The sequence below is a fragment of the Mustela putorius genome, unplaced genomic scaffold (assembly GCF_011764305.1).
Source record: "Mustela putorius furo isolate JIRA1106 unplaced genomic scaffold, ASM1176430v1.1 tig00000382_pilon_pilon_pilon, whole genome shotgun sequence".
NCBI lineage: Eukaryota > Metazoa > Chordata > Mammalia > Carnivora > Mustelidae > Mustela > Mustela putorius.
In genome coordinates this window covers 2,049,368-2,193,546 of record NW_025421367.1, presented here as the reverse complement: position 1 = coordinate 2,193,546, position 144,179 = coordinate 2,049,368, and the positions used below count along the sequence as shown (strand labels likewise).

The 144,179-nt window shown below is 39.8% G+C and overlaps 2 protein-coding genes and 1 non-coding gene across 5 annotated transcripts; 1 reads left to right on the top strand and 2 right to left on the bottom strand.

The window, feature by feature from the left end:
• Positions 1-28,719: 28,719 nt before the first annotated feature.
• Positions 28,720-28,826, bottom strand: LOC123391877. The gene has a single exon (XR_006606564.1). It is a non-coding gene; the product is annotated as a U6 spliceosomal RNA (small nuclear RNA).
• A 33,075-nt stretch (positions 28,827-61,901) lies between these two features.
• Positions 61,902-62,372, top strand: LOC101691140 (60S ribosomal protein L23a-like). The gene has a single exon (XM_045079424.1). The coding sequence runs from the start codon at positions 61,902-61,904 to the stop codon at positions 62,370-62,372; it is 471 nt and encodes a 156-aa protein (XP_044935359.1).
• A 12,928-nt stretch (positions 62,373-75,300) lies between these two features.
• GPRIN3 (GPRIN family member 3) lies at positions 75,301-136,738 on the bottom strand. 3 transcript variants are annotated; one of them, XM_013058037.2, is made up of 3 exons: positions 136,264-136,738; positions 127,001-127,140; positions 75,301-78,802 (listed from the first exon to the last, which is right to left on the bottom strand). In XM_013058037.2, the coding sequence occupies exon 3, from the start codon at positions 78,687-78,689 to the stop codon at positions 76,335-76,337; it is 2,355 nt and encodes a 784-aa protein (XP_012913491.1). In that variant the 5' UTR covers positions 78,690-78,802; positions 127,001-127,140; positions 136,264-136,738; the 3' UTR covers positions 75,301-76,334. The 3 variants fall into 3 exon arrangements, with proteins under 3 accessions (XP_012913491.1, XP_004756135.1, XP_044935299.1); XM_004756078.3 differs by lacking the exon at positions 127,001-127,140; XM_045079364.1 differs by lacking the exon at positions 136,264-136,738 and having other exon boundaries at positions 127,001-127,759.
• Positions 136,739-144,179: the final 7,441 nt, after the last annotated feature.

Below are 144,179 nucleotides of genomic sequence, written 5' to 3'. Positions count from 1 at the left end.
ATGCTGACGATGACATTTCAAAAGTCTCAATTCCTTAGTAATAGGCAAGAACATGTGAAGGAGAAAAAAATCCCCAAAGTTATAAAAAGAAAACAAAAGGATCGAATATCTGTTAGATGTGAGAACTGTATCTTGCAAGGTTACTTCAGGTCACATTTCCCAAATGGGGACAGCTCTGCGGAGGGAGCACGAGGCCCCGCTTGTGAGGCACTGTGCTGGCAATTTGTGACTCTGACAAATGCCGTGGGATTGATGGCCCCGCCCATCCCCACTTAAGGCAGTCAAACACATACTGAAGAAAAATCGAGTCCTCCACCTCCAAATTCATCTGTAAAATACCAAAGGGAACAAAACCCCCCCTGCCCTCTAAATCCCCTCCTGTCCTGGTCTCTAAGAGGCTAGAGACTCATGGAGACTGGCCCAGGACAAGAGACTGAGTGGACCAGTGAGTGTACCAAATACATCCCAGACACAGAAGCACGTAGGATGTTCCTTAGCCTCAAGCTGAGACAAGATGCCCTCTATCCCCACCCCATCCCCTCCTTGAGCAACCAGCTCCATCATTTGCTTTCTTTTCCATCTATCACCACCTCTCCACAAGACTTCTGGAGGCCTTAATAACAGAGTCCTTTGCCTAAGAAATTCCTCCTGTTTACTCACCCACCCTTTTTCCCTATCCTCACTCCTTCCATCTAGAATCTGAACCACATATAATATGACCCTCTGTCACTCTGAAATCTGGGAATCCAATTGGGAAATGCTACCTAAGCTCAAACTATGATTCCCCCAATCTATAAACATAAACTCTGTTGTTCAGTCCTAATAAGCCAAACTGCCATAAAGGAAACGCTGGTCTATACTCTTAAATCTTAAGAAAGAAAATCAGGTAAGGGATCAGGTAGTTGTCTTGGGAAAAATCAGTCTCTCTTTGTTACAGCTGCCTTGTATTTGTCATCGTTGTTTCCTGATAACTAGAGAAATTAGGATTAGAGAAAATATGCAGGCTGAGCAAAGGGTGAGGCTGCTTCCTGCATCAACTCTCCCCACCCAGGCAAGAACACTGGGTCAAGGTGTAAAAGAACATGGATGTTGGCCCAGAAATGACTGGGAACAGGGAGGCAACAACCTCAGAATCACAAAGGCTATACAGAGGAAGTGGAGTGGAGAGGGATGCAGGGAGCTGGCACAGAAATGAACAGTGGGTCACACAATGAATAGGAAAAAGGGTGATTTTTCTCATGTTAAATCTCTTTTCGTCCTTTTGTTGAATTAAAAATCCCAACTAAAAGCTTGGAAGATTTATTGGCTTTGTTTAAGAAGCACATCTTTTCTTCCCTTCAATAAAACACTATCTTAAAAGATGAATAGGACTGCAAATGAATTTTTTTTTTTTAATCGAGGAGAATACATTCAAAGCAGGGAACAGTGTAAACATAAGTGTTTTTATCTAGTCATTGAAAATGTTTCAGCAAGCTTGAATCAAGTGACCTTTAAGCCTTCATAATACAGCCAAAATAGATCATTTCAGCAAAGGAGAGAGTCTGAGTTCCACACGGATAACAAAAGTATCTTAGAAATAGATATGGTTGTATCCACTTATAATAGAAATTGCTGTAGAATTGAGATGCACTATGCCCAAATGTGCCATGGGATTCAAGAATAAAGCTGGAGTTTGGGTGGTTCTGGCTTTGTATTTCCATGAGTTTGAGAGAGTTCTCGAGCCACTCTGGGACTCAGATCCTCATCAATAAAACAAAGAGGCTGACTTAGATTGTGTCAAGGTCTGTCCTGCTCTCAAATTATTTCACTGTCATTTAGAGTGAGACTATTGTAAAAACACTATCAGCCTAAAAAGTCCAGGCATTTTCCCCTGTCCCTTATACTTCCTTAAGGGTTTCGTTGTCCCCTTTCTTTTTTTTTAAATTAAAAAAAATTTTTAAATAAACATATAATGTATTATTAGCCCCAAGGGTTACAGGTCTGTGAATCACCAGGTTTACACACTTCACAGCACTCACCATATCACATACCCTCCCCAGTGTCCATAACCCCACCACCCTCTCCATACCGCCTCCCCCACTGTTGTCCCCTTTCTTAATGATTAGTTGTAGAACTCCTTAGTAAAATTGTGACAATGTGGGCTTTGGGAGCAGCCAGACCTGGGTCAGGTTTCCTCTGCCAGCCACAGGCAAGGTGACAATGAACAAGGACTGTGTCTCTCTGAACCTCTAGACTCATTTGTTAAGTGTAGTACTTATATCCTAGGTTTGAAAGAAATGAAATGGCATCAATCACATAAAGAGCTTAGCCCAGCACCTGACACGGAGGGAGCACACAAGTGATCTATGAGAAAACTTTGGGTGCATCTATAACATGCAAAGTGTGGGAGACAGTCGGCATAAGAGAACTGGTGAGTCCTTGGGCTCTGGACTCTGAAGCTAGATTTCTTAGGTTCGAATTCTCCTCTGTCATTTCTTAGCCACATGGGCTTGGGTAGATTACTGAAGTCCTCAGTTTCCTCACTTGTAAATTGGGGCTCATGACAGCAGTATTTACCAAGCTGGGTTGTTGTGAGGTATAAATGAATCCATATGAAAACTCTTAGAACATTGTTTAGCTCAGGGGAGATGCTATTAACTAAAATACTCAGATCACCTTTTGATTAAAGGCTGATGTCCAGAACATACTTAAACATATTAAAAAAAAATCAGCAGTTTAAAGTGTAATTACTTGGATTTACTTTAGGTATCTCCTGTTTAAAACCTCTCAAATAAGTATTTGTCTTCTAGAGGGCAGTTGAATATCATCAGAATTATGGGTAGGAGCAATGGTGTACCCTTACAAAATTCTATAACTGAGTCTACTCTAAATTCCTGGCTGGCAAATTTTCTCTCTCTTTAGTAGGCAGTTTTCCAACATGACAGTAGAAACTATGACATGAAATTAACAGCCTTTGTGTTACTAAAATAATAAATAAAATATATCAAATGAGTTTTGTGGCATTTCACATAGAGTCTTTGGGTCAGGGCTTTTCAGAACTGTCTTTTCCCTTTTGCCTCTCTTCATAGAGGCTCTTGATTTTCCGTTTACCTGAAAACACGCATGACTCATACAAGCCAACAGAGCTCTAAGCCTCAATATCTGATCCTGTTTTATGGTTGAGTTAGAACAGTAAGTCAGCTTTATCTGGTACAAGGTAAGGTTTTGGGGGAAGAACATTAAATTCAAGTATCACTGATGAGTGAAATAATTTTAACAGCTGTGATTTCAGGAGATGGAGATTCATAATATGGATTAAAAATTCAAGTCTTTTGAGATAAACTTATTTGAATGTACCCATCTAAAGTTGTAGAAAGTCATGTCAGATTTGTGCAAAATAGTTTCCAGTTAATGGACAGTGAAATGATGAGGCATTATTTCTTAAATTGTAGGAGTATCCTAAAAACTTCTGTTTTGAGTCCCAGAAAGCAGATTTTCTCTGATAGTAATAAATGTGTGAAAATTCACTTTTCTAATATATACTCTCTGCATTTTCAGAAGGGAATAATGTCCACCATAATTAGTTACTTTGATCTCGAAGGTCCCTTTCATCTATGTGATTCTGACCCTGATTTACTGAACAACCACATTGCGTAAAGCACTTTACCTAATGTTGGCTTTTATATGCCCAAAATGGAAACAGGCTCCAGAATCTCACCAGAGATCTTCTTTCACATAAGAATGCATAGTCTCTCTAGTCCCTGTAGCATTCTCCAAGTAACCCAATGTATCCTTAGAAAATTGACTCTTTATTATGAAGTTGCTACATTTGAAATAAAAATTTATTGAAATACTCACTGTCAGTCCTTTTAACATTCACAGATTTGGGGGAAGTCTCTCTTGCTGTATTCGTATCCACTTTATTATCAACCATCTAAAAATTAAGAGGGTCTTGACATCATGCAAACTACTGGATATGGGAAGTAGCCTGATGGCTATTTTCAGAAATATGAAAAGCAAGCTTGGTACTTAGTAGATATTCATTGAATCATATTGGAATTATTAATAAGTAAATTAAAGTTTTGTGGATCTAGAGGCTATATTTGGTGTAATAAAAGAAAAAAATTACTGGAACAAGTCAAAAGTATCATTTAAGACACTATCAGAGAAACATTCATACTTAACAGTTGCCAGGAAAGAAACTCTTCAAACTGAGCACATTTTAATGAAAAGACTGTAATTAATGTACAAGCTAATTCTGCCTAAGTAGATAGAAAGTGTCAAAAGTGAAAGTAGCTGCTTTTGCTTTACAGATAAAATAAATGGGAGATTTTCATATTAATTTTGTATCTTTCACATATAAATCTTTGAATTCAATGTTTGTGAAAAGAAACATAAGTCTGCTTTATCTTTAGAGAACAATTTAATTTTTTACTCATTTGAAATGTCCATGATACTGTATGTTCTGGGATTCAAGATTCATTGACCGTGTTTGAATGATACCTGCTCAATGGAGGATAAAATTCTAGGAATACTTCAAGAACTTTTTCATTTCTATTGATCAGCTATCTGAATGGAAAAGATAAACATGAAAATAGAAATGCCAGTGTTGCTTTCCTAGGCTCTCACCACGGTCCTGTGTCTATAATGGTGCTCTGAGGACACAAAATGGCCTCAGGGAAAGAACAGAAGCTTTGGCAGCAAATGTAATACCTGGAATTCTGGCCAAGGCATTTTCAAGTAGGCCTTAGACATGTTACTTAACCATCGTGGACCTGCATTTCTGTATTTGTGAAATGGGAATAATTTTTATGCCATTTTGTACACACATTGCTTAAAGTATATATTTTTTAACCTAAGTATAGTTTACACACAGGGTTACCTTAGTGTCAAGTGTACAATACAGTGATTTGACAAGTCTATACATTATGCTATGCTCATCACAAGTGTAGCTATGATCTGTTACCATACAATGTTATGAAAATACCAGTAACTATATTTCCTAAGGCATTTAGATCTTTAAATTTTTTTATTTTGAAATAATTTAGACTTTTAGAGAGGTTTCAAAGTAGTACAAAGAGTTCTTATCTAAGTAGGTTTTTAACAAGTTTAATTTCCTTCTCTTTGTACACAATATAAATTTGGTCTATGTGTTCTTATAAAACAAAGGAAGAGCTTCGTAGCGGGTAGGGAGGGAAAAAAATGAAACAAGATGAAACCAGAGAGGGAGACAAACCATAAGGGACTCTTAATCTCAGAAAACAAACTGAGGGTTCCTTTGGGGTTATTGGGAAGGATAGGGTGGCTGGGTTATGACATTGGGGAGGGTATGTGCTATGGTGAGGGCTGTGAATTGTGTAAGACAGATGATTCATAGAGCTGTACCCTGGGGCAAACAATACATTATATGTTAATAAACAAAACAGAAAAATCTTCAAATCTTTCCCTCCCTTTGATTTGGCCTCCCTGGTAATCAAATATTTACATTTTTTTCTTCTTCTTCAGTAGACCTCATTTTTTAGAGCAGTTTTAAGTTGACAGCAAAATTGAGTAGAAAGTACAGGGCATTTCCATTATACCCTTTGTTCTCACACAGGTATATTTGTTACAATTGATGAATCTATATTAACACATCACTATCACCCAAACCCCATAGTTCTTTTTTTTTTTTTAAGATTTTATTTATTTATTTGACAGACAAAGATCACAAGTAGGCAGAGAGGCAGGCAGAGACAGAGAGGAGGAAGCAGGCTCCCCGCTGAGCAGAGAGCCCCATGCGGGGCTCGATCCCAAGACCCTGGGTTCATGACCTGAGCTGAAGGCAGAGGCTTTAACCCACTGAGCCACCCAGGTGCCCCCAAACTCCATAGTTTACATCAAGGCTCCCTCTTGGTATTGTACATTCTGTGGGTTTAATATGCATTCATCATTACAGTGTCATGCAAAGTAGTTTCACTGCCCTAAAAATCCTCTGTGCTCTACCTGTTTATCCTACCTCCCTCCCTACCCGTTGGCAACCCCTGATCTTTTTACTGTCTCTAGTTTTGCCTTTCCAGAATACCATATAGCTATAATCACACAGTATGTAGTCTTCTCAGACTGGCTTTTTTCACTTATTAAGACACATTTAAGGGGCATGCACCTGGGTGGCTCAGTGGGTTAAAGCCTCTGCCTTCGGCTCAGGTCATGATGCCAGGGCCCTGGGATTGAGCCCTGCATCGGGTTCTCTGCTCAGCAGGGAGCCTGCTTCCCTTCCTCTCTCTGTGCCTGCCTCTGCCTACTTGCGATCTCTGTCTGTCAAATAAATAAAATCTTTAAAAAAAAAAAAAAAAGACACATTTAAGTTTCCTCGAACTATTTTTTTTATTTCTTTTCAGCATAACAGTATTCATTGTTTTTGCACCAAATCCAGTGCTCCATACAATCCGTGCCTTCTCTAATACCCACCACCTGCTTCCCCCAACCTCCCACCCCCCACCACTTCAAAACCCTCAGGTTGTTTTTCAGAGTCCATAGTCTGTTATGGTTCACCTCCTTTTATGAGTTTTCATTTCTCTTTAGCTTATGGCAACAAATGTTATGGTAACATTGTATGTATAAATTTATTCCCTTGTATGGATATACAATAGTTTATCTATTCACCTACCAAAGTGTATCTTGGTTGCTTCCAATTTTTGGCAATTATGAATAAAGCTGCTATAAACATCCAAGTGCAAGCTTTTCAGAGATAAATATTTTCAACTCATCTGGTTAAATACCAAGGAGAGTGTTTGCTGGATCACATGATAAGAGAACATTTAGGGTTTTAAAAAAATATATTTTATTTATTTATTTGACAGAGATCTCAAGTAGGCGGAGAGGCAGGCAGAGAAAGAGAGAGGAGGAAGCAGCTCCCTGCTGAACAGAGAGCCCTATGCGGGGTTTGATCCTGGGACCCTGGGACCATGACCTGAGCAGAAGCTTTAACCCACTGAGCCACCCAGGCGCCTGAACACTTAGTTTTGTAAGAATCTGCCAATATGTCTTCCAAAGTGGCTGTATCCTTTTGCATTCTACAAGCATTGGATGAGAATCCCGGTTGCTCTACATCCTTACCAGCATTTGGTGTTGTCAGTGTTTTGGATTTTCAACACTCTAATATGTGGGTAGTGATGTCTCACTGTTGTTTCAAAACATATATTGTTTAAGTGATTGAACTCTTTGGGAGGTCAGAATTAAAGTCTTTCTCTATGAGTACTTGTATAAATCAATGAATCAAACTGATAAATTAAAAGGAGATTGAAGTTTCACCTTATGTTACTCACCAGAGTCACTTGAATACCAGCTTCTGCTGGCCAAGAAAACCAGGTCCACAGTGAATATCAATAACTGACTCCTTCCTCCTTCCACCAAAACTTCAGCATAGCTACTTAATATCAGATGGACTATTTGCTTTCTCTTAAGAGTAACGTCATTCAAGGGGGCATATGTTTTACTCTGCAGGGAGAGTGATGTATACTTAGTGAATAATAGTAGCATAATTGTCTACCCAAAAGAAAGTAAAATTGGACTTATATGTACAAAAGTAAATACTAAATCAACTAAAAACTTAAATGCTCAAGAAATTAGAAAATAAAGATCTTATAAGACAATAAGATCAGAGATAAATAGTTATCTTATAATTATATGCATAATCTAGAGGTTGAAAAATAACTTGAAATTTAAAATAAAACATATTTGACTATATAGTAATAATTAAGAACTTCTGTATGATGAGGATATGGAAACTGTTGAGGAAATGTATTTGTAATTTACACAACAGGTGAAATTTTTTTTCTATAACATAGTATGAACTTTTATATATTGATAAGAAAAGGATAAAAATGAAATTGAAGGATACATAAAACAATTCATAGAAGAACAAATTCAAATGACCAATAAACATATCTAAAGAAGCTAAACCTCATATGTCACAGGGAAATCACAGTTATACTAACAATGAGGTAGGAAAGGCAAATAGTAAGCCTGAGCTTAGGGAAAATCTAACCCTTTCTCATTACAGTTTTCAGTGAATACTCTGGTGATACCAGGACAGTAGTGGATAATTTGGGAAATGCTGAAGTATTTCCTTAAGGACATTTATAATACTCAGAAACCATATACAAGTGAACAACATGGGTTTGAATTATGTGGGTCCACTTACATGCAGGTTTTTTCAATAAATATATTGGAACATCTTCTGAAGACTTGCAACAATTTGAAAAAAGTGTATGTAAGACTTGCAAAATTGCATAGCCTAGAAATATCAAAAAATTAAGGAAAATGTAGTTCATAAATCCATAAAATATATGTATATACTAATCTATTTTATCATTTATTACCATAATGTGCACAAAAATCTATTAAAAAGGTTAAAATTTACCAAAACTCATGCACAGAAATACTTACAGACTGTACATGGTGACTTTCACAGTCAAGAGAAATATAAACAAATGTAAAGATACAAAATTAAATCGTAATTTCATAAAATTAACTCTAGTGCATTCCAAACTACTACAATAATTTGATAGCCACCTCTCTTTGCTATAGTGGTGAGCTCAAGCATTGTATGTACCTCCTTAAAATAATGTGATGTTCATTATCTCTATATGAACAGTTTATCACTTCAGAAAATTGCATTTCACAGTAAAAAGTGATCTCTTACAGTTCTTATGTATTTTGAACAATATTTAGTTCAATACCATAAACCTTGAATAACACCATGGGAACCATGCGAAGTGCTACTAGTGATGCTGGAAGTGCTTCCAAGAAGAGGAAGAAAGTCATGGCATCAGAAGACACAGTTAGGTTGCTTGATATGTACTGTAGGTTGAAGTCTGCTGCTGTGAATACCTCTCATTGAAATGATAAGTGGACCCAGTGTAAAAGACCATTGTAAAAACAGAAAAGGAAATTTGTGAAGCCTTCACTGCATCTACACTAGTAGGCATGAAAACCATACACTTTTTTGTGAAATACCTTTTTATTTTGTCTTGAAAATTCAGCTCTTATGTGGGCGCAGGATTGGTATAAGAAAGGCACACATATAGACTCTTATATGATTGGAGAAAAAATGAAGTCATTAATGACAACTTAAAGCAAAATGATGGTGAAGGATCTAAAGCAGGAGAATTTAATGCCAGCAAAGGATAGCTTGATAATTTTATTTACCTTTTTAAAAATTTAAATTCAATTTGGCAACTTGGAGTACATCATTAGTTTCAGATGCAGCATTCAATAATTTATCAGTTGAGAATAACACCCAGCATTCATCACGTCATGTACCTTCCTTAATGCCCATCACTCAATTATCCTATCCCCCCATCCACCTCCTCTCCATGATAATTTTACAAAGAGGTTTGGTTTACAAATGTTAACAAGGGAAGGAGTTTCTGCCAACAAGAGGCAGCAGATGAGGTTCCAGACCCATTTAGAAAATCACTAGGAGAAAGAACACATTTTGCTTCATCCCAAAGATTTGGACCATTGTGTTTTCACTTTCATCGCTCTCTATGTGTTTTCCTCTTTCCCCTTTGCTTCCTTGGTTGATCCATTCATTATTTAGTAGCCTGTTATTTAATCTTCATGTATTGGTGCTCTTTCCAGAGTTTTTATGACTGAATTCTAGTTTCATAGAATGGTGTTGAAAAGATGCATGGACAAGTACAGATCTTGTTAACATTGCAGGTTCCCATATTCTATAAATTCCCTCTCCTCAATACACTCTGGTTGGAGCCCATCAAAGCAGTGTCATAGGCCTGGCAGCATGCAAGTAGCCCCCAAAGAAGCCAGCACCACTCCAAAGTGATGCCTGTCCAGGGGAGAGAGAAAGATAACCACTCCTCAGTTAGATTGCAGCCCCAGTAGTGGGCTGGGGGGAAGACAGCTGGTCTGACTGCAGTCCCCACCAACCAATGAAAGCTCAGGGTACAAAACAGGGAAAGCTACCAGCAGTTCAGCACTGCTGCATCTGACTCAACTCAAATCCCAAGATAGCCTCAGACTGGCCCAATAACAACACAGGGACCAAACCCTGCTCACAGAAGGCAAAGAGAGCCATTGGAGCTAACTGGACTGAAGACAAATTGGCTCAGCCAAGTGCAAACATACACTGGAGACAACCTTGAAGTGCTGATGAACAGGGAACAATTCACTACAGGATTCTATAGGACCTCTTCTTCATAAGGCCACTAATTTCAAGAGGAGAAGATATAGCTGGCTTTCCTAAGACATAGAAACAGATGGAGAGAGTCAGACAAAATGAGAAGACCAAGGAATATGTCCTGAATGAAAGAGAAAGACAAAAATCACAAGAGAACTAAGTTAAATGGAGGCAAGTAATATGCCTGATAGAAAATTCAAAGTAATGGTCATAAAGATACACAATGGACTTGAGAAAAGAGTGTAGGACCTCAGTGAGGCCCTCCACAAAGAGATAGATTGAATAAAAAAGGACTAGTCAGATATGAAGAACTCAATAATGAAATTAAAAATACATTAGATGGAACAAATGGTAGTCTAGAGGAAGCAGAAAAATGAATTAGTGAACTCAAGAAAAGAGTAATGGAAAGCAGTCAAGCTGAACAGGTGAGAGAAAAAAAATATGAAATGAAAATACACTTAGGAAATTCAGCAACACCATCAAGTGTAATCACATTCACATTATATGGATCCCAGAAGAAGGAAAGAGAGAAAATGGGACAGAAAATTTATTTGGAGAGACAATAGCTGAAAACTTCCCAAATCTGGGGAAGGAAACAGAAATCCAGATCCAGGAGGCACAGAGTCCCCAACAGAATCAACCAAAGGAGGTCTACACTAAGATACATAGTAATTAAAATGGCAAAAAGTAGTCTTAAAGAGAGAATTTTAAAAGCAGCCAGAGAAAAGAAGATGGATACATATAAGGGGAAACGCCATAGAACCATCAGCTGATTTTTACAGTAGATGCTTGCAGGCCAGAGGGAGTGACATAAGATAGTCAAAGTGCCAAAAGAAAAAAATTTGCAAGCAAGCTACTCTACCCAGCAAAGCTATCATTCTGGACAGAAGAAGAGGGAAAGAGTTTCCCCAACAAACACAAGTTAAAGGAATTCATCACCACTAGACCAGCCTCACAAGAAATGTTAAAGGGGACTCTTCAAGTTGAAAGGAAAGACCTTAAGTAGGAGTAAGAAAAGTAGGAAGCACAAAAGTAGTAAAATTAAGTATATCTATAAAAATCGCTCAAGAGATTCACAAAATAAAAGGATGTAAAGTAAGACACTATATACCTAAAACATGGTGGGAAGAAGAGAAGAGGGAAGAATGTGTTCAAGCTTACTGGCCATCAAATTTGATTTTTTTAATTATTATTAGTTAAAAATTATGAAAATTTACCAAAAATCTCGGTATGGAATCTAGGTTGCAATCTAGGTTGCTTTTTGCAAGAGAATTCCAAGGGAAGTTCTGTACTTCCTGAATGTGTTGGGTTACTTTCAAACCTATATAGTAGCAATCTCAGTTAAGATTGGGCTAGAGTGAGGATGAAACTATGAATAGTTGGATGCCACAATGTAAGGCATTCCAGTAGATAACAGCCTTGGTTATGGTTCAGTACATAATTCATATGCTAAGTCCAGCAGCCAACAAAACATTTTAAAATTTTCACCAAGATTGTACAGATAGCAAAATTTGGAAAAAAATATCCACATAATCTAATTAAGTCAATATTATGATGCTATCTACTTAACTTTGTCTTCTTTAGACCCCCTATTCTTAAAAGATTATGCAATACAAAGTTAGAAAATTCTTTATCTAGTTTTCCATTTCTACATTAAAACAAAAATATATACTATTTCATGTGATAGAAAAATAAAGTTTGATTTTAGGAGGTGATGTAATTTTATGCCAGTGTTCTTTTTGCTTAGAGGAAGGGAAGAAATTAATTTCTAAATTCTCACTTTGTATGAACTTTCTCTGCTTTAAGACAGTAATTTGTGTTTGGAAAAACCCTCATAGGACAAAGTGTTTGAAAACTCCTCATAAGACAAAGTAGTTTAATTTTTATTAAAAATATAACTTAAACAATGTACTTCTTAATCCCTAAACCAAAACTATTTGTACTAAAAATACTACATTTCATTAAAATGGGAAGGGCTCATGGAGATGGTGAGGCTGCCTGAGAATCACAACTTTAGGAGGCTGCTATCAATCCTAGGCCTGGAGGACAGTGGGAAGAGATTTTTTTTTTTTTTTTTTTTTAACCAGAGCCCAGGGCAGCATCCTCAGCAGCTGGGACCCAGAAGGGATCCTACTGGAATGGTAACATCCCTTTCTCTCCTCCTCTCAGATTTCAATCTTCTCTCAGTGCCTCTCAGACTCTGAAAATACTCAGAAGTCAATTGGCAAGGGAGTCTGGGAAATAGTTTGCAGGGATTAGCTTCCTATGATACGAAGCAGAGGTAAGGGGAGAAGGTAATGTATTTGAGAGCAAATAGGTGAAGGGCCAGCACTGTCATATAACAAACAACACCCCAGCTGAAACACATCAAGTATAAAATATTCTGTTTCCATGAGTTTGATTTTTTTTTTTAAGATTCCACATGTAAATGATACCATGCAGTACTATCTTTCTGTGTCTGGCTTGTTTTACTTAGCAGAATGCCCTCAAGTTCCATCCATGTCACAAATCACAAATGGCAGAGCTTCCTTTTTTTGTAGCTGAATATCCTATTGTGTGTGTACACACACACAGACACACAGATACAGACACACACACACACGGACACACCTGCCATAGCTTTGTTATCCATTCATCCATTGATGGACACAGGCTGTTATTATACCTTGGTTATTGTGGATAATTCTGCAATGAACATGGAGGTGCAGATATCTCTTCCATATCCAATTAGCATTTCCTTTGGATATCTATAGAGAAGTGGGATTGCTGGATCATGTGGTAAAGGGGTGGAAATAGGAACAGGTTGGTTCCAACCAACTTTCAGCTCTAAGACAAATAAAGTCTCAGGAGCTAATATTAAACATGATGACTAGTTTATAAACTGTATTATGTAATTGAAATTTGTTAAGAGAGTAGAACTTAAATGTTTCCACCCCTTTTTCCTCACAAAGAAAGCCAAATATATGAGGTTATGGATGTGTTAATTAACTAGATGGGGGGAGGGGACCCTTTCACAATATGTATGCATATCAAATTACCACAGTATTCCCCCTTAAATATCTTACAATTTTACTCATCAGATTTACCTCAGGAAGGCTGAAAAAATACAAAATAGTTGTTATAAATAAAAACAAAAAGTACTTTTTAAACCAAAGTAGGAGTATTCAACACTTCAAGAATTATAATTTTCATTGCCCAATTGAGTGTTTTCAGGATTTTACTGCATTTTATATTGAATTAGTTATTTTACATCTGCTAATTCCTTTAATCTTAAAGGATTTAGGTATTATTATTCATATAAAACAGAAATAGTAAAGATCAGAGAGATTTAGTAATTTCCCCCAAATTATTTAGTTAATTAAACAAGAAAACCAAGGTTTGAACCAAGCTCTGCCAGATTACCATACCATTTCTACTATGTCATGATACAAACATCATTAAATTACCACTAAACAAATGAAATAGGTCTCTCTCTATATATGTATATACATACATACTGAGAATTTGGGTTATATCACCAAAAAATTACAATCCATTTAATCTAAACTAGACAAAACCAATATAAATGTATGATATTTGGTCTCAAGTTCATGTTTTTTACTAAACTGGCATTTCTCAGTATGTTCTCTGAATCATTTGAGAAGCTTGTTATAAATTTAGATTTCAGGGGCTCATTGAGCAAGAGTCTCTGGGAACAGTGCCTGGGAGTCTGCATTTAAAATAATTGCCACCATGGATTTTTGAGCACATTTGACAGTCCCCATGCTGACTCTCTGTTTGGTCATACTAACTCTTCTACTGAGAGTTATTGTTAAATAATTTTCCTTAAAAAAGGGAAAAAAATCAAAATGATCAAAAAAGACTAGAAATAGCAAGTACTGGTGAGGATGTGGAGAAGAGGGAACAATCATGCACTGAGGATTATTTATTATTTATTTATTTATTTGACACAGGGAGAGAGCACACAGGTACACAAGCAGGGGGGAGGGGTAGAGGAAGAGGAAGAAGCAGGCTCCCTGCTAAGCAGGGAACCTGATGTGGGGCTCCATCCTGAGACTTTGGGATCATGAACTTAGCTGAAGTCAGAGGTTTAACCAACTGAGCCACTCAGGTGCCCCTAATCATGCACTGTTGATGGGAATGTAAATTGGTTCAGTCACTATGGAAAACACTATGGAGGTCCCTCAAAAAATTAAAAATAGAACTACTATATATGAATGAGCAATTTCACTTCTGAGTATTTATCCAAAGAAAATGAAAACACAACCAAAAAGATATATGCACCCCCCACACTTCACTGCAACATTATTTACAATAGTCAAGATAGCGAAACAACCTTAGTGTCTGTAAGTGAAATAACTGAGACAGAGCAAGACAAATACCATATGATTTTTCTTATAATGTGAGATTTAAAAAAACCATAAAACAAGCTCATAGATACAGAAAAGAGAGACTAGCAGTTGCAGAGGTGGGACAGGAGGATGCACTGTGGAAGAAAAGGATGAAAGGCATCAAAAGGATAGATGGATAGATAGGTAGATAGGTAGGTAGATAGACAGAAAACAAAATGGCCAAAGGAAAAAACAAAACAAAAAAGCCCATAAAACCAATCCACTACATTTTATGCAGAATCTTAGTTCAAAGATGATCAAGCCTCTTCAGGTTGGTAGTGTCTTTAAAGAGTAATATGTGATCTATAACTTGACTTCTGAGAAATTTCATCAAGTTACAAACATCCCAGGCTAAGTAGTAACTCTAAAATTTAATAATCCAAATATGCTCTGAAAATAGAAATTCCAAGGTACAATATTTTAATGAACAACTTAAACTTTTCTTTAAACTACCAAATAATTCATAGTAAATAAATAAATAAATGAATAGTAAGCTACCAACTGATTAACTATTTCATAGGGTTACTTTTACTATCAGCAGCAGTGGAAAACTAATTCTATTTACATTAAAATTTATTTAGTTATCTAAGTTAAATTTGCTCTTACTTGAACCCAATATTCTGATTCTATTAACACATGAACAATTGGGACTATGACTTCAAATATATACATTTCATTTTTATCCTTCCGATATTGCTTTACCCAGTCTTCTAATTTGAGAAAATCTCAATAAGCAATAAGCCGGTTTTATGATATGGAATTATGCAAGACTTATGATACACTTTGGACAGTCGATATATCATACTATATATATCATCTAATCTAAATCACAAAGCATTCACTCATTCAATCAGTCAGTGAATATTTATCGAGAACCTGCACTCTGCAAGGAGTTTCCCAGACTCTTGGGATGCATTGGGTAAGAAATAAAAATCACTGCCCTATTGGAGTTTGCATTCTAGCACATAGAGACAAAAAACGATAGCTATAATAAAGAATCAAATTATACAGCATATTAGAAGGTAACAAGTGCTATTGGATAAAAGAAAAAGTAAGGCAGAATAAAAAGAAAAAGACTTGGGGCAGATACTCCTAATCTAGGTATTCAGTGCAACGAACAATAGCACAAAACTCCAAAGGGTGGAGTACTCCTAATTTTTTTCTTGGCATAAACTTAGACTTTAGCCCAAGAGAAGTCTTGAAAGCTAGTAACTCTTATTAACATTTTGTACTTGGTTTCCATCTGTGAGAATGCTAAAAGCAAGATTAAAATTAAAAAGGTGCTAGAGAAGTTGCTAGGCACTTTGGTGTAAGTGCTGCATGGTATCGGCGGAACCAATTTGATCTTCTGGATGTGTGTGACACAGTTGATGTGTTTGACACAACAAATCTCGGAACATGTACCAAAAAATTTTGGAGAAATTTGTAGGAAATGCCTTGCAAATGATCTACATTAACATTTTCAGACTTTGCTGACCAATCAGATGCAGCCACTGAAAAGACCAACGTTTTCCAGGGTCACCTGGAACTCTAGAGGTCTTCATGTAGCCATGGCAGAAGGAATGTTCCTACCCAGGCTGGAACGCAATTTATGAAAAGGAGCAATAGCCAATGAGCAACATAAGCTTGTATAATTTACTAGATTTCTCTCAAGAGGCTACAAATGAATAGAAAATTCAAAGACAAAGTGCCTATTTTTCTTTTTAGTCTTTACCTTTTTTTAGAAAAAAAAAATGTTACTTGTTTTTGAAACTCTACCCCCAATGTGGGGCTTGAACTCACAACCCCAAGATCCAGAGTCATGTGCTCTACAGACTTAGCCAGCCAGGCACCCCTTTGCCTTTTTTTAATATATCAAATTATCAAGTTTTGTTTTAGTCTTGTCAAAAGATGAGTACTTACTAATCAAAAGGGACTGAAAAGAAGAGCTACCACAAGCGTGGAACCATTCTGTGTCTTTCTCTCTCTCTGTGAATGAACAAAATTCTCACTCTATTGCCTAGTGCACAGATAAATCGAGCTGTGAACTCATTTCTGCTTTCATTCTGACCAATCTTTACAGTGACCGTTGGAAAATTATTTCTTTCTGTACTCCTTTTAGCAGCTAAAGTGAATTTACAATCTTTTGACGCTTGGTTGATGGTTTTTAAGGTGCTCAAATTCCAGGCAATGTCGTGTTATATAAGTTTTGAAATGTCAGGTTGTTCTTTGACAAAATATTTTTTGGGTACACTCTTTTTGGGAATCATATTGAGGACATTTTAGGAAAAATAAAATTGTGTTAAGAAAGCATTTTTTACTTGTTACTGAACTGATGTTTTTCAAGTATCTTTCATAGGCATATTGTTACCTACAAAGTTTTATTCCAAGAATTATATAACGTTTCTATTAAAGGGGCTGTATTTTTGTTAGTTCACAATATGGGTTCTAGAATCAAATGGATCTGTTTTAATTCAGACTTCATCCTTTACTAGCTATCTGTCCTTAAGCAGGACACTTAAAGTGTTTAAATCTCAGTTTACTCATTTGTATAGTGAAAATAAAAATCGTATCATCTCACAGGCTTAGTGTGAGGTTTAAATGAGATACTATATATGACATAAAGAGAGTAATTTTTATTTAGTTTTCCTTATTGTATAGAAATCAGCAGGAATGGGACAGTTACTGTTTTATTTAATTCCTTTCTTTCTTCTCCCCTCCCTCCCACCTCCTTCTTCCTCTCCAAGGTAGCCTGAATTAAATTCCTCTGTTTCTGTGAAGAAGGTAGAATGGGCATGAAGACAACTTCCTGTTACGGTGACGAGGCTCAGAACACGCTAACTCCAAATATGGTACCTTGGCACAGTGCGTATTTTAGGTTGAAGGAGTTGGAAAGAATGGCAGAAGGTCACTCTGATCTCTCTCATCCCTTTCTCCCTGAAATGGGTCATAAAACCCTCATGTGAGAGGTGCTCTCCCTATACCCAAAGGAAAGGAGATCCTTCTCTCTGCAGACAAAGGCTACAAAGAAAAATCTGAACAAACACGCCTTGCTAAGTTTCCCCCAGTGACTATACTTAACCAGTCCTATTCCTCCACGACCGAACACTCCTCATCAAACCTCGCATAAAACCCTCAGGTCGGTGGATGATGGGGTAACTGGATTATGGGCATTAAGGAGGACACATGATATAGTGAGCACTGGGTGTTATATGTAACAGATGAATAACTGAACTCTACCTCTGAAACTAATGGTACACTATATGTTCATTAACTGAATTTAAATATAATAAAAATAAAATAAAAAGAATCTCTTGTAGGCACCAAAAAAAAAAAAAAAAAAAAAAAACCCTCAGGTCTGTTTCTTTGGGACTTCATTTCCCTACGAAGTTTCCCTGTCAGGGAAAACTTATACAAGTCAATGTGTGTGCTTCTCTCTGGCTAATCTGTCTGTGGTGCTGTTATTTTTGGATCTAGGCAGGGAACCCAACAGATGTGAGGCAAATTTTGTTGGCTTTTTCGCACGTGTGTAAACTTGAACTCATTGTGGGAAATACATTAGGAAGGGAAAGCAGAAATAGCAAGAAGGAGAGAGATTTTTTTTCTTCAGGGTGGGAAGGGCCAAGAGATCTTTGGGACACAAGGGGAGCCAGAACCTGAGGCCAGATCCAGGTGGTGGCTGAGGTTAGATGGGGCTCAGTAAGCACTTGCAGGGTGCTCCTCGTAGGCAGGACCCACACACCCAGACTCCCGGCCATGAGACATCCCCACAGGCAGGCTTGGACAGACATGCTAGGCCTGCCTGTTTTCAAAAGACCAAAGGTTTTGAGCAATTTTATGAGTGTTTATAACGGCAGAAATAAAAATGCACCAAGGAACCGAGAAGCTGTTCCCTGTTCTCTGGAAATCACATAAACTGTACTCATTTGGGGATGACCCCCCCCCCCCATAGGGAAGAAGTACAATTCAATAACGACTGTGATCGAACTTCCTAATCAGTTTGGCAGGGTTGAGTTTGGTATTTAATCTGGTTTAAAGACAATAGATAAATAACTTCTTTTTTTTTTTTTTTTTTTTTTAATACCAGGTCTGTGGACATAGAATATTTAGCACAGTGTCTGGCAAACGGTAACCCACTTAATCAATGACACCTACAATTACGGCATGTTTAATTTCTGTAGAAAAACATTTTTATTACCTCAATCTTTCTAAAGTATTAGCTGTTTGGAAAGCTTGTGAAATCTTCTGTGCAGCATTAACCACCAATATCTGAGTAGTTTGTGTGCTTCAGTATATGAGAGAACCAATACAACATCCAGGTTGTGGCATAACAAGAATGTAAAAAATACCATGTTCTGTTTAAGTAGGATACTGTATATACTCTAAAGATACGGAGTGGGAATTGTCAGCTGTCTGACATCATCACCCTACTGTCAGCTAAGTGTCCAATTCAAGTGCTGATGATAATGAGTCCGCTCTTCCGAAAATTCCAGGGCAAGAGATCTGTGTTTCCCTGGTCTCTCTGGCCATCTAACTGAACTTTGAAGCTCCGTACTAGAAGAGACGCCATTATGTGGGGGGAATGAAATAAATCCCCGAGGGTTCTAACCACGTCTAAGTCTAAGTGGCTGAAGGAAACTCACTTAACTTGCAGACACCTTTACATTTGCTTCTGACAAGCTCTTCCTTCCTGAGGATTGTATCATCCGCATTCACGGTTCACCCTCACCCAGGGGATAGTCCTCTGACACATATCCAAGAAACAGAAACACAAAAGTGAAATCCAATGGCTCCAGCACTGCCAATTTGGAATCACCAATAGTCCAAATGTCAGAATTCTCAGAAAAGAAAAATTTAAGAACTCTATTTCCATTGTTGTTCAAATTGCTATCTTTGAACATTTTTGTCTCTATTGGACCTGATTAAAGTAAGAAATGTCATTTTGTCAAGTGTTTCAAAGTTAGTAATTGCTCCGAAAGGAACATTTGGAAAGCTTAATGTTCACTAAAATCTTGTATTTCTTCTATAGAACTGAGTCTTAATTCAAGAAGGTCCAGCGTGGGCAAATCCGACCTGAACAAAGAGGTGAGAAAGTGGAGGCACAGAGAGTCAGGTAACTTGCTCAAGTTCACGCGGCTCAACACTGGCGAAGCACATGAGTGGATGGGACCGTATGTCTCCAGAGCTCTCCACTCAATCGCTATGCTATACGTGCGTTTGTTATTCTTATTTCACTTTCCCGAGTTGCTTATTTGTGCCCTTTACTCCTATTCCCACATCCTCATATCCTCAGAAATAGCTCAAGTTCTTGGAACATTAAGCGTTTTCCAAATACTTGTGAACATTTTTTCCGGTTCGTTCTTTATCTTTTACATTATTTGTGTTTTGAGAGTTTTAGAAGTATTTTGTTATTTAAAAGATTTTTCTTTTTTTAAAATAAAGATTTTATTTGAGAGAGACAGAGCATGCCTGTGTGAGGATGAATGGGGTGAAGCGGGGGAGAGGGAGAAGCAGACTCCTGAGCAGGGAGCCCTCGATCCCAGGACCCTGAGATCACAACTTGAGCCAAAGGCAGACACTTAACTGACTGAGCCACCCAGGCGCCCCTAAAAAAGTTCTAAAGTCAACATCAGTCTTTTGACACATTTTGAAAGCATTTTAACTACTCTTAGATTATAAAAGCTAATATTTGCTTTTTGCTTTTATAAGCGTTCTTTCTTTCTACTTTAATTCTCTAATCTTTCTGTAATTCATTTTGGTAAAAGGCAAAACTCCAGCTGAATTTTTTTTCCCCAAGTGTCTATGCAGTTATCCAAAAAGGTATTGGTTAATAAATCTTATGGCACTGATTCAAGCTACAACTTGTATTGTATATTTAATCTTCACACATAATTTTCAAGCTACTTTATCAATAATCTCCTCCCACCCCCAAATTCTACTGGAATTTTAAAAGAGATTGCATCCATTTTGTAAACTAACTTGGTGAAATCTTCAAATTATTAAGTTTTATCATCTAAGACCTTGGGTCTCTCCATCCACTCAAGTCTTTTAATAGTTTTAAATCAGGTAAGTATTACATGTTTCTTATTGAATTTATTTATAGATTTTTTCTTGTGTAGTTGTTGTTAATAGTTTCTTTGTATTTTCTAATTTGTTGTTGTTTGTACAAAGTCAAATTTTTTATTTTTATTTCTTATATATCTGTATTTTAACTGAACCCCCTTTCTATTTCAATAACTTTTCAGTAGTTTTTCTTGTCTTTTCAGGTAGACAACTATACCACCTGCAATGCTGGTACTTTGCTTTTATATTTATTTATGGGATTAAAAAAATAGTTTTACTGATTAGCATTTCTAAGCCCACCATAAATGAGCAGCCTTGTCTCTATCCAGACTTCAATCAAGTTCTATTAAGGTAGCATTTTTTATCTTTTCCTTTTTTTTTTTTTAAGAGTTATTTATTTAATTGAGATGGTGTGAGTGTATGTGTGTGTATGTATGCATGCACATGCATAAGCTGGGGGAGGGGGCAGAGGGAGAGAGAATCTCAGGCAAACTCCATGCTAAGTGTGGAGCCAGACTCAAGGCTCCATGGATGGACCTGGAGATCATGACCTGAGCTGAAACCAAGAGTCCCACACTCAACCAACTGAGTCACCGAGGTGCCCCAACATTTTTAACTTTTCAAAAGCCAAAGCCCCTAACTACCTGATCATTCTCCCTCTTGAATATCTCATACTGAATAAAATGTCAACTTTTGCTTTCTGATATTACAGAAATTAATTATTCATGACACTTATTAAAGGACGATCAGGCAGACTATTCAGGGGACTGTTGTAATAGGTATAGGGAGCACCATCATGGGATTTTGCATGGGGCCAGAAAGATTGGGCTCAACTCCAAATATGATAAGGAAAAGTGGAAATTCATAGCCAAGGAGCAGGGTGGGAGGGTACTGGATGGACAATTACCAAAAGGAAATGTCAGGAGGTAGGGGAGATTCTGGCTAAACCTGCCTCAGAGGATTTTTGCTGAAGGCAGACCAGATTGATCCAACATCCCTTGGGGATAGAGGAGGATGAGGAATTTGATCAGATGTTGAGGGTAGAGGATTGTGGCTAAACTGATTTAGTAGAATTCTTGCTAAAATTGGACAATGTAGAGACAAACATGGAAGCCCCAAATTAGGGCTTAGCTAAGAGAGCTCAGATGAGCCTGACTAAAGTTTGGTCAAGGAGAGATTCCTTGTCAATAGTCTTTTTTTTTTAATTATGAAAACAATAGATTACAAATATATATTTTTCAATTGCAAATATATATTTCAATTGCAAATATATATTTTTCAAGTATGTATTTTTCAAACCATATCACTTTCGCTTCCAAGCCCACTCCAATCTGAAAAACCCTGGCAGACTAGGTTTGAGGGTCTGGCCAAGAATCACTGTTCAGTTTTTCACCATATAGTGTGATTCCAGCATTTGCTGAATCTTTAGTTATTTCAAAAAGTTTTGTAGGTATAATTAGTCTATCTTATAATCTTGAACTATAACCATATCACTGGAATGAACCCTTTATTTACATGATATATTGTTCTTTCAATATATTGTGACACTTAAAGGTTTTACTTTAAGGTAAGAAATTTCCTGTAGTCCCTTGTAGCATGGAACAAATCATAAACCTTTTAACAAAATGGTTCCAGGCAAACTGATTCAAATAACCGATTAGAAACCTAGAGTCATTTTTTGATTAATTAGAAGTAAATAGAAAATCAGGCATTCCAAAAGTATTTAAAAAATCTGATTTACAAAAATCTGAGATATCTATATTTTCTATGCATTCAATAGCTTTGACTATAACTGTCTGTAGGATAATTCCCTGAGGTAGGCACTTTGGTGGGTTTCCAAAACAAAGCACCCAGAAGTTTAAAATGGTTCTGCTTACTAAGTCTTCAACCTACAGTGAAAACTGCAAGAATCACGTTTTATAAAGAAGAGTGAAACAAAGTGTAGTATTAACATGGATACATGAAAATTTCATGGACATTTTCCAAACCTCTTAACTGTTCAATTAAGTTTAAATCAGAGTCATTTTACCTTGGTGTAATAAAGACTGAGTTAGCCAGCACTTTCCAAGACCCTCCTGTGGTTGTCTTTCTTTAATGGCCCCTTTAAATCAAAATCCAGTTTGGGTATCTCAGTTAGACTTGTTGCAGTACAGTTCTCAGATTACTTGATGTTTTAGTCCAGTCAGGCTGCTATTATAAAATACCACAGACTGTGTGGTTTATAAACAACAGAAACTTTTTTTCACAGACCTGGAGACGAATCTGTTATCAGGGTGCCTGGACCGTCAGGCTCTACGTCTGGCGAGAGTCTCCTTCCTGGCTCATAAATAGCCTTCTTTTCCCTATAACCTCAGATGGTAAAAGGGGCTAGGAGCTCTGTGCGACCTATCCTTTAAGAGCATTAATCCCAATCTCTTAGTCACCTCCCAAAGACTCCACCTTTCAGTGATAGTACCATTATTTTGAGGATTAGAATTTCAACACTTGAATTTTGGAGAACATAAACTTTTAGGCCATTGTGTGCAGTTACAGCAGATGGTCAGATGACCACCATTTATTTTGTCTTGTGGGGAGTGAAGGGGTGAGGGGGTGAAGAAGTGGAGTACATTAAGGAATACTTAATGTTCTACTTCTCAGGGAAATGGACAATTTTCAGATAAATAGGTGCATTTCTAGATTTTTGGATTAATAGCTATCCCTTCATTTACTCATAGGACCTGGAAGAAAAACAAACAAAAAATAAAATTAAAATAATCTGGAAGAGTTAACTTCAGTTAACTTAGTTTACCAAAAATTTTGATAAGCCAGTGTTTTTAAGGCAAAGAACAGACTTTTATGGCATTTTGACTGATGTACATGTATTTAAGGAAGTTGGTGGTGAAGAACTCGTAGTCAGCATTTAAAGTGAATTTATTTCAGTTAGGAATATAAGGAGATGTGGTTTCTTCTTAGCATGATGGGCGGGTGTAATCTCCTGGTGTGACAGTACCAGTACAACTTCAGTTGGTGGAATGAAAAAAGAATCTGAAGAGGAAGGTGAAAAGTCAGAAAAGAGAGAGGAAGGAGTAGAATTGTGAAGAACACTTTCCATAATGCTATAATAATAAAGAGGACTTCTAAACTCATCACTGTAAAATGTATGAGAATATTTTAAAAGTCTCTTGGAAATCGTTATGGGCTGAATTGCATCCCCTCCAAATTCAAATGCTGAAGTCTTACTCCCTAGTGCCTCAGAATGTGACTGTATTTGGAAATAGGGTATAAAAGAGGAATTTAAGTTACAATGTGTTCATTGAGAGGGTCCCTGTCCAACACAGCTGGTATCCATATAAGAAGAGGGGGACTCGGACACAGACATGCACCAAGGGCCCATGTGAAGATAGAGACAAAAGATGGCCCTCTACAAGCCAACAAGAGAGATCTCAAAAGAAACCAACCTGGCCCACACACTGAGCTCAGACTTCCAAACTTCAGGACTGTGAGCAATACATTTCCATTGTTTAAGCCACCCAGTGTGTGGTACTTTCACAGAGGCCTTAGCAAACTAAAGAAGGAAAGTTACGTACCCATCTGAAATAAAAGTGAAAAAAATGTAACAATCTGAAAAAGAAGGGATATGAAACAACCTTGAGTCCACATTTCCTTTTTCTTCCAATGAAACTTCATTTTTGGTTGATTGCTGCTATAAGTCTCTAGTTCGTCAAGCACTGAATAATCTCATGGACAGGGAAGGGACGATTACACCATCACGATGGAGTCCTCACCAGCCCAGGACAACTGTGGTCCATGGTCAGGGTTTCTAGGGCTCCACCTGACTGAATCCAGTAAGTCCAGAAAGTCTTCCCTGAGTAGACAGAGGATGCAGAGAATGTAGCGCTTTGAAGAAAGAAACCAAATCTTAGGAAGATCTGTAGGAGACTCAGAGGTGAATGAGTATCTTGGTGGCTTGCATTTAGTCCAAATTGTAGGGTCCCCTTTAATGGAGCTTAGGACACTCTACCTCAAACTATGGCACCTTGGCATATGGAGCATTTTAAGCTGAAGGAATTTGAGAAAATGGTAGCAACAGGAAAGAAATTGAAACAGATCATAAAACCCTCATGGGAGAGGTATTCTCCCTATACCTGGAGGAAAGGAGCTTCCCTATCTCTGAAGACAAAAGATGTCAAGAAGAACCTGAACAAAGAGGCCTTGCTAAGTTTCTCCCAGTTTAAGACACTCTACTCATACTCCTTAACCTATTGTAGTCCTCCATGATCACCCACTTTTCATCCAACCTAGCATAAAGCAGATCTGTTTCTGTGTGTCTTCATTTCCTTAGGAAGGCTCCTGAACTTGTAAAACTTACATGATAAATTTGTATGCTTTTCTCCTGTTAATCTGTTTTTTTTTTTTTTTTTTAGGATTTTATTTATTTATTTGACAGACGGAGATCACAAGTAGGTAAAGAGGCAGGCAGAGAGAGGAGGAAGCAGGCTCCCTGCTGAGCAGAAAGCCTGACGTGGGGCTCGATCCCAGAACCCTGAGATCATGACCTGAGCTGAAGGCAGAGGCTTAACCCACTGAGCCACCCAGGTGCCCCATGTTAATCTGTTTTTGATGGTTTAATTTTTCAGACACAACCAGAGACCCTAAGAAGGTTGCGGAAAACTCTTTCCTCCTCTACACCTTGATGGCCTTCACATCTAAGTAGAGCTTTTTGAACTTAGAATTCCTCTAAGAGAAACAGCTTTCTCATCTACCATTATCAAGAAACAGTGCCGCACACAAATGAACAGCAAGGTCGCCAGCTTCCTCCATGCTCCTCCCCTTTTCCCGGACATCACCCAGGGTAAAAGGATTGAGGTAAGAGGGTGTGTTTTGTTGTATTGCCTTAGGAAACTAAGTCGGAGTGGTATCTGTAGGAAAAAAGTTTTTCTTCTGACCCTGCTAGGCATCTTCTTATATCTTTTTCTATCAAGAGTGAAGCTTTTCTTTGTAAAAAATAAGATTCTTGCAATGTGGGTAAGTTGGTGTGACCTTCAATGGTCTGCCAGGTAGACGTCTGTCTCATTAGACAAGCACATTGGTCTGAAGGCAAATATGTGACAGCATTATCTGCTCATGCTGAAAAGTAAATATGAAACGGGTGATTGTGCATATGAAAAAAGAATAAAAGGAGGCTCTGACAAGGCAACTGCTTTATCAACCATCCTGTGTTATCTATCTTTTTTTTGCATTTTTAGATGCAGAAATCTGGGTTACTATGTTTTCCAGTAGCATTAATAAAACTTAAGTTCTTGATGTGTGTTTGTTTATAATAAAATGTAAAATCACATATTTGCTTTAAACACATTGGAGTAAGGGGCTCCTTCTATTTAGTTTTTGCTAACACTTTGCAAACAGTAGTTTCCTTTTTAAGAAATTTCTCAGGCAGCACAACATGATCACCAGGAATTGCCAGTCTGGGGCACCCCTTTTTGGTTCACATATTGTCTTGTTTCTTGCACTGCTTTTTGTGCTTTCTAACACAAACTTTGATTATAGTAACCCAAATTGGGATTAAGGTTCTGACTATAGGCCAGCTTACAATAGATACTGAAATACTACTGGTACATTACATTTTCCCCGGAAATATGATGACAGGGAGATAATTACACTCATCAGAATTCCTCCTAGAAAGGGTTCTGTATACTATTGGAAAAAATCCTTTGATACTGCATCTTCCAGTGAGCAATGCACAGTTGCACTTGCCACGCTGCCTTTCAGAAGGGTGGCTCTGGTCAAACGGAGGATTTGATTTTGCTGAGTGGGGTATTAAGTGTAGGCCAGAGTGTAATTGCTAGAGATAATCAGAGAAAGGCTGCCTGCTCTCCATGAAGCTTTTAGCATCACTTTTGTAGGACTATCAATAAATATGAAAAAATATATATGGCTCATTAGAAATATGGAGAAAAGATATCAAATTGGCAGATCATAGTACCGGGAATCCAAACAGCAAATAAACACAGGGGAAGAGATTCAATGCACTGGTCATCAGAGAAAGGCTGAACTAAAACCACAGAAGTATTGTTTCTTATTTGTTGTATCATCAAAGTTAAAGCTGATCATATTAGGGTAGAAGTTCATTATGTCATTCTCTACAAATTTTGCTTTGTTTCCGAAACACTGCAGCATAATTTGAAAAAAGACTTACTTGAAGGGGGTTCCCATGATGCCCATGTGTCTCAGTCTGGCTCTGTGTTAACCACTTGTTTCATTTGGATTTATATCATGGCAGATGCAGGAACCATTCTCACCAGATGCTCTCATGGAAATTCCTTTAAGGCACTAGCATTTTAGGTTCCAGGCATTTTTTTTTTTTTTAAAGATCTTATTTATTTAATTGAGAGAGAAAGAGTAAGCAAGAGAGGACAAGAGAGGGAGGGTCAGAGTTCCTGAGCAGGAAGCCCAATGTGGGGACTTGATCCCAGGACCCTTGGATCACAACCTGAGCTGAAGGCAGATGCTTAAATAACTGAGCCACCTGGGTGCCCCAGTTCCAGGCATTTTATGCAGAGACGGGGTCTTAAGCCTGAAGGTAAAGGTGCTAGAAATTGAAGGAAGTTCCCAATAGGAGACTAAATGTTTTCTTATTTTCTGTGAAATTTCAAAAAGAAAAAGAGATCTTATGTTAGGTTGCACGTCCTCATTAATTCTTAAGAATTGTTAAGTAGTACTTAGAGTTTAAGTGAGAAGATAAATGAAAATATACTAAAGACTAAATATACTAAAGACTTCTACTAAAGTAGAAGCTTCTTGTAAGGTCAACACTACATGTTCACCAAATCATCTTGTTCTCCTTTGGGTACACAGGAGATATATAATTACACCCTTCTTGCTAGCTACTTGTGAGCAGATGACTGAGGTTTGGCTAAAACAAGATAAGTGGAAGTGCTTTCTGCCACTTCTAGGCCTGGTCACGGACCATCTTAGCCATCTTCTACCCTGTTTCTCCACGTCCATGTGTCTAGAAATGGAGGATTGTGAGATAATGGAACAAACACATGGAAGAAGTCTGGGTCATTGAGTTACCAGCTGGAGGAGAGCCACCCAAGAAAGCAAGATAACTGGGAACATCTGCACTGGGACTGGGTGTGTATGCAAGAAGTATGACTTTATTGTGTGGAGCTGCTGAGATTTGGGGGCTGTCATAGAAATGAGCCTATTTCGACTTATTCAGTAATTTCTTATATAAGTAAGACATATATGTTAGGTATAGTTACTTTAATGTCTCAGGAAGTCCTTCAAATGTGCCAGGACTGCTATCAGGTAACTTAGAATTGTTTTTATGATTAGCTAGACATTTACAATAAAAGACTTTGGGACGCCTGGGTGGCTCAGTTGGTTAAGCGACTGCCTTCAGCTCAGGTCATGATCCTGGAGTCCCAGGATCGAGTCCCACATCGGGCTCCCTGCTCAGCAGGGAGTCTGCTTCTCCCTCTGACTCTCCCCCCTCTCAAGATCTCTCTCTCTCTCATTCTCTCTCTCTTTCTCAAATAAATAAAATCTTAAAATAAAGGACTTTGAAATGACTCAATCTGTTTTTCTCCTGTACTATAGGGGAGGGAAATCCCAGGAATTTGACATGCTTTATGAAGAAGTGATTTTTTTTTTTAAAGCTGAAAAGGAAACTAGATTTTTGAGTATGTATTTTATATGCATACAGAATTAAGCAGTGGAAAAAACCAAAGGTATGTAACACAATGTATGTAAATCTCAGTATACATTCTTTAGAATATACAGGAAATTTCATTTATAAGGAAATAGAACCTTACATGAAGCTGTTGAATTTCTTTGGGCTAAATTTTTTGACACTAGAGGGGTTTAATCATTCACTTGTGACCTCTCCTTCTCCTAAAGAAGACATTTCTAAAGACAACCTCTGAAAGAGAACTGGACAGTAGAGCCAATCTAAACTATCTTGGAAGAAACTAGATTTTTGAACTCTGCTGTATATATCTCAAGGTTTGGTATTAGTATAAACTTCCTATTTCCTCTGATGTGTTCTGTGAAAATGATTTCCTGGGACATGCGTGGGTCTGTCTGCCCCTGCTCTTTCTAGTGGTGGTAGCTCAGCCAGATACATTTCTTTTTTTTTTTTTTTTTTTAAATATGGAACGCTTCACGAATTTGCGTGTCATCCTTGCGCAGGGGCCATGCTAATCTTCTCTGTATCGTTCCAGTTTTAGTATATGTGCTGCCGAAGCGAGCACTCAGCCAGATACATTTCTGACTGATCTGACTTCTTTGATTTTATCAGTATTTAGCCTTGGATTATAGTTGTGACTAGGAATTGGGATTTTAGTTTTGTTTTATGGGAGGGGGCATTCACTTTTCAAGTTGGGTGACAGGAGTTGAGATGTAGTGAATTTTTAAGAATAGCTCTGATCAAATCACACCAAAGTTTAGATACTGACTGGAGCATAGGTCACCTGAGACCAGAAAGGAGTAACTATGGTGAGGGTAGATAATAGTATTCCCTACATGGTGAAGCCATGGCTCACATATCCAACTGCCTCCCAACATCTACCCATGGATGCTATAGTTCTCTCAAAGTTGACATGTTCAAACATGGAATTTGGTTCCCCCTCCCACATCCTGGTAAACAGCCACTTAACCCCCCTCAGCATCATTCTTAACTCTTCTCTTTCTTTCCCCCTTCTCACCCAATCTGTCAGGATATTTTGTGGTCCTTCTTTCAAAATATTCCTCAGCCAAACCCTTTCTCAGACATCTTGGATTATTTTAATAGCTTCCAGACTATTCTACTTGTTTCTGCCTTGCTCAGAGTTTTTCCCGTGTCCCTTGGATAAAACCAATGCTCCCAGGTTTTACTTCATCTGTGTCCTTCTCTCCTCCTAAGCCTTTTCTCCTCCTTCACGGTTCCCTCACCCTAGCACTTATTTTGTTCCAGCCATGCTGACTTCCTTGCTCTTCTCTTTCTAGAACACACCAGACATGACCCATAAACCTCAGGGCCTTGTAAGTGCTGTTTCCCCCATTTGGAACACTCTTCCCTCATTTATCCACGTGGATTAAGTATCACTCAACTGTCACTTCATTGGTGAGGACTTCCCTGACAACCCTAAACCTAGCAAATTCTTTCTTCAGCACCTCATCCTCTGGAGCCCATTCTTCCATCCACACTGCCAATGGGTGCTTCCTAGCTCTTCCTGCTTGTTTCATTTTCATCTCTAACACTTATTCCTATCTGATATTCTTGGGTTTCTTTTTGTTCAGTAGTGCTAAATACATTCACAGTCTTACACAATAGACACAGGAAAAACAAAGTATTTTAGAACTCATTCATCTTGCAAAACTGAAAATATCATCATTAAACATTAACCTCCCTGGAGCGCCTGGGTGGCTCAGTGGGTTAAAGCCTCTGCCTTCAGCTCAGGTCATGATCCTAGAGTCCTGGGATCGAGCCCCGCATCGGGCTCTCTGCTCAGCAGGGAGCCTGCTTCCTCCTTCTTGCTCTCTGCCTGCCTCTCTGCCTACTTGTAATCTTTGCCTGTCAAATAAATAAATAAAATTTAAAAAAATAAAAAAATAAACATTAACCTCCCCTCCCTCCAGCCCTAGGCAACCATGTTTCTACTTAACCTTTTTATGATTTTGACTATATTAGATACTTTGTATGAGTAAAACTATACCATATTTTCATTTGTGATTGGATTATTATGCTTAGCAGTGATATCTTTGAGGTGAATTTGTGTTGTTACATGTGATGGACTTCCTTCTTTTTTAAGGCTATATAATATCCCATTGTATATACACACACACACACACATATAGATATATACACACACACATTTGTTTTATGTTTTATTCATTCATCTGTCAATTGACATTTGAGTTGCTTGCACCTCTTGGCTATTGTGAATAATGCTGCAATGTACATGGGTGTGTAAATTTCTCTGTAGGATCCAGCTATGAATTATTTTAGATACAGATATACCCAGAACCGGGATCTGACTCTCTTCTTTTTTTAAATCTATTATCCTTCCACTAGAATGTAAGCCCCAGCAGGGTAGGAATTCTCTTATGTACCACCATATCCCCAGTGCCCGGCACAGAGAGGCACCGAAAAACATACCTGTTAAGATCAAATGAATATTACCTTTCTTTTTATGTGCTGTCTGCCTCTACTAGATTGCAAGCCCCCCAAGGACACAATCACTGTTTTGTTCTTGGCAACAGCCTCTGCACTTAGAACAGCTCTGGGCTTGCATAGCTTGTCAATGTTTTTAAAATGAATTAATGAATTAATTAAACATGGACAGAGAGTAGAGAAACAAATATAAACAAATTGATTTATTATGAAGAAAAATATGAAAGAATATGAAAAAATATGAAAGAAAATATGAACAAATATATGAAAATGAAAAATATGAAAAATAATCATCCTCACTAGTAATAAAATTGCAAATTTCAATAGTATAATTTTGACTTATCAAATGAGCATGTTTTCGAGCATTTTAAAAAAATTCTTTTATATTGAGCATTTTTTTTAAAGATTTTATTTATTTATTTGACAGAGAGATTGTGTGAGAGAGAACACAAAAACACAAGCAGGGGGAGTGTGAGAGGGAGAAGCAGGCTTCCCACTGAGCAGGGAGCCCAATATGGGACTTGATCACAGGCCCCTGGGATCATGACTTGAGCTGAAGGCAGACGCTTAATGACTGAGCCACCCAGGCACCCCATCCTCATGTTTTTTAAACTTCTAACTTCGAACTTTTAAGAACAGTACAATAAGCACCAATGTACTCTTCAGCTGGATTTGCCTTTGTTAGAAGTATGCCAAATTTGCCTTTTTTTCCCCTCTTTTCATGTTTGTGTTATAAACAAACAAATAATCAAAATTTACTGCACCATTTGAGAGTTTGTTGTAGACGTCATGATACTTTACCTTTAAGCACTTTGGTCTGTATCTTATAAGAAAAAGGAAATTTTATATCATCTCTGTTCAGATCCACGCTCAGATAATGTATCATTAATATAATGCTACTATGTAACATATGGCTCATATCCAAACTTCACTAGTTGTTCCAACCAGGTTCTTTATCAGTACTTTTTTTCAAACTGAAGATCTAGTCAAGAATCAGGCATTGTGGGGCGCCTGGGTGGCTCAGTGGGTTAGGCCTCTGCCTTCGGCTCAGGTCATGATCTCAGGGTCCTGAGATTGAGTCCCGCATCTGGCTCTCTGCTCAGCAGGGAGCCTGCTTCCCAGCCCCTCTCTCTGCCTGCCTCTCTGCCTACTTGTGATCTCTCTCTCTCTCTCTCTGTCAAATAAATAAAATATTAAAAAAAAAAAAAAAGAATCAGGCATTACCCTTACATGTCATATCTCCCCAGTCTCCTTTCATCTAAAGCAGTCTCCCAGCCCTTTTCTTCCTTTTTTGTGACACTGCCATTTTTGAAAGTCCAGGCTAGTTGCTTTGCACAATGTCTCTCAATTAGGATTTGTCTGAATGCTTCTTTATCATTATGTTCAGGTTGATCAGTGTCTTAGTCTCCTCAGGTTACTGTAACAAAAATGCCAGAGACTGGGTAGCTTATAAGCAGCAAAATTTTTTTTCTAATAGTTTCTCATAGATCTAGAGGCTCTAAGTCCAAGATTAAGGTGCTGGCAGATTGAAATCTAGCGAGGAACTGCTTCCTGCTTCCTACCCAGCTGACCTCTCATTGTGTCCTTCCATGGCAGAAGGAGCTCTTTGAAGCCTCTATTATAAGGGGCCAAACCTCATTCATCAGGGCTCTGTCCTCATGACATACTCACCTCCCAAAGACCCCACCTCCAAGTATTATCCCATCGTGGTTAGGATTTCAACATATGAACTTGGAGGATTCACATTCAGTCAACTGAAATAGATTTTGCAGAAATATTATCTAATTGGTATTGCATCCTCAGGGCATTCTAGGAGGGCACATAATGCTACGTTGTCGCAAACTAAAAAACAATTAACTCCAGGCTTAGCAAGACTGCAATTTGTAGAGACTCATATACTGCTGTGTGTGTAAAGCAGTATATGATGTGATGTCCACATTATCCATTTTTTAAAAAATGACATGAATTTGAGATAGCATATTTAGCAAGTAGATCTTTTCTTTGGGAAGAAGCAAGGTCAATTGTTTCCCCTCTCCTCTGGTCGCAGACAATAGAAAAATTTGCCAAGCAGACACTGCAAGTGTTAGCTAAGAGAATTATAAATCTAAGACTCTGAGCACTGCAACAGTTCCTGTCATTATTGTCCTTGGACAAGTTATTTAGTTTTTTGTCACCTTTTTCATTTTCAAAGTGATGGAAAACCATGCTCTGCTTACCTACTCTCTCACAAAGGTTGTGGTGGGTTGGGCCAAGTAAAGGCATTAAAGGGGGCACCAATTTTGTAATTTAAATGAAAGATACACAGGAAGGCACCACTCCAGTATTAGACAGACTGTTTTCATAATTAGCTTAACAGCATTCCTTGGAAATTGCAGTTTCAATATATTGTACATTTACTTAAAAAGTAAGCAACAGATGAGATTGGGACAAGCATATCCTCAAGAGAAAATAAAACATTTATCTCTAAGCTGTCTAATACAATTTAAAAATTTACCATTTAATTAAAAATTAAGTCCTGTAATTAAAATTAAGACCCTTTTTATTAAGAAAAATTAATGGGTTTTTGTACAAGGTTAGTTTACAACATGAATGGATCGAATTCTACCAGAGTAGATATTCTCATAGTCCTAAGTGTCAAGGTTTGGCTGTGGTGGTGGGGCAGGGTGGGGGCGGTAATTACAATTATTACACTGGAATCTGTAGAAAACAGACACCATATAGTTGAACAAAATTAAACATGTTTTAGCAGTTACCTTTTGAGATAAGGTCTATACATTTTTTTTAAAAATGTACCTACCTCACCCAACTATTCATTGCCTTGACTAGAATTTGACTCTTGACAGAGGATAATGCTTTCTATACAACCATTTGTTTTCCCAGATCTCGTGTCCCAGAGGGTCATGGGTGGGGCTGGCACACTTCTGGCTGTCCATTGCTTCTATACTTTGGCAATTCTACCTTTGTGAAGCGTAGGCATCTAGCTAGAACCATCCAAGTCCCTCTTCTGTCAATGACATGACAAGCTTGGTTTCCCAGGAAGTAGATTTGGAAAGGTAGATTCACATAGAGGTTTATGGGGATGAAAGATACACAGGAGTGTAACCACTGGGTAGGGGGAGGAACTGGGTTGTGAGGCAGTTTCAATGAGGACCTCCCCATCCCCACTGGGGATGTTGGTGTGACCACTGGGTAGGGGGAGGAACTGGGTTGTGAGGCAGTTTCAATGAGGACCTCCCCATCCCCACTGGGGATGTTGGTGTGACCACTGGGTAGGGGGAGGAACTGGGTTGTGAGGCAGTTTCAATGAGGACCTCCCCATCCCCACAGGGAGCTCTGATACTAGAGTGCCTTTAGGGTTGTTCTAACTTGAGGCAAGGGAGCCAGGCTTCTCTATAACTATTAACTGTTACCAGATAAGAGATTTCTCCAAGAGAACAACACAGCCTTGGGAGGACTGACTCTTTCTAGCCAAGGAAATTCCAAAGAGGCTATCAGCTGAGGGTTATCCACTGAGGGGATCAGCAGCTGAGGGTTATCTTTCAGCAGCTAGGGGAATGTGGGTGGCACACTACAGCAAGCATTTGGCACACTACCCATCCAACCACTTATCCCTTAGTTCTTTCAAGCATCATTCTTTTAACAACTTCAAAGCATTCCAGGGTAACTTTTCAGTGTGTGGACTTGCTTCACCTTAGAAATATTTATCTGAGTTAATATATATTTGCCACACAATTTTCTCGTTCTTGGGACAAAGAAAGGTTTGTTTCCCGTGTATTTACATTGAAACTGAGTTCTTGCCAACAGAAATATGAGTGGATATAATGTGTCACTTCCCACTTGAGACAGTTTAAGGTAGGTGTGGGTTCTGTACACTCTTCTTTTTTTCCCCTATTAATTGGTTACAAAGATCTCCAGGATGGCAGAAGAACAAGATAGAAGCATTTCAGGTCCATGGATCACTTGAAGAGACCCTTGAGGGACAGTTGTTTCTACCGTATTGGATTGTGATGACAGTGACTAAAACACTGCTCTTTCCACTTAAAACAAAACAAACAATGAAAACATCAGAAATAAACTCACCTTTATATGGTTGATTAATTTTCAACAAAGGAGACAAGAATATGCAATGGAAAAAGACAGTCTGTTTAACAAATGGTGTTGAGAAAAGTGGACAGCCACAAGCAAAAGAATGAAACTGACCGCTTTCTTACAACATACACAAAGATAGACTCAAAATGGATTAAAGGCCTAAATGTGAGACCTGAAACCATATAAATCCTATAAGAGAGCACAGGCAGTAACTTCTCTGATGCTAGCCACAGCAACATTTTTCTAGATGTGTTTCCTGAGGCATGGAAAACAAAAGCAAAAATAAGCTATTGGGACTATTAAAAAATAAAAATAAACCATTGGGACTATGTCAAAATAAAAATCTTCTGCACAGCAAAGGAAACAACCAACAATTCAAATAGGTAACTTACTGAGTGGGCAAAGATATTTATAAATGGTATGTCTGATAAAGGGTTAGTATCCAAAATATATAAAGAACTTACACAATTCAACACAAAAGAACCCCAAATAATCCAATTAAAAATGAGCAGAAGATATGAACAGTCATTTCTCCAAAAAAGACATATAGATGGCCAACAGACACATGAAAAGATGTTCAACATCACTCATCATCAGGGAAATACAAGTCAAAACCACAATGTGATATCACTTCACACCTGTGAGAATGACTAAAACCAGTGACACAAGAAACAACAGGTTTTGATGAGGTTGTGGAGATAAAGGAACCTAGTGCACTACTGGTGGGAACGCAAACTGCTACAGCCACTGTTGAAAATAATATGGAGTTACTTGAAAAAATTAAAAGTAGAGCAACCCTATGACCCAGCAGTTCCACTTCTGGGTATTTATCTGAAGAAAACAAAACCAGTACTTCAAAAAGATATAGGCACTCCTATGTTCATTGTAGTGTTATTTATAATAGCCAAGACACAGAATTGGTCCAAGTGGCCACCAGAAGATGAATAGATGAAGAAGATACAGTGTGTGTGTGTGTGTGTGTGGTGTGTTTACAATGGAATATTCACCACAAAAAAGGAAATTTGCCATTTGCTATGACATGGATGGGTATAGAGGGTACAATGCTAAGTGAAATATGTCACTTACAGAAAGACAAATACTATATAATTTTACTTACATGTGGAATTTAAGAAACAAATGCAGAAAAAAGAGACAAAGCAAAAACAGACTCTCAACTACAGAGAACAAACTGATAGTTACCAGAAAATGTGGATGGGGGGATGGGTGAAATAGGTGAAGCGAATTAAAAGTACACTTATTGTGATAAGCACTGCTTTTGTATAGAATGTATAGAATTGTTGAATCACTACATTTTGTATCTGAAACTGTATGTTAACTATACTGGAATTTTTAAAAAATTAATAAGAATGACTTGCATTTTGAGTTTTTTCTTCCTGCTTTGCCTAAAATTCAATCTTCAGCTCAACCAATAAATGTAGAAATTAAAAAAAAAAAAAGATCTATTGAATGAAAGTAAATATTTGTAAACCATGTATCTGAAAAGGGGTTAATATCCAAAATATGTAGGTAAAGTACTCATACAACTCAATAGCAAAGGAAGCAAACAATTCAATTAACGAATGGGCAGAGAATCTGAATAAACATTTTTCCAAAGAAGACATATGAATGGCTAATAGGTACATGAAAATGTACTCGAAAGTACTAATCATCAGGGAAATGAAAATCAAAACCACAGTGAGATAACCTCACACCTGTTAGAATGGCTATTGTTAAAAAAATAAGAAATAAAAAATGTTGGCAGGAATGTTGCATAGGGAACCTCTGTGCACCACTGAGGAATGTTAATTGGTGAAGCCACTATTGAAAATAGTGTAGAGGTTCCTCATATGATCTCCCTGATATGAGGAAGTGGTGATGCAACATGGGGGCTTAAGTGGGTAGGAGAAGAATCAATGAAACAAGATGGGATTGGGAGGGAGACAAACCATAAGTGACTCTTAATCTCACAAAACAAACTGAGGGTTGCTGGGGGGAGGGGGTTTGGGAGAAGGGGGTGGGATTATGGACATTGGGGAGGGTAGGTGCTTTGGTGAGTGCTGTGAAGTGTGTAAACCTGGTGATTCACAGACCTGTACCCCTGGGGATAAAAATATATGTTTATAAAAAATAAAAAATTAATTAATTAAAAAAAATTAAAAATGGAAACACCATATGATCAGCCATTCCACTTCTGGATATTTATCTGAAGAAAACAAATCACTACTTCAAAAGGATATAGGCACCCCCATGTTCACTGCCCATTATCGACAGTGGCCAATATAGAGAAGCAATGAAAGCATCCACTGATAAAGAAAAAGTGGTACATATATACAATATACAGCCATAATAAATAAGGATTTTTTTCCATTTGCACAATATGGATAGTCCTGGAGGACATTAGACTAAATGAAATAAATCAGACATAAAAAGACAAATACAATATGTCCTCACTTGTTCTGTGGAATCAAACCCCCAGCAACCCACTGAAACCAAACTGAACTCATAGATACACAAAATAGATTGGTATTGCTTGGGGTAGGGGTAGGGTGAAGCAGGATGGTCAAGGGAATCAAAAGGAATAAATTTTTAGTTGTAAAATAATTAAGTCATGGGTATATAACAGACAATGTGGTGTAGGTAATGAGACTGTAGAGAATACTTGAAAGTTGCTGAGAGAGTAGATCTTAAAAGTTCCCTCCACACTCTGTATAGAGATGGATATAAAGCAAACTTACTGTGGTGATCACTTTCAAGTACAAATATTGAATCATTATGTTGTGTACCTGACACTACTGTAATGTTACATGTTAATTATATTTTCCCTCCAAAAAAAAAAATAAGAAAGAAAGAATTAATGTGGTCTGGTTTAAGCTGCTTCACTTCAGGTTCTCTGTTACCACAATTTAGCTCATACTGTAATCCATGCCATTCATTTATGTGAGTTATTTTTAAAATTACTGTAAAAGTTTTACTTCTAAGTATGAGAAAAATACATTGTTCTTAATTCTTTGGTGAAAATTCACTGTGAGGCTACACATTTGTATTCCAATACGGTTCACTATTATTGTGTCACTTCCTTAATAATGATATATCAGATTTTAAAGTATGAGACTTTTATTTCAGGAACAAAATATGTTTAAAGGAGGGAAAAAGAGAGGCCACTTTTTTGAAAGGGAGGAAAATCCAATAAGAACAAAGCACAAGTTCATAACTTAGTTGTGTGTTTTGCCACTCTTAGTTGCATCTATAGCCGTTCTGCTTTCCTTTCTCTAGGTTTAAGGTAATGGGGTAACCTGACTTTTATCTTATTTTTTTCCTCCCATGAAACCTTGATCAGAAATGAGTTTCTTTCTTTTTTTTTTTTTTTTTTTTTTGCAGCATCCTCAATGCTTCTCTCTTCTTTATTCATCCTAGAAATACACCTTAGTCTCACTCTATCTAAAAATTGCCCTCCAAGTGCATGTCTTTTTTTTTTTTTTAAGATTTTACTTATTTATTTGACAGAGAGAGAGAGAGAGAGAGAGCACAAGTAGGCAGAGAGGCAGGCTGAGAGAGAGGAGGAAGCAGGCTCCCTGCCGAGCAGAGAGCCCCATGTGGGACTCGATCCCAGCACCCTGAGAACCCACTGAGCCACCCAGGCGCCCCTGCATGTCCTTTTGAGCATGGTCCACTTCTCTTCTCATATCCAAACATCCTCAACACGTCAGTCTTCACTCGCTTATGCTTCTATCCACCCCTTACTACCAGCTGTCTTCGGATCACAGTTGATTCAAAGCACAGTGGCTAAGCTTACTTGTGACCTCCAGTTGCCAATGCCAGAGAGAACACTTTAATTCTGATTTGGCTAGACTACTACACTGCATTGGAATTTGTTGATTAGCATTTTTTCTGGGAATCACCTATACCATTCCTGCTTACGTCTATAATTTTTCTTTGACTCCTTTGCTGGCTTGTCTTCCTCTGGGGATCCCTACCATGTTGGTGAGTCCCAGGAAGTGATCAAGAATCACAGCTTTTCTCATTGTATTTGCTCCTCTTGGGCGACTTTATCCATTCTCTCTCTCTTTTTTTAAGTAGGTAAAAGATGGTTTAAAAATTTTTAGCTAATGTCTTTTAAATTAAAATATCCAAGCCTGAGGTCTCTGCAAAGTTTCAGACTTTCATTTCCAGTGGCCTCTGGGCATTTGTGTTAAGTGAGGAACAAACCTACTCTCAGAAACCCATTTGTAGACATATGTAGTAAATTCCTAGTGCCTTATGTTGATATTGGTATATTACTTTAAAATACTGTGCCATAGACATTGTGAAAGTATATATATGCTGAATATCTTAGAGATCTTCACCAAATTTTCATAAACAGAGCATCTAAGTTTAATGAGCCCCAAAACTGTAACTTTTGGGATGGTGTTCTAAGTTAAAGGTCTAAAGTGGCCCATGGACTTGAGATAATCCAGATTCTTTGAAAACATATATTAAAAAATAATAATAATAACTAGCCAAACCCTATCTCTGGGATGGTATTATGATTGCCTCAGGTGAAGCTTTTTATGAAAAGTATTTTCGAAGCAACAAAAAGGACAAAGAACTGAGAATTCGTCATTCTTTATGTGTGTGTGTGTGTGTGTGTGTGTGTGTGTGTGTGTGTTCATTACAACTTTATTAGTAATGGCCAAAATCTGAAACACATATGCATAACCACAGGTGAAAAAACAAAATGTAAAACAACCATGTAATGGAATGACACTCAGCAATAAAAAGAATGAACTAGTGAGACACAAAATAATAAGAATGAATCCCAAAACAAGTATCCTGAGTGATAGTTTAAAAAAAAAAGGCATACTATGATTCCATTTATATAAAACTCTAGGAAACACAAATGAATCTATAGTGACAGAGAACCCATGGGGACAAGTGTAGGGGGAGGCAGAGAAGTTATATTTCAATAAAGCTGTTAAAAACCAAACAAACAAAAAGACACACTAAGAAAAACAGAGCAAGTCAGAGAGTCATAGTTTCAATGTACAGAGTCAAAAACCGATGTGATGGTAGACAGAAAATCTTTGGGATGTCACTGCTTAGGATGAGACTTCATCATTCTTAAAGATTTTATTTATTTATTTGATAGAGACTACAAGTAGTCAGAGAGGCAGGCAGAGAGAGAGAGAGAGAGAGAGGAGGAAGCAGGCTCCTTGCTGAGCAGAGAGCCCTATGCGAGGCTTGATCCCAGGACCCTGAGATCATGACCTGAGCCGAAGGCAGAGACTTTAACCCGCTGAGCCACCCAGGCACCCTGAGACTTCATCATTCTTAAAGAACAGGTTGCTTATCTCAGTGGTGCTGATTTGCTAATCAGTGGTAGGTTGTATTTTCCATGGAAGACTAAAAAATCTGTCAAGTGACCTTGGCACTTCTTCATCGAGTTACAGGAGCCTATTTCTTCATCCCTTTGACTATGGATAGGCCCTGCGACAGCACCGGTGATAGAATATGGCAGGAATGACTGTGTGCCTGAGTATAGCCTTGGGTTGCCCTACTTTCAGACTCCATGCTGTGGGCAGCCCACAGCACATAAAGAGGATATGCACAGGTGTTCTGGCTCTGGCTGAGCTCCCAACCAAAGCCAGCATCAAAACCAGCCATATAAAGACCCACCTCGGATGTTCAATCCATCTGTCTCTAGAACCCCAGGAGAGAGGACTCCTGAGAGGCTTGAAGGAAAAAAACCACCCAGCTGAGATCAGTCATACCTCAGAACAGTGAAAGATTAATAGTAAGATTTTTTTTTCAGCCCCCTAAGTTTAAGAGCCAGTATGAGAATTGAGAGCCTTACGCTAACGCCTACGTTACAGCAGAATTCGGTTTGAGACTTGCTTTCCTTATAAACTGGTGTTGAAGTGGTGGGGAGACTTAGCTCTTAGCTACCTACCTCCAGATATTGTGGTCTATTGAGATACAACGAGAAGAACCTAAGTGTTGTATGTGACCAGATGGAGTTGAGGAGAGAAGGCATTTTCTCCAGGGCTAACAGAGCCAGGATTTCAAAGCTCAGTACCTAGCTCATCTACCTGCTAGGTGCTGACATGGCTGGGAGTAAAAGTGCCCATAAGCCCAGAGATCTAGAATGCTTCTGTCCTTGTGGACAAGCATCTGTACAGATTGCTAAGGCTCTGCATTTGCACTACATCTGCTGGAGGTAAAAAGGAAACAAGGAGGAACTGTATCAGCCATTTTCATTCTTATTTTTGCATTGCTTACTTGCTGCTTCCAGAGTACACCAACGCAATAGCAACCTTGAATGTGCCCAAGTCAATATTCTCATCATCCTTAAACCTGGACAGGTGGCCCAGTACAATATCTCCACCTGAACACTCCACAGGCATCTTGAAAGCATTGTATTCCAAACTGAGCATATTATATTTCCTCCTGAATCTACTGCCATTCCTACTGTCTCCGACTCAGTGGGTATTAATCTCCATCCACCTGTTCCCCAGATTTCTCCTTCTACTTCTTTTGCCACATCCAAACAGTATCTGAGGATGGCTAATATGGCTTCTTTAGCAGTTTTTAGGAATCTCTTTTTAATGATTCAAGATCATGGTCTTGATCATGTCTCATTCGGATCTTCTGATTCATCTCCCTGCCTCTGGTCCTACTTTAAAACTACCCCTCAGTGCTCCATGCAATAGTGCCCTCCTTAATACCTACCACCAGGCTCACCCATACCCCCACTTATCTCCCCTCTATAACCCTCAGTTTGTTTCTCAGAGACCACCATCTCTCATGGTTCATCTCCCCCTCCAATTTCCCCCCAATTCACTTTTCCCTTCCTTCTCCTGATGTCCTCCATGTGATTCCTTATGTTTCACAACTAAGTGAAACCATCTGATAATTGGCTTTCTCTACCGGAGAAAGTAGAAAGTAGAAAGAAAATTTCACTCAGCATCATCTCATCCAGTCCCATCCAGGCTGATGCAAAAGTTGGGTGCTCGTCCTTTCTTATGGCCGAGTAATATTCCATTGTGTATATGGACCACATCTTCTTTATCCTTTATCTGTTGAAGGGCATCTTGACTCTTTTCAAAGTTTGGCAACTGTGGTCATTGCTGCTATAAACATTGGGGTACAGATGGCCCTTCTTTTCACTACATCTGTGTCTTTGTGGTAAATACCCAGTAATTCAATTACAGAGTCTTAGGGTAGTTCTATTTTTAATTTTTTGAGGAATCTCCACACTGTTTTCCAAAGTGGCTACACCATCTTGCAACCTTCCAACAGTGTAAGAGGGTTCCCCTTTCTCCACATCCTCCACTGCATCAAAAACTAATGATGTATTTTATGGTGACTATCATAACAATAAAATATATATATGTGTGTGTGTATAAAACTCCCCCTCTACTCTTAGCAGAGAAAGCTATCTATGATATAAATCTGACCACGTTATATCTTTGCCCCAAATCTGCTACCCTGACAGGAGCACATGGCCTCCTCGTCCTGCCCGCTGGGCCCATTTTCCACCACAGCACTCAGAACACAGAAAATATGCTTACAATGCTGCCCTCTCACAAAACCGAAACCTGTGTCTTGGGCGTCACATACCAAACTCTTTGTTGCCTTTGTCAAGCTGTTCCCTGCCTGACATACCTTCTCTCCATACCGGCTTGTCCCCACAGTCTTCAGGCTGGTTCATCTCTGCTTATTCTTTAGAACAGCAGAGTCTGAAAACCTCCTAATGCCTAGGCTATACTTCAGGCCAGTTACAGCAGAATTGTTGTGATGGCTCCCAGGAGTGAGTATTTTTTAAAGCTCCCCAGGTGATTTCTGTGGCAGCGAAGGCTGAGAACATTCTTCAGAGTCACAATGCTCCTGTTCTCCCTGATTGAAATGCTCTTTTACGATCCCCTAATGTTCTGTGATATCTCTATTATTGCACATTCACAATGCATTCTAACGAGCTGTTTACCAGTTTGTCTCCCTAGAAGATAGGAGCCCCTCAAGGGCAGGAACTGTGTTTTTTTTTTTTTTTTTTCAAATTTGTATTTTCAGTATTTAGCTTAATGGCTGGTAGGTGCTAAACTATCAATCACTATGAATGGATGAATGAGAAACAACTAATGTTAGCGAACATTTTCAGAAGAATATTCATATAAAAAGGAAACTCTCATCTCATTTTACTCCCACACTATCCACTTTTTTGTTAAGTCCCAAAGCACACAGGCATGAGTAGGGTTAGAATACATGTTTTGCTTTATGATTAGGAATGGAAGTCTTAACAAACTAATGCAAACATGGCAGATTTTTAGGGTCCCCTCAAAGAGGTGCTGACAGGCCCAAGCATGTGACACAGGCTAATGAGCGGGGCAGGGGGAAGTCAAGCGGCTTCCAAGACAGAAATAGAAAAGGAAACAGGGTTTACTCAATGACTTTGTAGGGGAAAACAAACAAACAAACAACACAATGCTCTTCTCCTCCTTTTGATGAAGTTCTAGAACACAGATGAGGTTTGATGGGGTGAGGTCCAGAGCCGATGACCAAGAAAAAATTCTTGAGACATCTCTGGTGCAAAATGGTGGTTTATTAAAGCACGGGGACAGGATACGTGGGCAGGAAGAGCTGCTGCTGTGCTATCCTGAGGAGTGGCTGATTATATACACAGGACAAAGGGGGTGTTCAGAAGACTGTTAGGATACCGGAGGTCTGGTTATTGTCAAGCCAAGGCTCTTTTTACCTCTAATGAGGCACTAACATGAAGACAGGAGTTTCCTGGTAGAATGTCACATTCCTCCTATCAAGTGTCCTTGTCAATGAGCTTTAGGTTTAGAAGAAATTTAAGTTTATCTACATTTCCTTTCATCTCAGCTTCCTTCAGTTTTGTGGAGGGGAGGGCGGTGTTAGGTTTTAGGAATTGAGTTGCTAGACTATTGATAAGATAGCTTCTTTGTTGTTAATCACTAGGATATTTGTAAACCAAGGGAGATTCCTGTCTTGCAGCATTGTGATCTCTACAAGTTAACCATTTGTTTTCCTTGTAGGGCAGCCAGGAGTGCCGGAGGGATGTCACACATGTCACTGAGGTGGAGGGGAGAAGAGGTGCCAGCTTTTGCTTTGTCCTCAGCCAGCCTTCTGCTCCCTCATCACTTTAATGAGAAACTTCAGTGGGTTGGGCTAGATATGATAGAACATGAATGTGTACTTTTGAGAACTGAAAACACTGCAAAGAAGACAGTAACAATTTAGAGCAGAAGACTGAATAAACTTAGAATGACAAGCTTATCACCCTGTAGAAACATATTCTGAAACCAGTTCAATTCACTAACCCTTTTCTGAGCATCTGCCTTTCAAGCTTCTGTGAACTTGAAAAAGAAAGTCCCTGACACCAAGAAACTTAGTCTGTTAATAATGGTAATGGGAACAATAACATGAATAGATTGCTTGAGCATCTACTATGTGATAGGCTTTGTCCAAGGATCTTCATGCGTTTATGGCATCTTTCTATGGTTAACTAATTATTTTTGCTTTTTTCAATGAAGAAGCTAAGGCTTGGGGAGATTAAGGCATTTGCCCAAGTTTGATAGATTTAGGATTTAAATTTGTCTCTCTCTCTCTTTTTTTGGTGGTCGTTGTTGCTATAACCCCTTGTGCCCTCCTAGTAGGGGACATTAAACATGCCCCTCATTGCCAGGGGTGGGTAGGGGATCAAAGCAGACATCATGGGGAAGAGATCTGATTCAGCTCCTACATGAAGAGTACAATTTTGTTGTTATAACTTTAGTAGCTCTCCTCAAGTTGTTTTTTTTTTTTTTCTTCGCTTGGTTTTATTATGAAATATATTTGGATTTACAGAAGAGTTGCAAAGATAGCATAGAGCTCCCTGGTACCCTTTACCCAATTTTCCCCATGTGAACATCTTCCTCACCCTTGGCACAAAGATCAAAACTAGTAAATTAATATCGATACAATACTATTTACTAAACTCCACGTTTTATTCAGATTTTCCCCACTAATGTCCCCTTTCTTTTCCAGACTCCAAGGAATAGAATTTGATCAGGGGAAGATGGAAGAGGAAAATATTTCAGGAAAGGAGACGGCCCTAAACAACGAAAGTCGCAAAAGTCCAGGTACGTCTCCTAAGATATCAATAACATTTATTAAATCTAAACTACTGTTCTAGCAAGTGGGAGAATTCCCCAGTGCCGTTTTCCTTCCTGTCAGTCAGCTCTGTCCGGCTGAACATAAAGTGATGTAAATAAAGAGGAAAATAATTTGTGTTATTCCCTTGCTGTACTTTCCTTTGGCATCACTGGTAATGCAAAATTAGGCTGTGTTAATGCACTCTCCATGGCTTTTCTGTCTTTGTCTGACAGCTCGGGCTTCATGGCAACATACCATAGATCTGGGAAAAATACGCCTGTCTAGGCTATGTTTCCCCAAATAACTTTCTCATCTTGCAGGGTAGAAAGGAACCTGCTCTACAAAGAAGGATAAACAAAGCTATTAAGTTCATCCTAGGTCTTTTAAAAGGCTTTCAAAACAGCCATATTAATAAAACAACAACTAAAAGCTCCATAGAGCAGTTATACCCTAGTCATGAATTTAAAGAATGTGTCTTCATTGAAAACAACTATGACAGAAACATTCACCTAAGTCTCTGGGAAAATATAAATGATAGGAACTCTCAACTTTGCCAACTTCTTCATGAAGAACCCAAAGGGTACTTTCTCAGAGAAATGACAAATATGGCTCCAACTTAACTTCCTTTTTTTCTTATTGATGCATTTCAGGCACATCTAGCTACTTTTCCATTTTGCCCTGGAGATGGATCATCAGTTTCTATGACTGCAAAGGTAAATCAAGAAAAGCTTATTTTTTAAAAAATATTTATTTATTTATTTGACAGAGAGAGAGATCACAAGTAAGCAGAGAAGCAGGCAGAGAGAGAGGAGGAAGCAGGCTCCTTGCCCAGCAGAGAGCTGGATGCAGGGCTCCATCCCAGGACTCTGGGACCATGACCTGAGCTGAAGGCAGAGGCTTTAACCCACTGAGCCACCCAGGCGCCCCAAGAAAAGTTTATTTTTTAAATGAAAGGGCTACTGTCAACTTCCCTTCTTTGACTTTAAAATGTGTGACATATTCTGGCATGATCCAACGCAGAAACCGAGCTGCAAGCTAGGTGTGCCCACGTTATCATGGACAATGATTCAAAGGTCACCAGACATCACTATTTCCTGTTGTTGGTGAAATCACAAATGGGCACATTTTTAGTGACATTACTCATAACCACACTATGGTTGTTTAAATTGGAAGGAATGATAATGAGAGTAATTTGTGGGTGATTAAGCCTCTCTTTTCCACCTGTCAGTTATGCAAACCGCAAGGACAGGAACAGCATAGTCATGCGTTGCTTCAAGTAGGAAAAATTTCACAAGGACTTTGAATAACATGGGGAGTCTACTGGAATGTTAAAAAGGAAAAAGTTCAAATCTATTCTGCCTTGAAAAAGAGTTTTATTGAGAGGTAATATATATATCAGAGAATTCACCCATTTTAAGGAGATAATGTGATGAACAGTAGTATGTTTACAGGGTTGTACAATTATCTTCCCGAATCTAAATTTCAACATTTCCATTGCTCTAAGAAAAGACTTTGTGCCCATTTAGCCCCTCCATTTTCCCCACCCCCAACCCTTAGCAAACCACTAGTTTACTTTCTCTACACGTTTGCCTTTTTAGCACATTGCACACAAATAGAACCATGCATATTGATGCTCTTTTGTGTCTGGCTTCTGTCAGAGAATTTTGAGTTTCGTGCATGTGGCAGCACACGTCAAAGCCTGATTCCTTTTTATTGCTGAATAGTTTTCCATTCTATGGGTTTGCCACATTTTATCTATTCACCACCTAATGGACATTTGAGCTACTTCCACTTTTTCACTATTGTGCATCATGCCGTTAGGAACATTTGTGCCCACCTTTTCTGTGTGGGCCTATGTTTTTATTTCTCTTGGGTAGTCACCTACGAGTGGACTTGCTAGGTTAAATGTAAGTGTAGCTTTTTTAGGAAACTGCCAAGATGTTTTCCAAACTGGCTTACTTCGTTTTACACTCTTACCAGCAATGTACAAGGATTCCAGTCTCTGCACATCTCTGGCAACCCTTCGCACTGTTTGGGTTTTATGTATGCTCATCCTAGTGGGTGAGAAATGGCATCTCATTGTGACTTTGATAGGAACTTCTCAGATGACTAATGATGCTGAGCATCCTCTCATGTTCCTATTGGCTTCTCGGTACAGTTTATTGGGGTAGCTTCCTTGATTCTTTGTCTATTCAAACTCTTTGTCCATTTTAAAACTGGGTTATTTGCTTATTCCATCTCCCTATCTCCTCCTGGATGAAAGCCCTCTCTCAACTTTTAGGGCTATTTTCCCCCTCACATCTAAAATACTGTTTTCATAATGTATTGCATTGAGAAAATTGTTTTATCGTGGAATCCTAAACAAAACATTGTTTGGCTTCCTCTTAAATTTTAAAAAATGGATTTATGTCGTATATAGTCTTCATTAACAGAATCTTGAATGTTCTTAGAAGTTCAATTTTCATGTTGGGTAAAATCAATTGTTTTCTAACAATCTTAAGTTTCTAGCTTAAGACAGAAAGGTTTTTTTCCTTTTCTTTCCTTTCTTTTTTCAAGTATGCTCCAAGTCCAGTGTGAAGTCTGAACTCATGACCCCGAGAGCAAGAATTTCATGCTCTATGGAGCCAGTGAGGCACCCAAAAGTTATTTTTAAGTAAAAAACAAAAAAACGAAACAACAACAGCAACAAAAAAACCCCGAGTATAAATGAGAACATGTAGCAGCTGATTCTTGTCTTTCGGAAGATTTAAAAGAGTTATTGTAAATAACAAAAGTTGCCCCCAGATGCTCCCAGAATTTATGAACATCAACTACTGTACCAATTTGTTATTAGAATTTAGAGCCTCTAAATAGTCCTGTCCTCCTGGGAATTTTTCAGTTTGTGGGATGGATTTTTACAGTTCTCTCATCTCTTTTTTTCTCTGAATTTGATAATTGCATCTTTTAGTCCTTCCACTGCTTTCAACATGCTGTTTCTAATTGGACATAGATTTAAAAAACATAATCTAGAATTAAATTCAATATTTAGGTTCTAAGAGCCTGGGAGACTCCTTTGGAGGTTTGTTTAATACATTTTAGTGCATGGATTATGTGAAATATATTTTGGTTGCTGAGGCCTCTTTTTGTTTCCTTCTTAGCTTTCTCTGAGGAAAGATTTCAGGGTATAGGTTTGAAGTTGGATTTGGTTTTGAATCCTTGCTCTGCCCTTTTATCAGCTATGAACAAATGACTCCATTTTCTTTATCTTCTAATGAGGACAGGGATGTGTTCTTCACAGCAGGACATAAAATAAGAGGGTTTCTCTCAACACCTAATAGAAGGACTCAGTAAATTGGTGGATATTATCATCTTTTTTTTTAATATTAAAGAAGTTTATCAGCAATATCAAGCCCTCAAATTGCTCTTTGTTGATACTGGAGAGTAGGAAAACCGAAAACAGCATAGACAATAAAGATTGTACTTCACAGATATGTAGTGCTTGTTAGGACAAGAGAAGGAAGTACCAAGAACAAGTTTTGGATGGTGGGAGGTGGTAGTGGTAGAAATGGTGAATGGCAAGAAGTATTTCAGGAAAGCCGGATCAGGAAATCTCCCACTTCCTGGTGAGGACAAATTGATGCCAGGAGGACTGTAGCATCAAGAAAGTCCTGAAATGGGGCTTAAGCATTATCCAGCTCAGAATTCTCAAATTTTATCACCACCAAGATTTTTTTTTTAATTACTTCTTCCTCTACTGACTCGATTGAGTAAATCGGTTCACCAAGAGATTTGATGTGAATTAACTAATTTGTGTGGGTGAACGGAGTCTAGAGAGAAGAATGATTTTTTTCCCCTTTCTCCTCTCCAGAGAACGAAGAAGGGGTGAGGCAGGGCCTCAGAGACTATGGTAAGCATGGGGACTCTTCCTTAGCTCTCAGCTTGGCAAGGGTCCATAGCTCCATCTGAGCTATTCTACAAAGAAGCCATTCCCCTCCTTCTGTGCTGAATCTGCTTAGCCAAAGTGCAGTAAAATCTGTAAGGTATATGAGCTTGTCAGCAATTCAAGGAGACAACCTCTCGAGCTTGGCAGGCTTCCCTAGGAAGAGTTTGCAACAGGGGTGTTGGTATTTGCAATCTCAGACAGATTTGCAGACAGCAGACACCATCTAGTCGACAGGAGGATAAGAATAGGATTTCACTGGTTTGTGGGCATTTGTGGAACTCCCCAGGTAATCTCAGAAGTAACTACAGAGAGGTGATTAAGGAGGTAGCTGAAAGCTATACAGATGAGTGTGACAAATCAAATAATTTTTGGCTTCATTGACAACATGCAGTCATTTAAATCCACAGATAGATGAGGCTCCAAGACTTTTGAATTATTTAAATAATAATTCACAAATTAAAACAAAAATAACCACATGTATTAATCTAGGATAAAATTATTTTAATTATATATTTTTTATTAAAAATTAGATCATTGCAATTAAGTTCTTCAGAATTGTAATGTTTTAGTTAGCATATGCATTGTCATTCTTGGAGTTCATAAATCTTTTTATTACATTCTAGAATCTCTAGGGGGTCTAAGGACCTTAAACTGGGAATAGTGATAGAGCTTCCATTCGAACAGGGATAAATAGGGCAACGATAAAGCTAGTATTAGAACTCAACTCTCTAACTCAGTGCTGGTTTTTTGTTTGTTTGCTTGTTTGTTTTTTTGTCTTGTACTATTTCTTCTAACCCTTTTTAATATCCATAGCCCATAGCTGTCTGTTACAAGAAAGTAACTCAGCAAACATACAGTGCAATTACTAAACTGTCCAGCAGTCAGATATGGTGGTGGTAGCCCATTCCACCCAACTCAGCTGTAAAGATGAAGTATTTTGTTGTTTTGGATGGAGGCTGGGGAAGGTGAGATGGAGCGGGCTTGTGGCAGAGGGTCACTGAGATTAGTAAATGGGGAAAGCAGGAATTCCAAGGTTTCCTTACTTAGCGCTGCTTAAGAAGTACAGATCTTGGGAGAACAAGCATGGTGGCAAGTTGGGACAGGGAGAGTAGAGAATAGCAACTAGCCTAGAGGAAATATTTATGGGTTTAGTTGGCTGAGGGAGAGTGGTGGGGAGCTGGCCTCTGGGAGGTACCAAGTCTCAGAGAGGCCGGTCATGCAGGGCTTTCCAGCAGAGGGCAGTCACAGCCTCTTTTTTCTCAGGCTGCTCTTGGCTTTATTCCAAGTTGAGCTGACTCTGGAGTCCCAGGATGGGGTGAAGGATAGCTGCCTCTCATGTAGGGGGGTGGGGTCTTCCCTAATTTGTAGAGAGGGAAAAAGATGTTTATTGGGGTCCCCAAATTCCAAAGAGGATCTTGATAGAATCTAGCTACATTGTCTTGTGGAGGGCCCACCTGAGGGTCCACCTGTTGGGATTCTCCTTTTGCTTCCCTCCTTCAAGTCAGATCAGCTCTCTATTTGGAATATGTCCATTCAACTTCAGTACGTTTTAGACAAAGGCCTGACTGAAGGTATGGTTGCTTAACTGGAAGTGTCTTGCAAGGGAGAAAAATATAGAGATGTTTGAAGGTGGAGATTTGTAAGTACTTAACAGATCTTTAAAAATGTATGAGGGGGGAAGCACCCTACCTGCTGAAGACTTCAAACACCCAGAAGGCACTTATTTAAAAAAGTACTTTGCTTGTGATTCTTGATAATGAAAGGTAGCAGAATACGCTCTGTCAAAATATGTCACTTTTAGGATACTGATTATTTTCTGATTTTAAAGGGAAAAACAGCAAATGTAGGAAAAGGCTTTCTCAGGACTCTCCTTGTTTGCCTAAAGACAGGTCTTACAAAAGGGACTCAGTGGTCTCTTCTTAGGAGTCTCATCATGTGAGAAGAGACCAGAAGTCCATACTACTCCTAAATGAGCTTTCTCATGAACTATCAGATTTCCCATCTCTTCTTCTAAGGGAACTTCACTCTCCCCTAAAAAGTCTACTTCCCTCTTCTTCTTTTCTTATTAAAACAATATTTAAATCTGAATTTAAGTCACCTTGGAGAGTTACCCATTTTCTCCTGGGCTTCTCCCATGTACACATGAGGTATGTGTGTTAATAACTTTTTTTTTCTTGTTGATCTGTCTACTACTAAAGGGGTCTCAGCTAAGAATTCAGAAAAGTAGAGGGAATGTTACTTTTCCCTCCCTACAACAATTTACCTAAGTCCATACTCTACAACTAACAAAAGTTAATAAACTTTTACTTAAAAATAAGAAAATGGAACTTTTGCTATTCTTACCAATAATTAGGGCTTAGAGCACTATGTTACATAAAATATTTCAATTAAATGCTGTTTCTTTCTCTTATTTGAATTTGGTGTGTATTTTAGACAAATTATTCAAACTTTTTTCTGATTTTAAAGGGAAATTAATTCAAGAGACTCACCTCCCAATAAACTGCCAAGCAGTTTATCATAAAGCCTTAACTATTGCATTTTTAACTAGGTACATTTAAATGTTACTCATTTCTTGCCATACTTTCAGGACAGATATAAAGTTACTAGTTACTGGTATTACAACTTGGTTCCAAGTCAATATATCTCAAGGGTTCTACACCCAATTCCCCTGTGTGCGCATATGGAGGCTGTTCCCTATGTCACCAAGCAACTGGGATTCCAGCTGAGTGCTCTGTAATTCAACTTGATTCTGACACTCTGCAGATAGCATCAGATCGCAGGTTAGAGGGCTCAGTCTACAAGACTGCCCCTTCCCTTCCCCTTTCAGTTATAAATTACAAGTCCAGCTTGTCACCTGTGCTTCTGACCTACTAGCTACAGATCAGAGGTTCCTAATATACTCTCCTTGGGTTTGATTAGTTTGCTGGAGTGGCTCACAGAACTGAGAGAAACATTTTACTTACGACTTCACCAGTTTATTATAAAAAGATACAATTCAGGAACAACCAGATGTTAGAGATATATACAGAAAGGTATGGGGAAAGGGTGAAGATATCATTCCCTTTTCCAGTGTATGACTCTCCTTGGAACTTCCTGTGATCACCAACCTGAAAGCTCTCTGAACTGTGCTTTTGGGTTTTTATGAAGGCTTCATTACTTAAGCATGATTGATTTTATCACTGGCCACTGACGATTAATCCAAATTCTAGACCCTCTTCCTTCTCAAGAGGTCAGGGGGTGGGACTGAAAATTTCAACTCTCTAATCACTTGGTTGGATCCCCTGGCCTTACAAGTTGGGTCTGAAAGTCCTCATAAACATAAAAAAGAAACCCTTAGATCTCTCATCCCTTAGGAAATTTTGAGGGTTTTAGGAGCTGTGTCTCAGGAATAGGGTGAAGACAAAATACAGTTGACCACTGTATAATACTGGGGGCTGGGGATGTCAATCTGTGTATAATTTTGACTTCCCAGAAAATTAACTACCAATAGTGTACTTTTGACCAAGTTTGCTGATAAGATAAACTGTCAATTAGTCATATGCTGCATGTTACATGAAATAAAGAAATAGGCAGAGAAAAAAAATGCTATTTAAAAATTCACTAGAGAAAATAAGTTTCAGTATTGTACTGTATTTATTGAAAAAAATGCATGTGTAAGTGGATCCAACCAGTTCAAACCCATGTTGTCCATGGCTGAACTGTATATATCCCTTTTAAATCACAGAATCACAATAATCCAATTAGAAACTTGAGTCTACAATCTATATCCTAACCCTTATAACTCCTAACATTAACCTTGGTTTAAAGATCCCCATTAATGGATTTGGCAGAAACAAGTTTCTATACCTCCAGCTGGTTATAAGTAATACAATTTTACATTTTTTTAGAGGAAACATTTTGTCTATTCTTGTAAGAGGATGAATATGACTATTTTTCCTACCCTTGAGTAGGAGAGAAAGGCCATTATATTTCTATGAACTGGGCCCTCCATGCCTTGGATGGAGGGTGTGACAGATTCTAGATTATATTCAGTCTCCTGCTTTTCTTACAAAGTGGTTGGCACTACTCTCCATGGGGTTTATGCTCCCTTCTCTCCTTGAATCTGAGCAGGGTTTGTTTACGACCGCCTCGATTAATGGATTATCTCAAAAGGGATGTTATGTGATTTCTAATCCTAAATCATAAAAAGGATGCAGTTTCTCTCTCTCTCTCTCTCTCTCTTCTGAAAGAATATAGGAGTTGTGTGCCTGGGTATAGGAATATTGAGAGAGGAGTGGTAATAATAGCTAAAATCTCCAATATTTTTGAGGAGCCAATTTATACTGTAGGTAGCATAGGAGCTCAAAGGACTTTGGTATTAATCCTATTCATATTATGAGGGCAAAAACTCTCAGAAATCTACAGATTAGTCAAATAGTGAGAAGAGAAGGTTTGCTCCTCACTAGCCTTTTTAAATTAAACTGAGAGAATTTTCATTTTGAAGAATCTTCAATATCCCAAGAGCAGAAATAAAGACTGAGAAAGAAAACCCAGGCTACAGTAACCTTGTCTTTCTCAGTGACTAAAATGTGAAACACATGAGATAAGCATCATGAATAGGATTGTGCAAATAATGACCATGTAGTTCAAGGTCAGAAAACAACTGTGATGTCTCTCAAGAACTTGAAAGAACGTGTTAGAGAGTTTTCAATTAATGGCATAATTTTTTATTTATTCCTGTTGCTTCTTGGAAACTCCCAGTTTTGAGGGTCATCAACAAGAAAGACATAGACAGTGAGAAGCCCTGTCATCTGAACGGGCTGTTGACATGCACTGGTGTCTTTTAGTACATGAGCGTAGTCATTAAATTGCTCCTGCCGTAAATCTTCACATACCATATTCTTGATGGCTGTGTGTGAACAGCTGGCATACTGAGCATGTCCTGTAATTCCTAATGGGCATACTGAGCACCTTGGGGTAAATTATATTAGAGAGCCCTAAAGCTGAGCACAATGCAAAGTAAACATTTCTGTTTCACACCAATTTTGTGCTGACCTGCATGGTTTCTTCACTCAAGAATATCATGTGATTTATTGTTTTTGTATTAATAAACACTGGTAGGTCATTTTTGTAATCCTGTACTGACATTGGCATTCATTGTTATACTTGTGTTCCAGAGATCTCAAACAGAACAGGTAAAAGTGGAAGAAAACGATAGGTACCATATATTATACAGGAAAAAAAAAATAAAAAAGGAAATATTTAGATATGATTTTGGGCCAGATAAGTCTTCCTCAACTACTGCTTCCAAACATAATTTAGGAGCTTTGCATAATGAAGTTTCATCTATCTCTTCATGTCATAAGTCATCATGCATTGCTACTTCAAATTTTGTATATACACATTTTATACAATATATGTGATACTATTTTTCTTTTCAGTGTTCACACAATAATTTCTTGTGGTACTACCACCTAAAACTATTAGATCTCACCAATTAATGTGTGACTAAAAAAAAGTACATTAAAATTTATCAATATGGTGATATATTACATATCTAGTGGCAAATAATATGTGACATTGTAATACATGATATTCTATACACACCTGTAAGGTAAATACACAGTCTAACATTTTATCCACTGTCTTTTCCTGTTTTTATTTTTTATCTTCTTGACTGAACTCTATAAGCAGGGGTTAGCAGTTCATCTTCTGAGCTCCTGTAGTAACTGATAATTGCTTTTGTGTGTGTGTTGGTTTGTTGTTGTTGATTTATATATACTGTGTGTTTTATGGTTTTCCTATCTGGGAACCCCTGAACGGTAAGATCTGTGGATCATTCATGTTTCTAACACCTGCATGTCACATATGTGCTTGGTGTGGATGCTTAATTTATGTCTATTGAATGAAAGTGTGGTTCTTTTGATGTCATTTTGCTTAAATCTATTTTAGGTTCTTAGATTAAGATTCCGTTTGACATTTAACCTCTCCCAATTAGAGGCAGAGTTGGTATGTCCTGTAAAATTCCCAGAAGTAGATATAATCTGTTTCTGCTTTTACAGATAAAAAAGCAGATAAATTGAGAACTTATATGCCTAGTCATCTGTGTCTGTGCTTATTTTTCTAGAATTTCTATTATTTTTCTGAGAAGAAGTATAAATATACTGTGTCTGTGCTTCCTTTTCTTCTTTATCCACAAACATGTTTTATTACGATGTAACTCCTTAGAAGATAAATCTAAAACCTTCTCAAAAGTAAATGATTACATTACATATAAATTCAGAATGACTTTAAGTATCTCAGTCCATATATCTGGCCAATATTATGAGGATTAGTATCTTTAGATGAGCATTTCACCTTAAAGGGGGAAAATTTACACCAAGCTTTAGTTCTTTCATAAAGGAAGTTATAATTAAAAAATTTATACCTTGTAATCATTTTTAAATTTTCTTAAAATATGCTCAAGGCTTGTTCATATATTTTATGAGTTACACTTATAAAGTTCATAAAAATTTTATAATTAATTATTAAAAAATATTGAGGGTAGAAAGCAATCCCATTTCTTTTCTTTCTTTTTTTTTTTTAAAGATTTTATTTATTTATTTGAAAGACAGAGATTACAAGTAGTCAGAGAGGCAGGCAGGGAGAGAGGAGGAAGCAGGCTCCCCGCTGAGCAGAGGGCCCGATGTGGGGCTTGATCCTAGGACCCTGAGACCATGACCTGAGCCAAAGGCAGAGGCTTTAACCCATTGAGTCACCCAGGCACCCTAGCAATCCCATTTCTACAAGAGATAAGAATAGCTTTCAGGGAAGCAGATCCAGGACGGTGGTGTAGGAAGACCATGCACTCACCTCCTCCCACAGACACACTAAATCTACACCTCCATATGGAGCAAGTCCTTCTTAGAAAGAACCAAAGGCTGATTCAACAGCCTCTGCATGACAAACAACAGAGGGCCCACATGAAAAGCAGAAGAGATGGAGACAAGGTAATGATTAGAACCGCAACCCTAATGCTACAACATGTAGAAGGGAGGGATATCACTGATGGGCCCACACATAGACTTGCCTGCCTGAGGCACGCTGAAAAAAACAGCAGTCTAAAGGGCAGCTAGGTTATAAGTGAAGGAAAACCATTTATTAACCCTAGGGTACCTGCTGAATGGATGGAGCACTGTTAGATTTCTCTCTGGGCTTGGAGGTGCTGGTAAACACCATTTTTAGTTCCCCCTTCACCTTGATAGCACATGTGCCCTAGTCCACCCTGCCCAAGCTCACTCTAGCTCCAGCCCTCCCATCAGAGCACCACTGAAGTAGCATGCCTTGGGACACACGTTCAGTCTATATGTGCTCTGGACCCAGTTGTCCCACCAAGGCAGTGGTAGTGGGTTCTAGTGGGTTCTAGATTCTCTCCAAGCCACATCTGTTTTGGCTCCAGCCACCCTGCCAGGGTAGGACCTGTACAGCATGCCTGGGGACCCCCTGACCTGTGCCCACTGCAGTTCCAGTTGCCTTGCCAAAGATGCCAGGCTCATGCAGGCTACACAGGGGATGAGCCTATAGAAGTCCACTCCTTCAAGACTTGGAGAGGTGGTTATTCTGCCCAATTCATAGAAACAAATGCAGAAAGTCAAACATTATGAGGAGACAAAGGAATATGTTCTAAGCAAAAGAACAAGATAAAATCCCAGAAAAAGATCATAATAAAAGGGAGAGAAGTAATTTACTTGATTAAGTCGTTCAAAGTTAATAATCACAAAGATGCTCACTGGACTTGGGAGGCAAATGGAGGAACACAGTGAGAACTTCAATAAAGAAATAGAAAATATTGAAAAGAACCAATCAGAAGATTAGAAGAATAGAATAAATAAATGAAAAACACACTAGAGAGAATCAATAGCAGATTAGATGAACAAAAGAATAAATCCATGATTCTGGAAGACAGGATAGTAAAAATCACCCAGTCAGAACAGCAATGAGAAAAATAATAAAGTGAGGATAGCTTAAGGGATTTCTAGAAAAACATTAATAAGTATACTAACATTCTCATAATAGAAGTCCCAGAAGGAGAAGAGATGGAAAAAGAAGGAGAAAACTTATTTGAATAAGTAATAGACTGAAAACTTCCTTAATCTGAAGAAGAAGACAGACATCCAGGTCCAGGAAGCACAGAGAGTCCCAAACAAAATGATACCAAAACCAGAGGAAGGTACCACACAAAAAGGAAAATTATAGGCCAGTATTTGCACTGATGAACATAGCTGCAGAAATCCTCAACAAAATATTAGCGAATTCTATTCAAAAACAGATTAAAAGGGTCATTCATCATGATCAAGTAGGATTTATTCCAGGGATGCAAGGATATTTCAACATCTGCATATTAATCAGTGTGACACATCACATTAGCCAAACAAAGGATAAAGACAAGGATCCCACTCTTGCCACTTTTATTCAACATAGTATTAGAAAATCCTTGCCACAGAAATTAGACAAGAAAAATAAATAAAATGGATCCAAATTGAAAAGAAAGAAGTAAAACTGTTGCTATTTGCAGATGGCATGATATTATATTTAGAATACCCTAAAGATTCTACCAAAAAAGTGTTAAATCTAATAAATGAATTCAGTAAAGTTATAGGATGCAAAACAAATTCCTTGCATTTCTGTACACTAATAATAAGGTATCAGGAAAGAAATCAAGGGAAAAAAAACATTTATAACTGCATCAAAAAGAGTAAAATACCTAGGAATAAACTTAACCAAGGAGGTAAAAGACTTGTACTCTGAAAACTCTAAGACATTAATGAAAGAAAGTGAAATGACACGAATAAATGGAAACATAAACCATGCTCATAGATTGGAAAAATATTGCTAACGTGTCCTTCCTACCCAAAGCAACCTACATGTTCAATGCAATTCCCATCAAAATACCAATGATATTTTTCACAGAACTAGAAAAAAGAACCCTAAAATTTCTATGGAACCACAGATGTCCCTAAATAGCCAAAGCAATCTTGAGAAAGAACAAAGCTGGATGTATCAAGCTTCCTGAATTCAGACTATACTACAAAGCTATAGTATAGCTATAGTAGGCTCCTAGTAGGAAAGCAGATACTTGAATGAATGGAATAGAGAGCCTGGAAATAAATCCATGCATAAATGGTCAATTAATCTATGACAAAGTAGGCAAGAAAATACAATGGAGAAAAGAGGGTTGTTCAATAAGTTGTGGTGGGAAAACTGGACAGTTACATGCTAAAGAATAAAACTGGAGAGGTGACTGGGTAGCTCAGCTGGTTAAATGTCTGCCTTCAGCATTGGTCATGATCCCAGGGTCCCAGGATCAGGCCCTGCATCAGCCTCCCTACTTAGGGGAAAACCTGTTTCTTCCTCTCCTTCTACCCCCCTCCTCCAGCTTTTGCACTCTCTCTCACTCTATCTCAAATAGATAAAATCTTAAAAAAAAAAAAAAAGAAAGAAACTGGATCACTATCTTACACCATACACAAAATTAAATTCAAAATAGATAAGGACTTGAATATAAGACCTGAAACCATAAAACTTCTAGAAGAAAACAGGCAGTAAACTCTGACAATGTAGACTGAATAATATTTTTTTGGCTCAATCTCCTCAGGCAAGGGCAGCAAAAGCTAAAATAAATAAATGGGATTATATGGTGTTTACAAAGTAAAAAGTTTTTGCACAAAAATAGCAACTGTCAACAAAATGAAAAGACAATCTATTGAATGGGAGAAGATATTTGCAAATCATACATCCAAGAAGGGGTTAATATCTAAAGTATATAAAAAACTCACACAATTAAAAAAAAAAATCCAAACCACCCCATAAAAAATTGAAAAAAATTAAAACAACAACAACAACAACAACAAAAATAAAAAATAAAAAACCAAAACAATAAATACAAGGGTTTGAACAGACATTTTCCCAAAGATCACACATGGATGGCCTAGGGACATGAAAAGATGATCAGTTTCACTAATTGTCTTAGAAAACAAATCAAAACCACAATGAGATATCACCTCACATTGATCAGACTGACTAATCAAAAAGACAAAAAATGACGGGAGTGGGCTAGAACATTAAAGAAAAGGAAACGTTGTATGCCGTTGCTGGGAATGTTGATTGGTGCTACCAGTATTGAGGTTCCCCCCCAAAATTAAAAATAGAAATACCATATGATCCAGCAATTCCACTTCTGGGTCTTTAACTGAAGCAAATGAAAACACCAGTTCAAAGAGATATTTGCACTTTAATGTTCATTGCAGCATTATTTACAATAGCCAATGTGTGGAATCAACCTAATGTCCATTGAGATAAAAGGATAAAGAAGATGTGGTGTATATATACAATCGACTACTACTCAGCCATAAAAAAGAGTGAAGTCTTGTCACTTGTGACAACATGAATGGATCTACAGGGTATTATGCCAAGTGAAATAAGTGGGACAGAGAAAGGGCAAATACTCTATGATTTCACTTACTTGTGGAATTTAAACAAAACAAAACACACCAAACAAAAAAAGTAGAAGGAGACCCATAAACACAGAGAATAAACTAGTGGTTGCCAGAGGGTAGAAGGTGGGATGGGCAAAATGGGTAAAAGGTAGTGGGAGGTACAGCCTTCCAGTTATGGAATGTGTAAGTCATGGAGATGAAAGGTACAAGCATTGGGGATTTAGTATGGCAATACTGTTACATGGTGACAGATGGTAGCCCCACGTGTGAACAAAGCAGAACATACAAACTTGTAGAATTACTGTGTGGTACACCTGAGACTAATTATGTGTTAACTATACTTCAAAAAAATTAAAGTGATAAAGAAGGACATTATATACTGAGAAATTGAAAAATTCATTAGGAAGATATAATAATAATAAATGTATATGTGTATAATAAAGCAGTCCAAAATATATGAAGAAAAATGGTAAAACTGATAGTTCCATAATAATATTTAGAAACATCAATACCCCACTTTCAATAATGAATAGAAAAACTAGAGCAAAGATCAATAAGGAAACATAGGACTCCATAATAAAGTGAAAATTTTCACTTCCAGAATGGTATATATAATATAGTATATTATTAAGTTTTGAACTTGAGAATATCAAATCACAGGCTCATTAACAAAGCAAATAATATTCATCGTCTGTGACATATAATTCTATTTATGGGTAAACATTTCCTCTATATGAACCTCACATTTTCCCTCTGTGAAACAGCTTAATAACCTGTGGTAGATGTAGACAGTCCTAATAAGGTAATTTGCAAAGTACTATCTTTATAACCCTCCATAAACGTTTAGGTTAATACGTATATTATTACTAAAATAGTGAAAATGATGAAGCATTGCAGAGCGTTTTGCAGAACCCAACAATTAAGAATACTGTCTAGTAAAACAAACAAACTCCCCCCAAACAAGAAACAGCTTTTAGTTAATTTGTACAACAGTACTTTAGGTGATATAAAATAATGCCTTCATACACTGAGATCTTTTTTTTGTCCCCGGAAAAGGATAAGCAATTTTCTAGTTTCAGTAAGTATTCTTATTTTTTTTGCAGCCTTGGTGTACAATTAATTGTTGTTGTTGTGAATATGAGATTTGAAAAGAAAATGGGTATTTTGGGACACCTGGGTGGCTCAGTCGATTAAGTGTCTGCCTTTAGCTTGGGTCCTGATCCCAGGATCCTGGGACTGAGTCCAGAGTTGGGCTCCCTGCTCAGCGGGGATTCTGCTTCTCTCTCTCTCCCTCTGTCCCTCACTCTGCTCATGCTGTCTCTCTTTTTTTCTCTCTCTCTCTCTCAATAAATAAAATCTTTAAAAAAAAGAAAATGGATACTTTGATAACATAACTTATTTTCCCTTCCTTCCTCCCATTATACTATTTAGAGGAGATATATTTGAGTAAATCGTTTCTTCTAGAAGTAATTGTTTCCCTTTTTTAATACTTTGCCCTTGATGTGGGAAGATTTGTTACTTTATTTGTGATGCAGCAAAAAATTTTCCAGTAGCAGAGTTAAAAAAACTTCCTAAGGCCTAATGGAAGAATGAGTTAGGTCGCAATGAGAAAACCATTAAGCTTTATTGAAGTAGTATCCCATATCCTGTCATTAGCATGTCATGTACAGTAAAGCAGCCATAGTGAACTAGTTAGGTAAATAGATGATGACACCGGGCTTGAATGGCCTTCGGTCATGCTGCCACCACTAACTAGCTATATGTAATTAACCTCTCTGCACTTGAGCTTTCATGTGTAAAATGGAAAGGTAAATAGTAATGCTGACATCATAGGGATACTGTAAAGAGCAGTAGATAGTGTATATAAGAAACTTAGAATAATGACTACTATATAGGAAACAATATACCTTAGTTATTATTATTGATAGAAACAGTCTAGAATGCAAAGGTATAATCATTTATATACAAATTTAATTGTGAGTAACGGCCAAATAATTCTAACTACCCTATTTTGTGAGTGGGGAAATTGAGTCTATAATATCTTCAAATGTTTATCCTAAAAACCTTGAGGTAAATACTAGGACCTGGAGACATCTTGTAAAACCTATCCCAGCCTATTTCATACCAGAAGGCTTCTCTTTTATTGAAAAATGACACTGTATCATACAGTAAAGAAAATACTATATGCCTATGATCCATATTATTTAACCAGGAAATGTTTTTCAGATTAGAGTACCATCTCTGAAGGTAGTGAGAGTAATAAAGCAGTAATACCCGAAGCTGAAGGGGCATAGCAAGAAGCCTACCCAAAGAGAGAAATTTATCTGAAATCTCATGTTTTATCATTTAAAAATGGTGAATGTTTATTTATTTGACACAGAGAGACAGAGGAATCACAAGTAGGCAGAGAGGCACGCAGAGAGAGAGAGAGAGAGAGAGAGGAGGAAGCAGGCTCCTTGCTGAGCAGAGAGCCCTATGCGAGCCTTGATCCCAGGACCCTAAGATCATGACCTGAGCCGAAGGCAGAGGCTTTAACCCACTGAGCCACCCAGGTGCCCACCTGTAAATCCCTTTTACAAAGATGGCTCAGAAAGCTAAGAAGGAAGCCCCTGCCCCTCCCAAAGCCGGAGCCAAGGCAAAGGCTTTGAAGGCCAAGAAAGCGGTGCTGAAAAGAGTCCACAGTTACAAAAAAAAGAAGATCCGCACATCACCTACGTTCGGACGACCCAAGACTCTGCGTCTCCGAAGGCAGCCCAAATACCCTCGAAAAAGCGCCCCCAGGAGAAATAAGCTTCATCACTATGCCATCATCAAGGTCCCCCTGACCACTGAGTCAGCCATGAAGAAAAGAGAAGACAACAACACACTTGTGTTCATTGTGGATGTCAAGGCCAACAGGCACCAGATCAAACAGGCTGTGAAGAAGCTCTATGACATTAGTGTAGCCAAGGTCAACACCTTGATCAGGCCTGATGGAGAGAAGAAGGCATACATTCGGCTGGCCCCTGACTATGATGCTTTGGATGTTGCCAACAAAATTGGGATCATCTAAGCTGAGTCCAGCTGGCTAAATCCAAATACAGGTTTTTTTCATGATAAAAAAAATAATAAAAATAAAAACGGTGAATGTGTCCTTTGACTCCTGTATTAATCGCATTCTGGTAGGAAACACCTGGCATTTTCAAACTGCGTAACTGAGAATTTTATAAAGAGCTTGTATATAAAGGTGTAGGTAGGTTTTAGGGCAATCATAAAGTAGTACCACAGGTCCAGTGACAGGTTGGGTTCATGAATGTCACTCGGAGGCCTGCAGAGACCAGGAAAGGTGGAGTAACCACAACCCAGCGTAGTGGGAAGATGTGCCCAGTAGGGGTTCTGGCTTTGTGCAACAGGATGCAGACAACACAAAGCACTCCAGGAGGGGTATCCGGGACATAAATGTCCTGTCACCCATCTCCAGCCTGCACCTCTGATGGGGGAAAGCAACGGGCATGGCAGCACAGGAAGGGGGCCTGGGGTCTCCTCCGCAAGTCAGCTGGTAAGGGCACACAGAGGACGCGGAAGGCTGAAGGCCGTGGAGAAGAGCAAACGGTAGATCTCTGGCACATTTATGCGCATTTACGTCTGCTCCGACATTCAAGTGACTAAGTACTTACCCACTAAAACTCCCACCTGACGTTTCAGGAAAAGTGATTCTTCAGGGTGAAAGGGTTTGTGTGTCCTGGTTCGGGTAGCATAGAAATGAATTCTTGCCTGCAAAGTTGATCTTTGGCAATTTTGAATCCCTCACTGGGGGCTGTATTTGTTTTCTCTTGCTGGGTAACGAATCACCAGAAAGTCAGTGAATGTAAGCAGTGCGTGTTTGTCACCTCACAATTTCTGTGCTCAGATGTATGGGTGCAGCATTTCTGGATTCTTCGGGATCCAGACGTGGGGCTTGCCCGACAGGAATCAAGGTGCTGGAGAAGGGCTGTGGTGTTCACCTGAGCGTGGGGCTTCTCTGCCGGCGCTCTCTGGTTGCTGCAGAATTGATTTCCTTGTAGCTGTAGAGCCAAGGAGCTGTTTCTCTTCCGGCTACCAGCTGGAGACTTCTCTCAGCTCCTACAAGGTGTCTGCAGTTCCTTGCCACGTGGCCTCCATTTGAGGTTGGCAACACAGAATTCTTGTTTCCTTACAGGCCTGCTGGAGTGGGTCTCTCTGACTTCCAGGACCAGCTGGAGGAAAACTCCCCTTTTAAAGGGCTCATGTGATTCTGCTACATGCAGATAATCTATTTGAAGGTCAAGGGATTTGGGACCTGAACTACATTTATAAAACCACTTCACATCAGTGATTGATTGAATCACAGGGGGGACAGTGTGTGTACATCGGGGGGCTAAGGATTTTGAGGATCGTCCTGGAATGTTGCCTACCACCCGGGGCCCAAATAAATCAAAGTGGAATCACCTGTGACTTTCCTGATACAAGCAGTATTTTCTGTTCACACAAAGCTTCATTATTAGTGACATCTTTTATTTTGCCTAGATTCAGCAGGTACAGGTCACTCCAAATTGTAAATGTAGTCTCAACTGAAATTTAAAATGCCCAGCCCCATGGAGTCATCATTATTTTGTTTGTAATTTAAAGTTCTCCTTTTGTCAGTCCCACAGATCCGTATGAAGAAGGGGGTCGTGACTGGGATTCTTGTTTCTTTCCACCCCTTTGAGATTCTAATTCTGCCAAGGTATTCTGGTTGAAGACCAGGGAAAGAGAGAGAAACAGAGTGGACCAGAGAAGGTCCTTAGTGTGGCACACCCTGGCAGGTGTTTACATCTAACCTCTCTCCTGAGCTGTCTGAAGATTCGTTAGAGAGCCCTCCCCCTCCAGTCTCTCCTTCTCCTTTAAATGTGTGTGTGCAGGCTCAAGTGCACACACTCCTTCCCTCCCTTCTTCACTCACCTACACACATCGCCGGGGATCTCCAACTTGCTGATCGCCTAGTGCAGGCTGAGGTACTATCTTCCAGCTCTTGGACATAAAGCTCCTAACTCAGCCCCCAGACATTTGGAGGGTTTCCTCCAACAGCATTCAGCCGTGGGGGATAGAGATTTGTTAGTGCCATTGAGCAAATTTTCATACATTTATGATGCTTGCCTAGAGAGTTTGATAAATCTCTCTGTTGTCTTGTTCATCTTTTTGTAACTGAATTGGAGATGCTCCTCCTAGTTTTCTAGATTCTAAGTACTTTGTTAGACACATGACTTAATTTGCATATGGAATCTTAATTATCTAACTGTTAAATTTTAGTGTAAACTTACCAATTGTTTCCTTTTTCCTTCCTTTTTTTGAACGAGTAATATTTTTCTTAACATTTAACTTTATATTTTAAAAATTGTATCTAATGTGAGAAAGTTAAACTGAATCAGAAACCTTTTCCTAAATCTTAAAAGATCTGGCAACTCTCAGTGCTCGAATTTATTATCCTCATTAAAAACAAACAAACAAACAAACAAAAAACCAAAAAAACCCAAAAAACCAAATGGGAGTTCCTTCCCCTTCTCCTCCCTTTTTCTTTGCTTCAACTTTATTATTTAATGTAAAAAGGCTGGCATTTTGGCCATTTTCTTCTAGTTGGTAAAGGTTTTATTTATTTATTTATATTTTATTTTATTTTATTTTATTTTATTTTATTTCTTTTCAGTTGTTTTGCCTATGTTATTCAATCCATGCAATTTTGCCAGGTATCTACTGCTACCCTCAATTTACAGATGAACACACTGAGCCTCACAAAGACTAAATGACTTGGCCAAGGAATTTAGCCTTAAAGCTAAAATTTGAAACCAGATTTCCTGGTTCTAAGCCTGGGTATTTACCACTATATCCCTTTGAACATCCAATTTATATGTCTCATGTATCTAATCTGAAAAATAATTGACTGGAAAACAGTGTGCATTTATTTATATACAATGCCTCCCAAGAGTGAAGACTTCAGGCAAAAAGGAACATAGATAGGGGCTCCTGGGTGGCTCAGTCAGTTAAATGTCTGTCTTCTGCTCAAGTCATGATCCTAAGGTCCTGGGATCGAGCCCCGCACAGAGCCCCGTATTAGGTTCCCTGCTCAGCAAGAAGCCTGCTTCTCCCTCTCCCACTCCCCCGGGTTGTGCTCCCTCTTTTGCTGTGTTTCTCTCTGTCAAATAAATAAATAAAATCTTAAAAAAACAAAACAAAAAAAACCCCAAAACAACAACAACAACAAAAAAAACCCCATAGCTATAGCTGACAGGCAAATACTTTCTAGCCCTTTAAGAAATCTTATCTTGGGGGCTACCTGGGTGGCTCAGTGGGTTAAAGCCTGTACCTTTGGCTCAGATTATGGTCCCAGGGTCCTGGGATCCAGCCCCGCATCAGGCTCCCTGCTCAGCAGAGAGCCTGCTTCCTCTTCTCTCTCTCTCTGCCTGCCTCTCTGCCTACTTGTAATCTGTCTGTCAAACAAATTAAAAAAAAAAAAAAAAGAAAGAAAGAAACAAATCTTATCACTTCTAAACACTTATAATATCTTGGACAATGACATTCCGCTTAGGTTTTTCTTTTGTCTTGTTTTTTTTTGTTTTTTGTTTTTTTAATGGCAGGCAAGGTTTCTGTGCAGTTTGATTGAGAGGTGTCAAATGGGACTCCAAAAAAGATGTAGGGAAATAATCATCCCTGAGATGCCAGTACTCCCACCAGAAATCTTTCGAGCACTTTTAGCTTCCATCCTGACAGTTTGAATTTCAACCATGTTAGTCCTCTGTGATATATTTAGAAAAACTGTCTGTGGAACATTAAGATAGTTCTAAGGGCCTAAAGATTTTAGAACTCTGTGCGTTAGCAGACTGATGGTCTAGGATGGCATTGAGGAAAACTCGACAATGTTGGTATTTATGAGTTCATTGAGAACATGGTAGACTGAATGTGATCCTATGTGGTTTGCAAAGGCAGATTCTTTACAGGAAACAAGAGGTATCTTGAGTTCACAATCAGTCCAGTGAAGCCAGACTATGCTAAGAAGGCTGCTCTTGTGTTCACTACTCAGCATTAAAGATGTGGGTGGGTGAGAACAGTTGGCTGGAAATGGCACCTAATGACACAAACACCTGGTTGGTGGGACAGAAACTGCTACAGGCAGAAGACAAATTCTCTCGGCCCCTCTGAGGACTTCTGTGGGGTCTAACTTTTCCCCAAGTAGTCCTTGATCTTTGGAGATGCATGGGCTTTAATTTTGCCAAAAAGGAATGTCTATGTATACCAGAGTTACATCACAGCAGCCCTATTTTAGGCCAAAATAGTGTATACATTTATACCCTCAGAGTAGTTGGAGCTTTTGAAAACAATCGTTTAAAGTTCATAGAAAATTTATTAAATCATTTCTGAGAGTTGAGATTCATAGACCCTCTATGTCTCCCACTCTACAGTTCCTTGGTAAAGATAGATTCAAGGAGGCACAACTGGATTTAAGTATAGTGTTAAAGTTTAATGATGGTTAAGTTAGATTGGAGGACATGGTTGGGTTTTCTGTCTTCTAGGAACTTAGACTGCAGGAACCCAACCTATTTAGGTGGGAGTAAGCAGAAAGCCTGGAATTACATAGCACTTTCTGGGTGGCTCTGGGGAAGAAGCAGCTATGTCTAGTTTTAAGACGGTGTCAGCCTGGATATAGGTGCTCCATGCTGCCGCCAAGAGCAGATGCGTCCTGTACCCCCACCCCGTCTTGTAAATTTCCACAGATATTGAGCTCTCATCACTGTCACCAAGCAAGATCAAAAGTACCTATGCACACATACGCACTAAATCAAGAGCAGGAAAAAAATCACTGCTTCTGCCTCCCTGCAGGTGTTGTTGATTGTAGGGGGATTCTATTTTAATTAAAGGGGGGGGATAAAGACTTTCATTGTAAATACTGCTCCACTGCAGATTTCTTCTAGAAGATGTGCATCCTGTTGAAAATCAGTTGATTCTAAAAATCCAGAGCTAAAAGAACATTTTTGACAGCAGTGGCAAAAGCAATAACAACAAAAAAAAGTCAGTAAATTTTCATCTATATTATGTTTATTATGGAAAATGAAATGCAAAAAAATCATACTTAAATTTTTTTCAGGGTGAAACTAAGTCATCCATTAAATTTCCTTCCTTCCTTCATTCAAAAGTCAAATCCAAAATGAGAACAGAAGTGTATATAATTTCAAAATCTTGATTTATCCTTATATAAACCTTAAGATTCCATCTTTTTCCTAGGAAATGTAGGATAATTCCTGGAGGATGGGGGCTTTCTTGAATAAACCATTTATGACTTTCATATATAGACATCATGAAAAGACATAGATTTAAATTCTAATATTGATACATTCATAAATGGAATTCACTTTGAATATTACTGTTTCTTTAGAGATTTAACACTATACTTTTGGTCTTTCTCAGTTGAGCATTTATACACATAAATGATTTTCACATTGATAGCTATATAGTTTTTCTGGGTGGCATTTAAATTAATACACATATTCCAAAATAATTACATGAATTTATCTTTTAAGCAATAGGAAATAATTGACAAACATGAAGATTTTAGGTATCCTGCTCTTATAAACAAGTATATTTTTAGCAGTTAAAAACAGAGCTCAGTTGTAATTGTAGTGTTATTATTGGTTAACCTTTTATTTTTATCTATGATATAAAGATGGCACATTCATTCTCTAAAACATAGATTTGTATTAAATATTATTAACTTTCTACTGAGAAGTGGTTATTTTTACACTTTGCCACTCAGAATTCTCTATTAATGGGAACTTTCCTATATCCATTTCAATCTTCAACCTAATATCCAGCCAACAAATTTTGAGTGTCAGGAAATCAGGGTCAAATTTGATTAGATTTTAGGAACCAGATCAGAATTTTTATCTCTAATAGAGTATTTCCTTTTAGAAAAAATGAGAGAAACTCAAACATCAGTTCGCCAACTGGAATTGTGATAAATTGACAAATGTCCGGTGTTGATGTTTCCTGGCTAATGTCTCTCATCTCATTATCTAGTTCACACAGCATTGCTTGTTATCAATAATAGTAACTTATTTGAGTCCATTTAAGGAACTCCTGATTGTTCATATTCTATTATCCTACCAACATCGTCTGCAGTTTTTAAAAAAATTTCACTCTGACTTCTCTTTGGCGTTGCTAAACATTGTTTTGCCAATCTCAACAGAATGCTTACAATCATTTTCCACTTTGAGTGTTTTGAAATCTAGGGACGGTTCTCTAAAAAAAGGTAGGGCTTTTACCAGCCTGTGCAAGTAAGTGTACAAATGGAGCCTACAAAACATTAATTTTCCCTACTGTTTGCCTTTACCAGATATAAAATTAGGTGCATGAACAGTAGCATCAAACCTTTGAAGCTGCTCAGGTACCAGTCTATGCCTGAGTGAGACACTGACTAGATTTTCATAGTGAGGCTCAGCTTTCTGAAGCACCAAATCTGCTACCTGGGAGTAGAACACCATTTACTGGGGAGTTATTTGATTCAATATTAATGTATGTAGAACAGAACTGTCATGGAAAGATGCGGTTTCCAATTAGTTGTTTTGTGATTTTAAATATTAACAGTATGAATAAAATGCATTTATGTGTATGTGTGTGTATATATATATATATATATAGCTGTGTAAGCTATTTACAGTTATGCCATGTGTACATTTTTATGTGCAGACAATGAAAATACTCATTGATTAGCCCTTTTGAGGCTTTTGAACAACTGTTTCTTTTTCTTGCTTTCCTACGACTCCTTGAGGATTTAGATAATTCATACAAGGTATGTACACAATCACACCCATAGTATGTACATCCTAGCCACACACTTAACACAGAAAGGATGTGTGAGGAATGTAAATCATCCCAGCGGTCAAAGAACTGACCTTACCTGTGACAAATGGCACAGTTAATTAAGCCGGCCTATTTAGTAACATGCCAGTGTACAGCCAACGTATTCAGCCTTTGAGATAAGTACATTATCGACTTTCAGAGATGATTAAAAGAAACAAACAAACAAAACAGCCCTTTCTGACCTTCAAAAATGAAAGGACAAATTCTGTTACTGAATACATATGCACACTTCTGTTGGCTTTATTCATGTTTGTACATGTGCCTACTTGATGGCAGAACTGGGTTTTGAAATGGGACACAGCATGTGATTTTTTTTTTCTACACATAAAAAGAGAAACCAACCACTCACAGACTGTACACACTTACAAAATGCATTGACGCACCACGACCAGCTATAGTATTATGCACAACATACTGTTCACACGTTAGTACAGCAGAGATAAGTACATTTGGAAATTTAGTAATTATTAGTATATTTCCTTCTTGAGTTTTCAGGCCCTGTTGACCTTTCTCAGCCTCAGGAAAAGCTATCTCCAGATGTCCTAAAAACAAAAATTAGTCTCTCCTTTCCTCTAGGGATGGCAGAGCGTGACTATAATACTGCTATCTTCGTATTTACCAACATAGTTTCAAGAGGTGATGGAAAAACATTAGGAAAAACAATTCTCTCAAAGATGTGGCCTAAAATAAATGTTAAGGAATCTCAACTACAATCATGAGGAGATCCTGATAAACATGGGTATGCCCCTTCTACCCATTCAGCACAGTTTGCTCTATAGGTAGTCTTTACGGGATATTAGAGCAATGATACGAATCAGAAAAAAATTTACGTGCTTAAAAGCTTTGTTAAATAGACACTTGAATTTTTTAAAGTAACAAAGAGTAATGCTGGCCGCAACGTCAAAAAGAAGCTATAATTTTCACCCTGCAAATAAAAGGATGAGATCCCCACATCATAAGAGATCAAGAAGGAAGTTAGCACTTCTCTCCCACTTTTTTCTCCTTAGCACACTTAAATCACTAGGGTATTTCTAATTGTAATTATCACCATGCTGACTGGTCATCAGAATCTTTTTCTGAAGTGTAAAATATGTGACTTATTCCTACAGGTGTGCAGCCAATTGATTCTGAGCTTGAACTGAAAAAAGACTTGATGAAGGATTAGTACTTAGAAACACCCATCTGGAACACCATTTTCTGTAAGGCATTATTTGAGGCCCCTTTTGAAGAGAGTACTCATGTTTTAGTTAGTTTACATTTGGAACCCATTTTTTTCATAGCTAAGGCTGGTAATCCTCTAGGCAGAGTTAAGTGGGTTTTCTACACCCAAATATCCAGGAAGAGTGATTACTATGTGTCTAACCTCTCCGTTTCAATGAAGTTTCGGTTTGGAGCTGGCTTGAATTCTAAGCTCGTGAGACTTTTTGACTCCTTTTTGTCTTCGCTAGTATGAAGACAGAGATGTCGACCGTATCCCTACTGATGCTCACCGGTGCCGTACCTCTGTAATGGAGCTCCTAAACAAGTATTTCTAGCAAGAAAGCAGAAGTTATGCTTTTGCTTATTTTATCCTGTGGGTTGCAGTCAGTCTTCATGGAGCAAACCATATTCTATGATGGAGTGCCCATAGAGATGCACTTGCTGGTATTAACTGCCTCTTTTTGGCACATTATTGCTTGGCTTTAATTTCATTTTCAACAGTCTTTATTCTCAAGATAAGTATCTGAGATATCTGGGTCTTAAAAAAACAACAACAAAACACCAAACTTGTGAATAACATCTTGTTGCACCATTCTGGCCTGCAAGGTCATTTCACCAAGGCCCATGGTGATTTAAATGTTCTTTACAATTATCATCACCTTGATTTAACTGATAGTCGACAGTAATTTTTCAGGATTTTTTTTGTTGTTTCTATCTACATGTATATACAGATATACTGGATTTACTTTGAGAGAGGTTATTTGGTTGTGGCAAGTAAGTAGTTTAGCTGGTGAATGTTCACAGTTAAGAGTAGCTGTAATGACCTCTGGCAGATGTCACTGATTACTTGTGAGACAGATTTTTTCCACCTCAATCCATCTTCATTTATGTCCTTGGTCATCACAAATCAAGTTTATCTTGGTTCTGTAGCCAAGGAAAAATTTTTTTCCCCCCAAGAGTAGGATAAAGTTCATGGAAATGTTTCAGTATTTACAAGACTATATTTTTACCCTTTTGCAAAAGTGTCTAAAATTTTGTAGACATCCTTAAGCCCATGTGTCTGCACAGATGACGGTTGTAATTAGTCAGCAAGTTGCAGAATTTCATGAAGAAGGATATAGTTACAAGAATGGACAGGAGATTCAGTGTATCACCTGTTATTTGCCAGGTGGCAGCAGCTGACCCACATTTGGAGAGATTCAACCAAAAGGGCCACACACAGCATCAAAGAACATTGCTAACAGAAAACAAAATGCTCAGATATCAATATAAAATAGCAAACACTGAAGCAGACACAGACAAGACTTCTGGTTCACTGTGTAGACAAAATAGGGGTGGGGACAAGATGGTCAGCTCATTTATCCAAGATACTGCTCAGTTCACCCTGTTATTATCACAAAGGGAAATTCACAGGCCTCATTTCTCAAATACCACTCAGGACAAAGCAGGAGAGAGTAAACAGCATCATTTCCATGGCAGCATTGTAGACGATGAGTAAATCAGACTGGTCGAGGCCTACCCATGGCTGCAAAGGCCCAGTTTTCAGTAAAAACACATATATGTATATGCAAACCTTATCCTAAGATATTGTTTTCTTTATACTGATTCTTAAAAAGTAGACAAGGGAAGTGGTGAATTATATGATACTAGAAATGGACAAATTTTTTTTAACACTTGCACAATATGTAGGAGGAATAGAAGATATTTTCTCACATTTTGGCAGCAAACAGTAACTGAGTGGATACAGCAAAGGCCAAATAATTTACTTTAACAGCACACTTATATATATTCTCTGTAAACACATTTTAAAGTCACATTATATTATAATCTTCATGTGGTATATACAGGTACTCCCGGAATGATGGGAATTCCTAGAAATGAGAGGAATAACATTGGAATAAGCAAGGAACCATAAAACCTGAAAACTCTCAGAGGCAACCCAAAGTCATTTTCTTCTTCTGTTATCTACCTTAAAATGGCAAGCCCCTATCAAGGATTTGGTTCCAAAATTCAACCTCTAGGGTATATGGTACACATGCATATTCACTACAGTTTATTTAACTTTTGCTCTGTAAGCAGTAACATGAAGAATACTGGTATCCAAAATAACAATTATCAGACAATTCTAAAGATTCAGAAATCATCAAAAACTGAGTTATATTCAATGCAGCTGAACTTGTCAAGATAGGAAAACATACCAATATATTTTATAAATACTTCATTTTGGACGCAAACATAAAGGTTTCTTTGACCTAACAAAATGTTCAACTTATGCCATTGGTCCAAAACACAAACATAAATGAGGATTTTACTATGTGTAAAGCGGTTGGTCTGTGGCATCAAAGCCAATAATCCAGAAAGAGATGATTAGGAAAGCACTGAAGATAAACATAGGATAGCTGACGCAATGACATATTTCTTACGGTCATTAAAATAGAAAAAAAAAAATCAATATTTAAATTCTAGTATTTACTAGGTAAGCCATATAGCATCTGAACATCTTAAATGTCTCATTATCTTCCAGGCACTGTGTTCTAACTCATCTCTCTTATGCTCCTGGCTTAAGAAATATTTTATATTTATCTACCCAATAAGGTATTTCCTCCATATATTTCAATGACTAAAAAGCATTCAGGAGGAGGAAAACATCTAAAAGAAATTAAGGATAAAACCAATTTTCAACCTGGTATATGTCATACAGGTAAGGTGAGAATAGAGCCAAACAAGCTCAAAGAATTTGCCACAAAAACCGTTTTCCACGTTCATTTGTTGGATGAACCTAAAGCGTCACGAACGCCTTACTGCATGTCAATGCCGTGTCACAGACTGAAGGGAAGGAAAATCTTCAAATCAAGGTTTTATGTGGTTTGAGTACTCAGGGTATCCTATAGCAAAAGCAGAGCTTATCTTCAATAGTCTCCTTAATTAGCCATTTAATGGTCCATTTTATTACTGTTTTGAAAAGCTGTTCCTTCCTTAAGAGTCAATAAACAACCAAACAAGAAAGGTTTCCTCCTATTCTGTGACTATCCCTGGAGTGGGAGTAAAGTAAAGGTGAAGAGTTAAACCATTAAAGCTTAAGAAGGAAAGGCTAGTTCTAGTACCAAAAAAACCCGGTTAGAGGTACTTCATCAAACGTGAAGTCTTAACCCTGAGAGGCACCACCGCAACGCTGAATTTAGTTTTAAGTAATTCAGTGTAATTTTCCTAATTTGTTTCCTGTGCGACAAAGGCCGACAACTCTCTCAGGCTTCTGCTTCACCTTTAATTTGAATTATTTATAATTTTTAAACTTCACAACTTATAAATTTAGAATTACAAATTTATAAGTTAAGTTGAGCTCTTTATAATTCATGTGGTGACACCAAACTCATGAAAATAAATATTATTCCCAGATGCTTAAATTCTTCTTTTTCTCCTATTTTAATGCCGGAACAGCCTGTTCTAGCCACTTCCCGGCAGAGGATTACCTGGGGCCCACCCGTCTGGGGCAGGTACTGTTGACAGCGGCTACTGTGTACCTAGGGTGTTCTCCGTGCATATACAGCATGTAGGCCAACGCCTGAGGGAGACAGCCAGGGAGGACGGGCTCAGAGCGAGACTAGAGCCTGGCAGAGCGATCTCCAACAAAAGCCACAGGAACACTACTACGAATGGATATTCAAGGCCCAAAGTAAATCTCTCATCATTAATAGTAATGTGATTGCTAATTTGATGGCAATTTCTATTACAGGTACTGTTCTTAATAGAGGCCAATTGGTAAGAAACGGAAAAACGCACCTCATTAAAAAATTCATTATCAGGGGCGCCTGCGTGGTTCAGTGGGTTAAAGCCTCTGCCTTCGGCTCAGGTCATGATCCCAGGGTCCTGGGATTGAGTCCCACAAAGGGCTCTCTGCTCAGCAGGGAGCCTGCTTCCTCCTCTCTCTCTCTGCCTGCCTCTCTGCCTACTTGTGATCTCTGTCTGTCAAATAAATAAAATCTTTAAAAAAAAAAATTCATTATCAGTTCCAAGCATAACAACTGTAATTTTATTTCTGAGGCCCTGGGAGCACTGGGACTGGAGCCTTTTAGGCGGTCTTCATATACACTCCAATTGCTTCGCAAGAAATCAACGGCTATATATTAATTTGGGCTGTGCCCAGTTTAGCATGTGGGTGTTACAGTTCAGGTATGATTTTGCCCTATATATGCAGAATCTGCAAAAGAGAATAATTAAAAAAAAAAAAAAAAGAGGCCAAAACAGAGATTCTGAGCTTCCTGCACCAGTGGCATTTGTGAGTTTCCACAGAGCGGGAATACATGGCTAGACACTCTTTTCGGACTCATCGAGGGGAACTAGCTCAGGCAAGGCAACCAGCGAGCACCCCTTCCATGCTAAACAATCTGATTTTCTAATGCAAGGTGGACATCAGTGATGTCCCTGCAATGAATCTACGAGGGGAAACTTTTCCAGGGCTCTATCTCATTTCCCTCTTCCACACTCTCTCAGCTCTCAAGCCACTGCTGATCGTCCAGCCCGGTGCCCTGCAAGATAGTCCTGGGCGAGAAGGACATGCTCCTCTTCCAGAAACAGGTGTGGGCTGAGCTCAAACACATGCCTATGTTCTCAAAAATTATAGACCACCTGACGCTCAAACCCCGTTTTAGTGAAGGCCTCTTTTATTGGATTTGAAGCACAAGATAGGATGGTATTTCTCTTAAAATCAGTAAGTTCACACAGGCTACCTTTTTACTACAGATTAGAAACTTGGCAATTACATGATATTCGTCTACATAACAAAAACTGTGCGGAAGCTTCTGTTCTATTTGGTGTCGACTACATTTTCTATTAGACGCTACTATTGAACAAGTAGCTACTGACCAAGCAAGTCAAAAGAAAGAAACTGCAGACTGTTTTCAGGAGGTAAAATTAAATGTATTGCTTTTGTTATTTTTTTTCAACACAGAGAAGAGAGCGTTTGGTAAACTGGCTGTTCATAATTCTTTACTGAAACCTTAATACTCTCAGTAGGATGTTTTTGGAGGATACCTGTACAACACAAACTTTAGTATTATTAATAATTCAAGGACTCCTTCCAAGAATTTGGTCGATGTACTTCCTCTAAAGAGATATGAATTTAATCCAGTCAGAATCATAGAGCTAGCTGCCCCTTGCCTTCCATGCAGGGAAATCTGTATATACAAATTCATGTTTTACGTGGGCGGTATTCATTCAAAACTTAGCTCATTTTCCTAACGTAACTTCTTTACATTTATTAACGGTATAACAAGGTTTACAAAAACAGCTCTCTGCACATGTTTACAAGTATTAATTCATGTTTGGTATTTTATGCATTTAAATGCTTTTACTTAATGTTATCTGGCCTAAGAGTGAGTCAAAATTTGTTTCACATTTTTTACCTTTTAGTTCTTATCATCTATTTAAATTTTGTGTGGTAGTGGCATTCTTATTGCAATACGACTAGAGAGTCTAACAGTGCTTTTGCTTATAGTGTTTTTGCTATTTTTAATATTAAGCAGGGATTTTAGTGGAAATACCAGTGTTATAAATTGAGGCAGTAATTCTAAATGACACGTTTAATGATAATGCTAGTTCCAGAAGCAACATCATAATTAAAAAAAAAAAAAAACAAAACCCAGTGAATATTACTTCCTCTTAATTAAGGTCATGAACCTTCAGTAACCCTTCCTTCTTTTCTCTTGTCCTTTCTTGCGAATTGAACTATTTTCATTCACGGAGCCCTAATCAAAGGACCCAACAAAGCCATAGCTACTATAGTTAATACTTGCTTTCTCTAACTGGTCTCTCTCGAAAAAAAACAAAACAAAACAAAAAAACAACAACAAAAAACTAAGCAAGCTCTGACATACACAGACACTCGGGAATACCGGTAACTGTGCACGAGGGTTCCCATACACGTTCCCTTTCAGTCTAACACAGAAGAAGGGGCGGGACGAACACAGCAGTTGGGGCGTCGGAAGTTCTGCAACATGGACTGCAGGACGCTGTGCTGCCTTCCTTTGAGCTTTTTGTTGGAAGAAGTGTCTGAGGAAATGGATCTCCGGGACTGGCTGCTCTGAGCTTTGATTAATTTCTCATGTTCCCTGATTTGTCTTTGTAGATGGTTCTGGATGGCGATGCCCAGGGACTCCGGGTCCAGGGAGGCACCGTACACCTCCCAGGTCATGCCCTGCTCGTCCCACACGACGTCCCTGACACGCTTGGACTGTTTCAACTGCAGCTTGGCGTCGGCGCTAAGCTGCTGCTTCTTCTTCTCTCCCGGGGTGAGTCCCACCTGTGCGGCCGCCGCTGTCACGTTTAACTTCTGCTCCTTGAGGAACTCGCTGACGCGGCTGGCCCGGCGGGGGCTGGCTTTGACCAAGCGGGAAGGGGTCCTCTTGCCGGAACCTGGGCTGGAGTCCCCCATGGAGTCAACCGGCAGGCTCAGGCTGGTGGCTGTCTTGGTCTGTCTGCTTTCTTCCGAGGTACTGTCCTGGTTCTTCCTGACTGGGGACGGCGTGGGGCTGGCAGCGGATCCAGTGCCTGCACTTTCTTGAGATTTAGGGTTGAGCAGCAGGGTCTTGGCCTCTGCCCTTGCCCTGGCTTCGAGGCTATCGGTGCCCCGACATTCCTGCTGTTTTACTCTGCGCGGAGATGCAGGTTCTGTTGCCTGTCCTTTAGCAGTGGGATCCATGCTCCCGGACGGGTCGTCTTTGCTGGCAGGGCCACAAGAGTCAGAGAGTTGGCAGTCTGGGTTTGTTTGGGGACCATCTGTGGTTTTCACTGCAAACTCAGATGGCTTGCTTTCAAATTTCCCCAATTCATGATTTGTTTCAGTCTGACTTCCTGCCCGAACAGAAATCTGGTCAGTGGGGCTAGCTTTCTGGGAGCTAGAGTTCACGTTGGAAAGCTGTGTGGAAGTGGACTCCTCCCCTGTCGGGGCCATGCCTGCTGAGCCCCCATCTTTCTTGCACATATCTTGAGCCTTGCCAGATGCCACAGTGATCGCGGAGATTTGAAGGACCTCCCCTGGGAGGCTCCCCAACTTACAGTCCCCTTGGCAAGCCGTAGAAACTGCCGCAGTTGCCTGGATGTGCACCTCTGGCATGATGCCAGGGCGCTGGCTCGACTCCTGGGGGGCTAGGATGTCGTCAGACAGCTCCAGCTTATGGCTCCCATGGCCACTGCTGTGGCAGATGACACGCAGCTGCTCCTGTGGTTCCCGACACTCGGGAACGGGGATTTCCTTTAGGAACGCGGTGAGGATGCTGGGGCTGGTGGAGACGGACCTGCTCTCGACACTTGCCACTGCCTGCACCTCAGCGTCTTGCCGAGCCCTGCTGGCAACCTCTGGGACCTCACCGGCAGCTTGATTGGTCATTGTACTTGCTTCTTTGAACCTTGACACCTGGTGCTGTGTAGGCAACGGCACCTTTCCCAGATCTGGAGAAAATGTGGGCCCTTGGCTAGTGAGGTGGGATGGTTCAGATGTCACAGAAGTCATGGCCTGGCTGTCCGAGGTGGTGGCAGGGCGCCGTGTATGTCCAGAACACCCGTCTTCTCTCGCTGGAGACTCACAGGACCTTGTCTGGGAGTCACAAATGGCTCTGGGCCTCTCCCCTTCAGGTCCGCCTCCAGGAGAGGAGGTGTAGCTGAACACAGACGTTGCTGTATTTGCAGTTTGTGCCAGTCCCTGGACTACTTCTTGAGAGGGAAAATCACAGGGCACATGGGCTTTGCTGTTGCCCTGGGTGCTGCCCACAGGACAACTTGACTTTTCAGGTTGCTCCCCGTCTGAGGTTCTCCGGGTTTTCAGCAGTGTATCATCAGGCCCTGCTGAAGGGCTGGCACTAGGCTGGTTGCCTGGGATGGCCTGGTGGCTGTGTTGATTGGCTGGCATTGTAAATGCTTCGTCTAGAACATCCTTTCCTGCTGCAGAACACGGAGCTGGTGCTGTGGGCTCGCTGCTTCCCGGCAGCTGGGTATTGCCAGGAGAGTTGCGTGGAGGACACGCTTTTTCTACCTCACTGAAGACACTGGGGGAAGACATGTCCGGCGGAGTGGTCTCATGCTCAAAGGCCTGCATCAAGGCCTCAGCAGCTGCCCTGGGGCTAAGGACGGGCCCTTCAGGAGGGCCAGAAAGGCCATTGGTGTTCTTACAGAGGAGGGCAGGTCGAGACCGAGGTGAGGCAGGCTGCACTTCTTCTAGATCCTCTTCTTTTCCAGAAGCTGCAAGCAAGGAATTTTTAGCCGATCTCAAAGGGTCAGGTACGGTCCCCATGGAATTCTTCTTCAGGAAAACCTCAGCACTCTCCCCGGAGCTGTCTCCCTCTGGGAAGCAGTCTCAGCTCAGAGTGAAGACTCAGTCAGGGATGATTCCTCTGAGGGGTCCATCTGCGAATGAGGGAAACAGTATCATTAATACGGTACAGCATGTAAAGCCTGAAAATACACCAGCCGGTCATTTGTGCCAGATCTTACAAGCACATTGAAATTTTCTCCTATATCTGTTGATATAAGAAGAGATCTTGGGAAGAAAGATTTTGTATATTTTAATTATGCAAGTGTTATTTTGGTGCATTGGTACCTGCTTACATCCCATTGCTGTGTAGCAAACAGGTTTTTAATGTATTTACCTAAGCATATGGTAACGACCCAAAAGTCATTTGTGTAGTCTGATTTACTGCTACCAGAAAATCCTATAAAGCTACTGTAATCAAATCAGTAAGTATTGAAATAGGCCTAAACTGATATATGAAATAGAATATCTAGAGATAGATCCACATATAAATGAAGATTTAATATGTGACAAGAAAGGCAGTTCAATTTAGCAGCGAAGTGATGGATTATTTAATATAAGGAGCTGACAAACTGTTAATGCATCTAGAAGAAAAGAAAACTAGATGTTTATCTTACACCAACTCCAAAAATAAATCCTGGAAGCATTTAGATGGATTAAAGGTTGAAATGTAAAATAAACAAGTAAATAAGAAGCCTGTAAGAAAATCTAGGAAACATAATCTAGGGGCAGAAAGAGTAGGCTTCTTTTAGCAAAGGAGGAAATACAGAAACTATAAGAAAAACCATAAACCTAAGTGACTGAATAATACCCAAGAGTTCTATATGGCAAAAGATACCATAAACAAATATGATAGATTTGAAAAACAAATGTTTAAAACCCTAGAGGACATGCAAAAATATCTATAATATAGCAGACGCTCTTAGAAATTTACAGGAGATGGGGTGCCTGGGGGACTCAGTCGGTCAAGTGTCTGACTCTTGATTTTGGCTCAGGTCATGATCTCAGGGTCATGAGATTGAGCCCTACATGGGGCTCTGCACGGCGCATGGAGACTGCTCAAGATTCTCCCTCGCTTCCCCTCTGCCCCTTCCTTGACTGACCCTCCTCCCCCACCCACTCACAGGCTGGCTTGTGTATGTGCCCTCTCTTAAAAAAAAATTTACAGGGAGACAAAACCGTTCGTTGGAAAAATGGACACAGAATACAAAAATGCAGCTTGCAAGATAGGAAACCCACTCAGCAAGCTCATGGAAAGATGATCAAATTCATTTGTAGTCAAACGAATGCAAATAAAGTAACAATGAGATTTTACATCAACAGCACTTGCAAAAACTTAAAAAAAAAAAAAAGAGCTATAACATTATGGCCTGAGGAGATCTAGTGAAAGGCAGTATTTTTATTACTGGTGGGTGCAAACTGTGTACTGTTACAGCTTTCTTAGGGAAGTTTAGTTTTCTTTTTCTTTTCTTTTTTTTTTTTTTTAAGATTTTATTTATTTATTTGACAGACAGAGATCACAAGTAGGCAGAGAGTCAGGCAGAAAGAGAGGAGGAAGCAGACTCCTGGCTGAGCAGGGAGCCTGATGTGGGGCTCGATCCCAGGACCTGGGATCATGACCTGAGCTGGAGGCAGAGGCTTAACCCACTGAGCCACCCTGGCACCCTGGAAGTTTAGTTTTCAAAATGAAAAATACACATCCTCGACACAGTGATCCCACCCCTATCTACAGAAATAAAACAGTAGCATGTCTAGACAGAGATACAAGTATGCTTATTGAAGTACTTTTTCTAAGGGTAGAAAACTGGGAACAAATTGCTCTCCCTGAATGGGGAAATACTGGAAGAGATCATGACATATCTATTGGAGAGTGTTATGTGACCATTTAAAAAAACAGCTGTTTAGGCTGTTAAGTATTCACTTGGGAGGGATTTCCCCCAGGATGACTGAGCCAGAAGGGCAAGGTAAGGAAAAGAATACATATATTTTCATTTTTGTCAAGCAATGACCTAAAATACTGCATTAAACCACACACTGACCAAAACCACACACTGTGTGTTTGTGTGTGTGCGCACAGACATGTTTGCATATGAATATATAAATTCCAAAAATATTTAGAATGAGACATATTAGGTCTTAATGGAAGGAATGTGATGAGTTGAAGACAGAAAAGGAGAGATGGAGGTACTGAAAAGTGGGAAAGGGCTAAACTTTTAAAAGAGTATATCTGAATTTTAAACTGTATATCCAACTTTTTTTTTCTCCTCCAAACCAGCTCTTCCTTGTAACTTTATTATGTATATTAACCTGTTGAATTGAATATTCCCATCCTTGGTCTTGACTGTTTTCTGCTCACTCTAATCCTTTCCTCACGTTTATATGCCATGTCTTCTTTATTGAAGTTTTTAAAAATTTTTTTTTATTTTTTATAAATTTATAATAATATATTTTTATCCCCAGGGGTACAAGTCTGTGAATTGCCAGATTTACACACTTCACAGCACTCACCAAAGCACATACCCTCCCCAATGTCCATAACCCCACCCCCCTTCTCCCAACCCCCCTCCCCCAGCAACCCTCAGTTTGTTTTGTGAGAATAAGAGTCACTTATGGTTTGTCTCCCTCCCAATCCCATCTTGTTTCAGATTCTTCTCCTACCCACTTAAGCCCCCATGTTGCATCACCACTTCCTCATATCAGGGAGATCATATGATAGTTGTCTTTCTCTGCTTGACTTATTTCACTAAGCATGATATGCTCTAGTTTTATCTACATCATCGCAAATGATAAGATTTCATTTCTTTTGATGGCTGCATAGTATTCCATTGTGTATATACACCACATCTTCTTTATCCATTCATCTGTTGATGGACATCTAGGTTCTTTCCATAGTTTGGCTATTGTGGACAGTGCTGCTATAAGCATTCGGGTTCACGTGCCCCTTCGGATCACTACGTTTGTATCTTTAGGGTAAATACCGAGTAGTGAAATTGCTGGGTCATAGGGTAGTTCTATTTTTAACATTTTGAGGAACCTCCACGCTGTTTTCCAGAGTGGTTGCACCAGCTTGCATTCCCACCAACAGTGTAGGAGGGTTCCCCTTTCTCCGCATCCTCACCAGCATCTGTCATTTCCTGACTTTTTAATTTTAGCCATTCTGACTGGTGTGAGGTGAATATTGGAGTTTTCTGCTGCAATCACTTTTTGGGCCCCAAACTCATCTTCCCCTCTCCTTCTTTCTCATCTGCCTTGAGTATGCCTTTCCTCCCTCTTTCTGTCCTCCTCATTCTCAAAAAGCTGACCCATTCTTCAAGAATCCACTTAAATATTATTTTCTTTCTGAAGGCCTCTAAAGCTTTCAAGTCATAAAGTCTCTTTTAAAATCATACAGCTATTGTTATCTGGATCCTTCTTACGCACTGTTTTTGTACCTTTGCTACTTGTATAAATGTCATTATTTCTCCAAAAGGACTTGAAGTTCCAGAAGGGAAGGGGACATGCTTATTGACGCTTTTCTGTTCACTCCACAGGAGGCAATGCAAAGTCTTGTGCATAAAAAGGTGTTAATTGATCCCATTTCCCTCCCAAAGAACCATTATTAAATCCCCACCAAACTTCCAAATTTTAACTGAGGACATGAACTATTAATCAAAACACAATTTAAAAGAGTGCTATTTTTGAAAGAAAATGGTTGTATCTTATTTTTGAAACTTTATCTGTAATTCAGTGTTAGACAATTAAAAGCAAGTACTGTGGACACCTGCTACAAAAGCTGGAAGGTTTCATGAAGCTAGGAGTACAGAACATCTCCTGTGTTCTATAGCAGAAGCCAAGAAACCTGGTTTGCGAAAGACGACTGTGAAACATAAACAGCTCAAGGTTCAGCAACAGAAGTTGGAAGACCGAGAAAAAGATGACGGATTTCAGAAAACTCTCAGAATTCACTGCACTGACTTCCGTTTTCCACAGATGGCTAACTGCTTATACTGGCTTAACTCTGAAAGGGTGTTTTTTAAAAATTGGTTAATAGAAGTAAAATTATCCATCAACTCAAGAATCAGAAAGAAAAACCAGATTGCCTGTAATTCATCTCTTGTTTCACGAGTAGATAAGAAACCAAAATTTCTCAAACAAGTCTGCTAAAGTAATTGTCACAGCATCCTCATGCACCCAGGAAAAAAACCCCACCTCTCCTCTTTTCATGTCCCCTCTCCAACCAAAAGCAGAAATCTAGAGTCTCCCATAGGTCAGACAAACAGGGCATTTTAAAAGTAATTATTTGGTACTTTAGAGTAAGGAGGATGTATCTTTTAAAACCAAGCTGAGTCCATTAAGTAAGATTTAAAAACCTCTAAAAATGAAATTACAGGAAGCCCACAGGCTGAACGAATCCCTGCCGCAGGGGTGTGTGTGAGAGAGAGAGAGAGAGAGAAAGAGGGAGTCAGTGAGCAAATGACCACATGCATGAAGGCAGGAGGCAGGGTGTGTGTCCTGCATGGTTTCCCCATCTCTCCCTTTCTTCCCCACCTCCCAGCTCTTTCCCCTTTCTCCTTCCTTTTCCCTCCTTTTCTTCCCCCCCCCCAAACTGAAGAGATCTTTCATAAAAAGTCAGATTTCTCTTTGTTAATCTTAAAAAACCCAGAAAGTGTGAATTACTAGACAGTAACCACTAGGTGGTGATGATGAGGGCTGGCCATCTTGATGAGCATGGACCTTCCAAGTGATGCATTCCCCACCCACCTTGCTTTCCTAGTTAGTCTTACTTACCCAGGCTTGTGAGGGCAGCTAAGTTTGAGAACTTTGCTCTAAGAACACAAACAGAGTACACTTCCCAACCTAATTTTGAGTCCTCTGAGGGCAGGTTGGCCGTGTGTTTAAGAACATGGACCATGGGGCCAGAATTTCTGGATTAGATATCAGTTCCACTAGCTAGCTCCAGTTGTATTTGGGCAAGTAACTTAATCTCTCAGGAAACCCCTTTAATCTATAAATTGAGAATAGTAATAAAAATAGTACTGCCTCATTGGGATGTTGTGAGGGATAGATTTATTTATTTTTAAAAGATTTTATTTATTTGAGAAAGAGAAAGCATACGCTGTGGGGAGGGACAGAGCAGAGCGAGATGCAGACTCCCGACTTGAGCAGGGGGCCTTGATGCGGGGCTTGATCCTGTGACCCTGGGATCATGACCCCAGCTGAAGACAGCCATTTAAAGGACTGAGCCACCCAGACACCTCACAGAAGAGATTTAACGTTTAGAACAAACAGCGTCTTGGCACACACATATCAAACACCTGATGAGCATTAGCTTCTTTTGAAAACCTCAATATTTAGGCTTTGATTTGTGTTAAAGAAAAAAATTATTCTGACATTTGTGAAAATGGTAAGGAAGATTTTATTCTAGACTATTGGGACAGGTATCAAGACTACTGCATGAGGAGAGAAAGATCAAGTTTACCTCCAAATACAACTGCAAGAATAAGTGGGAATTTATAACTAAGGAGCAGCACCCAGTTGTCAGGCTCCCTGCTCTGTGGGGATCCCGCTTCTCCTTCTCCCTCTGCCCCCCACTCATGCTTGCTCTCTCCCCCTAGTGTGCTCTCTCCCAAATAAAATCTCAAAAAAAAACAAAAACAAAGAAAGAAAGACAAAAGAAGAGGGCTCAGAGGAGACTGACTAAAGTCATTCCAAGAGGGAGTCCTTGTCTTTGTCATTTGCTGTGGTGAATATGAATTTTCCAGGAGACTCTTTGTAGCAAAATGAATTCTTTCTGAATCAGCCACGAATCACAGGGTACCTCTGAATCTGCCTTTAAGTTTGATGGTTACTAGACTCTTAATAGCATGTCCCTTTGGTCCTTCTGCCCTTAAAATCAGGAGCAAGGATTTCAGGCCTTGTGGTAGCAATGCAGCAAGCCTGCAAGGTACACATTATCCACCTTTTACAGGAAAGGAAACTGAGTCCCAGAGGTTAAGTAACCTACTCAAGGCTGAAGACCTATAATTTCTATTGAACTGAATTTTAATGGATGCAAATGCCTCGGCTCCTTCTGTGCTGCTTCCTTATTATCTGTAACTCTGGAAAGGAAGGGGGAAAAAATACACACACATATCTGGAAAAAAAATGGAAAGGAAGTGGAAAAAATATATAGATATAGATACAGATATAGATCTCTCTGCAAGGGGTTTAACTCAGGGGCCTGGATGGCTTCAACACAGACTACAGAGACGTTCATAACTGGTCACTTTATGAACAGCCCGCCTTCTTGAAGGCTGCCATGGCCACCATTCATCCTGAAAACAGTGGGTTCCACTACTGTGCCACGCTGCCTATTTTCATAACAGACGCCCACGCTTAATAAGACAGGCAGCAGGGAATCTCAGCCCTTTGTGATTTGCTCCCAGACTGCTCTGGTGGAAAGAGCATTAGACAGAGAGAACGGAGAGAAGCTTGGTACTCCTGGACCAGCAGGATGCTGATCGGCTGCAGGTCACAGAGATAATCCCGTGGGCAGCAATTACCCGTGCCTACTTCACAACTGCCGCATTGCTAGAACAAGGGCTTCAGGATGTCATTGCATCTCTTTAGTGACATTTTAGGCAGGTGTTACAGGGACCTTGGTGATACCTTGGTCTCCAGACATCTCACAGCAGCTTTTACCTTCAGGTGGATACGCAAAGACCCTTGAAGAAGAGGGAGGCAAGAGGTTAGAGACTATTACTCCTTACGAAAAGGATAAAGAAAAAAAATGTCATCTGACATCCTATTCAACCTGATTTTTTTTTCTTTTGCTCCCCTTTATCGAGGAGCTTCGCCGAGATATTTGCATTCTGAGCCCAGCAGATCCTGCCAGTGCACAGTTTTAAGGAGAGGTGATTCAATCCCAAGAAACACCCACAAGCTAGGAAAAGCAGCTCATTCTTTCTTTAAAAATTCATACCTTCACACTAACAAATGCACTTCAAAGATACTCGCTGAAACACTGGTTCTTCCCTTTGAGCTGCGTCTAAAGCAAATCAGAATGGCTGGAGAGACAAGAAGCCTGCTTTGCTGGTGCCACTCACAGCGCCAGGTAGACTTTCAACCCTAATGGCTCCTGTAATAAAGGTGCAGGAAAACAAGCTACATTACATCCCTCTCCCTATTCGGTTCTTTGGTTCAGCGCCGGTCTGGAAAAACAAACGCGTGGCTTATTATTCTCTCACTGAATTCCATTGTAAGCAGGGCCGATGAAAACCAAGACGTAAAAAAGGGCTTTAGGAAGCGTTTAGACCCCAAGTTTATCCCCCCTCTTTTGTCCAACACAAAACCTGACCAGGCAGCTTCTAAATTCACAACAGCCTCACAGGGCTCAGCAGGCGCATACTGATTTGCTTTCTGTATTCCAAAGACTGTTCTGGAGGTGAACGTATTCCATCCTCAGAGTAACTCTGAGGTGGGACCTACTAGGAGTTCCACTCTGCAGTTGTGGAAACTGAGACAAGACCACATACACGGTAAATGTGAGAGACCAGATTGAAATCCAGGCCCTCCGACTCCAGAGTCCACACAAGGAGGGAAACGGGCACCTCTTCACGGAGGCAAGCACTGTCCTCAGACAACAAGGAAAACAACATTAGACTTGGGAAACATAGGCTTGTGACTGATGAGGGAGCAGAAGGCAAGCTGAGAGCAAAGCACCAGCCAATACCCCGCAATCCCCTCTCCCCACGCCACCCCCTAGGAATCTGTGTGACATTCCTCAGGCACTCCCTAGGAAGAAAAAACAAATGGTTAACTTCTAGAGATTACAGTCCAGCCAGACACTAGTTTCCCTCGGTTCACAGCCGTCTTAGTGATTCACAAGTAAAAAGCATTCTTATCAATGACCTACCTTCCTGAAGGAAATATAGATAAAATTAAACGTCCTTATAATCTGCAGCCCACTGATAAATATTTGAGACCGGCAGAAGCTCCCCACGGTCTCAAAGTTAATATGCCTTGCTAGGGGGAAAAACAACCTCAACTTGACAATGGCCGGGCCTCCAGAATCTCGAAGGTCCTCTTTAGCATATGAAAGTTCTTTTGAAAACCTCCCTTTTCCTCATCTCCCCGTGCTTTCAATAAAACCACTTTTTGCACCAAAAACATCTCAAGAATTCTTTCTTGGTCATCCGCTCCATACCTCACCCCATCAAACTTCACTCTCTCAGAGCTTTTTCTGTATCCTTGCTTAATAAAAGTCTATCGCTTTACTCACTCTCCTTTGTCCGTGAAATTCATGCTTCGACTACATGAGATAAGGACCTCCCTCTCCTGCTCTGAGACCCTCTTACTAATTCAGACGAACAGAAGGAATTTGGATATTTTAAGGGCCACAGACTTTTCTGAGAAGCTGCTGAAAAATAGGGATCCCTTCTCTAGAAACAGACATGCACATACACACAGACACACAGACACACACACACAGACACCTGCAGATAATTTTAGGGGGTTCATGCCTGGAAACCTTCCCCAGACCATCCATTAATAATAGCCTTTTATCTAAGGAAAAACTTCACAAAACTCAGGTAAGTGCCTCGCATTACTGTTATAGCATTTAAAGGAAATAAATTAAACTGTGAGCATAGTTTTGGGAAGATAACAGATACATACTCATGAATTATTAATATTTTAAGAAATTATTATTTTGGCATCATTTACCTAAGAAGGAGGGAACTGTGCAATATATTTTATAGTCTGTTTTAAATGGTCCAGTGGAAATGTTTACCTTTTATATTCTCCCAAACCCCTAATGACTACCGTTTGAAGAGGAAACTTTAGCTAATTCAAAAACTAACAGGGTAATGAGGTTTTTTTTTAATTTTTATTTTTAGATCATGTGGGAGACATGAACGTTTGGGTCCTTAGCAAAATCAAGACTCAGGTTTCAAAAACCTGAAAAATTAACCCTTCAACAGCTCCGTTCTCCTACCTGTGGAGCTAACTCATAGCTAAATATCAAAGCTGCTGTTTTAAAATGCCTAAACTAAAGTTTTTTTTTCAATTGAATGTTTCAGGGGAAAATGATTAAAATATTTGTTTTGTTATAGTCTCCCTTTTCTAATCAAGCTGACTCCTCTCATTTCCTTGGTTTGCCAGATAGATACTCAACTCTGAATGTTTTCCTCTTTTGCAACTCAGCTTTGAAGGACTTCAATTGCGAGCTTATTTTAATTGCAAAGAGAATGCAACAGGATCTCAGCGCTAACTGATGGTTCAACAACACGCTATTAGCAATAAACTAAGCAGCTCTGCATTTGCATTTTAAAATCCTGCGTGAGCTATGATCAAAAGCTGCCCTGCATCCCAATTTTCTCAGGATATATTTAGCACCACTCAGCCTTACAAACAAGTATTCTTGTCCTTGCTTCGTTCCTCCCTGACCTTGCCTTTTTCCTGGGCTGCTGCACTTCCTCCGCGCCCCCCCCACGGCCCTCCCCCCAACACCATGGCGATCTCATTAAAACCAGGCCTCCACTCCACCTGCTTTCCCTCTGGCAAAGGCAGCTCCGGTGTGCCGAGTGGGAACCTAAGCGGAGACCCTTGCTACCCAGCTGCGTGCTGAAAGCTTATTAGTGATTTCTGCTTTTAGCTCCCGTCAGAAACGGGCCAGGAGTCGCTCCTCCCACACTTGGGTCTTTAATCATGTCGAACGAGGGCAACGTGCCTGGTGGCAATCTTGGCGGTGAAGGAAACAGAAATGGAAAAGGCTGTGGACGGAGCTGGTCAGTCGAGGCTCTCGTGCCCCTCCAGGGGACAGGGAAGCCAGGGAGAAGGCAGATTGGAAAGTACAGATTCCTTGGGGCCTCGAGTCTGGACCTCCTGCAGAGCTGCCTTTTTATTGTTTTTGAGGAGGACCACAGTGCTCTGCTCTTGAGAATGAACAGTCTCTATGCTGAGGTCAGGATCTTTGCTGGGTCTGTGAGTTGTGATTAAAAAAAAGAAGAAGAATCATCAACAACCTGTCACTCTCCTGCTTTTGAGTCTGTAAAACATGGTGTTCAGCATCACGAGGTACTTCTAGTTTTGATTTTTGCCCTGAAGGAGATTTCAATCCATTTGACGAGACAAGACGAACTCAGTCAGAAGTTATAAATGAGCAGGAGGGTATGTAATTAAGTGACTAATGCCGGGGTAATAAACTTCACCGTAGTTCAAATCAGGGGAAAGGCCAATACTTTTTATTCAATTGACATTTCCTGGTACAATGTTTTTGTAGGCTAGAAAAAATTGCCTGTGTAGTCTAACGAAAAATGGATATTTGAAAGTAAGAGAAAGGTGAAGCAAGTAATAGCAAAAAAAGAATGGTCTTTGATTAAAAGGAACATAATCCCTTAAGTCACACCGAGACAATCAGGAAGTACTGCTAAATCCAGTCACTCCTTTAGTAAGCTTTCTTTGTGTCACATATTCTGGATACAAATATAAATAAGATATATTCACGTTTTGAGGAGCCCAAAGTATCTGCAAATCCTTAATTTCAATACAATATAATGTTGTAACAGAAATGAAAAATTTCTTAAAAATGTACGATGGAAGCAAGCACATTGGTTTGGCAGAGACCTTAGGTTAGAGAGTGAAGAATGCTAAGGTTGAAAAGATGGATTTAAGGTGATGGAGAGGAAGCTGATGTTCATCTAGGTCAGAGTTGCTTACCTCTGCACCACTGACATTCTGGACCAGGTAACTTTGTGGGGAGGAGTGGGGGGGCGGAATGTCCCATGCAATGTGTTTCCCCAAATCTCCAGCCTCTCCCCACAAGATGCCCACCGAGCCACCACCCTCCCATTTGTGACTACCACACATGTCTCCGGACATTGTCAAAGGGCTCCTGGGAGGCACGACTGTCGCCAGGTGAGAACCACTGATTGAAGACGTGAGCATATTCACCTTTGATAAAAAAGAACATCCTGAGAATGAAGGCCTGTGCGTTGAAGTAAGAAATTCTGAACCTAGTCCAGCTAGGCAGGCATTATAGTTTCCTGGTCTCCTGTCAGAAGCAGTGTTCTTTGTATTCCACCTGTGAGAATGCAAATTAGTATAATTTCTATAGAAAACAATGCTAATACTTGTCAAAAATACAAGGTCACATACACACTGACTCAGCAATTCCACATTAGGAGCTAACCTTATGGGTAAAATAAATAAATGTACTTATCAGTGTAGGTACATGGTTATTCACTGTATGAAATAAAAGATTAGAAGCAATCTAGAAGTTCACTAATAGGGAGAGGGTCAATTATAAAAATTATGGTACTTTTATATAATGGTATACTAAGCACTTGTATTTAAGAAGGGAAAACTCTTAATGTATTCATACAGAACAATCTCCAAAATAAATTCAGTAACAGATACCCAGCGATAATTTAAAAAAATCTTGGGGCACCTGGGTGGCTCAGTGGGTTAAGCCTCTGCCTTCAGCTCAGGTCATGATCCCAGGGTCCTAGGATCGAGCCCCGCATGGGGCTCTCTGCTCAGCAGGGAGCCTGTTTCCCATCTCTCTCTGCCTGCTTCTCTACCTGCTTATGATCTCTCTCTCTGTCAAATAAATAAAGTCTTTTTAAAAAATAATAAAATAAATAAATAAAAATTAAAAATAAAAAAATTTAAAAATCTTAAGATACAAAGCAGTATGTTTAATATGCATTTGTATTAAGAGGGGACAAAGAATATATTTTGCTTGTATATACACCAAATATCTCTGCAAGAGTAAGTAAGAAATTGCTATCAGAGGAGGGGAACTGAGTGTCTGGGCAACAGGATATGTGGGAAGACTTTTCACTCTATAGCCTGTTGCACTTCTTGAATTCTAAACTATATAAATGTATTGCCTATTCAAAAATAATTAAAAAAAAAATTAAAAGCTGATGCTTCTCAATGAGGCAAAACTGAACAGTCACACGTGCTGAAGCTTTTCTGTCAGTGATGACGGATTTATGCTGGTCGATCCTTCCACACTCTTCCATCTGCTTTTTGCTATGCAAGCAGGTTAGCCTGGCCATGAAACTAGTTAAAGGAAACCATAATTTCCTTATCTATCCTGGCTATCTACAAGCTCCAAGCTAGGCAATGTAATTATTTTCCAAAGTCAACAGCTGAAAAATGCTTTTTATAAAGTGATGCCTGTTGGGCAAAAAAAAAAAAAAAAAAAAAAAGTTTACTTGAGTTTCTTTTCCCAGACTCTCTGACTCCCATTTATCAGCTGATTTCTTTTTCACCCTCTTTCCTATTGCTGGTAGCTCTAACAGCTGGTTCTCAAATTATATACATCCACTCAAACAATAAATCCCCCAAGAATGGCCTAAAGCCAAATTCTATGAAATTGGGTCAAAAGAGCAATGAAAATGATTTATTTATTTTGTCTATATGATGAGAACTGACTAAATGGAAAGATATAAAGTTTAGAATACATATTTTAATTGCCAGTTACCAAGTCCACCTCTTCAAACGCCACCAGGCTCCCCTGAATGGATCGTTTCTCACAGCAAGGCAATGTCAGGCCACCTTACCTGATCTTGATCGAGCCATTCTAAAACCCGCCCTCCACCTGCTGCTAATGTTATCTTTCTAAAACAAACATACAGGTATGAAACTTCTCTGTGCAAAACAATTTAATGGTTCTCCACTACCTGTAAAATAAGATGCACTCTCCTCAGCCCAGTTTAAAAAACTGTCCTTCATTCTCTGATTCATGTCCCTCTTAAGACCAGTGTCCTCTCTCATTATCACTTGCCAGACCTTGTATGTTACTTTTCTTCAGACAAGTTTCAAAGAAGGTTTATATTCATTTTTCCAAAGGAGAAAACTGAGGCTCTGAAAAACCTAGCTCACCCAAGTTGTTGGTTTAATAAGTCAAAGAGTTGGAATTCAAAACCAAGTGAGTCCGATTCCCAAATTCTATCGCCTCCAAGCTTATGGGAATGGGAGGTAAAAATGAACTCATGATATACGCAGATAGAAGACAGTGAGTAAATCTGAAAAGTACTTCTGAAAGATAATTCCTCCCTAAGACCTTCTCTGATAACACCGACCAAAAGCAACTATCAAATCTCTCATCTCCTGTAGCTACTTGTTTATTGTTTTAGTGACCTCAGGGAACTGAGGACATTTTGCCTCATTCTTGGTTCTCCAGGCAAGAGGCACAGCCCCTGCAAAGGCAGGAGTTTGAGGGGAAGAGTGAAGAGTTCAGCCTGACAGCTGGAGCTGTGTAGGAGGGGAGATTAGAGAAGGAAGGTGGAGGGGCGGGGATCACACAGGGCTTCTTGAGGTCTTTGTGCATGTGTCTGTCACCCTCTCAGGGAGGTCCTTCTAGATAAAGCTACTGTTAAATTGCAAGTCTTCTGACTTCTACTCTGTCACTTTGAAAGTTTTACCATGCTTGCTTACTGTTTTGTTGTTGTTGTTGTTTTTCATAGCACTAATCACCTTTTAAAGTACTGAAACATTTACCCATGTATTGTGAGTTTCGTATATTTATTGACTGTTTTCTGGACATGCGGGCTGGAATGCAAGCTCTAAGAGGGCAGCACTTTTATCTACTTCTGCTCATTTTCTATACCTGAAGTGCCTAGTGAAATGAATGGCTCATAATAAGCTCTCACAAACACGGGTTGGATGAATCAATGTTGCCTTCTGCATTTTAGCCTACCTTCATGATATGCCATAATTTCTATGATTTTCATTTAGTTTCTACTAGAATTTGAAGATAGATTTTGCCTTGAGAACATATATATACAGCGAAGGTAACCAAATATTCTGGATGTTCTGGAGGAGGAGTGTAGTTAAAAATACTGAGTTATATTGCCACCATAAGTATCCTTGTACATGCTTCAATTTTCATCTGAGATGTGGTCTTACAAAAAGGGACACACAAGATATGTATATATCTTTTGTTCTTTTTTTCCTGTTGGCTAATTTAGACAACAAAGTCTACTCCTCCAAAGATATTTAACTGTATACAGAGATGGACATATTCTTATTCCAACCCTAGGTGGCGTACATCTTATTTGGGGGCTTGTAAATAACTGATTACAATGTCCCTTTTTGCTTAAAATACTGAGAAGAATATGTAATATATAAATAAATTTATAGAAAAATATCAAACGTTAAACATAATTGTTTCAGCTATGTCTTTGCAACATAGAGAATACTTTTATTTCCTCCAGATAATTTTCAGAACATTTAAAACATCTTAAAACTCTGCGATGAATTCACTAGGGTAATAGTGGCTAGGGACATATGCTTATACTAAAATCCCAGGTTACTATGATTTCGTACAAGTTTAAACGTTAAAAATGTTTGATTTCCAAAAACATTTCAGCGGATGCTTATTTACTATACTATCATTGGACCAACCTTCCTTCCTTCCCTTTTCCCTCCTCTTCTCCCCTGTCCCACCTTTTTTTAGTTGGTATAAATCTAATATAATTTATTTGCCAATATTTTAGAATAAATCACATAGCAAGAGAATAATATGCTGCTTTTCATTACTTAGACTGTAACCACCTTAAATACTTTGTAGCCAGAATTATAAGACATGAACATTTTTAAAGTTTCCTAGGTGAAGCTGGCAAGTCTACAGCATTAAGAACCACCATATTATATCATAACATCTTCAGGTAAATTCAGGCAAAACACCGTATATGCTTATTTAATTGGCAAAGATTAAGAATAATGTTTGATGTTTGCAAGGGTCGGGTGAGAATGGCATTCTCAGTCATGTTATAGGCGCACACAATTGATGAAGAACACTGCAAATATCTATGCTCTTTGGACCAATTCTACCAGGAATTGAGCCTAAGAAAGCAAACAAAATAACTGGTAAGGGCTTATGACCAATACGTTTCACTGCAGGGTTGTAAGCAGGAACTCTCCAAACCACCTCCACCTAGTCGAGCTTTTACTCCCAGGCTAAGATTTACTGATGGAGCTCATGACTCATGGCATCTCGGCAGCTGGTGAGCCTGCCTGGTTCTGCTGCTGTTACGCTGTATGAAAACTGAGAGCCAGGGGCTCTCCTTGAACTTGTTCATACCAGTCGTCCTTGTTCTCGTCACCACATCATTTGACTATATGACATTTAAAAAAGGTGAAACTAGAGCGCAGAAGTGTTTTGTTTCTTCGAAACTAAGTCGAATGCTTTGATAAAAACCTGACAAAGGTGGGTCGCTAAAAAATGTAGCTGTTGAATTAGGCATGCGTGAGACAACTATGAATGAGGAAAGCAATTATAAATACTTAACATTCTTATTCTTAATTAGGGATTATTTGCTTCACTGTAAAAACTGAAGTAGAAAAATACTGAGGGTCCATGATGAATTTTTGTAAGAAAGAGGATACATTAACTCCAACCAGTGGTTCCATTCTCAAAGAAAATATATGCCCTGTGTCCAAAGACTAGTGAATGATGCAAATTCAACTGTTTTAAGTTGGAAGAAAAATCTTTTAAGAATATATATATATTTTTTATATTCCCTCATTTTTCTCTAATCATTGATCAATTGTTTCAACAAATTATGATGCTACAGACTACAAGAAATATACATCTATTAATATGCAGAAAAAATATATATGTAGAAAAAATATTAGAAGGAAATATACTAAAATATATGGGGTTGATTTATGGTGGGATTCTGGGTGATTTTTGAAACTTTATTGTTTTGTATTTTTATTTTTTTAAAAGATTTTATTTATTTATTTGACAGACAGAGATCACAAGTAGGCAGAGAGGCAGGCAGAGAGAGAGGGGGAAGTAGGCTCCCTGCTAAGCAGAGAGCCCAATGCGGGGCTTGATCCAGGACCCTGGGATCATGACCTGAGCCAAAGGCAGAGGCTTTAAACCCACTGAGCCACCCAGGTGCCCCTGTTTTGTATTTTTAAAACCTTGTAAATGTAGTCTTATTTCAATGGTGTAAAATGTAGCCAAAAATGTAAGGAAAATAAGAATGGAGAAGCAAGATTCCTACCAAATTGGATCCCAACGCTCCAAAGTTTCACATTTGATAAACTGTGTTAAATCTCTAAGCTTCCCCTTGCTAAGAATATTCACAGTGCAGAAAGTGGGAAGGTTGTTCCTCCCTGAAGCTGCACGTCTAGATCTTGTTTTATCTCAATGTTCTCTCCCGATTTTCAGATATTATACCTGCTCTTTGCCTAACCCAGTTCTGCATGAATCCCAAGTACATAATTAGACTCCACTAGGTGTGTGGGAAGAAATCTAGGGTATAGCTTGTTCCGCAGAGGTAGTCCTGCATGTTGCTGCTTTGGAGGACTTACCCAGCTTTAGAAGGTCAACAATCACCCTGACCTCGAGGCACGTGATGGCTCTGATTCCAGAACATTAACGTGCCTTTTCTGGGAGTTGCTTATCACCGCTTCTCATTGGTCCTTGACATTCTTTCCTATCGGCCCCAGTCAGTCTCTGGCATCTGGTTTAAGCCATTTAGATGCCACGGTTATTTCTTTTCTACTTCTGGCTTTAAGAAGTATTATCTTCCCTGCTTATTAATGTCTGTAAGGGCTCCATGCTCTGACCTTGAATGACTGGGAATCTTTGAGCTGTACAGGGGGAAGGAATTCAGAGGAACTCACAAAGAGAAAGGTGCAGATATGGGGAGAATATACCATCCGTTCAGGAAGAGTAGGGGTTGTCCTGGAAATGTAAACATGGTGTTCTCATAGGTAGGGGAATCACTGAAAATATTTAACAGCTACTACACACCTGGATGTTCCTGACTTACCAGTTGGGATGCTCTTCGTGAAACAACGGGTACGGAGTTTTATACAAGGGGCTGTTAGGAACTAAAAGCTGTGGATGTTAGATCGGCTGAGACCGGAACATCTTAATGGCATTGTTAACAGCTCTGGGCGTTCTGGTAGGTGGTGGAAGTAACTACATGATTTGCAACAGGCCAGTGAAGCAATTAGGAAGTTTATAAAGGAAGCAGGTTTTGATATGTACTGACCAGCAAGGAAGAGTCCACAGGGAAGGAGATCAGTTATGAGGCTATCACTATGTAAGAGGTAGGGAGGAATCCGTCGCTGTTAGAATAAATGCAAAGAAAAAAGGGATATGAAAACGATGCGTGAGATGACACTGGAGCGTCTAACGGCAGGTGACATGAAGGACATCAGGCAGGAAAAAAATCAAGGATGATTCCAAGATTTCAAATCAGTGATTAAGAGAATGTTGGGGGAGGCTCAAAATAGGGAATAAAACTAGACTAGCTTCCAAAAGGGTGGCTGTGTGGAGGGTGGGTGAATGGCACACAAGGGGAGCTTTCCTCCAGTCTCACCACTGCCGTCTCTCTGTCACCAACTCACTCCCAATAAACATATAATGCAATAAACATAGTGCATTTAATACGCAGCTTTCGTTTCCAGTTATGTGGGTCCTGCAATTCCCTTTTATATAAAAAGTCAGGAGCCAGGGCACCTGGGTGGCTCAGTGTGTTAAGCTCTGCCTTGGGTCAGGTCATGATCCCAGGATCCTGGGATCTAGCACTGCATCGGGCTCTCTGCTCAGCAGGGAGCCTGCTTCCCCCCTCTCTCTCTGCCTGCCTCTCTGCCTACTTGTGATCTCTCTCTCTGTCAAATAAATAAATAAAATGTTAAAAAAAAAAAAGGAGCCATTACTAAGGTGTGTGAGCAATGAACAATGGAAATTAGAGGCTTACAGTCCAAGTGTGTTGGAGCTGCCCACACAACTGGTTGTGTTCATCTCTTTCCTACTCTAGGTCACGAACATCATACAGGTAGCCTGAAATTGGCCATAGAGAGAATATTCACACCACAGAAACTGGCAAACTGCAAATCTGGATGTTTATCCCCCAGATAGCCTGTTGTTGAATATTTCATACCTCGCTTAAGCAATGGGCTAGGAAATACTTTTAAAAAGTGGAATTTTATAAAAGCTCTTAAATGATTACAAGGCAACATTACAACTTCCAACTGATAAAAATATCAGTTGGAAGGAGAAAGAGCAGCACATACGATTTTTGAGGTATGCTTGCTATACATGGGTATCAAGGTTCATGAAATGTGGGATGGGGGGATTTATTCCCACCCCAGAGGGATCTCTGAACATTTCTAAGTTAGTCACTGGTTCCCTGAGGGAAAAACTTCTAATTTCTCGAACACTATTGAATAATCTGGCACAAACTGTTTTTCAAAGATGACCACTGTGGGTGCTTCCTGCTCTCCTGCTCCCTATTGCCACGGTCCTACTGGATTTTCTCTACAAATCTGGTTAATGATTCAACTGAGCAATAATGAATTTTTTTCAGCAGGCTAGCATGCTGAATGTGTGAAGCAATTACTAAAGAGAAAATCACCTCAATACTGTCTACCACCAAACTTTTTCAGGGCACCTTTCTGGAACTAGGTCTCTTAAAATGTCCATCCTACCTCAATACAACCTCAACTTCTTGGTGTTCTTCTCCTCCTCCTCCTCTGAAAGGCTACTGTAGTTTGTAGTCACTGTTCTTATTATGAATGATTTCTAACACTTAATTCCCCAGGTGTGAAATTTATTACAGACATTGTTAATTTGAGCAGACAGGGTACAAGAGGTGATTATGCCTGAATGACATTTTGGTTGGATTAAGGTTAAGATACCCATTATTTAGAACCATATTCTCCTACCCAGGGCAAAATGCAGTTCTTCAAGCCTACTCAAGTATTAGGAAAAAAAACAACACCACACTATGTAATAGGGATTCCCATTTATTCCCAAGCAAATTATTAGGCGCTACAAAAGAATCTCATCTCTTGCTATGTGGTTTGATACATAATTGGTGTTCAAAAAATGTTTCTGGAAAGAAAGGAGTATTTTTCTGTAGCAGCAGGGTTCCACTGCATGAAGCTTTAAACAAATATTTGAAGAACAATGGGGATAAATGTCCCTTTTGCTTAAAATACTGTTTTAGAACTATCAGATAAATTTAATCAATAGCATGGAAATCTTGAGCATTTGTTCATTCTCTTAGTCATCTTGAATATCCTTATTTCTCATTTGGAGAGAAAGTATTTCACAAGATTTGTTGATTAATTACCATTTTAAAATTACAAAAATAGAACAGATAGTGACATTAAAAAGTTAAAAGAAGTGAAGAAGGGGAGGTGGTAAATATATTCACCATGGAAAGGACAAAGGAGTGGGAGAAATATGGATAGAATGGCTTCTCCTTATCCAGTGGGGAGAGCATAGTTGGCTTCCCAGGGATGAAGAAGGTGGATTAATACTGATGAATCCTGAGAGCTACATAAAATCTGGTAACTAGCTAAGGCTCCCTGTGATCTGCTTTTATGCTAAGGAAACAAAGGTAGTTAACAAGAATGAAATAACTTACCCAAATTGCCAGACAAATGTAGTATTTCACTGATTCTAGGAATACAAATGGTTTATCTACTCTTATTCTTACAAACACTTTGTTTTTCCTGTATGTATTTCACCATATTTGGCATTTTTAGATGTTTGCTTACCATGGTATCCCTCCTACAAATCCCATGCATGATGATACACACAGGAGAAATAATAACTAATCATGTATATTGCTAAGGGCCAAGTGAATGAAACGAAACATGGGAGTACAATGCAGATGGTGGAACTAGGTATAGCTTAGAAAGGTGTGTGCATTGCAGAAATGGCAGCTGAGGGAGAAGGCAACAATTACAGAGGCTCCAATCCTCAGGGATAGGTACAGTGGTCAGGCTGTGAATCAAGAGGACTTGACTAATATTATGAATACATTATGTCAGCCTAAGGAAAGGTGAACTGTTGTCTTGAAGAGTATACACTACATCATATAGGTTAGTGATGTGGAACCGTATTTTATTGAGCACTTGCTATGTTCCAGCTTTTCCTATGACCTAAAGACTTCGTAAGAATTATCTCATTTAAAACGCACAATAATCTTATGAGGTAGGACTCATTTAACTTACATTTTCTAGTTGATGAAGTTTGGGAAATTTAATTAACTTACCCAAAGTCAATAGCTAATAAGCAATTCCACTGATTTCAGAGTTCAAATTCTTTCAGCTCTCAGAAATGCTAGGACAAGGATGGAAGAGCAGAGGACAGGAATGGCAGCACAAAGACCAGTTGACAGAACGTGGGAAATGTGGGCTATATTAGGCCAACGGGAGTAAAGAAGATGAACAAGTGGTTAGAACAATAGTGTGGACAAGCAGTGAGAATGGAAGAGGAAAGAGAAAAAACATGGATGCAGCACATATTCTGAAGGAAGAATTACCAGGACTTGGACTTCCTGCTTCGGGAGGATGATGGAGAAAACAAGGACCTGGTACTGGTGGGAAGACTGTAAAAATTGTTTTGATAGAAGACTTCAGCAAGTGGATAGAAAGGAAAGGCAGTAGAGTCACAAATGGCAATTGCTGGTGTTGGGTGTTGAGTTGGGTCATGTCGTACCACACCACATACACCTCTACTAGCCCGATAAGGAATCTTCTTTCAGTTTTAAGGTCAGTCATACCATTATGGTGGTCATGATCATGATAGCACTTACAATTTTAAGACTTATAAAAATGAGGGCACCTGGGTGCCTCAGTTGGTTAAGTAACTGCCTTCAGCTCAGGTCATAATCCTGGAGTCCCAGGATCGAGTCCCACATGGGGCCTCCCTGCTCAGTGGGGAGTCTGCTTCTCCCTCTGACCCTCCCCCCTCTCATGGTCTCTCTCCAATAAATAAAACCTTTTTTAAAAAAATAAGATTTATAAAAATGGGATATTCTTTTCACATTCTCTATTATTTTGGGTGTATTCAACTCAAACTTCCATTTGCTTGATTTTGTCTGGTCCTGCTTTGATGGCATGTTTCTAAATATTTTAAAATAATTGTGGTTAATGGGAATTTTGCTTCAATGGGATATTTAGGATATTACAATTATTTTTCTGTAAATATATCAGTTGTACCAGTGGATTTCAAGCTTTTGGGGCACAATCCAAAATATAAAAAATTATATCACAACCCAGTACATACATTCATATCCAAATGCTTAGACCACTAAAATAAAATGTTACTTAGAAACAATATTTATCTGCTGATATTTTCTATTCGATTCCATTCCATTTAAAAATGCTGATTAAAATCTACCAAACTGATTCCATAGAAAGCCACAGATAGAAAAACAGGGAGATTAACTCAGAGCTCCATAAAAGAGATAACCATGTTTAGCTTGAGCCTCTGGTGCCTAGCACAGAAGCTAACAAATAGAGCTTTAGAAATGATGAAAACAAGAAAGAGGAAGGGAATCCCAGTTTTTTGGTAGGTGATTTTCTTAAAATTTTTTTAAAGATTTTATTTATTTATTTGACAGAGAGAGAGAGAGAGAGAACACAAGCAGGGTGGGGGTTGCAGCAGACGGGGAGAGAGAACCAGGCTCCTCACTGAGCGTGAAGTCCAACATGGGGCTCGATCCCAGGACCCTGGGATCATGACCTGAGGCCCAGGCAGATGTTTAACTGACTGAGCCACCCAGGTGCCCCTGTTTTTCTTAATTTAAAAAAGATCTGGTAAATCCACTACATGGCAATTTTACTCAGTTTCTTTTATCTGCAAATTCAGTAAATTTTTTCCCAAGTCCCAAATTCAAGTTAATGGATAATCCCAATTATAGTATTGGTCCAATAGTTGCTACAAATTGAGATTTAAATCTCCAGAAGGTCCTGGACCTTGGATGGGAAGTACACATGTGGCTATGGAAGCTGTGACCTCTTCGGCAAGCACCATGTCCTGGTGACTTCTGTATTTCCCAGTAAGAAACCAGGCAAGCTGTGTGCACGCGTGTGCATGTGTGCGTGCAGGTACCCACATATGAGGCTTTGAGGGTGCGGGTGGAAGGCAACTAATTGAAGACTAAAACAGTACTGCTGTCTAAGGAGAGAGCTTGGATACAAGATGGGTTGGCCCTCTAATTTGAATAATACAACAGAAGTCGGATGTCTGATTTAAAATTTTTACCAATGATGTCTACATTTTACTATTCAAGATATTATAATCAATAACAAAATAAGAACATCCTGCCCAGAGCCAGGAGCCACTCAACAGCTAGATGGAATTAGCACATTCTTTGACCTTTGGTTGTATTTAAATATCTTGAAATCAGTAGAAAAAGGAGTCAAAACAGAGATAAAAGGCTAAAGGATAACTTTCCTCTTCCTTCCTCAGAACAGATTTCCTGACAGTTGGGTAAGATTTGCTCTGGCAGTTTTCTCCCCCAGCCAACATGATAATAATTGCATCCACTTTTGGAGGAGGAGTGGAATGCAGCCCTCCTTCCTCCTCACTCCCTTCCTACCGGCTCCACAAAGAACTGCAGAAAAAAAGATGGTGCAACCCCTTCCTTGGTTGTTATTTATACCTTCCTTAATGAAAGAGACCTTTGTTTGCCTTCGTGGTCACGTCACAGGAATGACACACTGTGACACCGTCACTGTAATGCAATCGGGATCCTAATCAGACTGGTTAATATTTGCAGACACATTTCACAAAGAAACAGGAAAAACAAAACCCCAATCTGTCTGACTGGTCTTAGCCCCGGACCAGTTTTATGTAGAGCCCTCAGCTCCATAATGAATAACGTCTGTAATTAACGTAGGCCAGGCAGGCAATTGCAAGGGAAAGTTCTGTGAGTCTTACCTGCCTCAGGAGAATCGAATTCTAGTAAATTCTTGCTTAAATCAGTAGAATAGGGATGAACAGTGTAACCCGCCTTGATACCTAGAACTACCATGTCCCTGGGCCGCACAGAAAATAACATAGAGCATTTTCTGATAGTAAACAATGAATTTTGAACACAACAATCATTCTTTCACAAATATTTACTGGTCACCTATTATGCACCAGGTATGATCATGTATAATTATATTTTATACAATTTTTACTTATTCTGCATATTTTCTATATCCTGATCTTTAGGTCCTTTTAGGAATACTTATTTTAATTCAAGTATTGTAGCTTTTGCTAATGGTATTCCAGTCTATATTTTAATGCAATCTTTCTTAATTATAGATCTCCTTCATTAATTGCTGTTGCACTAGCCACTTCTACTGCTACCTAGAATTTGAATTTCCTTTTCCTTATTATTTATGTATGCTAAGACACTAGATGAAAAAGATGCCATCAGCAGTTAGTATCTTTTTAAAAATTTTTACAGCAGAAATAGATACATTTGCTATGATATCTTTTTTATAGGACTTTATAAAAATGGAAGGATAGGCCAAAATGGCCCAAGAGGAGAGGGATAGAAGTGAGGTAGAAGGATAAGGAGAAATGAATTATCATTTAATTAACGTAAAAAAGGGAACTTTAAAGGGCAGAGCTCATAAACCGAGTTGAGAAATATGATTAATTAACCATCAGCAATATGCGGGGAAGGTACAGAGATTTCCCATATACAACTGATAAACCTACATTGACACATCATAATTACCCAATGACAACTGTTTACATTAGGGTTCATTCTTGGCCTTGTGCATTCTATGGGTTTGGTCAAATGTACAATGATATATATCCATCATCATGATATCATACAGGGTATTTTCACAGCCCTGGAAATCTGGGCTGCACCTGTTTCTTCCTTTCTTCACCTCTCCCCTGCCCCCACCAACTCCTGGAAAACAACTGATCTTTTCACTGTCTTCCATTATTTTTTTTTTTTGCAAAATTTCAGATAGAATCCTAAAGGCTTCTTTCACTCAATATGGAATTAAAATTCCTCTGACTTTCCATGGGATTTCATTTCTTCTTAGCACCAAGTAATACTCTTCTGTCTGGATGTACCATAGTTTATTTATCCATTTACTCACCAAAAGCCAACTTGGCTTCTTCCAAGTTTTGGTAATTATGAGTAAAACTTCCATAAACATCCATGTGCAGGTTTTTGTGTGGATATAAATTTTCAACTCTTTTGGGTAAATACCAAACAGTGCTACTGCTGGATTGTATGGTAAAAACCTGCCAAATTGTCTTTCAAAGCAGCTGTGCCATTTTGCATTCCCAGCAGCAATGATTAAGTTCCCACTGCTCTCCATATTCTTGTCAGTATTTAGTGTTGTCATTGTTTTGGATCTTAGCCATTGTAATTAGTGTATGTATAAATTTGTATTTTCCTGATGACATACAATGTGAAGCATCTTCTCTTAAGCTGGTTTGCTATCTGTATGTCTTCTTTGGTGAAGTGTCTGTTAAGCCTTTTGGCCCATTTTTCTGGTTGGTGTCTTATTGTTGAGTTTTAAGAGTTCTTTGTATATTTTGAATAACAGTATTATATCAAATGTATCTTTGCAAATATTTGCAATAATGTCTCTTGTTGATCAAATAACAGTATGTATCTTGTCTTCTAATTCCTTTGACATTATCTTTTGCATAGCAGGAGCTTTTAATGTAATGAGATTCAGCTTATCAGTTCTTTCATGGATGATGCCTTTGGTGTTGTATCTAAAATATCATTGTTATACCCAAGGTCATCTAGGTTTTCTTCTAGGGATTTTGTATTTTACATTTAACATTTAGGTCTATGACCTATTTTGAGTTAATTTTTCTAAAGGGTGTAAGGTTTGCATATAGATTCATTTACCATTTCTTTTTTATTTTTGCACACGGATGTCCAGTTTTTCCAGCACCATTTGTTGAAAAGACTATCTTTGATCCATTATATTATCTTTGCAATATAACTGACTATATTTGTGGGCCTATTGCTGACAACACCAATTTTCCTTGATCTATTTATCTATTCTTTCACCAATATCAGACCGTCTTGATGACTTTAGCTTTATACTAAGTCTTGAATTTGGACAGAGTTAGTCCTCCAACTTTGTTCTCCCTCAATACTGTGTTGGCTATTCTAGGAATTTTGCCTCTCCATATAAACTTCAGAATGAGTTTGTTGATATCAAAATAACTTACTAGGATTTTGACTGGTATTTCATTGAATCTATAGATCAAATTGAGAACTGACATCTTGACAATGTTGAGTCTATCCATGAATATGGAATACCTCTCTAGTTAATCAGTTCTTTGATTTTGTTCACCAAGTTGTTAGTTTTCTAACATATGGATATTGTACATATTTTGTGAGTTTTATAGCTAAGCATTTCACTTATTTGGGGTGCTAATGTAAATGACAGTTAATTTTTTAAAGGTTTTATTTATTTATTTATTTGAGAGAGAGAGAGAGGGAGAGATTGAGAGAATGACTTGGAGGAGGGGCAGAGAGGGAAGCAGACTCTCTGCAGAGCAGGAAGCCCAACTCTGTACTCCATCCCAGGACTCTGAGATCATGACCTGAGCCAAAGGTAGATGCCCAACCAATTGAGCCACCCAGGCACCCAATTTCTTTTAAAAAGCTAGATAGCTCTCTTATGTTCTCTACAGAAACCACCGTAATCTGTTACACATGAGAAATATATTCTCCCTTAACCCCACCTGAAGCCTTTAAGAATAAAAGCAAAGAAACATAAATGCATTAAAAGGTAAATGTGAGTATACTGGGCTATAAAGAAATGAGGAAAAAAGTTACAGTTTATTATTGTCAGACATATTGACATAGTGCAGTGTTTTCCAGCCTCTTCCCTATTATTCCTGTGATGGGAGTTCAAAGGCAAAGGTATCATTTCTCCTACCCTTATTTGTGGAGTGGGCATGTTGGCTGGGTAGAGCTCTGCTTGCTGAAAACCCAGCAGAAGATGGACTCCTGCAGCTCTAGATGGAACACATAATTAATATTCCCATAGTGGGGGTGTCTGGGTGGCTCAGTTTGTTAAACATCCAACTCTTAACTTTGGCTCACAGTCTTGGGATCATGGGATTGAGCATGAATTCTCTCTCTCCCTCTCCCTCTGCTCACCCCTGCCCCCTGGACCCTGTGCACGCACACTTTCTCTCTCTCTCAAAAAAAATTCCCCATGATGGGGATAGGGAGAATATGTTTATGAAATGATAGCTCACAAGGATAGGTGTCAAATATGCTTGTTTAGTGGACCTATATATAAAAATTTTCCATTGTAACAATTTTTATTTATTTAATTTTTTTCTGTTCAACAGTTCTTTCTGAAACATAAACTTCTCATGTATGTTGGGAGAGGCCTTCATCTCAAACAAACAAAAAATTCTTCTCCTAGAACCATACAACTTAGTAGGGGTATTACAGCCTCAGAAGAGTCCCTTCTCCATCACAGTGGCCTTTGAGGCCAAAGCTGGGTTCTAAGAATGGTTCAGGAATTTTAGATCCCAGCCCAAATGGTGACTAGAGTAGCCAGTGTTACCTTTATTTGTGAGCTAAACCCCTGCGAGAAGTGTCAGATTCTGTCCTTGTGGGCCCTCTGTCTGGGTGAGGGGCAGGATGATCCTAGGGGGACGCAGGTGTGACCTACAGGGTCAGAACACTCATCACCACCATAGGTCAGTTTGCAGTCTACAAACTGGACAGGCCAGGGGAGGGGCCAGAACCTCCAGAGCAAGCAGTACTGAGCTCTTACCTGATTCAGAACCACTTGGGCTTTGCTTGTGCTGACCCAGATGTCACTGCATGTGGGTGCCTATCTATTATCACTCCCCTAATCAGATCTACAGCTTAGATTTGCCCCTTTTATCACGGAACCTTATAGAGCCAGTCAACAATACTGACTTTCAGATTACATGTCTGCAGGAGATTGTCAGGTCTGCTGGGCCCACTGACTCCCCGGCCACCCGACGTGGACATCTTGGTCATTCCAAATTCCTGTTTTCCATCATCTGCCCTTGGGTGTCTGAGGCCCCAGGATATATCATCTTGTCACCAGTTGCTTACTATTTGACTCATAAAATCCAGCCTTCATCACTGGATTCCACCCACTGTAAAGACTGTGATCATTGGTAACCTTGAGGTGGATGGATCCAAAAGACTCTGGCTTTTATCTTAGTTGACTTCTTAGCCACCTTCAACATATGCCTCTTTCTTCTTTGAAATACATGCTTTTCATGGCCTCCATGACCCATAGTCTATTTAGTTGTTGCTGTTGTATTTCCTGTCTTACCCATCTTGAGTAACTTTTTGTCCTCAACTCTAAATGCCAGATTTATTCTTTGGCCTTTTCCACTACCCTCTTTCCTCCCTGGGGATCATACCTAATCCCACAGCTTTATAACCCACCTTACCCACCTTATCAGTTACCTATTGCTGCAATATTACTATGTCACAAACCACCCTGAAACTCAGTATCAGACAGCTGTGAGTATTTTCAGAGTGAGAAAATTGAGGATCTATGAGAAAAATTAACTTCTAGGAGACATAAGTGACGTGAGCCTCTAAACTTGCACACTGCATTTTCCACGGTCTTCAGGGAACTTAGAAAGAAACCATCATAGCCACCTCACTTCTAACAACAGCCATTGCCAAACAATCACAAGAGCCTTTAATATCTCTAGCTAACCTCCTTTATTTGACTTTTAAATGAGAACATTTATCATTCACCATAGCTATAATATATTCTATTTTCCTCCTCTCTTCAAACCACTGTAAATGGCCACTCCCTATAGAGTTATTAATTATATACACATCTTCAAGTTTGGTATAACGAAATGTTACTCGTTTGAAATAAAGGAGGTGTCCATTAGGATTCCTTGGTAGCACATAGCAATAAATGATCCTGGCTAACTTACAGAGAACTTTATAATAATAACAAACACCTATTGCATTTACTCTGATTAGCCACTGTTCTACGCGCTGGGTTCATTAATTCCTAGAAACCCAAACCCAAGCTGTGTGGCTCCAGAGTCTTGGGCACTACAGCCTACCCAAGATTATGGGGAAGTCAAAGAATGAAAGGGAAGGCTACAAAGGTAGGTTCAGAAGATAGTAGAAACCAGGGTATATCCCTATCATCAGGGATAAGTAAATTCTAATTATCCCCCCAGACACCTGTGTCAGTTAAATGCTCCAGATTCAAAAGTCCGGGGAAAGGGACCCAATTAGTCCTTATATAGGAGAGGGCAGGGCACCTTAACTGATAGTTCTATTAAGGCTGCAGGAGGAGGGGAAAAATCAATTCCCCAAGAGGAAATGGGGGTGTTGTTATAAAAGCACGGGGATTTGGGAGAAGTGGGCAGCAAAAAACAAAACAAAACAAAAAAAACAAAATCCATTACGTGGAGCTTGAAGGAAAAGAGATTTTTATTCATTTTAACAAAAAGTTCATGGTGGCATTTGTGTGACATCCCTCAATTCCTTTCAGAACATGTCCTCAGTGGACAACCTTATTTAGAAGAGAGACCTGTACTCCTTTCCTGCTACTACCCCTGCTCTAAGCCCACTTAGAGTTCATGTTCTCCTCCTTGAGCTGGATCACAGAATGGCTGAATATCTATCATCACTGAACACTCATCCCTAAGCCCATGCAGCTATCGAGTCCTACATATTTCCTATATGGCTCTGCCTCCTTCACAGTCCAACTTGCTTAAAAGACAGTCTACAGTCCCTATGGCCCCTTCCTGCACAGTCACTCCCCAGACTATCATCTTGATTCTTCCTTGATCGTTCCGGCATTCTATCAACACTGCCCTTGCTAAAGTCACGAAAGACTGGATTTTGCCAAAACAAATAAACACCTTCTCTCCTTATCTTGACTTCTCTGCACACAGCATTTGACATTCGGAGCACTCTGTCCTTCTGGAAGCTCTATGATCTATGATATGCTCACTTGGTTTTCCTCTTTTCTCTACAGAAGTCCTTCTTAATGCCACTCTTTGGTTCTTTTTTTCCTCAGCTCATTTCCTAAATATTGGCATTTCCTAGACTTTCTGCTCTTCTCACTTCAGGCATTCAACCTGGGGGACACAATTACTTATATATTCATCAATCTCAAATTCACCTCCAGCCAGAACTGGAGACCTCACAAAATTTCCAGAAGAGCAGCTCTCCATTTAGAAGGGTTACTGAGACCTCAAATATAGGTATGTCCCAAAACTCACCCACTCTTACCTCTAAGCATATTCCTTCTTTTAATTATCTCAGCCAATGTTACCTCCATCTTTTCACTTGAGCCAGAAACTTCAAAACCACTCTGGCCTCTCTCTTCTTCTTTCTCACATGTCACTAACTACGATCCTTACAGATCCTTCTTTTTAAGTATCTCCTCTATCTACCACCTCTTATCTAGTCTTCCTACTGCTGGTATAATGTAGACACTTAGCATTTCTGGCCAGAATTGTTTTAAGGACTTCCTATATCATCTCTCTGCCTCCAATCTGTACCTTCTTCAGTTTTCCACACGGCTGCCAGAAGAGATTTTTCTAAAATGCAAATATGATCATGTAGCTTCCAGAATTAAACTCCTTCAATTCCACAAGGAAGTTCAAATTCCTATACTTAGCACACAGGTTCTTTGTGATGAGACTCCTGTTACCTCTGAAGATTCATAACTTGGTTGGATCCTGAGCATTTCAATCCAACCATTAAGGGTCTATGGTTGCCCAAACATGTCAGAGCTTCTCCATCTTCATCCATACTGTTTCCTGTATCTTGAATGCCCTCTATCCACTGGATTGAACACTGTCTCCTAAAATTTAGGTCCACCTGCAACCTGTGAATGTGACCTGACCAATAAACAGGGGCTTTGTAGCTATAAACCATTGAAAAGGAGGTCATCCTGGGTTACGGTGGGTGACTGGTGTCCTTTCACCAAAAAAAAGAAGAAGGAGGAGGAGGAAATTTGGACACAGAGACACACAGCTGGGGAGGTCTCCTGAAGACACAAGCAGAGGTTGCAGAAGTGTGTCTACAAATCAAGGAACACTGAGGATCGCTGAAAACCGTCAGAAGCAAGGAGAGAGACGTGGAACACTTTCTCCCTCAGAGTCACTGGAAAAAAGTCACTGCTGACATCTTAATCTCAGACTTCTAGCTTACAATCCAGTGTGAGAATAAATTCCTATTGTTTTAAGCCACATAGTTTGGTGGTATTTTATTATGGTGACTCTAGGAGACTAATACACCCTCCCTACTCTTTCTCCCTTGCTAACCTCAGTTCAGCTTAGCATCTCTCTGGCAAGCTTTCCTTGTGCTTTCTCACTCTCAAGCCTTGGATGTCTTTCTTTTGTTTTCCCATTGCACCTATGCATATCTCTCTCTGCTATAACACACTGCTATGCTGTCATTGTTAGGTTTTTGTTCCTTGTGTTTTCTTGGTTAGGTGATAAGCTCCAGGAGCATTGAGAGGTTGCCTACCTGGCAGCCCCAGAATCCTGCAGGGTACTGGCAAGAAAAAAAGGTGTGCAGTTAACATTTAGTGAATGTTAACATGCCTCGAAAGAAATGTGATTTCATTTCCTTCAAATGGAACATTACAAATCACCAAGTAGAGAGGATATAAGTAAATGGGAAAAATAAGATTTCACATAAGGCCAACAAGGTGCAATGAACTGATAATGAAATTACTTTAACATGAAAGAAGAGCTGTCTGTATCACTGAAGGTAATTTTATTCACTAGTACCGATGAGAATCGTGTTCTTGTTATCTCAAATTATGAATTATTTGCTCGGCATTTTTAACTAGAAGTTGACTAGCAGCTTATAATAAGAATAAATATCATATGAATATCTAAGTAACACAACTATCCTTCATAAACAATAAAATAAATGGAAGTCCGGAAGCTTGACATCATGTCTGACCATCCCGCAGTTGTGGTGTAAATTCCTTGCTTGCTTCAGTGGTGTAAATTCCTTATTGGGTAAACCCACAGGTTTATAGGAGCTCATTAGGGAAGGATCCATCCTCAGTATGTAAGATGTCAGCCTGAGTCTTACTTGTCAGAAGTGTCGGCCCTTTATTCACTAAAAATGACCTCTTCATGGCCTGAAGTGGCTTTGTGGGCTCTCGCCACTTTGTTATTATGGGAATTATAAGTCAGTCTCAGCATTTATGTGACAGACCTCACAAATACGTGGAAGTTTGCCTAATAAAGATATAAAAGCTGGACTCATTTACTTTCAAGAATTCATTAATTTAATTATTTGCCATACATACAATTATAGTTACCTCAGACAGTAATGCAGGCCATTTTTTTTTTTTCTAAAAGTGGTAAGAATGTCAGCCACATCTATTCCGGCCTCAGAAGACCACCTGTGATTAAAATTAACAAAAGTTGTCAAGGGCTTTAGCATTTTGACTGTAGAAGATCTTGCTTAATTGAAGGCTAGGAAAAGAGATTAAAGTAGGACCTTCTCAATAGTTACTTTTCTTATTCAGTCAACTGTTATGCAGCTAAACAAAGGGCCTGAACTACCATGAAACAGGCTACATATTTTGGCCATGTCAACTAGTTTAACACAGACGAGTGCTGGGCCTGTGGTGGGTACCAGACGGCCACAGAGCTGAGCAAGACACAATACCTGCCTTCAGGGGCTGGCATCTGCCGGGGTCAAAGGCAATTTCAGTGCCAGAAATTTTAATAGTAACGAAGGAAGGGAATGACTCCGTACACCTTGTGCAGTCAGGAAAGGCTTCCTGGGCAATCTGCGGAGACTTGCGACGATACTGAGAAGGAAAAAGCATCCGAAACAGTGTAAATAATCCCACAGATCATGGGACACACTACATGGGCTTTGGGAATTGCTGCACGTTTCATCAAGAGTGGGGAGGAAGGAGAAATAGAAAGGTGGAAATAAAGTTATTTAGGTGTACTTTATATAGGTGACACTTGAACATGTATACTAACTAATTAATTCACTCATCAAACATTTATGGAGTAGTCGCTATGTCCCAGGCATCGAGGATATAGTCGTGAATATACCAGTCTTCCCCTTCAGGAAGCTCTCATCTAGAGGCGAAGGCAGAAACCTAAAGGATTGATTGGAAACCAGCTAGCGGGCCCCTTGAAAGAGGAAGGGACAGGGTGTTTTGAGAGCACAGTGTTAGTGCATCCAAAGGAGGAGCCACCCAGGGCCTCTGAGTGTAAACAATAGCAAAACCCTCTTGTGAGCCCAGCAGGAGCTTGCCAGTGGGAAGGCCAGGGCACTTCAGGCGCCCATGAACAACAACGCGTGAGCAGATGCACCGAAGGGAGAGACAGCCTGTTGGGAGGAGTGGCTGTGGGTGGGGTGGGGTTGCAACAATAAGTGAGCGTTGCTAGAGCTCCAGATGCGAGGCTGATGGCATACAGCCGCCATCTGTCAAGAGATGGGGCGAAGGGCAGTGGCCAGGGGAGACGGTGGTAGAAGGGTATGTCTTTTCGCCAGGTCACGGGCCGTCACCGAGGGTTGGATAGGCAGCTGGTAAGGACCAGAGGAAGGGGGACCTGTGGGAAGGCTACTGCAGGAGGAACTGTAAGAACGAGGGCTGCGGTCACAGGAAAAGAGAGGTAGGGATGGATCCAGAAACATGAAAGAGGTCAAATCGCCTGTGCAGTGACTGACTAGATGTGAAAGAGGAGACAGAGGGAACATCCAAGGCTTCAAGATGAGGCAGGAAGGTAACGGCATGATATGGTCGGTGCTGCAACAGATGTAGTCACAGAGTACCCCATAGAAGTCTGTGAGGTAAGGGAACCAGCTATCTTGAGGGGAGTTCTGGAAAGCTTTGCTGAGCAAAATGATCCCGAGCTGAAATCTGAAGGATGTAGAGTCATCCAAGTGAAGGAGAAGGTTGAGGAAAGGCCTCCCAAGGTAAAGGAAGCAGCACGAGCAGAGGGAGAAGATCGAAAACTATAGATTAGAGAATGATCAGCAGTTCAGAATTCCTCTGTCTTGGACCTTCTGGAAACATTTCTCTGTGTGAGAGGCTATACAGGCATGGCGGTTAAGAGTGTGCTTGTAGGATCAGATGGTTTGGAGTCACACCTAGCTTGCCACTTACCAGCTGTGTGATCTTGGGGAAACGTCTTAACTCTTCAGTACCTAAGGATTCTAACACTTGCAACACAGACATGAAAACAGCACCTACTTCATAGGGTTCTTGTATGTTCTCAGGTTCTCAGAAGAAAACGTGGTGCTAGCGTTAGCTAGCAGGCAGCAGCCAGCACCGGTGAGAGAGGTAGCAGAATTACTTGGGTTTTCTTATTAATACAAACTTACTACCAGGTGTACCTTGCAAGTCACCTGTCCTGCCATATCCCTGCCTTCTCACCCCATCCACTCCATCACCATGGCACAAACCAAGGATCATGGCCCATAACCTGCCATTTTAATTTTGAAAATAATGTGTTGGAAACCTCGGGCTGCATTTGCAAAGCTCTTAACTCTCTACTCTGTCATATAATTCACGGCTTTTTATTTTTCTCAGATCTTACTGACTCTTTTCTCCATAGATATTCCTAAAACAAATTACTCAAGATTCTCCTGTGTGCAAACTGAAACTGACACGGGAAAGAGGCAGATAAAGTACATCAGTGTATCTAAGAAGAACAATGGAGGACTGGGTGTTCGGGAGGGAATCATCACAGACGAGCTGCTTGTTAGAATGTTCACTCTTTGCCTAAATCTGCAACTCTACTGTCCCAACAGCTTGATTTATCTTCAGTGGAAAAAGAAGTAATACACTAGGTTTTCACTTAAATTAATCATTTTCTAGCTTGACCTCATCGGTTGCTCATGTTCTCCCTCTCTCCCTTTTTCTTATGCAGAACATATTTATTTCCCTTCAGTTTTAGACATTTTCCTCTTTCTAGAGGTGGCTCAACCACACTCATTTTTTTTCCTCAGACTGAAGGAATATGTTCTCCTTAGGTATACACACATAAAAATCAAGAGAACACGATGCTTGAGGGGTTGTTGTATTCTCTGAATGTGTTCACAAGAGCAGTAAGAGGAAGTAGAAGTTAGGCGGAACACTAATTTGCAAAATATAAAAATGTTCATTCCGAAGCCCAACTTGCTTCAATGAAACTATGGTTTTTGCTAACCTTCTTGTTAAAGTCGTACAGATGATGGTATCAGGTGGGTGACGCGCATTATTATTGTTGTTGTTGTTAAAGATTTATTTATTATAGAGAGAGAAAGAAAGAGAGCATGCATGCATGAGCAGAGGGAAGGGCAGAGGGAGAGAGATAGAGAGAGAGAATCCTGAGGCAGATTCCTTGATGAGCCTGGAGCCTGACTTGGGCTTGATGACCCTGAGATCAGGACCTGAGCCAAAATCAAAAGTCAAATGCTCAACTGACTGACCCACCCAGGCACCCCGGATCACGCTCATTATAACCCCTGTATAATAATCCCCAAATCACATACTGTTTTTGATTTCTTATTCTCTGTCTGGGGGTTGCTTCAGAATGGCTTTGATATTTCCCTTTCAGCCAAATTCACGGTCACTGAAGGTTCTGTGGACTGAGATAAACCTGGCCTTATTCCGCTAGGGTTCACCAAATTTCCTAAATACATTTGTTTGTTTGTTTGTTTGTTTCTAGTACCTTGTCTGCTACTTGGGAATTAACGTTGGAAATCGCAATGGTTTGTTAACTCAACCAACTGTAAGGAGCAGGAGCAGGGTTAGGACCGACAGTGTCATAGTCCTTATAATTACCGTGCTTGGTATGTAATAGCTGTTCCATAAATGCTTTTGAAGTGAACTTAAAAAAACAAAAAAACAATGCTTTCCTAATATTGTTTTTATCACATCAGATATATTTTGTTTTCGTCTGAGAATCCACCTCACATTCAGAAAGCTTACTTTAGAAATATTCAGTTCTTTTGTCTTTTTTCTTTGTGTTTTTAGAATGTGACTCCAATTTCAATTTATTTCCATTTCCTATCTTCTTATACATTAATTTCCTGTCTTTCTCTTTTGTCACTGGATCCAGAAGCTTCTTAACTTTCAGAATGAATTGAAAATAAAAATCTCAAAGAAGAAAAGTCACACCAAGTACTGACAGGAAAACTGCTCTTTCTCTAATCATATTATGCATAATAAATACCTTAGATACAATAAAGACACTTTAAAAAAATCCAACTGTTAACTTTACAAGGATTTGCAAAGTAGTACCTACAGATAATACACAGCAACTTATTTTTAAAATCTAATCCAGCCTCAAATTCTTAAGGAATGCTGAACCCGGTGGAAAACTGAACTGAATTCAATAAAATTGAATAAACTAAACTGAATTCAATAAATCCTCATTTATTGAAGATTCCCATGTACTGGGTGTTGTGCTAAGTTTTGTGGGGGCTATGCAAATATATATAAAAATATATAAAAGCTGGCTTTCAAAATTGAACATTTTAGGGATGGTATCTCCCTAAAAAATGATTTGTCCTAGACATGGAGAGGAAAGGGCTGTGAGTGCAGAAGAACTTAAAAGGATTTTTGGAGGTGTTGGTAAAGACTTTTAAAAATATATACATATACTTTTATTTCCCTAAGCCTTTGAAATTGGGGGTTTATATGTCATTAGAAGTTACATTACTGTGGTTACTACATCCAAACTGGCCAAAGTGGATTGTGTACTGATTCCTAACCCAGGGTAAAGATTAGGTTAAAAACCAAGCATTTGGGGCAGGGGCCGGGGGTAGCCCAAGCAAAAGATTCAGAGAGAGGAAATCATAGACTTCTTGTGGTCTGGTCCACCGTGGTCAACTCTGCCTGGAGCTTAAGAGTGTATGAAGGAGAAGAGCTGCGTAGGGGTGTAAATGGGGTTCCGGGTGAGATATTCGTTGGGAAACATGGCTCTAGGCCCAAGTCTATGAGGAACAGACTTTATTTTTTTTTTAAGATTTTATTTATTTATTTGACAGACAGATCATAAGTAGGCAGAGGCAGGCAGAGAGAGAGAGAGACAAGAAAGGAAGCAGGCTCCCCAGTGAGCGGAGAGCCCGATGCGGGGCTTGATCCCAGAACCCTGGGATCACAACCCAAACCGAAGGCAGAGGTTTTAATCCACTGAGCCACCCAGGTGCCCCGAGGAACAGATTTTAATACCAGGTTAAGAAATTGAATTTTATTTCAGAAATTATTTCAAAGTTCTATACCTTGAAATAAGTGAAAAAAATGAATGATCCCATTAACTGGAATGTGTAACATAAGGGGGAAAATAATGTGTGTGTTTAGAAGTGTTTTTGAATATTAGGAAAATCATAATAAAGCCTAAAGTAAGAAAGATTTGATAGGCTGATTCCTGATAATTTTGACTTTTAGTAGTTACTGAAAATATAGAAAAAAGTTTGCTCTGGTTTCAGTGTTGGACCAGCAAACACGTCAGTTGCGGGGCGGGGGGCAGCGGTGGGACGTTTTGTCAATTTCCTTGGGAGTTCACACACTTTTGACTAAGGATTGTAACATGTGGAATGACATGCCATTGAATTTCAGAGACTCCTGGGTCCTTAGAGTTCATGGAATCCTGCTCCTTGCCTTGTATATGCTTCCCCAGGGCAACTGCAGTGGTCCCTGAGCCTTTTCTGCTTTCTCACTGCGTGTCCCTAACTGCATACATTTTCAAGGTGGCTGATTCGAGGTGAGACACGCGGTGTGATCCTGGAAAGGAGGGTTTTTGTTTTTGTTTTTTCCCCTCTTTAAAAAGCAAAGTGGTTCTTCTATGAATCAAAGCATAGACGCCCAGCCTCTTAGATTAAAAAAGTAAAAATAAAAAAATAATCAATACAGCACAAATAGATTTGGTAGTGGTTGTATGCTGTCTTGGTCACTTATTCCCAAGATAAATTGTGTGTATCAAACCAACTCAATTTTCTGGGTCAACAAGGTTTTCAGTGCCACCTTCAGGTCTGAAATTCAGCATTAATTCCGCACAAATGATGGATTCCTCATTAGAGCAGAAGAAAGCAGATGAGCAAGTTCTTCTTACCCCGTATAACTTGCTATATTATTCAACATTGGCCTGGATAGGAGAATTTTGTTTTTCCGTGCCCGGCACCCTAATGAGAGTTGCCGAGAAACACTATGCTCTTGTCAGAACAGTATGGAGCTCTTCTAAAACTAGAATGGAGCTACATCTTACCCTTTAAAGGTCAGGAGACATTATTATGCAGCAAATTTAGCCCATGATTTATCTTTTAGAAAGGCAACAGCCCCCCCGCCACAAAACCCACAAGGTTTGGGTTACATTTTTTAAAATTCCTAAAGGATACTGAAAATGAGAATTAATTTCCAATAACAGTACAAATAAGAGCTCCAATTTTTAAGCCTACTATTCATAAGGTATTAGACTAAGTACTGTCTCTTATTTACTCTCCACAACACACCAGCAAGGAAGGTATTTTCTCAATTTTAAAATGAGGGAAGTGGATTTTCTTCCTCATCCCTCTTGAACGCTGGCTCTGTTTTTACCACTGATTCCCTCTCCCTGACACGGACCTTTGAGACTTTCCTTTCTACTTTTGGGCGGTCCTGTTGTAGCCTTAGATCAAATTTACTCCTTTTCTGACCCCTAAATCCAGGCGTTAGCAGAATTTTCCTCTTCTCTCCTCTTCCTTCTTGTCCTTGGAAACCTCTTTCACAGCTGGGGTATCTAATGGTGCTTATCTAATAGCTGTAATTCCTGGCATCACCTTCTCCCCATGTTCCCATCCTTCTCCAGTTTATTTATTTTTAAAGATTTTATTTATTTATTTGACAGAGAGAGAGAGAGAGAGAGGGAGAACACAAACAGGGGGCATGGCAGAGGGGGAGGGAGAAGCAGGCTCCCATGGAGCAGGGAGCTCAAGTTGGGGCTGGATCCCAGGCCCCTGGGATCATGACCTGAGCAGAAGGCAGACACTTAACAACTAAGCCACCCAGGCATCACCTCCACCCCGTCCTCCTCCATTTTAATACCTGCAGGCCAGATATCTGATGGGCATGTCATGCCAGTATCCCAAACCACGTCCCACCGAGGATTCGAAATCATTCCGCCAAAATGAACTTTTCCTCCTGACATCTCTATTTCTGTCAATAGCACCAACGTTCTCCCAGTCAGATCTGGCAAAACACGTGGGGCCATGTAGACAGCTCCGACTCCCTCAACCCTGATGTCTATGCAGTCCCAATTCCTGTCACATCTCCGCTAGAAATATCTGCAACTTTCTTTCCAATCACTGGGACTCAAAGAACATACCTCTCACATTATATAGCTTTTAAAAATACACAGAAACTTATGTGATTTGTCCTACAGTTTAGAAGCAGAGTAGGACTTGATCCCGGGGCTTCTGACTCCTGTGTTCCAGGTGGAACATTGCAACGACTCCCTCTCCCAAGTCCTGCTCGAGCTGGTCCAGGGGCCCCCCGCACTGTCTCTCTCCTGAGCTCCAACACTGCTTGTACGATCACTAACAGTCAGTCTTATAATCACTGACAAATGACTTCCTTGAAAAACACAGATCTGATCACCTCGTGCCAGCTCAAAATCCTTCAGTGCCTTCTTCTACTGAAAAATGTTCCACTTAGTCAGCCTGATACCGGAGAAGCCCTCCAGTCTGATTTCAACACAGTTTTGGAACACTGCTTCCCGCAACCCCCTATACTCCAACCTAACTGATCTACTCTCAGGGTCTCAAACATGCTGGAAGCATTTCCCTGCATTCCTCTGCACAGGATATGGCTTCTTGGAATGGGTTCTCTGCCTTTGAAAATGCTGTCTTTTTTTTCTTTCATTAATTCCAAAATACTGATGTATGAACAACGTATCAGGGACTATGCCAGACATGGGGGAGGGGGGACTAGTAAATTAGACAGAAAGGATCCATTTCTCTGGGACCTTAGAATATACTTGGTTCTTAAAGTTCAGGACAAGTGCCACACTCTTTGCAAAATAAGCCCTTCCTGATAACCTGTGGCAGGAAGGAATGGTTTCTCCTCCCAATAGCCATAACACAGCGAGAAAACCTATTGCCGGATTTATCATGATCTGACTGAAGGAAGTTACTGAGTCTTATCTCTCACCTAGTTTGTAAGCTCCATTTTTTTTTTTAAGATTTTATTTATTTATTTGACAGAGAGAGATCACAGGCAGGCAGAGAGGCAGGCAGAGAGAAAGGAAGGGAAGCAGGCCCCCTGCCGAGCGGAGAGCCTGACGCGGGACTCGATCCCAGCCCCTGAGATCATGACCTGAGCCGAAGGCAGCGGCCCAACCCACTGAGCCACCCAGGCACCTGATGAAGACTCTAAGTAGCTCAATATTTAGCCTTCGCAGCACGTAGCACAGTAGTCCACATTTAATAAGACGTCAATAAATGATATTGGAATTAACAGTTGCTCTCAGAGTCCGTGAACACGAGACTGGGGAGAGCAGCACATGCATTCACACACAGTCAGCAGAGGACACAGCAAGCTCACACTCCTCTTGCACCCCTACCAGATGGTTAACATAACATTATTTTAGGCAACAGAATTTGTCAGCTGATATCCAGGGTCCCAGGATACTTGCCTTCCTCCATTTAAAGAGAGTTTTGAGACTGAAACGAACCCAAGATTTCTGGACATCAGAGCACAGATCTGTTCAGTCGGCACATTTTTCTGTGTCAATAAGCAGGGAATAGGATTAGCATCTTCCCCATATGGTCTGTTTTTTCTGACTCCAGAACCAGGAAGATGCTAAACTCTGGACCATGATTTAGGCTGAATTTGTTTGGTAAGAATTAAAAATAATCACATACAGTTATATGTACTCCTTTTGGTGTACAGTTCTAGGAGTTTAACAAATGCATGGTTGTATGACCACCACCGCCACTGAGATACTGACAGTCCCATCACCTGCTAGAGAAACACCCTATTATTCCTTTGGTGTCAACCCTCCTTTGCTCTTAACCAATCATCTGTCCCTCCACTCCTATGGTTTTACTATTTCATCTCTTTAGAACTGCAATATTTCCACTTCTACATTAAGGCCACACAATACTTCCTCCTCCCCCTCCACTTGAACTTTGTATTATCCTTCCCATGAGAGGACGGAGTCCTTCGTGGGTAAAGAACAAGTCTTAGCCACCTTTGTAGGTAGGATGTGTGGCCACGCCACCCCAAGTGCTGAGACTTGCAACCGTACCAAACAACACATGTTACTGAAATAAATGCTTCTCTGTGATCAGATTAGATCAACACAAACTGACACAACTGGTGTGGACAAACCTAATCTCATTTGCCCAAGTTTATCACTTGTCTTATGCCATAGAAATTTTAACAAAACTATGCACCTTCCTCCCTTTTCATGGATATTGGATATTTCCATTTTCCTTTGTTTTTGTGAATACTTGTCTAAATTGTAGATGTCTGCTTTCTTGCTTTATCAAGGGGCAAATTGGAAAATATGGTTAGGATGGTGAAATATTATAGTAATGGATTTGTGGCAACATGAAAAACAAGATTTTTCTTACTAGTTCTCAAGTAAGAGATTATGAACTATTTATTTTATAAATTACATTACTTACTGGCATTCTTTTTTAAAGATTTTATTTATTTATTTGACAGACAGAGATCACAAGTAGGCAGAGAGATAGAGAGGAGGAAGCAGGCTCCCTGTGAAGAAGAGCCCCAGATGTGGGGCTCGATCCCAAGACCCTGGGATCATGACCTGAGCCGAAGGCAGAGTCTTTAACCCACTGAGTCACCCAGGTGTCCCACTTACTGGCATTTTTTTTTTAAATGAGCTATAACTGACATATATCGTTATTATCATTTCAGAAGTACAACATAAGGATGTGATATTTGTATGTACTGCAGAATGATCACAACAGTGTCTAGTTAACAGGCAACACCATACTGCTACAAATCTTGCAATGAGAAATTTTAAGGTCTATTCTCTCGGCAATTTTCAAACATGCAACACAATATTATTCACTAGAGTCCCCACACTGTACAGTATATCCCTAGGACCAATTTATTTCATAACTGGAAGTTTGTGCCTTTTGACCTCTTTCACCCATTTAACTCCCACCCCCACCTTGGACAACCACAGTCTGTTCTCTGTATCTATGAGCTCATTTTTGTTTGTGTTCTTTTGTTTTATTAGATTCCACTTATAAGTGAAATCATATGATCTCACTTTGTCTTTGTCAGACTTATTTCACTTAACATAATGCCCTTGAGTTCCATCCATGTTCGCGCAAATGACAAGATTTCTTTTTAATGGCTGAATAATATTCCTCTGTGTGTGTGTGTGTGTGTGTGTGTGTGTGTGTGTATAAAATCACATTTTCTTTACCTGTCCATTCATCAATGACACTTAAGTTACTTAACTTGACTACTGCAAATAATGCTGTAGTGACTATCGCAGTGCAGATATCTTTTCAAGTTAGTGTTTCATTACCCTCAGATAAATACCCAGAAGTAGAACTGCTGGATCATACGGTACTTTCATTTTTAATTTAATTTTTTGAGGAACCTCCATACTGTTTCCCCACAGTGCCTACACCCAATTACATTCCAACCAAAGCTGCACAAGGGTGTCCTTTTCTCTACATCCTCTCCAATGTTTGTTATTTCTTGTCTTTTTAAAAAACAGCCATTCTAACAGATGTGAAGTGATCTCATTGTGGTTTTGAATTTGTATTTCCCTGATGATTAGTGATGTTGAGCACCTATTAGTCATCGGTCTGTCTTCTTTGAAAAAATGTCTATTCAGATCCTCTACCCGTTTTTTAAAAAAAATTGGGTTGATTATTTTTATTTTTTTGCCATTTGCTTGCACTCCAATGTACTTTTTAGGTGAGACAGAAAAAGTTCGAATTACAGGGGGAGCCTATCTGTAGACATCATTCATCTAATGAGTTGGGGGGGGGAGGGGGGTTGAGAATCCCTGATAAAGACTCAAAGAATCTCAAAAATGGATGTGTCTTGGAAGTGCCACAGGCCAGCCTCTTAGTCATTACAGGAATCCTGACTATAACATCTGGTTGAATAGTTCCACCACTGGTAAGCTCCCCACATAATATGGCCCCACAGCATACATCCTCACACCCAAGAGTTTCAGAACAAATCAAATAAATAAAAGAAACACTGGAAGGCAGTTCGTTTTTCTGTAACATTATATTACATTAACCTTCTGTAGTACCTACAGAAATCTAAAAATGGAGTTTGGAATCTACTGTGGCAGAAAGCATCCCTGCATCACCCAGCCATGGGCAGAGTCAATTTCACCAACCTTTCCACCGCAAGATGATATATAATTTGAGGAGATGAGCTCAGCACCTTAAATGACATGATTCTTAGAACCTTTTCTTTTATAGAGAACTCTTTCTGAAATTTTAGTTTTTGAATGGAAGTAAACCAACAACTTATAGTTGCAGGTAGAAGAAATTTTGTATAAGTCTATAGAAGAAAATGTCTTAAGTATCATCTAGAAGCAGACGGACTCTGAGTCCCATGGAAGAAAGGACTCTCGCAAAACTGAGAAACAAGGGACTTTCTAATCTTAGACATTTCTGTTTCTATTGGCTAGTTTCTGGGGTGGTTTTGTACTAAGCGTCCACTTAGCTCAGATGGAAATCCATTCCCAGAATTCCCTTCCCTAAACAGTTCTTCAGTGTAGTTGTCTGTAAGAGAAAACTTCGTGGGATCTGGAGGCAGAAGTAGGGCAGCAGCACGACTATGCTTGGAAGGGTGGTATAGGGAAACAGTGGCTGTGCATGGATCTTGCAACTCACCGTGGTGACATCCAACAGTAGCCAGGCTGCAGGTCTTAGCCCCTCACCACAACCTCTCCCTCAGCCTCTGCCCCTCAGGGCCACCAAGAGCTCTTCAGTGAATGAGGGCCAGCCCCTTCTCCACTTCTCCCAGGTCACTGAGTTTGGAGGAAATAGGAGTCCAACACGATTCCGTTTTGTCCTATGTGTTCCAGTTTTTCAGGTTCTAGTTTGTCCTTGCTGGGCTCTGCCTCATACCCAGGCTTTCTTTACCACTGCCAGCTCTGCGAATCTACAATGACCTCAGGCCCAATACCAGATGCTTCCCACAAACTTGTTTTTATAAGCTCCCATGATTGTGTAAGGTGTAAAACTTATAATAAATCTATTGTTCCATACCCACCATAGTGGTTCTGCTTTCCTAATTGATACGGCTTCCATTATATTGCCCCTATTTTCAGAATAGATACTTGGTTACGGGTATTCTTTTTGTGCATGGCTTTCTTTTTAAGAAAAATTATGACAGTATCAAATGCAATAGTACTGATTTATGCAGCCTAAGCATGTTATCTAATTTTACCTTGTTTTTGAGAAAGAGGCTTGGAATATGCTCTTTGCTCACTTCCACTCAAAACTACTGGGCTGGGGAACTGGAAGTGTGATCCATGAGCACAGAACAGAGAAAAACTAAAAAAATGAATTTGAAGTTTGTTGCAGTTACCAGAGTTAAAAACCACCTGGCTAACTCGCTGTTTCTTCAAAATACATTTTAATGTGACATTTGGAAACTTACATACATCTACTCACGATAAAACAGGAACATTAAAAATTTGAAAAACAATTCCAAGTTCTCAATTTTCATTGCAACGTATGTGCATTGAGAGTCAATACGGTCATGAGTGCTTTAACTTTACCCTAATATTTCTTAATAGTAAGAATTTATGGCCTTTAAAGGCAGAGAAGCATCTTTTCATCTTCACATCCTTACGCATTAGCCCATAGTTAAGACCTTCTTAAACATCGACTGATCTAAGAGCAAATTTCAGCTTCCTGTTTTTTACAGAAAAGAAAGGAGCAGCAGTGCATGAGCAAACAACCACAAGCAACTGCATCCTCTGATGCTTTTCTCACTATTATATAGAAACTTCAGCAGGAAACCACAGCTATATCCTTTTCACCAGTATAGAAAAATCTTATGAATTGTTGGCAAGCATAAAACAGCTCTATTGACATTACATAGACAGTGGAGACAATTTACACTCACCACATCCAGGTGCTTTGCAACATTTCTACAATGTTTCTCAAGGACAAATTCCCAGGAAAAAGTAGTCATAACAGCACTCATACCTTAGCCACTTGTTAAGGGGTAAATGATACAGAAAAACAATAAGCATCATTGAAATGCAACTCCTCCCTCAATGTAACTGATTTCAAGAAAACATAAATGCTAAAATTTTTCATTTCACTCAAACTTGTAAAGATTTCTAACTGACCAAAGATGCATTATTCTTTACTCAAAAATCATGATAGTACTAATTTTTCCCTTTGTATTCAAAAGAGCCCAAGAGTTAGACCTTTCTATTCATGAAATGTACAAGCCACTTTTGTTCAGGAGTTGCGTCACACATGTTTTAAATTTCTAATACGAGCCTTGACCATGGGTTTTACCAATGAAGGGACTTTCCAATGGAGAGCTCTTAGTTGTTGAGGAAGTACAAAGAAAAGATTATGGCAGAAGTCCAGGGTTCCAAAGGCTTTAACTTCAATGGGAATCACAGACATGTAAACTCATTTAACACAGAAGTCAGAGAGGACAGACCTCTAGCTTTCTTGCATGTCGACAACACCTACCACAGAAACTCTCCACAGGCTGTTTGTTCCATGAATATATAAGTAAATAAATGAATGCCTAAGTTCTTGGTGGTGATGGAGACAGGGGCTAAGAAGGGCATCTCCAAGTTCCAGAAAAGGCTTAAGAGACCCTAAATGCAGAAAACAGGCTGACGATAGAAGAAAAAAAAAAATGGAAGACAATTTCTAAAAACTTGGACATTAAAACTAAAATTGTTCTTAGGAATTTCTGGACCAAGCTTTTCACTTCTAGAGAAAACTGAGGTGCCTTGGGCAATGACATGACCTCAAGTACCTCTTTCCCAGATAGTGACATTTGTGTGCCACTTTCATGATTTTTGCCTTATGGTGCTTCTTATCTACACTATTTTTTTGCCTAACCTTTTTTATTCAATTGACTTTAACTGCTGCACTAGATGAAAACATTTGCCTACTTAAGAAATGGTAAAACCACATGTTTGATGTGCTAGTAATTTATTTTTCATATAGTATATAGTACACTTGGTTTATGGTATATTTTCAAAATACAGCATTTAAAAATACACTGTTATATGTATTCTTAATATATTTATACTAAAAGAAATTCATTGTTTTACTATTAAATTCGTATGTTTTACTATTAAAATAAAAAGTAAATCTGTATGCTACCTAAGATCATCTTACAGGTCACTGATCAGAATCTCCTGCATTTTGAAAACTGGTGCGCTTTACCATGCCATCGCCCAGAACAAGGCATTTGGATTGTGCAACCACACAAAGTGGTAAAGACATTTCCAGATTGATGACAAGAGTCCAGTAATAAGACCAAGGCCCGTAGGGGACTTCTGCCTATTTTTCTTAACTAAAAAAAAATCAATTGCTTTCTAAGGAACTAAAAATAAATTAAGGCAGAAGTCATGGCTTTAAAAACAATTAGTGGATTTTCATCTTCAAAATGGACAGAGATGACGTCTTCATCCCCCTGCCAAATGTCTTTAATTATTAGAAATAGTTTTCAGGGGCGCCTGGGTGGCTCAGTGGGTTAAGCCACTGCCTTCGGCTCAGGTCATGATCCCAGGGTCCTGGGATCGAGCCCCGCATAGGACTCTCTGCTCAGCAGGGAGCCTGCTTCCTCCTCTCTCTCTACCTGCCTCTCTGCCTGCTTGTGATCTCTCTCTGTCAAATAAATAAATAAAATCTTTAAAAAAAAAAAAAGTAAGTTTTCAGAAGGAACTTGTCTCAAATGAGCCTTCTGTACACAGACTGCCTTTTTTTCAGCCTTTAATTTGCAACTAGAACACTTAGCTGCAAGCTATAATGAGGAATTGCTCAACTTTCATAAGTAAATGAGTATCTATGATTAAAACATCAATCACAGAAACACTAGTTCTATAAATAGTTCTGAGTCCAAAGTCCATGGGTAGGGCTAAGCACAGGCACACACTCCCTTGTTCTTGTTCTAGGTCTGTTGGATGAGCACGTGACTACCTGATATGTATTTGGTTCTTCTCTTGAGAAACAAAGAAACGCTATTTGCTGAACGTATGTGTTACCTGGATATTTTGATAAAAGATTTTTGTTTTTCAACTCAACCGCCTATACAATGATTTGTAAAGTTTCAACCTAAAATGTTTGTCTTTGAACTCCCCGCGTTTGCTTAAAGAATGTCTTATTTCTGATTTAGAAGTTTTCAATTTTTTCAGCAACCTAAAATCCGAGATGAAAGAAATCCATCTATAAAATCCAAACTATTCCTCTTCTTTTGACCCAGTGGTAACAATAATTAATAACGTTACTACACTGCAGTGTGGCTCAGTCGTGAAGCCTGTGACCTTTGAAGTCGGACGACTGAATGTGCACACAGCTCAGCTGGCTACTATCTGAGGAACCTTGGGCAAGTTTTTAATCTGTTTCTTCATCTCTACAATGGGGGAAGTAATAGTTCAAATCTCATAGATTGGTCTAGATGAGAAATGGGTTTAGCAGGATGTCACCGACAAAAAAGTCTGAAGAATGCTTTGAAAGAGTTTTGAATGTTCTGAAAGAGTTGTAACTCATTAACAAACAGATCTGTCATCTCTCCACCTCCTGTTTCCTTATAGGGGAAAGTAGATGGATAAAGAGAAATGTCCTAGGGTTCTCTTCTGCCCTAGAACCAAGATGTCAAAAATGCCCTGAGTGGTTCCCTTGGGCTCCTGCTCTCCCTTTACCCCACTTTTCTTCCTCTTCCCCATGTGTTTGGCTGGCTTTTCATTCTTTACTGCTTAGCATCATTAGTTCTGAAATCTAGGTGCTGTCCTCTTCTCTTACTTCCCCTGTGCCACAGGAAAGGTCCCTTCTCAGTAGGGATGAACATATAAAGGTGGAAGCAATCACCAGGCATTCCAGAGACAGCAATTAGACCACCTGGCCTTCCCAGGTCGTAAGGTGCTGAAGAGGAAGACCACGGAAGAGGGATAAGCATGCCTTAGAAAAAAAGGATAGCACGAGGACATGGAATATTTCACGGAGCAACTATGAAAACACTTAGGTGTTTTCAGTACCCCAAAATGGGCACATTACCCAATAATGATCTGATTCAAGATCATTTTCCAAGGGGGGGAGTGATCCTTGAGAGTCTAAGCACTAATGCAAAACAGTGGCCTTTAACTTGTCTTAAAATACACTAGTTATTACAAACCATTTATGCGCAATGGTAAAGTGCCACTGACAGCAAGTGATTTATTAAATGACTAATTTAGAGCCGTTTTCTCTACCGTCAGCTACGCTAATCTCAATGATAAAGTAATTTCTATAATAATGTTACTCTCATTTATCTCACTTGCATTTGTAGGTGTTTTCTTGCATAGAAGAAAAAGGGAGGGTGTGAAGTTATATTGACGTTCTGGTGTACTCATGGGCTGGAAACGACTTATAACATAGAAATTAGGTGCCAGCAGAAACTTAGAAGTTTTCTTAATCTTACACCTGCCCCCTCTTGGTCCTATTTGCTACCCTCTGTTTCTTAGTTGGTTTTTAGCAGAATGAAGTTCAAAGTACGTATGCCTGCATTTTTATTTTTGACAACATTAAGGGAGTGTAGCGTGGCAAAGGCTTCCTCTCATTTTCAAGTTGGCCTGGCTGCGAAGAAAGGAGCCCAGGTGCGGTGCGCAGCTGGCGAAGCTGAGACAAGGGATGGAAAGTAAGTGAATTGCTTGGGCCTAAAGGAAGGAAAAGAGAGGTTCAGGGGTGTCTGTTTGGGACAGAGAAAGAAGCCTGCTTGTGAGGCTGCTCAGGGAATTCCCAAGGAATTCCCAGGAAAAGAGCCCACTCTAACTTTGCTGAGCCGTATTTATTAATATGTTGATGTAGGCCAGGAGTCGGAATTATTTGAGAGTTCAGCCTATGTTTTATTCATTTTTGAATCCCCAGCCTGTAGCGTGGGGCCCAACATATATATCAAGTACTCAACATAAATATATTAAGTGATCCAAGCCTCCGTCTTCCTTAAATCAGAGCTTCCGCCAGCTCTCTTTCACATTCTATACTTCATCTCCTAAATAAAATCCTATTTCCAGTTTGAGGAATGCTTTTATTGCATTTGCAAAGCAGAAGTAATGGACACATCCCCAATCCATCAAGCTCACATTATGAACTTTTATCATCCCTCCCTGAGAGTTAGACTCACTACTCAAAAGCCACAAACCCCAGAGGGGTGATCTTTAAAAACCCATCATTACAATTTTAAACATCCAAATAACCACCAGGGGACTTAGGACAAGAGTTCTTCCTACAAGCCTGAAAGTTTCAGTGTAACTAAATTTATGTTATTTAAAGTCACGAAGGAAAATGAACTTTATCCCTAAAGAATTTTAGCACCTGTGGTCTTTTATGTATTATCAAGACATTTCGGGTGATAGTAGGTCTAATACTTACAGACGTGGACCTCATCCTACAAGGAAACGCACTTCATCCAAAGCAATGGTACAGGCGAGGTCGCCGTGTCGTCTGTTGGCTTCCCCTGCCACTCTTCTCAGTGCTGTCTTCTTGGAGTGAGGCTGCCAAAGCAGGGCACTCTGGGATGAAGAATTTGATGTGAGGATGTTTTTAGAAGCCAGGTAGGAGGCACGATGTGGGGGTGGCACGCAGTGAAGTGTGCACGAGGAAGGAAAGCAGCAGCAGCCGTTGAGAAAGAATGAGATTTGAGAGAGCTATTAATTAAGAGCTTTCTCTACTTCAGAGCTCTGCCCGAGCTTGTCATCTGATTGTCTCCAAAAGGCATCTATCTCTATTTACAACACGAAGAGATCAACTCTGCCACAGTCAACTCCTGGCGAGCCGTAGCAGCGGAGCAAGGCCACGCCAGCCTGTGGCCAGACTGCGCAGCAATCTGGGTGATGGGCTGACAGCCCCGCCGACTGTCATCGCTAGGTGAGCCCTTCTCAGCTGTACAGACAGAGCCACAAACGGAGATAGGAGTTGACACTACTTCGGACAGTCTGTTGTCAACGGCCGACTGAATGGCATGCACGGGTTACTTCAAAGACTGAGGTGTGCTCTGGGCTTCCAGGAGTCTCTGCAAGTTTGGTATATATCTGAAGAGTTGTACATAACATAAAGATAGGGTGCATTTCAAAATACACTGGGGCACGTGGGTGGTTCAGTGGGTTAAGATTCTGCCTTGGGCTCAGGTCATGATTCCAGGGTCCTGGGATGGAGCCTGCTCCTCCCTCTGCCTGCCACTCCCCCTGCTTGTGCTTGCACACTCTCTTTCTCTCTCTCTCTGACAAATAATTAAATAAAATCTTTAGGGGCGCCTGGGTGGCTCAGTTGGTCAAGCATCTGCTTGGGCTCAGGTCATGATTCCAGGGTCCTGAGATGGAGCCCACAGGATGGAGAGGGAGCCTGCTTCTCCCTCTCTCTCTACCCCTCTCCCTGCCTGATCGATCTCTCTCCCTCTCTCTCTCTCTGTGTGTCAAATAAATAAAATCTTTAAAAAATAAATAAAAAATAAAAATACATAAAGCAATCTGATGTCAAGTTGTAGTTATTGGTTAAGGTAAAGATTTAGTTGAAGAATAAATAAATTGTTCAGACAGTTCATTTTGTTTGCTTGTTGCTAAATGTGGGACAGTAAAACAAACAAGCAAACAAAATTCACTATCCTCTTACTAACAGATGGGGTCAACTTAGTTTGCATTCATTAATCTTTCATAGAATCTATGTATTTTGATGGTGGAAACTTTTTAGACCCTCATAGTTTATGGAAGTTAACTGCATGGATGCAGTGATCTCCCTACTTTGTAGAGTCTGATCAGTTTCATGAGTACATGAAGGATCATGAGGGCTCCATGATCCTTCGGAAACACCTAATCCAGACTTCGCAAATTCAATTCCTATTAAATGAAGTTGTTGAGTACAAGTAACTTATAGAAAGCCTCAGTGTCCGATAGACAGTAGGGAGTGGTGGGGACTGGTGTGAAATAAAGAGATAGCACATTAGTTAGCTAATGTGAAATAAAGAGATAGCACATTAGTTAGCTAACCATTAGTTAGCTCCTACCCAGAGAATAAGCATCAGTGTTTTGTTTTGTATTCTGTATCTCTTGATTTTTAAATACTGACTTATTAAAAAGAAACACCCACAAGCCACATAAAATATGATCTTCCTGCTGGTCCCGCAAACTGCCAGTTTTTAACTTATGATCTCTCACATACTTCTTCAAGCCTGAGGACTGGACAGGTTAAGTGAAGTGCATCAGGTCTCTCAGATGTTTGCAGCCAGGGATCCTTCTGCTGAGAACCTATATGTATAGACATGAAATCATCCCCATGTGAAAGGAGACTGCATAGGCATTTTCATTCACTTAATGAGAATTCAGCCCCTGACCCTGACATTGACAGATTTCTGTTCTCTGACTGCTTTCAGAACATGTTCAACATGGAAACAAGATCAAACCTCCACACCCATTTGTCGTAAGCAATTTTGACTCATTCAAGGATGCAAGGGGAAATGCACACCCTTTTATGAACCTTAGCACTGATTAAAATTCTCATTATCATTAAAATTCTAGTCACTTAATTTTTACCTGCATTTTTCAAGAAGAAATCATATATAGGATTCAAATAAAGACATGCTTAGGAAACCATAAAACGAAGTACAAATCAAAAGCTCATGCTATAGGGGCACCTGGGTGGCTCAGTGGGTTAAGCCACTGCCTTCAGCTCAGCTCATGATCTCAGGGTCCTAGGATGGAGTCCCATATCGGGCTCTCTGCTCAGCAGGGAGCCTGCTTCCCTCTCTCTCTCTCTCTCTCTCTGCCTGCCACTCCGTCTTCTTGTGATCTCTCTGTCAAATAAATAAATAAAATCTTAAAAAAAAAAAAAGGGGCTCGTGCTATATAAAAAAACAGGGCATAAGAATCACAGAAGGGTTGCTGAAATAACTGATCTTTAAGTCATGTTTTAGGGGACTGAGAAGCTAATTTAGGATGAAGGACTGAGCATTGCAAAATGATGTAAGGGCAAAGGCAAAGACCAAAGTCTAACAAAGTGGAATCCACAAGGAATCAAGTTATCTCTTGCATTTCTGAACAACAGTTTTTAAAAAATATAGCAGGAGAAAGCAAATTCACTTCAGAATAAAAAAAGAAGGAAAACAATTCAAGATTTCTCTATTATATTCAGCAGCACTATCCCACATGGCCATAATTCAGAACAAAAATCTGGAGTTGATGCAAAATTCTGAATCCTGATGATATCTGCCATATTGTACTTATTAAGCAGATGCATAGGCACAGACTATTACATTTCAGACAAACTGTCAACAAGAATTGAAACAAAAAAGATGCTCTGATTACTGAGAAAATACACGGAAAACAAATGCTTAACTCCCTTGAGCTCTTAATTTACCCAAAGTTGTGCATTATAAAGAAAAAGAAGAGTCTCCCATAGACCTAATATGGTTGTTTTAATTTTAGGTTATTTAGAAATTAATATCCTGAGAAAACAATCAAGAGTGTATCTCCCATAAAACATCTTGATTATTCCCCCTAAACCAGATCTCCCACTTTGCTGGACCACTTACAATTCAGGCTTTAAAAAGGAGCCTCTGCAACTCCTTTTCTCTAGAAAATTAGTAGATGCAAATATGATTTTTTAAGGAGCTCTGGAGCTCTCTGTCCAGCTGTCGGTTACTGAATTAGCAAAGCGCCGAGGTCCCTGGAGGTGTCTGAGACTTTGGGAATTTTTACTCCCTAGCCTTGACTTTTTTCAGGGTTTGCTTGGGTCTCCAAGGGTCACAGGCTGTGACTACTGACTAAAGCAATCTTTCCAGGGCTGGCTTGAGTATCCACTGTGTTTAAGACCCAGGAATTAACATTTTTAAATTGAATCTGGTGTGTAAGGCCAAGAGAGCGCCTTGCCTCGGATCACACAGCTGATGCCCACAATTTTTCTGCCACATCCCAGATCCCTGGGACAGAGATCACTGCACAGTCACTTAGAAAGGCTTACGGCATTGACTCTCAATATGGGAGGGAGGGATGCAGGAATAATTAGAATTCCCTTCCCCCCACCACTCTGGAGCCATTCAAATCCTCTCTTCAGATCCTGTTCCTTCTTCCCTTAGCACAGAATTGGTAGAGAATAGAAAGAAGTCTAGATTTCACAGCCGCAGCTCTAACAAGGATTAGGACAAATTATTCACTCATCTGGGATTCACCTGTAATGTTTTTATTTCCCAGTAACTAAAGGCAGGACTAAACAGTGGTGTTCAGGCCTGGCTACTGGAATCCCTTGAAGACCATCGTAAAATACAGATTTCTAAGCCCTACTTCCAGATTCAGATTTGGCTTCAATAGGTCATAGCATTTAACCTTCCAGCTAAGGGTCAGTTACTATTGCCTGATAATAATAATTCAGCCTCCCACTTACACTGCTAGCTTTAAAATAAAGCCGACAATCTAATTACAGACATGAAAAATTAGAAAGCTGTTATTGTGTTGCCAACTCCAATAAGCCCAGATAAAAAGCTGTGAAAATTTTTCTCACTGGCATTCAAGACACTAAGTAATCTAAATGGTACGCGCATTTACATTTTCCCCCATAAAATTCAATAAAATGTCTTTTCAATTCAAATGAAGCCTCTAAATGTTTTTATTATTCTGGACTTGACTCTTCTGCAAAAAACTTAGGTTATCACTGATTTACACATTCTGATGTGGAGAAGGAAGATGAACAAGCATTCTGGGACATCTTTATAAAAAGTGAATCTTACTCCAAAGCCAACTAATTTAGGCACCTGAGTCTATTTTAACTGTCCCTCTTCTTCCGGTTAAGGGCATAACCTTATTCTAAAGGGTATCAATACCATAACACTGTTTGATTCCCTAGGAAAGCCAGCAAGAGTTGAAAGAAGCCCACCAAACATGTTAAAAAGCACGAATAAAGACTTCCTCACCCGATTTTATCGACTCGAAATAGCTATCAGGTTGCAGCAAAAATCACTGATGCCAACTTCTCAAAATGCATACAACCCTATTTAAATCTTTAAAATGATGAACAAGTCAGAGTGCAACTGGAAAATAAAGTCTGCCAGGTTCTGCCCTTCCTTTTTGGGTTCTGAGTACCAAGTCATCTGTTTCATTTTCCATAAAGCTGTCGGTTCTTAGCATGGGTCCTAGCACGGGGCTTTATACCCAAGAGGCATGCAGGAAAGGAGACTTACAGGAGAGAATAGAAAGGTTTGCCCAGTTTGGGGCAGTCACTCGATCACCCTTGTCCCTCTGTGCCAATGATGGTACTTGTGTTCTGAGAAATGAAATGCTCAGGCTACAGTGTGGTGTGTCACATGATTTCAATTGTTTATTAAATTCAATCGAAACAAGGCCTAGCTAGTAAATTATTGCAAAAAAAGATTTCTTCTTAAAGGCAGGAAATGACAGATTTATGACGTGATGGACATTCTGTCTAGATTTTCTTAAAGCAGTAGTACTAGGAAAAGAAATCTTAGATATAAAATAAATTGCAACTCTTGAGTCAGATTTTAGTCCAAACAGAATTTCTGCTGCAATTCCCTCCCTGCAACTTGATTCCCATTTTTTTCTTTTTTAAATGATTCTTAAATAAAGTTCATATTACCTCACCTCATTTTTTACTTCCTCCTTCTAGAACACCACCCCTTCCTCACAGCCCAACCAGATCCACTGATCTTTCATAAAGTAGCTCACGTTCCATCTCCTCCTTGAAGCCTTTCTGGATTAATGGAGTCCACAAGGTCTCCTCTCCTAACTTCACTGCCATGAATTACTGGTAAGTCATAATGTCTTTCCTTTCTCAAGGCAGTTTGGCTCTTCGGAATATTGTGTACGTGCGTGTGTACCAGATGTCCCAGTTGACTCTTGGGGTCTTGCAAATTGGAAGCATCTCTTTTTGTCACTTAAAGAAGTAGCTTTTGGACTTTTTGGGACATGATGCTTAATCAGATATACATTCTAAATCATAGTCTGATGTGTCTATATACCTATAAATAAATATATATTTAATCAAACAGTTCCATGAGCTGTACTTATCCTTCTATTCTGCTTTACTTTTATTTTATTTTATTTTATTTTTAAGATTTTATTTATTTATTTGACAGATAGAGATCACAAGTAGGCTGAGAGGCAGGCAGAGAGAGAGAGGAGGAAGCAGGCTCCCTGCTGAGCAGACAGCCCAATGCAGGGCTCGATCCCAGGACCTGGGGATCATGACCAGAGCGGAAGGCAGAGGCTTTAACCCACTGAGCCACCCCGGTGCCCCTTATTTTATTTTTTTAAATAAAAATGCCATCAGACCCAGTACACTGACTTCACAATGGGTTGTGACCCGTTCCAGAAGGGTATTTACTGATTACTGTGGGACTGCCATATATATTTCCCTCCCTTAAAACAGAATTTTAAAAATTGTATGAGACCTGGCTCTTTTTAGAGTGTGTTTCTGAGCTACTTCTTTTTTTCTTTCAGTTTTTCAGTTGCCTTTTGGTGTCATCTGGGACAATTAAATCCTTGGCATATACAGTATTTTCCATCTTTTTGCCCTGAGGAATGTTATCATAAAAATAAGATTCTCTGCATTTCTATAAGCTCCAATCTCCATTCTTTCATTCCCTTTCATTTTTACAATACGGGAAGTGGGTAGTAGACATTTTGTAGGCGAAGATATCGAGGCACAGAGAATTAGGACTTCCTCAAGGGCACATCTCCCTTTTAATCAGGTCATTACAATAGTAAATGGGGTTTCTAGATATTTGAAGGATATAAAGTTGGGGGATGGGAACACAGTGCCTCCCTATAATCGTGTGTATCTCACTTGACCAGGTCAAACGGTTTTTACTGACCAGATGAGTCAGGGGCTCTGCCAGATTTCAGTTTGAAGGTCAATCAGCTTCCTTTCAGCCTCATCTTTCCACCTTTGTCTACTTGCAGTTTTTCACCTACCTCCAGCTACTTATTATTCCTGGGCCTCTTCATCCTTTGGCCCCTCTACCAGGATTGTTCCTCTCTCTCTTCTCTTTCTCAGACTAGTTCCTCTCGTCCTTCGAGTTTCCAGGCACTGTCCTTGTCTTCTCTATCTCCACGACCAGGCGTCCACAGCTTCCTGTGCAGGCTTTGTCAGAGCACTTAGCTAGCTGGTGCTCCTGGCCTCCCAAGTTGTACCAGCAGGGGCTGTGTCTCCCTCACTCTTCTCTTCTGTTCCATAGTCTAAGACCATGGTAAGTTCTGGATAAACAAATGTCGAATATGTGAATGAATCAGTGAAGAAGTAAGTGCGTCGAGGGCAGAAACTGTCACCATTGAAGGTGGTACAAGGAACCCAAGTGTGAACTGGGGCTGGAATTGTGTGTCCTGAATCTTAGAGGCCAATCTTTTAGGATTTGGGATTCCATGGCTGATACTTTCATGCTTCCCCATCAGCTATAGATTTTCTGACTGGAAAGTCATACAGTGAAGAAGAGCTGTGTCTAATATATTCTTTTAAGTATATTTGAGCACGACCAAGAAAATGTCAAAGGGTCAAATAATTAAGGCAAGTGTATTGAGGCAATTAAAAAACACCTAAATTTTGGGGTGCCTGGGTGGCTCAGTGGGTTAAGCCTCTTGCCTTCGGCTCAGGTCATGATCCCAGAGTCCTGTGATGGAGCCCTGCACTGGGCTCTTTGCTCAGCAGGAAGCCTGCTTCCCACTTTCTTTCTGCCTGCCTCTCTGCCTACTTGTGATCTCTGTCTGTCAAATAAATAGATAAGATCTTAAAAAGCAAAAACAAACAAACAAACAAAAAAACCACCTAAATTTCAAAACAGCTCGTTGGACCCTATCCTGACCTCCATTTGAGACAGACCTAATTCAGGTCATGCTTCAGGCCTCCACTTCCCACGCAAAGCACTGCACTTTTGATTTTGTCCTCATCATTTTCATAAAAGTCTAGTTAGGGATTAAGGGAAGCTTCAGCACAACACAACACACACTGCATGGGTCACCATGAGTTCCTCTGCTCTGTTTCCAAAATAAATCCCAGTGATATACCATCTAGACTTGCAATGGCAAGTACTACTTTTTTTTCCTGTTTATGAATCAACAACCCATTTCCTCCTCCCCCCCCCACCCCAAAAACACATAGAAACTTGAAAGTGCTCTTTGTGATTCTATTTAAAGAACATGCTCTAATGCAAACTCCCGTCTTTCGCAGATAGGGACAGAGCAGATTTTCTTCTTTATGCTGTGACTCATGTGTCTTTATTCCCAGACTCAGGGCAGGCCAATGGTGAACACAATGGAAAAGAAAAAATAGTTTATAACAGGAAAATAAGCACATCCGAGAGAAGTACGCTCAAAGCATTATCAAAGTAAAATATACAGCAGCACCAACAAAAGCAAACAAAAGCCCACGCAAGAGATGTGTAAATATTTCATGAAGCTAAGCCTTAATCAACTCTCTCTCCAAATCTTGCTGGTGTTGTAAACACTCAGTTTCTTTCAGTCCCACCATGACCCAGATTCCTCGCAAAAAAATAAAAAAAATAAAAATATGGACCGACGGTTCTTTAACAAATGTGCTGTGAAAAATACTCAGATGAGCCATATCCAGGGATTGCTTTAACTGGAAGAAGATACCTTAATAAAAGGGAGTTGCTTCTTGGTGACTCTGGGCTTCTTTCTCCATTCCTCCTCTAAACCCCTGCCTTTTCCCTACTGCCTCTGCCGGTTTCTGGACATTCACATCATCTTAACCTTGAACTGTCTACACTTCAAGCAGAGATTTCTCCCAACGCTTCTTCAGGAGGCCCTTTAAATCCAACAGCGATCTGCTGCCTTCCCACCACCTAAAATTCACCTCCCAGTGCCCAGGTATCCCCCTTCCTCCGGACACCCCCTTTCATTGTCCACTGCAGCGTCTGAAATTTTGCGTATCTTTTAGATCTGCCTGGATAGGATGAAAATCTGTTGTGTGTATTGGCTGGCACTGTTCAGATCTTTTCTAAAAGCCCTCTCCCAAGAACCATTTATAGCCTCCAGTCTCTACCCTGATTTAATGTGGTTCCAAAGTTCACCTCTAGATACTGAACTGGTCTCTACAATGATTTCCCTTTATCAACCTCTGACTGCCCCCCCCACCCCGTCTCCACCTATTTCAGGAAAAACTACATATGTAAATGTGTGCGTGTATTAAAAGACACACACACACACACAGACACACACACACACACTAGTGTTTTGACCCTAAAGAGAATTAAGCATGGGAAAATGAGAAAAATACAAGTATAGTATTATAGTATTACAGACAGACACACAGACACACACACACACACACATCTATTTGTACATTCACAGTGTGCACACCCGATTGATTATAAAACCCCCGCCCAAGAACGAGAACAGCAGGTAGCTTCTCCCGTTTACCTTCAAAGCCAGAATCTAAGGGAGCAATGACCTTGCAGAGAAATTCATCACCTGCGAGAAAGACGGCCCCTCCTGGAGCGCAGAATGCGATGGGGAAAAGAGCAACAGGCAAAACGATCACCGGGCAAAATGTGGGACCCAATCCATCCCCCGTCACTACGGAGCACACCGCAAAGCTCCGGTCCCACGGGTTGGACGCTGGGCAAAGGGGGCGCGGCGGGGGGAGAGGGGCGTCTTCTCCCGCGGCCACCGGTCGCCTACCTGCTCTGGCCCGGTTCTCCCCCGCGCGGCGGGGCGACTGCCTGCGCTGTGGCGGGGTTTTCCCGTCGCATGTCCCAAGCAGCGGTTCTCGGCGCCACACGGAGGGCTTCGGCGGGCTCTGGAGCAGCGGTCCTTTTTAGACCCGCTCCGGGAGCGAGCTGGGTGCTTGCAGGAACTGATATTACTATGCAAAGAGCAGAGGCGGCGCGCAGGAGCCGGGCGGAGACCGCGGGGGCCGCCCCCACCGCGGGGCTGCAGCCGCCGCCGCCGCCGCTGCCGCCGCTGCCCGGCACCGAGCCAAATTGGAGGTGGGAGTTCAAGCGCCCGACTGCTCATCCGTCAGGCCCGGGATGCGCGCACCTGTCCACGTAGGGCAGCGCCGCGGGGCCGAAGCCTTAGAGGAAGGGGCTGCAGCTCCGCGGGCGGCGGCGACGGCGGCGGCAGCAGGACGCCGAGCTCCGCCCCCGCCGCACCCCAGCCCAGCCTTCCAGGTCCCCGGGGAAGGGTTTGCAGCGGCGACTTGCTGCGCGCCAAGGGGCGTAGCTGGCTAGAGGCTGAAGGGTTACGGTTCTACTGCAGGGTGATCAGAGGCAGACAGAAAGTTAAAGAAGAGATAAAGGTAGAGGACTGGGGCCAAGAGCGGCTCAGCAGGAATGCTGGCCCTTGCTCCTTCCCACAGGTCACCAGCACCAGTCTCCATGGCTGTGTCTAGACTCTAGCAGACAGTTTCTAATAAAGCCACGTGCAGTGAAGATCTGAAAGCAAGGAAGCCCCCGACATTTAGTCTGTGTTGCAAAATGTACAGTGTCCTGCGTATTTGGAGATTACATTGCAGACAGTTTTCTTGTCCTTCCTTCCCACTCTCCCGCCCCCATCTATGGGCGTGGATGGCTTTGAAAATCATCCCTGCCGAGTGGCTTCAGTAATACTAAATGGGATGTGTAGTATGGTTAGCAGCTGTAGATGTGCAAATGATACAATGTAAAGAACTATTATTAACTGAATATTGTGGGCTGGCACTGTGCAAAATGCCTTATATCTGCCTAATTCCCACAACAACTCAGTGAAGGGGGTGTTGTTCTGCACTGCAAAAAAAGCAAGCTTCCACGATTTAGACACTTTGCCTGAGGTCACACCGTAGTAACCTGCACGACTGGGAATCAAACCGCTCCAAAATATATATCCTCTCAACCAGTGGTAGGAAGCACCCAAAATCTTGTTGGAACGTGGATTCTGATTCAGTAGGTCTTGTGTGGGCCTGGGGATCAGCATTTCTAAGAGGATCACCGTGATGTCCGTGCTGCTGGCCAAGAGACCACTTTCTAAACTACTAGGCCAGGGTTTTGAAATGAATTATTTCATGCCAGCTCTAGTTGACTGAGAGCAACTTTCTAAGGTGGGTTAAGAAGGACTCTAAGGCTGTGTCTTGCAGTAATCAGTTCATCATGTTCAGTTTGATTGATGGAGAGAAGGTTGGGACAAGGTTGGTTGATGGGGAGATGGCTGAGTGGTGGTCCCTGAAGTAGACCCCTTCCTAAACAACAAGGGCAGTTGTATTTTTATGGTGGTTATAGTTTATGTTTTTTCATTTAACGTATTGGTGCACCAAGAAGAGATGTCTTTCTCCTAGTTCTCACCCTCATTAAGACAAGCTTCATCAAATTTTTACACCTAACATTTGTGTCACACAAAACACTTTACAAAGCACTCACATAGATGATTTTCTCTGTCTTCATAACAACACTGTAAGGAATAATTTCATGCTACAGGAAAGAAAACTGAGGTAGAATGATTTTCCTGAGAATCACAATTAATAAGCAGGCAGAAGGGGCTAGACTGTGACAGTTTTCTAGTTCAGGAGTTGTTTTTACTAGACCATTGTCTTAGTTCCTACTGCCACTGTAACAAATTACCATAAATGTGGGGGCTTAATACAACACAAATGTATTATCTTACAGTTCTGGAAGTCTAAAGCCTGAAAATTGGTCTTATAGGGCTAAAATCAAATGATCAGCAGGGCTATGCATTCCTTGGGAGGTGCTGAGGGGATAATCTTTTCTTTCCTTATCTTTCCCCAGATTCTAGAGGCAGCCTGCATTCCTTGGCTTATGACCACACCACTCAGATCTTTTATTCTGATCCTCCCACACCCCTTTAATAAAGACCACTGTGATTACTTTAGGTCAACCCAGATAATTCAGAATAATCTCACCATCTCTAGATCCTTAATTTAATCACATCTGTGAAGGTCCTTTTGTCATGTATGGTAATGTATTCATGACCCCAGGGATTAGGATGTAGATATTTTTTGGAGAATCATTATGATACCTACAGAAACCTCACTTAGTATTTACCCTATAGGTTCTACTATACCTGACACATCCTTCTCTTCTCCTCAATTTCTCAGACTTCTCTGACATTCTTTCAATGGAAAAATTCACTTGAAAGTTCTTCAAGGGACCATAATAAATGTGTAGTGGCAAGAAACACCCCAAGAACATGAAAAGGCCATGAAGAGCTATAAGAATATTGTCATGAAAAGGACATATGAGTTTAGGGCATACTTATTTCTCTGAATGACAATGAGGTAATTCTTAGGGGAAGTCCTAACCACTATTAAAGGCTCTCCTTAGCAACACAGAATTTTTCAAAAATTCTGCTTCTCAAAGTGTACACTGTTCCAGGAGAAATAAGGCAAGTCAAAACTGATGCAAAATTAAGTATGACATCAAATTCTGAACTGAGTGATAGTTTTCAAAGTGATGAGAGACATTAAACCAGTATGTCAAACAAAATCAATAAAAATTATTGAACAACTTTTATGCTCAAGGCATTTATAGAAAAACTCTGATGTAGAAATGCTTGTCATTTTATTGGGACACAGAATTTATGAAAAGTGGAATAATAAAGGGTTTGAACAGAAGAAATAAAAGGAAAAGCAACATGAGATGGTACATGATTAATTACCACGTGGATTGGATAAATTTGGAAGTTAGGTGTATAGAGGAGAATGGATACAAAACTGGAAAGGTAGGTTAGAAGGTTGTGCTGCTCAAGGTCTTAAATGTCAAACCAAGGAATTTAGACTTCCCCTGCAATAATAACAATGATAATAACATATTATGCCCACACAGTGCCCAGTAATTTACCAAGCACTTTTTACATATTTTCAGTTATTTGACTTCTTCCTTAAACCCGTAGAAAGGTAGGCCTGCGCATGCGCATACGCACATGAGCGCACCTGCCCCCTCCCCAAGCACTCCTGCAAAATGCAGGGTAGGAAATGCAACCTCTTATCAAAGAGATGTTTTTGACCATTCTATGTAAAATTGCAGCTCCCCTCCCCACTCACCTGCCATTCTTTTAATCTTCTTACCCACCCACCCAGTCACACACCCCTCACCCCCCACCCACCCATTCACATACACAGTCGGCTTTGTGATTTTCCACTGGGCTTACTACTGCATCTTCAAAGAGTCTGTATTTGTTTACTGATATCTACTATCTATGAGGGCAGGGACTTCATCTCTAGCTTACTTCTATATCATTATCGCCTAACGTAGTTTCCAACACTTACTAAGTGCTCAGGAAATATTTGTTGAATGGATCATTATCTCCAATTTACAAATCAGGAACCCAAATCCCAGGTTTAAATGACCTTCATGATGTCCAACAGCTAAAAGTGCCTTTCCCAAGACTGAAGCTCAATGTCTAAACTAGTGATTATCTAAGAGTATATTTCCTTTCTGAGTGAAAGCTATTAGTAGTGTTTAACCAGGGGCAGCAATGTATTTTCAAAAGAAAAGAATTTGACACTAGAATCTTCTCTAAATGTCACATCTTTCCTAAAAACTTATCAGTTTAGCTGGATTGGCAAGAAGCCCTGGCGGGACGGAGTTACCAGCAGTAGATTTGGGAGGGCTGCTGCCATCATCAGTGCTATGTTGGTTGTCACTGAGTAATACTGTAAGTCCTTTTCTAATTGTTCTCTGTTAATTCATGTGTACATGTCTTGACACCCTGGATTATAGACTTTTTGGTCTCAGGGACCATAACTTCTATTTCTTTTGTATCCCCGCATTCTGCCTAGTACTAGGCTCTAAACATACTTACCACTGCATGGCTCTAAGAAGGCTGCCGTTGCTACAAAATTGCTGTCATCACAAACTACATTCAAAACCATGTAGGCTGCAGAATATGCCCCCTTGGCAATAAGGATTATTTTGAGCTGGAGGCCAATGGAAATCAATAGATGAAGAAAAAAGCCTTCTTGGAGCTTTCCTGATCTGACAAAGAGCAGACTTCTGAGAAATGAGGATTGCCATAAACCCCCTTTCCTTGGGAAGTTTTCAGATGTGAAGAAAATGGAGAGCCTACCGCAAGATGGGTCTGCAAAAAATATCTTAATAAAATAACCCTGGTCTTTTATTAGGTTCCTCTTATATGTTTACCTTCCCACAGTTTGCTGTCCCTAAAAGCCTATACCCCCTTTTCCTTTGTCTTATCACTTCTCTGTAAACTTCTTCTTTGTTAAAATAAGCCCACTGGTTTGAGTTACCCCCCACTGAGTTTCTACTGCATCTATGCATGGTGCACGTGCAAATAAATTGTTTCTTTTTCCCTTGTTAATTTGCCTTTGTCTAATTTGTAGGGCCTCAGCTGGAGAACCTAGGAGGGTAGAGGGAAAATATTTCTTTTTTCCTTCCTCTACAACAGAAGAAAAGAATTCCTGTGGAAAAGAGAATGTCTATTTTTTTTTCATGCAAGAAAAATTATTTTCCAGAACCCACTCTCCTAATCACAAGTATTTGGACAGAAATCGGTCACCAAATCACCCAGGGGGCTCTGAAAATGAGCACTTAGGAATGAGGAATGGGCTTCCTTGATTTTTTGTTTGTTTGTTTGTTTAGTCTAGACATCCTGGTGCTCTAATCAGGCTGGTTCTGGAATCATCCCTTAGCAGTGTCCTCCAGAGAGAACTGGTATAGAAACACTGAAGATTTATGTTCAGGTCCATTTTGATGTTACCTGACTACATTTGGATTTCTGGAAGACCATAGCAAGTCAGGTTCCTACTTATTTTCCTCCCTCCCCTCTTTCTTTCCTCTCTTCCTTCCTCCCTTCCTTCCCAACCACCACTTCCTGTCCCCCCCTCTTCTAATACTAAATTATTGCCAAATGTTTAGATTGTCTCTGTCTTGAATATTCTTAAACTAGTCTTGTTCTATTGGCTGGATAACAGAAACTCAAATCCCTGCTTGTCCTACTGGCATCATCTTTTGCTGCTTCCCAAACTCACATTTCTATTCCTGTAATAGATTTTAGAATATACTAGTTTATTGTTTTAAAACACAATGACTTTGCTTTTTTTTGTGGTCTACCCCCACTCTCCCTCTGAAATGCCCTTTCATCATAGCCACTTATCAAATTCCTATTCACCCATCAAAATTTGGTTTAGCTTTTATCTCCTTCAGGAACATTGGCGGAAACCACCCATTCTCATATTTAAGTATTTCCTCCTCTGTGATATGCCTGTATCAAGTATCAATCTTTGTTGTAGTTAATAAAACACTGTACTATAATTTGTGTTTTTGTCTTTTGTCTCCTTAATAAACTCAGAGTTCCATGAGGATCAAGTCTTTGTATTATACTATATTTATTTATTTATTTATTTGTTACCTCTAACCCCAGCGTGGGGCTTGAACTCATGACCCTGAGATCAGGAGTTGCACGTTCTTCCCACTGAGCCAGCCAGTCACCCCTGTATTATACTATTTCCTATTATCAAACTTAGCACATTGCCTGTTGATTGTTAACATTTGTGAAATTCAAGGCAAATAATTTTTTAAAGACTTACTCTGCTCCAGCTGTTGTGCTAGGCATTTTAAAATCAATTACTCTAATTAAAGTGAGAGAAGACAGAGTAATCATTTCCTAACAAAAGATTTCTTTAACTCTAAGAAAAAGGAGGAGTCCTCACCAGCTTTAGGCGCTGGAAACCAGGCTGTGTCTCTGCTCTTGTCATGGGTGTGCAATGTTAGAAGCCTTTGGTTTTTACCTTTGGCCACTTTAGCCATACACACTTGCAGATAACTCTCACCTTCTTCTTAAAAACTGCATGACATACAAGTGAAAATCCATTTCATACAGGACCATTTTTCAAATGATTATTTCTTCTAGGTACTTTTAGGCTGCAAGGAATAGAAATCAAGCTCAGTTCTCCTCAGCTGCTGAGAACTGGTTTAAAGAGCAATAAGAGTGCACGGGGAACTGTCTAGGAAGATACCTGCTCTTTCTGTCCTCTCGGTGTCCATTCACCCCTTGCATCTCAGTTTTCCATTGAAGAGATGCATAACTCAGTCTATGTGATTAGGTGGAGCTGACCCTGATCTTGGGCGTAAATTATGTAATTAAGGATGGGGCAATAGGAGAACCACCTGCCCTCGGCCATAGTGATTGTTTCATGGATGGGTGCAAGACCCAAACTATTGCTGGAACCCTGGGAAAGTTGGGGTCCCCCGGCTAGTAAAGTGTGAAACTGCAGCTTTTAATAGGGACCATTTGCAGACAGATTGTATGAGGGAGGCATGAAGATGAAGGAAAGAAAAACAGCTGGAAGATGCAGAGCAAGTGAAACAGTTCTAAAGGATTACACTCAGTCATTCTTGAATTCAAGTTCTGCCATTGACTTTTACATTGGTTAATCGTTTTCAAATTGGGTTTGTCTCCCACAACTGAAGAGTTTTTATAGGCTCTTACAATAGCTGCGTGGAAAAACTTTATATATTGCTCAGGATACAGCAGCAGACTGATGATCAACAGTGATGCTTTTGGTCCAGTGAGAAATTCTCTGGTTACTTGGGCACACTACCCCTTTAGAAGCAGCCATCTCCTGTTGCTTCTCTTTCTGAAGCCTCTGAAGAGTCTTCTAAATACTTTTTTTCTGCCTCTCTGCTTATACCACTATTACCTGAACCCTTCTTTTTCCCTGCACACATTGGATTCAAACTCTCCAGGAAAGAGACTCTCTGATCGACTGCTTGATACATTCTACATTCTATCGAGAGCTTCATAAAGTCCCTGAAATGTATTTTAGATGTATTGAGTGGTTAAATGTATCAAGAACTTTCTTGTAAATTGTTGCCTCTGGCATGATTTACCATCCTATAACCACACCCTTCACTCCTTCATTTGGCTCATACCTATTTAACTTTCAAGCCCCAGGTAAATCCATTTCCTCTGGAAAGGCTATTTGAGTCCCTGGGATTGAGTTAAGTAGCTCCACTTTGTGTTCATAAAGCACCTACCTGTTCACCACTGGGGATTTCATTGCTTATTTACTTGTCTGCCTCTTTACTACTACTCTTAGACTGTACTTTCTTCATGGATAGGAATCATTTCTTGGTTTCTGTTTGGCACCTGGCACAGTTCCTAGCACACAGCAGATACAAAAAAACAGTATTGGTTAAGTTCTGAATAAAATATTTGTCAATGAGATTATCGTCTGTCCTAAGTCTCTATTAAAAAAAAAATTCATGGACCAAAATAGCAATGGATCTCCAGAGTCAGTTCTCTCAATTTATCTAGGGTGTAACATCAGGGAAAGGGATTAGAATACAACTAATGCAAAGAAAACAGTAGAGTGCTGGAAGTTCATACACACATTTAACTTACATCAGTAGAGATGCATAGTGTTGGGAAGAGGGAATGAGAAAAATACAGAGATAACAATGCATGTAGTATGTGTTTGGCATGACTTGTTCCACCATTTTGCATTTGACCTGGAAGCCAAAAACCTGCTGTTCCCTCTGGGGCGGAGGGGGCGGGGCACTCTCCTAGTGGAGTGTTTGTAACAGGTTGGGGATGATTCTAGTATTTAGAGGCACTTCCCACCCCCATACAACATAACTTCTAAA

Bases quoted from the DNA above. Each gene is read 5' to 3' on its own strand.
- LOC101691140 (XM_045079424.1), top strand. From the start codon at position 61,902: ATGGCTCAGAAAGCTAAGAAGGAAGCCCCTGCCCCTCCCAAAGCCGGA.
- GPRIN3 (XM_013058037.2), bottom strand. From the start codon at position 78,689: ATGGGGACCGTACCTGACCCTTTGAGATCGGCTAAAAATTCCTTGCTT.